The 101,411-nt window shown below is 40.0% G+C and overlaps 4 protein-coding genes and 1 long non-coding RNA gene across 13 annotated transcripts; 4 read left to right on the top strand and 1 right to left on the bottom strand.

Annotated features, from left to right (window-relative positions):
* Window positions 1-488: 488 nt before the first annotated feature.
* Window positions 489-29,128, top strand: prrt4b (proline rich transmembrane protein 4b). The gene is made up of 4 exons (XM_023284748.3): window positions 489-606; window positions 7,626-8,782; window positions 14,971-15,108; window positions 26,403-29,128. The coding sequence occupies exons 2-4, from the start codon at window positions 7,717-7,719 to the stop codon at window positions 28,454-28,456; spliced, it is 3,258 nt and encodes a 1,085-aa protein (XP_023140516.1). The 5' UTR covers window positions 489-606; window positions 7,626-7,716; the 3' UTR covers window positions 28,457-29,128.
* Window positions 29,129-29,192: 64 nt separating this feature from the next.
* Window positions 29,193-58,830, bottom strand: impdh1b (IMP (inosine 5'-monophosphate) dehydrogenase 1b). Of its 7 annotated transcripts, none has more exons than XM_023284756.3 (16): window positions 58,184-58,830; window positions 42,706-42,804; window positions 42,470-42,550; window positions 39,203-39,251; window positions 37,645-37,746; window positions 37,483-37,557; window positions 36,759-36,965; window positions 36,587-36,674; window positions 36,294-36,493; window positions 34,831-34,921; window positions 34,612-34,707; window positions 33,983-34,126; window positions 33,640-33,784; window positions 33,411-33,554; window positions 33,241-33,324; window positions 29,193-31,319 (listed from the first exon to the last, which is right to left on the bottom strand). In XM_023284756.3, the coding sequence occupies exons 1-16, from the start codon at window positions 58,399-58,401 to the stop codon at window positions 31,298-31,300; spliced, it is 1,845 nt and encodes a 614-aa protein (XP_023140524.2). In that variant the 5' UTR covers window positions 58,402-58,830; the 3' UTR covers window positions 29,193-31,297. The 7 variants fall into 7 exon arrangements, with proteins under 7 accessions (XP_023140524.2, XP_035810736.1, XP_023140522.1 ...); XM_035954843.2 differs by having other exon boundaries at window positions 42,470-42,547; window positions 58,184-58,828; XM_023284754.3 differs by lacking the exon at window positions 58,184-58,830 and adding an exon at window positions 44,988-45,148.
* Window positions 58,831-67,682: 8,852 nt separating this feature from the next.
* LOC129347843 (uncharacterized) lies at window positions 67,683-69,842 on the top strand. Its single transcript, XR_008600130.1, has 2 exons — window positions 67,683-68,303; window positions 69,345-69,842. It is a non-coding gene; the product is annotated as an uncharacterized LOC129347843 (long non-coding RNA).
* A 2,643-nt stretch (window positions 69,843-72,485) lies between these two features.
* si:dkey-159a18.1 (sortilin) lies at window positions 72,486-86,724 on the top strand. 2 transcript variants are annotated; one of them, XM_035954842.2, is made up of 21 exons: window positions 72,486-72,853; window positions 73,272-73,334; window positions 73,651-73,727; window positions 73,796-73,892; window positions 74,520-74,687; window positions 74,867-74,940; window positions 75,128-75,174; window positions 76,204-76,340; window positions 76,459-76,542; window positions 78,896-78,956; window positions 79,957-80,109; window positions 81,261-81,367; window positions 81,467-81,566; window positions 82,358-82,532; window positions 82,629-82,822; window positions 84,384-84,576; window positions 84,695-84,811; window positions 84,887-85,031; window positions 85,113-85,219; window positions 85,304-85,421; window positions 85,517-86,724. In XM_035954842.2, exons 1-21 carry the CDS (start codon window positions 72,599-72,601, stop codon window positions 85,529-85,531), a joined length of 2,487 nt encoding a protein of 828 aa, XP_035810735.2. In that variant the 5' UTR covers window positions 72,486-72,598; the 3' UTR covers window positions 85,532-86,724. The 2 variants fall into 2 exon arrangements, with proteins under 2 accessions (XP_035810735.2, XP_023140533.2); XM_023284765.3 differs by having other exon boundaries at window positions 72,487-72,853; window positions 81,261-81,358.
* An 83-nt stretch (window positions 86,725-86,807) lies between these two features.
* fam3c (FAM3 metabolism regulating signaling molecule C) lies at window positions 86,808-94,076 on the top strand. 2 transcript variants are annotated; one of them, XM_023284763.3, is made up of 10 exons: window positions 86,808-86,927; window positions 87,380-87,436; window positions 88,288-88,392; window positions 88,615-88,641; window positions 89,032-89,155; window positions 90,924-90,982; window positions 91,180-91,230; window positions 91,311-91,395; window positions 91,479-91,605; window positions 93,242-94,076. In XM_023284763.3, the coding sequence occupies exons 2-10, from the start codon at window positions 87,421-87,423 to the stop codon at window positions 93,329-93,331; spliced, it is 684 nt and encodes a 227-aa protein (XP_023140531.1). In that variant the 5' UTR covers window positions 86,808-86,927; window positions 87,380-87,420; the 3' UTR covers window positions 93,332-94,076. The 2 variants fall into 2 exon arrangements, with proteins under 2 accessions (XP_023140531.1, XP_023140532.1); XM_023284764.3 differs by lacking the exon at window positions 86,808-86,927 and adding an exon at window positions 86,975-87,086.
* The last annotated feature ends 7,335 nt before the right edge of the window (window positions 94,077-101,411 follow it).

The following is a 101,411-nucleotide window of genomic DNA, read 5'->3' as shown; positions in this document are numbered from 1 at the left end:
GATCAGAAAATAGTTTTGTTTGTGCACAGTTCTGAAGGAAATTGGCGTAATTTGAAAATGTACTTTGATTGTGGTCGTGGATTGTTTGCTTGCAGAGCCGTAAAGTCATCACCAGCATGTGAGTTATATTAGGTCTAAATTTAGTCCTGTGTGTGTCACCTGCTTTCAGTCTGTGTGTGTGCACATGTGTGTAAAAGCTGTGTATGTCACTTTCAGTGTATGTGTTTTCATAAGCCATTGTCATCTGCCCAACTCTGGTTCCCAATGTCCGCGACTGTGGGTGAGCTCCGCTAATGAACAATTTGTTCAGTGAGGTGTGACCACAGGCATTGTGATGGGAGCAGCGCAGTGGACTACTGATGCAGTGAGCGAGAGAGATAGAGACCAATAGAGAGAGAGAGCGAGAGAGAGAGAGAGAGGGAGGGAGGGAAAGAGAGAGAGAGAGAGAGAGAGGGAAAGTGAGCAAGTGGGAGGGAGGGAGACTGGAACTCTATTCCACACAGACGAACCTACAGAGGCTCAGAAAAACGCTCTCGCCTGCAGCACACACTCTCACACACACCGCTGGCTGTGGATTCTCCATCTTTTTTTCCCATACATCTGCAGGTAAGCAGCTGACATGTCTTCATCTATATGTACCTTTCTCTCTCTCTCTCTGTATTTTAATCTGCCGGTCTCTGGAAATAAGGGATGTGTGGGTCTGACTCCAATATGCATGCTGGTACAGGCTGAGACACACACTCTAGCTGCAGTGATAGGTAAACACACTGACACCCACAAACATACTGGATGTCATATAAGAGGGCATGTGGCTGATGTTGGTGTACTGATACTCATTAATATCAAGATTAAAGGGATCAGAGGGAACCATTTAAGGCTTAATCTATAGGCAAACAGTCAATGGGTATTTTGCACATATGAGAACGTGTGTGTGTCTGTCAGTGTGTCATCTGGATAAACCTGATATATGAAGATGTTGACATCTGTCTTTTTCATTAATACCCAGCTTCAAGTATGTAATTAGATCCATTTTCTGTTAAAATAAGGACGCAAAGAGCATATGCATTCACGTGTATCTGTTTTGGTGTTCTCCAAGCAGCAAGGATGGCTTGTTTGCTTGTATGTGTGCGTGCGTGCGTGCATGTGTGTGTGCGTGTGTGTGTGAATGCCCATTTGCATGTGATGTGAGTGTTGCACACTCCAACAAACGGAACAGCAGAATCCAAAAGGTGCTCAAATCCCTGGGATTAGCGAGACGTCTTTGGCTTCAGCTGTCACCATGGCAAAGGCAGCTGGTGGAACGCCTGTGTTTGAGAGCGTCCTTTATAATAAGCAGGTTCAGTGCATTCATCAGCTTTGGGGCTAACACAAGTATTAACCTGGCACAATTAATGTCATTCTCAAGAATGCAGAACATGTTCTGGGAGTGGTTAAACTGGGTAGTTTAAGCTGTACTGTAAGATAGCTGAACTAAACGAATGAGAGGGAAAAAAAGAAAAAGGCTAAATGACCACAAAAATGAAACTTAAGAAGATGTTAAAAACAGAACTGCTAGTGTTCTGAAACGCATTTGGCAGGTAGAAATATGACTTTCTAGATAATCACCTGAGAAAACCTCACAGATTAGAATAGTCAGGAATTAATCTTGCTTGTAAATAGAATGACTCAGGATGTCGTTTGGTTGTAAAGCCTACAGGACGTACGTAACCTGTGGAGTCCTACTTGTGCTGCTGCTCATTTGGTCCAACACGCATGGGTTTAGTTATTCTTAGACACGAGAACCACTCTCATTATGGTCAATAATGTCCAAGGACGATTGACTGCAGCTTGTTGCACAATTCTGTGAATCTGCCACAACTCACAAGTTATTTTTGGCATATGTGGAAGATTAACTTGCAAATGATGCCAAGTGAGGAATTACATGCTTAACTTAATCAGGTGGTGATTAAACACATACAATACTAACAGCACAGGTAAAAAAAAAAAAAAATCTGTAAAATTGTGTAACTGGCAATAGTGAAATCACATTCTTCTACTTTAATGCTTGGGAAGCCTGTAAAATTACAAAAATAAATAAAACTGCAGCAGTTAGCCTAGCTTAGCATGAAGACTGGAAACACTATACCTGTGTTTTCAAAGGTACCTAAATCAACATAGTAGGGCCTCTAAAGCTCACCAATTAACATGTTATATCTTCTGTATTTGATCCATAAAAAGATGGCAGTAAGAAGCGCCTTCCAGGAGTACTCTCTTCACCCTAAGATTGCTTATTATAGGCAAACACAGTTGGCAAATCAGGGCAAGGGTAATGTCACTGCACACAGTATGGTAATAGTTTTCTGCCCTACACAGATTGGACCTTCGGGTGCTTGCTATGCATAACATGAAGAATGATCAGATCACGTACAGTAAAGGCAATGAGACCATGTTAGCTTATCAGACAAAAAGCTATGATTTTCTAGCTAACCAAAAATGTCTCTTAGGCTTTAGTAAATTAAATCCCAGTACACAAAACAAAATTCTTGTCATTTTTGGTGCTGGCTAAAACCTCATTAAGGAGTATAAAAAAATTGCTATTCAGGCAAAACCCTAGTAAACATGCATACAACGAAAGCACAGTAATCTAGAAATGATTTCATTCACCAGTAAGCTCCTTGGTTCATTTTAATTTGCAGTATTGATATAGCATGTAAGGCATAATCAGTGTTCATGGTAATGCCTGTACAGGGATAAGATTATGGAGCTGTCCATAATAATGAAACCATGAAATGAACTGCGTGACTTGAAAGATGATAAATATGATCTCAAACAGCAATGCCTTTTTGTGAAATGCGAACATCTATTATTATCTAAAGCCCCATGAGGCAAATTTGTAAACTTGTGATATTGGGCTGGAAAAATAAAGTTAACTTGACATGAGAGAAGCACATTCATATTGTAATTTTCAGCTTGGTTTTTCTTTTCTATCCTTCTTTGACAATTTCAAGGACTCCCAAGATTAATATATGGACACCTGCTGGCTACATTAAGCTCTCTAACGCTTTCTAAAGCCCTTCAAATGTGTTAATTTATGTTGAATACATCCCTGCCGTCTTAAACAGCCAATCAGATTCAGTCTGTGCAGTGCTGATATCTGTGCGTAGTATCACAGTAAGAAGAGGACCACAGGAAAAAGTCAAAAGGTGACTCCTTAGATGGGAAATAGAGCCCACAATGTTAAAGAGCTGCAATCAAAAACACAAGACCCAATGGCACGTAGGAGGCTGCGAGTACACCTACATATAACATGGAAATAATACTAGAGTGAAAACTAGTGCTTGTAAATATGCACACCCACACAGCAGATTCAGAAAAAAACAACTATCACCCACAACAGTAGCCATTTGCAGGGAGGTAAATTACTCCATTATCCTGGACTGTATCATTGTGGCTGAGACCTTTACATGCTTATAGCAGGTTTGTTAAATAGTAATGACATTGGCCACAGTCAATTCGTCTCCATTTGTGCCTCCCCTCAGAGTACAGCCTCTCCATTTCAATCACTCAGCAGAGACACACACCTCTAATTTAGTCACTATGCTTCTATTTCACCTCTATTTTAATAGTTTTCCTTTCCCTCTCTTGATACTTTCATTCTTAGAGGTCATATTCCCTTTTTTCTTGCATTTTCCTGAGCTTTAGTTGCCTACTGTGATAGCAGAGATCAAAGAGGGGCTTGTAATGCCATAATTCTAGATCAGTTTCAGTTAGAAATGGGAAGGGTTAGGGCTAGGTTGGGGAATTTCCATAGAGGAATATGCTACAGCAAGTTGAAGTCTGATTAAGATTAAGATGGCTGATGGTCCTGAGAGAAAAGATCAAGTGGGTGCTTGTCGTGAACACAGACACACACTGACTAGACTGAAAGACAGCCGTCTGTTTACAGAGTTAATAAAAGAGGCTCTAGCAACAAACCAAAATGGGCATCAAGGACACTGCTGCAGAGTTTACGCTCCTGGACTAATAATGCCACAACTGAATGTCAATATGGTGGTTTTGTCTCTCTCTCTTTCTCCACTGCTGCCATTGTCTTTTTGCTCTCTGCCCTTCTTTACTGCGTCTCCTTCTTTCTCCATCTCTGCTCCATTGAGCACACTACAGTGCCAGGACCCCGTCTTTGTCAGGAGCATTGAGACAAAACGCCAGCAAAATAATAGAAGGGTCTTGTAAATTCCCCACAGACACTTTTTTTATAGTTCCTTTCCACTTGCTCTGCTGCCCGTCAAACCAGACAAAGCCTTCCGCAGGCTTGTGTTTGATGTGGTGATGAGTGGTGACAAGAAAGTTAAGGGTCCAATCTGCAGCGACAGTAAAAGATTAATTAGTGAGTAGTTGCAAATCAAGTTAGCTTGATGGGTAGTTTGTTTCATTTTGCTTATTAATTACACTGACTCATGTAATTGCTGACAGAGACGCTGGCAGTTTGTGACAGCTAAAGACTGGTCCTGCATTACTTAATTTGTGTAACTGCCAACCCTGTAAATTCCAGGCAGTTCAAGGATGTTTTTCCTCCTGTCAAATTTTTACCCCCTGCAGGCTCATTCTTTACAGTAATGTAAAGTATTGCACCACAACCATGTCTAGAAGTAGAGAGAGCTCAAAAATGTCCTTTGTGCAATATGGCAAAGTTATAATGCCATAAATCATTAAAAATGGGAAAAAGTAGAATTTCTTTGATGATTTCTTTCACAAATAAACAGATAAAAAAGATCGAGTCAGCATGTAGGTGATAAAAACATGATGAAAGTAGTGGCTCTACATACTATAGATATTTCACTAATTACTTTTTTACTTTTTCTTTGTAGTTTTATATATATATATATATATATATATATATATATATATATATAGGCTCTGTATAAATACATCCAGCAGTTCAGCCGAATTCAGCCAATATGTTCCCGGATTTTTGTCAAGTGACTGTTTGTCACAGCTGAGGCACTAATGGCTTCATGGTTGTGGTAAGAACAAATAATATATATATTTTTTTTTTTTTACAGCATCTCGTTATAGCAAAGTGTTTATTAATGAGAAATTTTAAAAGAAGACTACAAAAAAATAGCATTTTTATAAAGTATCACAATTTTAAGCTTAGATTTGGACAGTACAGAACAGATCAGCAGTTCAAGAACCAACCAGAAAGTTGAAAATCAAACAGTCCTTTCTGTTTTTGTGATAAATGGTGTTTTGTTTTGTTTTGTTTTTTTGTAAAGCAGCTATTATCAGTATTTTTAATCAGATTTTCTGTATCACAAGACACAAAGTATTAAGACCTGACTCTGCAGTTACCTTCAGCTTTTAACAGCTTTTAAGGAACAGTTATGCAGTTAGATGCAGTTGCAGCAGTTGGTTTTCCAGTGTGTAAATTTAATGTTTTGATTCAATGTTTGGCTGCAGCTCTGCTAAACACACTGTATTCTACCCACGACTAAACTGCAGACAGACAAAATTAGCAAGTGACAGATGAACATAGTTGAGCCTTTCGCAGTTGATTAGTTCCTTTAGGTGTTAATAGAAAAAGAAAGGAACAAAGATGGGGAATATTGAATACTCACACATCAAGTGACCAGAAACACAACTACAAATGTGTGCTCATGTTGCCCTGGATCTGCTGTAAACAAGAAATTGTTTGCTAACAGCTTCAATATATCAACTTGAGAGGTAAAAATATGGTCATGCTGTTCGACGCAGTAAAAAAATAAATAAATAAATTACAGTTTTGACAAAAGTGGAGCACCATTTCAGTGTTAGGAAACACAGAAGGATTTAGCATTATAGCCTGACATTGATGTATATTTCTACAAATAATTAGTCTAAAAATAATGTTTAAATAGAACAATGATGTGATCAAACATATACTCCCTGTAAAAACATGTAGGCACATAAAGGAAGATATATTTTGATGCAATTGCACTCTACATGAGCTCACTTTTACTACACTATATGACTCTAAATGAAAGTGATACTGAAGTGAAATGTGAGAGTGTTAGCCAAATAAATTATACATATCGCCTACTGTCTAAATATTTCATAATTTATGCATCAAATCAACAAAAGGGAAATAAGGGATGAAAGATAATTCCCTTAAGCGTCAACACGTTTCCATGTCACACTTACATTTATTAGTGTTCCTGTAAGTTTTTGGCTGGTTAAATGTCTTGAAGAATCCAAGAACAGCTGGATGTGTGGGTATGTGTACCTACTATAGAACAGTACATGTAGGCGAACAAGCATATAGTTGTGCTAACATGCATAGTCAGGACAAAATTCATCTACAATTATATCTTTGCATGCATGAAATGTGACTGTATGCAGGTTGGTTGGTGCAAGCTTGAACAAACAGGCATCTAAAAACAACCTCACCTCCTTGGAAACTGATTTTCATGCTCTTCAGTCAAAATGCTAAAACTGGGGAGTGTGTGGGAAGCTCTATGTTTGACCCCCTGGAAGTCAAGCTTCATATGTGAGCATCTGACTGTGTATCCAGGCCGGTTTCATCCCTGCAGGCGGGAACAGAGGGAGAGATGACTGGTCAAAGCCTCTGTCTTCCTGATCAGCGAGAACTAGCCCTAGATTTGTACGACAGTGGCTCAATGATCTAAAGTGATTGTGTGCAAAAGAAAACTACAAGAACTTGAAAGTAGAGAGAACTGGCATGGGTCAGGGGAATGAAGTGCTTTGCAAATAAATTTGTCTGAGAGAAGAACAGTAGTTGGCAATGAAGAAGTGTGAAGTAACATGTGTAAAGAGAATGAGAGCATGGTAGAGAAGCCGGAGAGAACTTCACGATGATAGCAGTTTTCTTTGAATGTTGACGTTTTTTTCACTCCCACACAAACAGATCTTTCTATGGCTGCTTTAAAGAACAAATAAATCTGAGATTGAAAAAGAGCAAGGCAAAAGCTGGGGGATATTGAGGGGAGAGTTAAGTACAGCTAGAGCATACAGGTTGTTGTTCTCACAGGGGAAATTCCTTTGGTGCTCTAGTCTTTTCACTGAGGCAACAGGCTAGTGACTTTGAACCATTCGGCGCTCCACAAAAGAATAAGAGGTCCCTCTATTCTTAGGCTGGCAAGCCAGACCCTAATTCTTCACTAACCTCCCCCAACCCAGCTCTCATCACATTATTTTCTTGACCACTCCTTGCTGAATAGGATGCATATGGAGGGAAGTTCTTTCTCTAACTGGTCAGCCCAACCACTGCAACACGGTATGCATGTGAGCATCAGCATGACATAAATACTGACCACCACCTCTAACAGAACACCACTAATTGCGGGGTGTCAGTAATACTTAAGTCCTTGTTGTGATTTGCGGTGGGTGACGTTTTTTTAGCCTGCTAACTTCAGCAGTCGCTTGTAATGGCTGGCATAGTTTCTATACTTGATTACTTTAGAGTCTGGAAAAAGCTAAAAAAAAAAACAGGTCATTCTCTGAGAAACTGAAGCTGGAGCTTCCAAAAATGTTTAATGAAAAGAAAAATGGACAGATGCAAAATCTATCAAGTTTTCGTCAACTCAAATTTAGCTGTTCAAGAGTGGTGGAAAAGTGTGTCACCCGCTGTCCTGTGTGCTCTTGTCTTCTAGGCCGTTTTGCAGGCGTGCCAGCCAAACCCGCCTCAGGGAGTTGGAGAATGGAGAACAACATGTGACCGGTCCGTGCACCACTGTCGACAGCATGCTTCGCCTCCACCGGACCTTGGCTCTCTTCTTCTGGTACTTTTTGCTACTTCACAGGCAGGCTCTGGCTGACGAAGAGGCCCTCTGGGGAACGACGCCATCACGTGAAAGCCCACCTGAAAATAAACCTAGCTCTTACTGGTGGAAACCGTCTCTGCCAAAGCTCCCTTCCCTTCCCTCACTGCCTTTCCGCATCCCTTTTTACGGAGGTTCGGAAGGTAAAGATGAGACAGCTACATTGACCACAGCTGCCAAAGGGCTGACAGAACCAATTGATCACTTGCAAGACCAGTCAGGCTCAGGAGAAGGGAGCATTTCTGAATCATCTCAGCCGCCCACCACTTTGACTCAGGGGCTCCTAACCAGCGTGACAAAGATAAGAACTGAATCACTTCCCACAGGGACATCAGATTCTCCACACAGCAGCTTAGCTCAGAGTGACAATGATACTCTTGTTTCAGACTCCTACTCTCCCACAAGCAGCTCTATCAGAAACACTCTGTTCACCAACAGTCCCACCAGCACTAACGTTCCTGAACAAAACGCAACACATACCCACCCACCATGGGGCACCGTGCGAGTAGCTGAACCCAGCATGGGTGCCACTGCACAACACCTCCCAGATGAACACAGTGTTTATCAGGAAGCTGAGGATTTTACAGAAAAGATCTCTTCAACGATAGCACCAGAAACTACAGTTCCCACTGCCTTGATCTGGGCAGCAGCCCAAACCACCACGACAAATCCAGGACTGGTGGAGACCACATTGACCGGCAGACACCCTCTGGGGCCTGCTGCTCACCCTACCTCCTCGGAAACCACATTTACTACAGGACCAAATGATTCAGCTGTGAGCATTACCCTCCAAGCTGAAGAGACCACAATGTCAGAAACTCATTCGACTCAAAGCGAGGCTGACCTGGGCTTCTCAGAAGCCAGGTCTGCAGCCGTGGAGGAAAATCCAGGGGTAAATTCCACTGCTCCGGGGATCGATCACAAACTAGTCTGGGAATCCATAACAAGCACAACTCAGAGTCAATGGGTTAACTTTCCAATAGCAGGAGGTAAGCAAAGTTAAACAAATCAATAATGGTTGGATTGACTCAAAAGACGTGATCAATCATGTGTAAGCAGGTCTTTAGTGTTCAATAGGAGGCTGTCAAAAGACTGCAGACAGTTCGGCTTGATCAATGACATTTCTGACATAGTAAGTAGGCAAAGGTCTGAGATTTGCATAAAATACGGATCCAGTTGAAAACCTGTCTACAATCAATAAGTAGATGACTAAAATTAGCATTAATGCAATGAGACTGATGAGTTCTGTGTTGAACTTTTTCTTAAATCTTAAAGATTTCTTGACATAACATCTAAACACTCATCAGTCTAAGTGGACAGACAACCGACTGCTGAACCTGAGGATATATAAATAGGAACAACATGGTAGCTTTCAGAAATGGGAGTTGCTTCACAAATACACCATCATAAATGCATTTGAACCATCTACCACAAACTGACACATCTTTATTGCATTTCCAAGTCTTTAAAACACTAGCTACTGTTTAGCTACTGTTGTTTACTGGTCTCATCCGTACCCTGAGTTAATTTTGCATTTCACAATCCCTACCAGCACAAAATTTTTACCACCCTATTTTAATAAATCAATTTATCCCTCTAACTATCCCTTTAACCATCTATGATGATTTTTCAAGCAGCGCATCCATTTCAACATTGCATGAGCCATTACCTCAGCGAATGGAAGGAAGGAGTATTTGATTGGAAACTCCTCGATGGGGGTTTTGTTCTCCACATGCATGAAAAGGGAAAGATGATGAGCTAAAACAGCTACTGGTTTCTGGAGACTCTGACACGACATTGAGGCAATACCTCCTTTCCCCTAACCATCCCCCAACACAGTCTGTACGTTTAATGTGTCTTCAGAGGGAGAGTCTCCTCAGTGTACAGACACATTCATCATTTAGGGTCGAAGGTTGGGCCAGACGATGATGAGTCGATTACTATCAACCAGTGATGTTCTGCTTCCATTTGATAAAACCATGACTGTTTGGTGGATGTATCCACACAGGAGTGTCCACGCATGTGTAGGACATAATCATGTTCTGCTTGTACATATACATGAACTTCCTATTCGAGTCTACAAATAATTACACAAACAAGCATACAAAGCATAACAAAGCAAATAATCTAAACATAATGGTGCTACCTTATATTCTTATTATATCTTTTTTCTATTGAAAATGTATCAGCATTTTTATAAAAACAGGTCACAGCATCTTCCCTGCACAAATGCCAAAATGTTACTTTTGGTCATACATTTTGATAATCAATGGAACAATTTTAAAACATTTACTGAGCATGTTTTCACCTCTTAGGGACGACCATTACATAAATTCCGTTTCAAAAATACTTTATTTTTCTTTATTTATCGCCCCATCTGGTTAGAAAAAAGAAAATTAACATTTCAATTTCTTTTCCATTTTGTCAAAACTTAATTTTTAGATATTGGGTACAAGCAACACAAAGACATCAAGGCTTTTTTATTTTCTGTTCTGGAGCTTTTAACAGTTTTGTGCTGCAGAAATCATTTTCCACGTTGCCACAGAACTGTATAAATTTGTTTTCCTGAGCACTCCGAGGACTCATCGTCCATGTTTAAAAGCTCAAGAGCAATTACTAAATGGACCTTGAGATGTAATCAGTTTTTAAATAGCATATTCCAAGTTTGAGAATGAATTCTCAGCTTCAGCATTTGTATACTTAGAAAAAGCAAAGTATTCTGTCAATATGTTAAAATTACAGTTTCTTTGAGACAGATTTTTTAATCTGCGTTGGAATAATTCCAGACCTCTTATGTCACACTCCACGCTGTCTGCAGTGAAACTGGTGGATACTGTTTAGTCTGCTGCGATCAGTGTTGTGTCTGCGCTTGTTTTCAGTTGTACACCATGTGGTGGCAATACAGAAAAGAAAGGGGGTTTTCGGCAGGGTGGGGAGGGCTGTTGTGTTCATGTATCAGTATTCTAAGCGCACACTCAGCGAAACCACCACCTCTCCTGTGGGACCATCCGCTCGCCAGTCGCTGTTCATGGATGCTGAACATGCTTCTTGCCATTTAGTCTCGTCCATCCCTCCCTCCCTCTTTGCCATCTTTTTGTGTCTGTACAAACACAAATCCCCTGTCAGTTTGTTCAATAGACAGACATGTCAGCTACGGCTGCTTTGAAGGTTGAAATGTCTTGACAGGGATGAGAGAAGCTCCTGGTCATTCAAGGAGAAATGGAAACCAATAGAAACAGCACATTTGAGCTTCCTTTTCTGTTTCTTGTAGCTTTGAACTGGAGTCTTGCAGTGTGTAGACATTCACACCTTGCCAAAGGACACAGGTGGAGACTAATATGAAAATGAAAACACAGTACCCCCGCATTATCATACATTATCCCCATGTGAGCACTCTATCAGGGTGCTATAATGTATTTTAAAGCTGCACAGGGTGAATCATTTCACAACAGGAGGTGCTGAACATCTTCACCACAAAAAGTGGGTGGGTTTTCATTGATCCAGAGAGCATTTGCTGTGTGGCATTGCCCTTGAGGAGGCTGTCAGGTGTGAAAAAAAACAGCAATGCTCTGCATCTGTGTCAAATTCTCTACTAAGGGACACCGACAGCAAGGGCAATTATGAGAGAGAGCGGAAAAAAGGAGGGGAAAAGAACTAGGGGGCTGAAAATTTAGGTTTTCTAAAGCCACTGCTGTAAATTCTCTTCCAAAAAGCTTTCCTTTAGCCTGCTCTTTCTCTCCCCTCCTCCCACCATTTCCATTACTGTAGGCTGCACTAATAGGCAGCAGTGAGACAAGACCTTTCCACGCTATTCTATTACCTGCAAGGATATACTGTCTCTGCGATCGCAGCAATGTACCACAAACAGCTAAAGCGAGGCCAATGACAGATGAATTGATTATGGAAATGGATTTACACACCAAGCATGTGACATGAAGATCTGATCTCCTTTGATAGATTTTACATGGAAAATGGGCTTTAAGGCAAACACAGAACACTGTGGCGTCTTCAGTATTATGTTAATCTTCTCATAATAACTAATTTTACTAAATGGGTTTGATTTTAGCATTTGACCGACAGTTCTGAGAATGAATGAACCTCAGGAAAAACACTAACGGATAGAAATGTTACAGTGCAATAAAGATTATGTCAGAATGATTTTAAGTAAGACAGCAGTTACAAAATACTCCTAAGTCCTTAGCAACTATCTTGAAAAAGAACCAAATTAGCAACAACATGATGCAATTTTGTGCAAGTACAGCGAGTCTGAAACAAATTTCAAGATAAGTAAGTGTATCCAAGTCATAATACTCTATTATAATGAATCTAATTAGGAGCATCTGACTCTCTTCTGCACTGCTCCACAACCCATCCCCTTTCTTTCTCAGTTTAGTGTATTTGTAATTAGCCCATGTATGTATTCTTGTCATTAACTCACTCAATGCTTACATGAATAAGCAGTGTAATGGAGTGCAACATCATCTTTCCCATCATTTCTGGAACCCGAAGATAATAGGGATTTTCTGAACCACTAAATACTGCATTATAACCGTCACACCAAAATGACCACTATTGCCTTAAAAGCTTTCTCCACTAAGGGTGCTGAAATTTGGGATATATCTCTGGATGAAACCTAAGTCTTTATAACATGAATTCACAGCTTACAGTGAAGAAGACGCACTGAAATATTCCGAGTACCAGACTTTAAAGTGACAAAGATCAAAGAAAATACGTATGTACTCATTAGTTAGGTGCTAAAAGGATAATTCAACTCTCATGTGGAAGGCTGAGCTGTTTAGAAAGTAAAATGGAGACAGTATATTTTGCTTACGCCTCCCTCTCTTTCATCTTCTTGTTTTTATTTTGCTCCTTCAGCAGTCTCTATAAATAGCTGGTCATCGGTAATTTTGCTTTTGATGCGCAGAAGAGATGAGTGCTACTGTACCATGAGTGAGTGAGTGAGTGAACATATCTACTCTTCTTATCTCATTGAAACTAGATCTTATTAGCTTAAATTAAATTACTGTAATTTCATCTAACACTACAGATACCTGTACTGCTGTCTGCACCACAGATCTAAACAGCTGCAGTTGAATATCCTATTTAAAGGTGCCATACTGTGACCCTTGTCAGCAATTAAATTAAAGACTCAATTGTCCCCAAAGTCTGCTGCTGTCCACGCCCCCTTCAGGAAGAAGACTCTCTCTGCACTCATAGCTGACAGCACAGAGCAAAACAGCTGACCGAACAGCAGCTGACAGAGACATGAATTAGTGAGTGAGATCAGAACTTCTGCTTCTAATACTTTCAAGTAGCAAAGTATTCCAAGAATATATCAAAATTACGGTTTCTTTGCAAAGATGAGATTTTTTTTCAGTGCTAGAACGCAACTTTTCTAGACCTCGTATCTACCACTCTGCTTTATGCTGCCTGTGTGCCGTGTTTGCTGTGATCAGTGTTGTGTCTGTGATTTAGGAATAGCAGCAGCAAACATTCTCATATTTTGACAGCTATCATTTTATACCTCAAAGGCTTTAAGACATGCAAACATGGACATGGGACCTTTAAGCCTCAAGTTTTCAGCTAAACTACAAAAAGTTTTACGATAATCAGAAAAACAAGCAAATAATGTGCATAAGCATAATTTACAGTTTACTAGAAATGGACTACCTAATGAAGTTTTGACATTGCATCATTAAAATGACCTGTATTTGATAGGGGATACTTACAATTCATTCATGTAAAAGATTTGACTGCAAAAAAAATGTCAGTGATGTAAACTTTTTGCACATATTTCCTAATATAAGTTTTTTTTTGTTTTTTTTTTTTAAATCTGACCAAAATATTTTTGCAACTAATAATCTTTTGTATAGATAAGTTACCCTTTCTTAAAAAGCTTTGAGATACAAAAACTAAGACAGTCAGCAATATGTCTGTGTTTTAAAATTAAATATGGTTTTTAAGCAAAATGGCATAATTGAGTCACTGAAACTGTTCATGTTCACACCAGTACAAAACAAAACACAATTAAAATTGGAACTTGTTCAGTTCAAATATTGCTCCGTATCATAAAGTGACTGATTTACCCTTGAGTGCTTAAAGGTCTGACTTTCAAGTCCCAGGTTTTAAAGACTTGGGATTTATACTTGGGATTGCCTCAGATTTACTCCAGATGACATTTGTGTGTGTGCAGGTGCATTCATGTGCAGTACTTAACTTTGTTCGTCATTACTCTCCATCTCATTTGGCTAAGACTTGCTGTGTAGGAGTCAACAGTGCAATAAAGTGAAGCGGATTTGTCTTCAGAGTCTTGTAAAACTTACGATTAACTTGGGAGCTATGAACATGACCTAGATTATATCCTAAGATAGTAGCTTGCATTGCTTTGTACTCGTTATGATGTTTTTTTTCCTCACTCATTATCCTCCTCACTATTCTGTCTTGGTACTTTTATTAATATAAATTCTGAAGCTATAATCTAAAACAGAACCTACTGTCCCTCGCTTCATCAACGAGTGAGCTCTTCATTTCCTCCCTGCAGATTAATTCACTGCATATTGCCCCATATCTCATCTGGTGTCATTAATGGCGACATTGTAAAACACACAATTCCTGAGTGGGGGGCTGAGTGTAAAAACATATTCTGAGACTGAACCAAACTGACCCGAAGGGAAAAAAGAATGATGTCCCTGTCATATAGTTTTAATTTGTCATTCTCTCTATCTCTTGCCATCTGTCTTGCATCTCTTTTTTTCTCTCTTTTTGTGCTCTCTATGAAATGTTCTTTCTTGAGCTTCACTGTAGCACTAAGAACGAGTCTAGCTTTGTGATGAACCAGGATGTACACACCCATGCACATACACATAAGGATGTCAATGTAATTAGACCACAGAGGCCCGGTCTACTGTGCTATGGATGACTGAGTACAACTAAGTGGATGATAGCCCGATCCCTGACAGAACTGGGTTAAGAAATATAGTCCTTTCATTTTCTACAGTGTTAAGTCTCAGATGTGCTGTGAGCAGAGAACGGGGAGGGTTAAACTCTCTTTTGGCAAGCTCCAGATTTACTAATCTGTTTTACTCAGACTACTTTGGAGCTACAATGCTGTGTGAAGTAAATTGTACTCCTGATCGCTTTGAGATCATTCAGGGTTAAACTCCATGTGTGTTCCCAGAGCTGCCTGGCAAAGAGGATAAGGAGGATGAGGAAGGTGTGGTTCCCTCGGCTGCAGATGGGGACGGTGGCACTAGTTTGGCAGACATTTCCACGCCATCCGCTAAGCTGCTGACAACATCCCAGCCACAGAGCACAGGTGAGCAAACACATCCCTTGAGATGTAAACAAACACTGCAACTAACTTCAAAATCCAATCCATTTTAAGCATGTGTTTACAAAGTCATGCTGTTAGGAGGACAGATAAAAACGCTGCATGCTGTTTGTTTCATAAGCCATCCTGTAGCTGTTTCAGTATCTGTAAATCTGTCAAAGGACTGGGAGGAACAATTACCCTGCATCCTTTCCCTGAAGCTACTAATTGCTTCCAATGGGAGGAGAAAACTGCCCATTCAATCTGTGACTTTAGAGAACAGAAAAGACAGGGAACAGTGCCCACCCACTGAACAAATATTTCTCTGTACTGTCTGTCAGATAAATAATTCTCTATCCAATAACAAGAGTTTCCATTAAACAATGAGAACACACTGAAGTTCCTTGCTGCAGTAGTAATTTTATTTTATTTTTTTTATTCTGCATTGGAATCCATTCATGGCAGGGTGTCAAGAGGCTCTTATAGCATGTCTGATTTACATCCTTGTTAAAGATGAAGCACAGAAACCTATTAGGTACAAATATTGCAGGTAACTGAAGGTCCATGACCACAAAGTCTAACATAGTTCAGTGGAAAAAAACTTTGCAAATAAACCAAATGTGTCGGGCTATAGTCGAGCAAACAGAATCTTGATCAACTAAAATTGTACCTACTTTTTAACCAATTGATTGTTCATGAGGGGAAAAAGAAAATCTGCACGTTATCTGTACATTAACTAAACCAGCCACAGCGTCTACCTACTAGCCTTATATCCTTAGACTAGATAAATTACAAATATGCATGACAAGCTAGTATTTGCAGCTTCTTAAATCATTTTATCCTAGTTATGATATATTCAAATTACAACAGTCTGGCAGCCAACCAGCGTGAACCTGCCCACATTTGTATGAAAAATTGTGCACTATTTTATTTGCTTGTTGAGCTGTGTAAAGTTTACACTAGACTTTTTGACCATTTGTCTTAGGAAAATGCAGCCACACCGACTACTTATGTTGCATGGTGTCAAACAGTTTGGAGCCAACTCTGAGTAAGCGTTGAGTAAATATTAAATAAGTTAGGAAAAGCAGTTTCTGTTAGGTAGGGCGAGTTCGTGTGTACTCTTTTCCTCCCACCACCAAAAATAGCAAAATCATCATGGGAGGTTACTGATGTAGCACTTTTCTCTTTATGGATCTAACACCATCGTTTGTCTGACTAATGAGAATTTGACTAGATGAGAGCATATCACCCAATCCAACCAGCCAGCCTTGAAACTACAGCCCGAAAAAAGCTTTGTGCTCCAATGAAGACAAGACACACATCAGATCTGTGTGGAGCAATAAGAAGATAGTAACATTACTCAAATTAAGACATACAACAATAATGAATTACACATCTCTGACAAATCTATTACATTGTTTTCCCCCGTGTTAAGTTTGGCTGGCTTTTAGTTTATATCCCTCGTCTTCTGCAATATTTAAATGGCACCAGAATGGAAAATTTACTCCACCAGCTGTTTATCTTAATGAGCCTGATGTTCGCATCATGGTAGTGCATAAAAACAGACGCTAATGCACTTTCTTTTGTAGATTTTCTGGGAATTCGGATATAATTCGAGCTACATTTGGATGGAAACCATCTGTCAACAAAACTAAAACTATCACCATCTCTCAATACTTCAAACTCATCCTGTCTGTGGCTGTTAGCCCCAAGCACAGCTTATTCACAGTTTGAGTTTTACAAACAGTTCATCATTTTTGAGGGACTATTTTCAGCAGCGGATTAGTGTCTAGTGAGTGTTCATGGCAGCAGGGAGGTAGATGTGGAGTTGACTCAAAATAGTTTTAAGTGCCAATCATCACTGCAAGGAAAGAACATGTCATTTAAAATGGCAGCGTGAAGTCTGATGGCATATAATAACAAGATAATAATAATAATAATAATAATAATAATAATAATAATAATAATAATAATAATAATAATAATAATAATAATAATAATAATAAGGCTTTGACGACACAGACAGTACATGTTAGTCTGAAAAATTTACTCCTCATCTTTTCAAGGCATGTATTCATACTAATTATGAATTACTACCACTATTCTAGACTAAGACTGTCATAATCCCTAAAAACTGGTACAATTTAAAGGTATAATTCTTATACATTAGTCCACCATCTTGAAGCCACTTTTGGCCCAGTTCACAGGAGCAGATGTAACCCACATTACCTCATCCCAGAATAGCAGATGCTGTCAAGTGATTTTCAAAAATAGACCTGTCAAATGTGCCACATGCTGATGATGAGATGCCACGGGGCTGTTTAGTTTGGTGTGTCACGAATAAGTGAGTCAAACAATCTCACTACTCTGTGCACATGATACTAGACTGTGTTCTCCCTAAAGCAAAAATCTGCTGCCGAACATACCGGCTGTGCATATTTACAGTTGTCGTACAAACTCTTCTGTTTGCTTTAACGGGCTCACAGCAATTGTTTTTGCATTGAATCAAACTGTTTCAGAAGCAGATAAAACCTCAGTTTCACATTTCCCAACACACACAACTGGCCCCTCGTCAGTATGCGGGATTTGACTTCTCCAACAGCTCCTGCTAAATTGCTTTTTCTGCAGTGAGCCAAATTGAAAATGAAGGCAATCAGATGAAAACTACATGGAGTCCTCAGTTTCATTAAGCGGAATCAACGCAAAGGTAGCCAATTAAGCAAGAGTGTGGGGTAGTTGTAGTCCATGTAACAGCAGACGAATCCTTCTGCTTTATTAGCTCAGCCGGTCTACAGGTTAGGTGCCTCATGTGAGACCTTTCAAGATTTATTAGCAGGACTGAAAGAAATGAAGACGTAAATACAGCCCTGTGCACTAATAGCTTTTCCACTGTGTGTTTGCTCATTGATTTATCGTGTGCTGTCGGCCTTTATTAACAATTGACAGAACTGACTTAAGACAACTTTTGATTTATACTAAGCTATCAATTTGAAAGTCATGTTAATATTCACACTTCAGCTGCCGTGAAAGAGGAATTAACCTGGAATTTTACCATGCTGATGTAAATTTTATGTCATGCTAGCATTGTGTAGCTACAGGAATGAAATCTTAAAAACAAATCCTTAGTCCACAAATGAGGAATCCTACAGACTTTGGTGATCATTTCACTTTTCCTCAAGTACCATCACAAAGTTCATATTTGTGGATCTGAGCAACTATTGGATGAATTGTCATTAAATTTGGTGGCTACAGATTTTATGGTTCCTCACAGAATGTTTTTCTTCAACCTTACCTTGGCAGCACAAATGTGGTCTATACTAATTTTCATTTTTTAAGCATTAACTGCTGACCCTTTTTAGTTTGATAACTCCTGCTTTAGTCTGGAGAAGTGGAAACTGAAACTTTGAGAAGCAACAAAGCGCATGTCAGTCTCCTGATTGGCTCGTATCAGTCAGTGTGTCCTTCCCTGAATTGTTACGCTTCTATCACACATTTTCAGAGCAAAACATAGATATCATTCTTGACTATTTATGGATAACTCAGCATGGACGATGAATTACAGGCATTGCTGATCTTGTTGTACAGTTAACTTCTGTGGTAATTACGTCTACATGTGTATGAGACGAGCTATTATTGGAGTGATTTGCAACAATTCCCATGTCTGGTGGCATTATCCATTTTAGGCGTATTAGGATGAACAGAGATTATTTCTGAAATTATGCTGAGCATTCAACTGGAAAGAGCTTTTTTGTTTGTTTGTTTTTTTAATGAAAAAGGAAGGATATAGCCTCAAACAAACACCTGATAGAGGGTGTGGCAACAGCCGGCCTCTCCCAGTACCTGCAAACATATGCAACCACATTCAGCTGGCATGGACAACAGCAGCAGCCTTGAACTTAAACACCAGTCCTGCATTCTAAACTGCATAGTTTTACTTTTATCTTTCAGGATGTACTGCAGATGTGCTTACAAAGTTGTACTACTGCATGCAATATGCATAAAATTGGGACATATGATTTCATCATAATATACCAAATAAGTGACTTTAAAGTGATGCCTCCTTCCACTGCTAAATATTTTTTGGTAAATTACTTTTTTGGTATATGACAGCTTTTTTTGGCATACTAAATATTGAGGTTGTATGGGTATTGAAACAGTGTACTGTAGATAAAAGTTGATTGAGTTTGGTATTTAGCCATCACCATGTGAGGCTTTTGATACAGAACATAACAAGCGAGCAGTGCAACAGACTGAGAACTCATGGACATCATACATGGTGGTACATTAACAGTCTGACAATCACAAGTGTGCCCCGCTCTAAAACATAACTTAATTTATCCTACATTCTACTCTAAATGGGATCATAATTTACAAAATTAACATCATGATGAGTTCAGAAAGTTTTGAAACTAGCGATTGATACCATAAACTCATGAGGAAATGCTTATAGAGGTAACAGATCAAAGGAATCATCTATAAAATCTGACTTCTTTTAGCAACCACAGGAATCACACACTGCTGGTGTTTTGAAAGAACTCAGGTGTATGTCAACCAAATTGGCTTCATTTTTCAGACCTGAAGGCTACATTTATCTTTGAAATACAGTCTATGTTTGGAACACACCAGGACCTTTTTCACAGCAGACATTTTGGCGGCATTCCAAACACTTTCTTGTAAGTACGTTCTGAGGCTGCCCTCACAAAGTATACGTACCATTTCATGCAGAATGCATACAACTGGCCCATACTACATTTGTCATAATATTGCACCTTAACCGTTGACCATTGCAGTCTGTAATGCAAAATGAGCTGTCAGAAAACAGGATTGTGGGTCAGCATGGCCAGAAAAACATGCTGGCTTGCATGCTTGGTATTTCAGGGCATATCTAATTTAACATACTATGAATTGGGACATCCAAAACCTTTGTCTAGCATACTATATGGTCTGTTTGTCTGTATATTGGAGCACAGCCTTTAGGTAAAGCACAAGTGGTGTTCAGTTCCATTAAGCCTCTCAGTAAGACATGATAGTGACCCAGCATGAACAAAAGATAGACTTCCTCCAAATGAATGCAGCCATCATTAATATGCATTTGTTTTTCTGACTGTCACAAGCCAAAATGTCAAAAAAAAAAAAAACTGATAAAAAATAAGTTTAACATATGCTCATGCAATACAACAGTGTGTCAGCCTGGCTCAGAGGCCAAATAAACACACACCTGAGGAAGATGCTTAGGCATTTGCTCCTATAAGCCAGCAAATAATGTAAATATTTTACCTGTGTGTTGTCTGCACCGTAGCCACTGATTTTATCTGACTGTAGTCCAGTTTGGTCTGCTGTTTTTCAGTGAAAACATAAGGAAAGTCGAGTCTGTGTCACCAGTGATGCTCTGAGGTTTGGGATATGTCACTGCGGTTTAGCAACCTGTCCTCTTAGCGCCTTCCGGTCCACCGCTGGGGAAAAGTAACTGCTGACAGGTTGATTTATGTATGAATTAGCATCGGTCCACTACACTCTGTGACGGCGGAAATAGCTCCCGTCACGGCCCCGGTTACCGAACAGGACCTCAGAAGGAACTTTTTCTCTTCCTCACGGTCCTATTACGTGTCAGCTTTTAATAATGTGCCATTTTTCTACGTTATATATGAACCGGAGGCTAACTACAGGCAGCTAGCATGTTTAGCTAACGTCACTCTGAGGTGCGCGTGAGTGACAGACAGGTGAGGATGATTGACAGGTGACGTCCCCACAGGTTTACAAAAAAACACACATACACATACACACACTCTCACACAAAATGCATCTACTGTTCAGAAAAAAATAGTACGAAATGGTAAACAAAAGCCAAACACATTAAATGTTTTGCTTTCAGCTGTAATGAATATATCATCTTTAAAAAATGCAAAAATATGTATTGATTGGTTTTGACTAATTCAGATTTGATGTTTTGTCATTGGGTGGGTCTGAGCTCTCAGTGGGTGACGCCTACACTCACCTATGACTAGAGCAGGTAATTCTTACAGGTGGTGAATATCCAGTTTTACTGTGTTTTGTAGTTGTTGTTGTTGTAAACCTGGAGAAATATGGTTAAAGGCCCACTACTGAAAAGAGCAGTTCATTTTTATAACTTTACCAATACTTTGGCTCAACAACATGTGACTGAATATCAATGTAATCTTTTAAAGAGTAAGTTTATGACATTTGCAAGACTAATAGCATTTCCACCATCCAGCAATAATTTGTATTTAGTATCAAAGGTTTCCATGTTAATGTGCTAAATTAATATGCTGATTATTGTAAATACTAGCAGTTTGCAGTTAGAGAAACTATGAATTCGCTGGCATGAAAGTTGGTAAATACAGAAATTAATCGAGCAGCGTCAGTGTAGCCAGATGGGTGGGCAAATGTCCACACTAATGCATTTTAATTTCTAAAACGCATCTCAGTTGAAATCTGCATTTGATGATGCTGTCACCTACATGCGCAGGAAGCAAACTGTTATTCAAGCAGTTTGTGATAATTTCCGTGTCTGGTGGCGTTATCCGCTTTCAGGCGTGTATGTATGGTGTTTAAACACTCATCAGACAGAGGTTCTTTTCAAATTTAAACATATTAGGGTGGATTTAGCCTCAACCTGCAAGTAAAGGCTTCCTGCATCCTGCTCTCAGCCCCACCAAAGATGACTGTGATTGGTTTAAAAAAATACAAACACTTCAGAGCTTGTTTGATAAAGAGGTGCTGCCAGACCATTCTGCTCAGTACTGCATCAGCACTAGAGAATGGTCCAGCAATGTGAGGCCGCAACCACCATTAAAAAGTACAGTTGCATGCAGATTGCATACAACTCGGACTGCTTCATCATAATATTATACCTTAAGTCTTGAACGTCTTGCTCATATACTCATCCCAGTCGAAGTTCGAAATGAGTTATTCTGGTGTCCTTGAGGGTTCAAATTTGTTTTAAAAATTTTTTTAAAACTTGTGCAATATGCTGTAACACATGTATGATGTATCTTCCAACAAGGATTGTGGGTCAGAATGGCCAGAACAGAAGCTTAGCTTACATCTAGCAAAATGTATATTGGTGGGAAATTCTGGTATTTGTTGCAAAGTGTACTGCATTTTTCATAATTTGTTAGCATTTAGCTTGATACACTACCACACTTACAGTTAGTACAGTTTCATTGAACTGCTAGCATTTTGTAAACCCTAACCTTCAACAAGCAGCAGAGCTTTCCTCGTCATTTTAAAATGTTGACTTCATGCCAAGTCTTTAAAAGATTAAACGTTGTAATTGTTTATTAGTTGTGGCCTCTCAGTTGGTGTCCACAGATTTTGCTTTCTGTGTGTGTCGGCCTCCAGCAGATGTGTCAGCTGTGCCTGGCATGGGAGACTTGTTCCCACAGGAATGTGTCAGATGACCGAGCGGCATGCAGTGGATCGTAACGCTCTGATCCATCCCTGTACTGCAGCCACCACCACATACCAAACCCCGTTCAGGCCGCTCGGTCGGCCCCGCAGCTCAGATGTGACATTTATTGACACGAGCGGGGCAGCAAAACATGGCGCTAATTCATTGCCCGTCACGTTTTCCACTCAGTCCGACTCAGTGGCATCTAAGCCATCGCCCTGGAAAGTAAACAAATGGGCAGACGAGTCATTGATGCTCAGTCCCACCTACTTTATCAGTGGCCCCCACATTGAAAACGCCTGCAGCTGTGTGTTTGTTTTACACTGCAGCCACATTTCCCACACAGCTCCTGTCTGTTATGATAAGATGGCATTGTCTTGGCAGGCATGTAGTGTAGGGTTATAAGAGAAATGGCATATGAGATGTTTTAAATTTAGACTGCTAGTGTTACAACTTTCAACAAAAATAAACATAGGTCAGCTGATTTTTGCTTTCTAATTTGAGGGTCAGGAAGACAAATGTCATGCATTTTCCATTGATTCACTGTGGAGATTGAACAAACAAGTAGTTCCATTACTGTTTCAGTGAACAGCTGGATGGAATGATTATTGTTGTCATTGATTTATTTGTCGATTTTTATTGGTTCATCAAAAGGGAATGCATTGCCTTTCCAGTCAGGATTTACCAGGTTTGTTACAGACAGTGAATCCACATAATTTCCTCTAATGCTACCATGAGGTTGACATTTGTGGTATTATATTGAATGCCTTCTCACCTATTGGTTGGATCACCTTGATTTCTGAGACAGAACGTTTCATTTTTCCAGTATTTTGGCTTAAGATCAAATATGCTAAAACACCATCAAACTCAGATATGTATTTATGTTGTGCTAATTGGCAAGCTAAGATGCTGAAGCTAAGTTAAAATAGTGATCATGCTAAATATTACTGCAGATGTAAATTAGCTATATTGCTAACTCTGGCTGCATAATTGTGTTGGGCATGGTCCCTGTGTTGTAAACTAGTGAACTAAACTAAACATTAGCATGTTAATGTCACTGTTGCCAATGTAAGTTAAATGGTGTTAGCATTCAGCTCAAACTGCTGCTGTGCCAAAGTACAACCTCACAGAGTTGCTAGTGTAGCTGTAGACTCTTATTTTTAGCGTAGTTAATCCCCAATCAATTTCTGGGCGTTTCTGCTCTTCACAGAAACGTCCAGAAATTGGAGTGAAAAGTCACATTTTCACTCACTATGGCCTAATTTTTCACTGAACTATAAAATCCTGCATCGCTATGGAAACAGCACAACCATGGCTAGAAGTAGAAAGAACTTAACAATACTGTGCATTACGACAAAGTTATCATAGAATAAATCGCTTTAAAAATAAATGACAGCAAATGTTGGATTTCTTAGATATTTTTATTTTAGTTTATTCTTAAATAAATATTTGCTTATTTTCCATCATTCATGACCTAAGTGTTTTCTCTCATTTGTCTCATTAGTCTAAAATGTCATGGGTGTTCCAGACACCTCAGGACAGTGTGTTCAAATCCAGTCTCTCCTGTCTGGCAAATTAAATTTCAGTGTGGAACAGGTTGTTTCGTCTGTTTGCTTAACTAATGGCCGTACAGCTTGTACTTTCCAGGCATGTGTGGCATCTCTAAATGCACTGACTGATGCTCACACATGTATCTAACTCTCTTCCCTGCCATATTGCTCTTAACAACATAGTACAATAAAAAGCTGATCATTAGGAGAAAGATGCATAAGGGAGCTATCTCCACAGCATTTTGCATTGGGCCTTAATTTAAAAAAAAACTGCATCAGCGCAAACACAAAAACCCCAGAAAAAAATCTATTCTTGTTTTTTTTTCCTCCTGTTGAGGAAATGATTAAGCTGAGGACAGCTCAGAATTCGGTGTGAAATAAAACTGCTGCATCACGCTGACAGATGCAAGGGCAGCTGGCTGAGAGGTCATATTTCCTCAAGCTTGACGTTTTCATCACAACCCGGGACTGTGATTCAGCTCTGAGGTCAGGAGGCAAATAAGGAATAATGATGAAGTCAAAGAACAGGCAGACAGTGGAGAGGTGCTGAAGCACTTGTGAAACCACTCAGGAGGATCTGAGGCCAAAGAGAGCACGGCTGTGTTCATAAGGGGTACTTGAACATCAACAGTACCGTACAAGCACATGCAAATGCACGAATACACGCCCAAAGAGCTGCACACAGAGAACCAGACTATGGGAAACACATTAAAATGAGTCAGAGTGAAATGGTTTTTGCATCTCAGCATCAAGTGGACATATTAAACAGAATAGAAATAGCAGCTGCTATACATTGGGTCTATACATGTGGAAAAAGAGGGAAACATAAGGCAAGGGAAGAGACTTATAAAATTCAGGGCAGTCAAAGAGAGTAGTGACGCTGTCCTAGTTTAAAAATAACAAACCCACCTATGGGAGTTTCCCCCTTTTGAAGGCGGGTGTTGAAGGGAAATAATAAACAAAAGAGCGAATTAGGGGAGCAGGACTGGGTGGGATGGGAAACACAGGAATACATCCTATAAAAGACATGTGAGACAGACTTAAAGCAAAAACGCTAAACCACATGAATTCCGCTTTTAGCTTTACTTCAGAAACAAGTGAGACATCTTCAAACCTACACGCAAAGATTTGTGGCTTTTGTGGTGCTGATGTGGGCACATCTATGTTCTTAAACTGGCACATAACATTACCACCATACATAATGTTTTTTCCGGGTTTCTCTAAATGCCTTTCGAGCACTGTTTTTCGCAGCTTTAGACAAAAGTTATGGCTGGGCTTTTTTTGACTGTACTTAACGAAATTTTTAATCGATAAAAATGCCATTGACTGACATCAAACTGATTGCAAACCATATGTATGAGTGTCCACTTCACTAAACCTGTCAGCCGTGTGATTCACTGTGCTGTCAGTTTATCCAGTCCGTTTGTCCCTGTCACTGTGGTCCATTATAGCACCTGGCTCTTTATGGAGGACTTATTGTCTCTGATAAGCCGGCCTGCAGCGAAATGACTGATGAGCCTGTGTGTGTGTAAATCACTTGGATGCAGCCTCTTTTCTGTCGTACTGGAATAGATTCTCTTTATGAGGGTGAGGTTTACTAGCTGCCACTATTGGTAAAGGTCTTTTCTCTCGGTTGCGTTTTATGAAAAAGAACAAGAAGGTGAAGCTTGGTGATGTGGACAAAGAAAAATCTTTTTGCTCATCTGTGAGACATTATGCTGTGTGGAGTGACTCGTGTACATCCCATTCAAGTCATCCTCCAGTAATTAAGCTGTATAAATGCGTGCGGCGTAGATGAGCTTTGCAGGCGTTCTTGAATATTTCACACAAACACATATATACGTGGTTACTCTTTCATTTCCAAAGCTGAACCACTTCCTTTGCAGCACTCAAACGCGTCTGACACAATCATAATTAACTACACTCGCATGGAAACTCCAGATGGGTTACGTAAAGCAAGAAAAACTAGCTCTGTGGTTCTGAGTGGGCTGATCTCACACACACACACACACACACACACACACACACACACACACACACACACACACACACACGCACACTGGTTCAGTTTGAAGTTGCCTTCTTACAAGCTTTTACTCAGGATTAGCACATTAGGAGAACAGCACTCTTTCACCATCCTGGATCAGAGCCAATTTGCTCTACAGCTCAGTTTCAACATTGATTAAATGCTTCCATGTATTCTCTTGAGCATACAATTAGCATGCCTTGATGTGATATAGGAGTAGACGTTTACAGTTATTGCTATCTCTAAGCTGATGCCATATCCTCGGAGTTATTCATAGTAAATTTGATTCAAATTATGTCTCTTTTCTTTTCAGGTTTTCTCCGAGAAACTCCACAAATTCCTCTGTACACCGAAGACTGGATGTCCAACCCCGCAGACACTGACGCCACCTTCCTTCCAGACTGCAATAAAGAGCACTCTGGGATCTGCAACTTCTCCTACACCTGGGACTCCATGACCACCTCCAACATCAAGCCCACACAAAACACCACCACCATGAACCAGTCTAACAACCCCTTCCTGATCCCAGCTCCACCCATGTTGGTGCCCCTGTACACGGACTGGAACAGCGCCATGGCAGCCTGGGGCCTGGCCTGGGAGGCACATGTTTACGGTGCAGGATGCGTCTTTGCCATGCTGACGCTAGCCTCAGCGCTCAATCTGCTCTGCCTGCCACTCCGATGCCCGTCTGGATGTGGCTACTTCGCCCTGGTCAGCCTGTTCCTTCTAGCTGCCGGTTGCACCAGATCGTTCTCTCTCCTCTATGATGCCTACGGCCACCAGGACCGCTTACCCTCCACGGAGGCCTCGCTGATGCTCTACGAAGCACCTTTCCCCTGCCTCACTGCAGCTTTCGGTCTGGTTTTCCTTCTCCTCTCCATGCGCTCAAGAATGCAGCTCTCCTACTCGGCCTTCCAGAGACCCTGTTTCCTGGCCTGCCTGGTCGTCCTGCACTTCGGTGCTGCATTCGGTCCGGTGACATTACTGAAATTCTACCAGCAAAAGCCTCCCCTGTGCCTCTTTCTTTCACTTATCTCCCGTGGAGCCTTTGTGGCTCTGGCAACATTTCTTTCTGCAGCTTATTTTGTGTTCTACATCTACGTGCGGGCAGATTCAAAGCACATCTACCACCTGAACAACACATCTCCGACTCCAGCTGAACGCTACAACCGCTGCCCCTTTGCTGAGAGCCGAGACTGGGACCGAGCTGCTGTAACAGTTTGTCTCTCAGCATTGTTTTCTCTAGCATGTGCAGGACTTCAGTTATACGCGATGCTCAATGCGATGGGTGTTGCAGGTGGAGAGGAGGTCTTCCATCCTTGGCCATGGTGGGCCTTCCAGTTCAGCTGCAGGCTGTGTGAGCTCGGGGTTTGTCTCACCTTAGCCTTGGTGGTTGCTCAGCCAGTCTATTGTTCAGATCACCTTCCAGCTGCTGGAAGCTGCTGGACTGAACTATTGGCGACCAAGTCACCCATCCTGCCTGGAAGCTACCAGTGGACACTGAGCCAGCAGGAAAAGCTCGCCATCGTTGACACTGTTGGTCTTGGAGAGACGGAGAGCCTTCCTCTTTACACTCTGGTGGATGAGAGGCTTGGAAGCAGTCTGAACGGCCTGGACCTCCTCTACCACAGCAACCGCGCCTTGGCATACCGAGACCTGGATCTGGATTTGGACTTCCAGGGTTCAGAGAAACCAGAGGATGCAGGAGGCAGAGAGCCATCAGGTGGATCTTCATTCACTAGCGACTCCACCACAGATCTACGGCCACCTTCGCCCATCAACTTGCGCCGCAGCATAGACGAGGCACTATTCAGCGAGGCCCTCTTTCCCATGAGCCTCTTCAGCCCTTCTCGGCCTGGTCGCTGCAGTGACCTGTCTATAAACAACCACTGGACACTTCCCAGCAACGGGCTCAGTGATCCTCTCTCAGCTGACCCTGGCCTGTATCGGACCTCCTCTTGTGTGGAAATGTCCTCCAAGCCTCCTTGCTCCCCGTCTAAAGATGACGGTGTTAAAGGTGATCCGCATTCTCCCTCCCTGTGCTCTTCCTCCAGCTGTTCCTCACCTGAGCGTTGGAGGGGCAGCTCTTCCTCCTGTTCCCTCTACCGAGCCTCCATGGAAAGCTCATCGCTGGTTCTCTGTCCGAGCCCAGAGAGACAAGCACGGCAGCTTCTCCAGCAAAGTAACTCAGGCCACGTGGTGTCCTCTGACCCACAGAGGCAGTATCAAACACTGGGTGCGGCCTCACAGGAGAGCCTGGACCTGGACATCTCCATTGAGGCAGACCGATCTGTGCAGGAGGAATTCATCAGCGTCTGCAGACAAATCGATGCCTTGAGCATCTGCAGTGAGACTATCGATTTATAAAGGAGTCTGGTCAAACAAGAGTGATACTGAGGACTTAAGAAGAGTGTCTGGTTTGTGCAGGAGGTTGACTGTCAAGGATTTTTTACACTATTTGATAGTGCATGGTAGCTTTGCAGATACCATAATAGCTGCCAAAGTAAAGTTTTCGGAAGTTTGATGAGCTAAATGTGTTACTATTGAATGTCAGTGAGGGTCTAAGTGCCAAGAATGTCAAAAGCCAAAAGGTAATTTGTAACTTTTACATGTTTGATAAAAGGCTGGTGAAGTTTGATACAGTCAAAATAATAGTAACATTTTACTGAGTGGTGATATAACAAGAACTGATTTGTACAAATGTTTTTATTGCATTCAAACATTCCAATATAGTACTGTGACTGAATTAAGCACTTATTTAATTACTACTGAGGTCATACCCTTTCAAATTCTGCTGAATATCTTAAAATCTCATGTTGAATGAATGAGATTCAAATTAAGTTGAAACTCCACATACCAATAAGCATCTTACTTGCAGTTATGGTGCACCAGCGCCCTCTACTGGTATAAAGCACACTACATTTATCTTGTGCGTCTATATAATGATCCAGACAGCATCTTGTATGACCAGCTTACTAATTTATTTATGTTTAAATATAACTTTGCTCAACACGTTGTTTAATAAAGTTTGTTTTGTAATGCTTGGCTTCTTCTCTTTGAGGTCTGGCTTTATGACTCCTGTTCAAAAAGACAGTAGGACATAAACGGTTTTATTTATTTATTCCTCTTTTCCATATTGAACAGCAAAAGCAACTATCATCTGTTGAGTGTTTTACTGCAAACATGTTCTGAAGTGATATTCCTCAAAATCTCCTAATGGATTTACAGAATACTGAGTCTTTACTGTCCATCTAAAAAGAGCTTTCTTGCCGTTTTGGTTGTAGGTTGCAAAAGCTTACAAGTGTTATGGCAACTGTTGTGAAGCTGAAATCATACAAAAAAGCAACACAAAAAATAAAATATCTCACATGTCACTATAGTTGTGCTTTTTAGATGGACTAACAGGACTCAGTACTTGACAAATAAGACATTTTAAAAACCTGAATTACCTCTTTAGGTGGGAAACTGAAAACAAGCAGCAGTCATTTCCATCTAATATAGGTATATATTTCTTCATATATTTCATGTACATTTCCTTGCAATTCAGTCCAGTTGCAAGATCTTTGTTAGTCAAGTGAACCCTGTGCAGGGTAAAGTACATTAGCAGGTTAGAGAAAGCAACTCATACAATCCAGGACATTTTATTTAAAAAAAACAAAACAAAAAAACAACATCTGGCAAAAAGAATGTCTAGTATGAAAATGTTAGAAAAGCCTATCCCTACATAAGCTCAATGGTAACAAACAGAGCGAAAGCGTTTTAAAGTAAGAAAAAGGAGGCGAGAAGGTGTGTAACATTATGCATTTGAATGCATTTTCACTGAGCTGTCATGTGCAGCCCTGTTTCTATCCCTGTTTCAAGGCATATCTCTGGTGAAAAGAAACAAATATATCAGAAATAAAATTACAGAGAGCCTATGCCACGTCATGAAAGCGCAGGAAGGAATGAGTGACAAAGTAATGAGCAACTTGTTGCACCAATTTTGGTTTGGGAGTTACAAAAGAAGCGTGTCAAAGGAAGTGTAAATACACTTGGCAGTATGTATGCAATTAAAGCAGAATATAAATACAGCCATGTTTGGCTTAGTGAAAAAACAAACATGCATATCAAAAACCCTTCATGCTCAATTCAAAGCCCCCAGAGACTATACAGGTTTGATATAAAGTCGTTTTTATCTAAAAGTATTCAAATTATGGGCAAAGAAGTTGTCATTCTCCTCTTTAGCAACTATTTTTGATTGATATATTTTAGTTTGATTTCATTTTAAACATACCTGATGTTCAGCTTTTTGGTCCCTTTCATGCTTAACTTATGAATTCTCTGCACTGAGACGGGACACTGGTTGTTTGGCTCAGCATGTCTTCGAGGGGTAAATGAATGTCCACAGGGGTAAAAACTGTGGGTCTGTACTGACTTCTGGTGACACCGAAGGATACAAAGTTGACAAGATAACAACCATGACCAATATCTCGTACCTCAGAAACCACAATACACCAAGTAAACAATATGCGCTTAAGTATAAGCAGTTACTCTCCAAGTAGCATATATCGGTGAAGACTTGAAATGGTGTGACGGACTGGCACACTGCACACAGAGAGACAAGTGTTTGTCTTGATTTCTGCACGTATGTACAAGTGTGTTTAAGAACTGGGATGCGTGAGGCTTCTACAGGGAGCTTGCTGGTAAGCGTGAATCCCAAAAATAGCCAAAAAAAGATGCTGATAGGATCTGCACCACGGCGGTTTTCACCTCACTAATAATAACAGGACGAATAAACGCAGTGCACCTTCACTTTGTCTGTCCCAACGCACATTTTAAACGATACCACACACTCAGACACACACTACTCTTACTTCACGCACTCACACTGCTATCAACACTCACAAAATTGGGTGGGGTTGGGCTGCATACTCAAGATACAGTTATGTATGTCATTCCAAAAACCCTGATGCGCCACTTTCTTGAGTGCAAGGTGTTCACAGAGTCGGGTGTCAGTTTGAAGGTTCTCACTTCGCTACGGTGCCCCCTTTGCTCCCCAGATCAGCTGGCTGGGATCGGAGAAAGAGAGCAGCAGTGGATACGACACGGGGGAGGGCAGAGGGGGGGTGTAGTGGGTGGTGCGTATTTTTGAAGTGGCAATTTAGCATTTGGTCACTGTTAGATTGGGTATGTAACGTGCACCGCTGATCTGTGCTCCAACTCTGGTGTTCAGTAAAGCCGCTTCTCATAACTGTGGAGAACAAGAAACACAAAGGCAAAATCAGCATTTGGCCTAAAACAAGTTTTCATTAACTGTTGTTAAATTTACTACGTCCATCTGTAATGTCATGGCAGCAACAAAGAGACCTGCAGGGACACAGTATGGAGACCAAATCAACTGTAATTACCGTCTTGCAGTAAAGTAGAAGTGACATATTAATGCGTTCGACCACCACAATAGCATCGGTGCTCTTTGGAAGTGATTCTCTAAGTCTCTGGAATACTAAAGGAGGGATGGGACACCGATATTCCAAAGATATTCCCACATTTAGAGTGGAAGAGTTGTCATGGCTATAAGTTTAAACCTTATCCTACAGTTTCCCATACCATGTTACCATCCAAATCTTACATTCTTTAGACAGAAGCTCTTCCTAAGGATGAGATTAGGACATCTCCTTAGAAGGATCTGTAGCTTATATCATATTCCGTAAGTTAATCAAAGAGCTTCTTCAGATTGAAACTCTACACCTGACAGGACCTGTGATCTCTGTATTTAACTCTTGCTGTACAACAGACACATCTCACATTACTGTAAGCAGCAGTCCAAAATCTCTCATAGGTGTTCAAATGGGTTGAGGTTATGGATGGGAGATCTGTCATCCTGGAAGAGATCACCTCCATCAAGATGGAAATGATTCACAGGATAAAGAGGAGAACACAGAACAACTCTGCTTTGATTTGCAGGGAGGTTTTACTCTTAAAGCATCTTTCAGACACGCACTCTGTTAATCTGATGCTAACTAAACGTGTCAGTTTCATGTGTGAATGAGCACCCTTGTTACTTTTTGGTAAAATTCACGACAGCAATCTCACAGGGTCGGACCTGTAACCTTTTTGTGTCGTTTTGAATATGGCACACATCTAAACTGTGTGCAGTCATATTGGATAGGATATACATGTGACATATGTTAAGATGTATAAAGTAATATGGGGAACATTTTCACATTTCAGCACCAATACTGGTCCCAAAACAAAGAACACCAGAGGCACAATTTGTTGTCAAAATCACAAAATGCCTCTCTAGTTCCTTTTTTCCCTATAACTGCACATCTGTTACAAGTAGAACTGTCCGTAACACACTGTCCTTGCCACCATCCTTGTAGCAATGAGCACTGATTTTAACAGATTACATTAATAAGACTCACTGATTAATGTAATCTAAGTTCTGACAAAACATTAACAGGAGCTGAAGTTTAGTTGGTTGATTCCAGCTGTTTGTAGCAGTAACTTCTTATAGAACATAATAGAAATTGTTCACAATACAGAGACAGAGGTAATAAGCTACAGTTAAATCAAGTGATACATGGCAAATTTAGATTTGTCTTGTGTTTATTAGTGCATTATAATCAATTATGTCACTTGATATTCTATCCAGTCTCAGGTGAATGACAAAAATGTCTGAAATGGCTTTATGTAGACAAGCCTAACCCAAATAATGCCAACAAAATGCCTGCTAACAGCGTAACAATCACCAGATCACTTCAAAAAACAATTCAGGGTTTTCTTTAAATCTATCACTTGTCTGTGTAGTGAAGACTTTGAAGGGAGTGAACTGGTGGGTACCAAAAATTAGTGGCACCTTCTCAGTGTTCAACCAGATGTGAAAAACCTAAGTCAGATATTCTAGCCTTGCCATTGGTTTAGGTAATAGAAACGGAATTTGAAAATATTGGTACTCATTGCTAAATTGTCCCTTTTCTTTGCCATTTTTATACAGACTGCTCATGTCAACAACTAACAGGGAGTACAGTAATATTGGGGTCAAGCCATTCTTCTGCAACATAATGAATAAAAACATACAAGCGAATCAACAAAGACAGCAAAAGTGTAACAGCAAGCATCTATATAATGTAATGCAGCAGAGGCATTTTGCTGTAAGTTTCTGGACTTACGAGTGGAGTCCATGAACGCCTCCCTCCACCTGTGCAGACATGGTCCGCTTCTCAAACTTCAGCTCTCCAGAGTACATCATAGAACTGAGAAAGACACAAACACTGTAAATATAAACGTACATGAAAGTTCAGTTTGTATTAGAAATCAGTCGTTCACACAGACTGCTCACCGGAGGACAGAGAGACTCTTTGCCCCAATGTCTTGGCAGCCATGTTGGATACCTGCTATCAGGTACGGTACAAACTTGTGGATGGAGCCTTTGTCCTGGACTGAGCCCGACACACCCTGGGCTACTTTGACCTTGTCGCCCTCACTGTGGATGAAACGTGGCCCAATTAATATTCATCCAACTGGATCACAATGCTGCAAAATTTGCACAAATTTGGCCTCCCACATACCTAAAATAGCGTTTCTGGCTGCTGGTGCTTTTCTCCATAGCGTCCAGGGAGCCCATACCACGATACTTTTTCAGCCGCACACCGTCTGAGAAGAAGTACTCTCCAGGAGCCTCAGTGGTTGCTGCTAGCAACGAGCCCATCATAACTGGAGTGGGAGATGGGAGAAATTTATCTGTTTTTGTATTACACAACCTACCCTCTTCCCTGCTGTGATAAACGGCTTTGTTGTTATAACGACTGGATATCTCTAAGGATAACAAGCTGTATGAAATACTAAGAATTAGATAAGGATTTTCCCCCTGCACTGTTACAACATTGTGTGTCACAATCTCTCAGATCTCACCAGTCGATGCTCCAAGAGACAGAGCTTTCACCACATGACCCACAGTCTGAATGCCACCGTCAGCAATGACTGGAACACCGAAACGCCTGGCGTACTCTGCTACCTTGTACACGGAGGTCCCCTGGGGCCGCCCACATGCCATCACTAGAAGGCAAAAAACATGTTTAACATGACAGCTAAGGGAAAAAGAATTGCAATCAGTATATTTCATAAGAAAAGCTGCTGTTTCACCAACAGAGACATTTTGATCCAAATACGTCTCTTCTGTTCTTTTTTGTAAACGTGACCCAGTCTGAACATGAGAGACCGGTCCCCATAGCAACACAGACCAGAGGCCTTGGCAAATCACCATGACAACTAGGAGTGGTCTCAGGGTATTTGTTACCGCTAGCAACTGATAGCCCTTTCTTCTCACTGTAGCTCATAGCCAGATACAGAACGGGTGCAGCAAGCAGCCAGATTTATGCCTTTTATCTCAATTCATTTTTTTCCCCTACATTTAAATTCTCAGTTTGCCATTATTAGGTTACAACTTAGTGCTACAGATTCACCACTTATCTAAAATTAAATTTCATTTTCCACTTTCAGTACTCTGTGTTGGGTGTGCATAAGAAGGATGAGTCCTGTACCTTCCTGTGTGATGCAGATGGAGCCGCAGCCCATGCCAACTCTCAGAGCATCCACACCAGCATCGATCAGATTCTTGGCCTGAGCTGCTGTGACCACTGTAGGAAGAATAGAAACAGTAAATGTTTGCACAGTTAGACAACATGTACAGCTTTATTTCCAGCCATACGTACATATTCAACATTTGTATACTGAAGTGTTTCCTATTTCAGTGAACTCACCATTTCCTCCCACCACTTGCAATTCTGGATACTTCTGTTTAATATAATTTATCATGTTGATTTGATACACTGAGTTGCCCTGCGAGGAGTCCTAGAAATACAAAAACATTAAAGGCTTTAATGTCACATAAATTGCATGGACCATGAAGTACAGTAGTCTTTAAAAAGTATTAAGGGCTACACAAAATGTGTGTGGGCCAGTCAGAGTGCTGCTGTATAACTATTCTTCCATTATAATGAATGCAACACCAAGCAGTGAGCATCAGTGGTAAAATAAAAAAAACAGACCAGTCTTCTATTTATACAGTTTATGCAAAGTGTGCTCAGCGCTTTTACACAGAAAATGTGAATAAAGTGTCTCTATTTTCCTAAGTGAAACTACTGTATACAGGAAATGTCAGCTTTGTATCACACAAATCTTCCATCTTGGAGTCTTTATCATCTGGTTGATATTTATTTTGCCAGTAGCAGCTGTCAGGTGCTTAGAAACTTTTAGACTTGCTTAATCTACTTTAGTCTGTAGATGTTAGTTTACCCTTAATAAACAAATTCCATGAAAAATCTGAAGTCGCATGGCACTGGACTGGATCCAAAAACTGAACAATAATTTCAAAATGAAAGCTTACCCTTTTCTTTTGTTTGGGACTCACATGACGCTACATTGTATTTAACTAGTAATAAATACATTCTGCACATCTGCAACAGTGGAATATCAATGAAATTCAACAGACAACGCTACTGAGATAACATCATCAATACCATTAATTGATGCCGTCACTGAGTTTTCCTGACAATTACCACAAGGAAACAACATAAATGCGTTGGTAACGTCCACATCATGTACATCAAAATGGAAAAGACGCTCATCGTTGTGGTTTCCAACAAATCAAAATTGCACAACGGCATTCACAACCCACTGGATAAAAATTTTAAAATATGGTGTATGGTATGCATTTTTAAAATCAATAGTAAATGCCACGTTTGTTGTGTGGGCAGATATCCATGTGCAAAGTAAAGAAATTAAACGTGGGTGCATTGTCACTGTTGAACAGAAGGCTAGCCAGTTTCAGTCTGAAATACTAGTGCTGGTTAATTATACAACAGTTACCTAGGCAACCAGAGCCTGAAATGTACACTCAATACCAACTGTCAGCCACAAAGTGATGGGCGACAAGAAAATGTTTATAGAAGTGGGAGCAGGTTAACATCATAACACCTTTTAGGCCAACGGGCTCATTATTTAGTGAAGACATCTGTTTGTCTTGGCATGCGACGTATGTGATATTAGTTTGTAGTGTTCAGGAGTTACAGCAATTTCTGAGAATGCAAAGTAAAAGTAAAATGCTAATTTATGCAACACTGTGCTCCAAAATTTAAACAGTTCCTCTCTTCTATGTGGGGCACCTGTGGTGACAGTATGAAGTTTCTACAGTATTTACAATCCAAGCTTTATAAACCCCCACCAGTACGACGACGTCCACTCCAGCTTGCACTAGCAAATCCAGTCTGTATTTGTCGTCCTCCCTGGTGCCGATGGCGGCGCCACACAGCAGCTGTTTGCGTGAGTCTTTGGAGGCCAGCGGGTAGTCTCTGTTCTTCTTCAAATCCGTCCTGGCAATAATGGCCACCAGCTCGTCGTTGTCGTTTACAATGGGAAGCTTGCCTAGACACAGAGAGAATAAAACAAGGTTATTAAATCACAGAAAAGAGACCAAACTCCAGCTTGAAAACTTTCAGATAAATCCCTTGAACTCACCTTTTTTGCTGCGCTGCAGAATATCATTTGCTTCTTTGAGTGTAACACCAGCTGGAGCCACTACCAACTCCTCTCTCTTAGTCATAGCCTGGAAGATCACAGTATGATAGTCAAATAAGTGACTTTTAAACAGATAGATGTATTTTTTCTTAAAAAACATAAATATACACACCTCCTCCAGAGGTTTGTCGTGGTCTTTCTCAGAAAGGAAGTCTATATCTCTGGAGGTGACAATGCCCACCAGTTTGCTGCCCATTTTGCCTGTCTCTGTGACAGGAATACCAGAGAAACCATGTCTTACTTTGGCCTCAAACACATCCCCAACTGTGTGGCGTGGACTCATAACAACTGGGTCTGTGATAAAACCCTGCTCAAACCTCTGGAAACCAAGAGAAAGCAAACATTATTATTATTATCCTGATTACAGCACATGTGCAAAGCAGCAAGAATAGCACAAAACCAAACTCCACACACAACAAACGAACAGCAATACACAACAAATCAACGATAAAAGTAACAAACATAAATTAAAACGACACACACAAAAACAAACAAAAAACACACAAGTCAGACAATTACCATATCCTAAATAGGGACAAGATGAGACAAAACAAGAGAAGTCAAGGGTATGACTCACTGGAGAATTAAATTAGGTTTGTTGACAGCAGAAATTTAGTCCTTTTGATTTGTATGTAATTTTGTACAGCTTTGTGAGAGTGGTGATGGCGACAACAGCAACAACACAGAAAAAACATCAGCCATAATCTTACTACCATCACCATCACTGCAGCTACTGCTAAACACGCTAACTGAGCATTTCACGTAGCTACAAAATGCCATTTAACATAAAAACAAAACATAGAATGTTTTGAAAACAGCACATAATCATAATTTACCTTAACCTTGCGGACTTCATTGGCTTGGAATTCTGGTGTGCAGTTGTGATGAATAATGCCAATTCCTCCCATTAGCTACCAAATGGGAAAAGAATGATACATGGACTTTACAATTCAGCAGGAAAATTCGCACATTATTTCAAAATTTCATCAGTTTCTTACCGCCATGGCAATTGCCATTGCTGATTCTGTAACAGTGTCCATCGGGGAGGAGATGAGGGGGGTTTTCAGTGTGATCTTCCTGGTGAGTGCTGATGTCAGATCCTATGAGACACGGGAGGATTTTTGATGTTTTGTTCATAATCCACCAGGGGGCACACTGAACCAAGGAGCATTATAATAAACTACTGAGGTGTCTTTATGTGGTTAATGCTTCTAAATCAGTTTCAGCAGATTTCTGTGAGGTTGGAATACATGACAACAGCTCCTTTAAAGTAAAAATGCACAGAATTTTAGTTTCAGGATCACTTAGTGCTCATCTGTTTCATTCAATAAAACACATGGTCCATCTAAAATACTATCATTCCTTTCAGGGGCAGAAATCTGACACTGTCTGGAAAAATGGAAATAAGCCATCCCACAGTATCTCCAACAGCCACATTCACTTTCGCTTATCACCGATTCCCACAACAGCCAGCATGTTGACATTCCTCAAACATGGGAAACCAGCAAATGAAATCTGTGTTATCCACGGTTTCGCCTTTATATCGAGAGACATAAACTATGGAGGCAGCTGGCTGTTTTTCTTAGGAGTTCATGGTAACGGCGAAAGAAATCACCAAACACTACCTCTCCATTTAAAAAGGACAACTACACCTACCTGCTAAATTCAACTGAGAGTTAGAAAAGCGTGTGAAGAACATCACGACCCCCTAGAATGTCCCACAAAAGCACCACATGCATGCGGCCCCTCTTCAAGTTTCTAACACCTTCACAGTGCATGCAAACCTGAAAGTGTTACAAATTTCCGAACTCTTTACAACTCGAAGTGGTGACTGAAGCCAAACGTGCAAGCGTGTTGTGTTGCTCAAGCTTGAATAGGTTCACTATCCAGTGAAAAAGTAGGGCAGAGCAAGACTCTGTGGAGACAACCAAACCATGACAACATGGCAGGAAAATATCTCACACAGTAAAACAAGCTCTCTGTGACTCTGGAGGAAACAGACGACAGATTGTAGACAAATCAAATTAAAACGATCAGAAATGGACAAAGCAGCGGAGAAGGATTTCATCTAAAGCCCTGAGATTAGCTCTCCCGTCATCTGCTGGGAGAGACGGATGAGCAACTGACCAGACACAAAGGTAAACACAAGGGTGAGGTAGCAGCCAGCGGGTGACCACATCAGGCAAAAATAGCAGTGGCAGCAAGAGAAGAAAATGCTGCTGACAGTTTCAAACGGGCAAAAACAACACTATTTTTTATAAAGGCTGCAATTATAAAATGGAGCTGAGGTCTGGAGTAGAGTGGTTTGTTTGGGAAAAAAAAAAAACTCCAGTGTAATAAGGTTGACTGTTTAAGAAAAGCCTCCACCAAAAACAGACTGTCTGCTGACAGAGCCACATTTGCCATCACGAGAGGAGTAGAAGAAACTGAAGAAATGATTGGCTTGCTGGTCTACTCAGATGTTACGCTTACTTGTGACAATATTATGAAAGGCGAACAGACCTCGCATGACCTTTTGGACTCACTAATATGCCCTCTACACATATGAGTACTCACCACTTCGTCTGAGGTAAAGTCGATGAAGCCAGGCAAGATCAGGAAATCACTGAAAGACATAAACAAAATGCAAAGTGAGGGGATGATTGTCATAAGTTAGAAACACTTTAAGGTCTAAAGCTTCATTTACACTTCTTTAAAAATTCCAGGAGGTAAAGATCACCTCATGTTCAAATCAACATGAATTATCAACACTTGTAACAGCATCTCAAAATAAATAAAGACTGAAACAAATCTGTACTTTGAGTGGCTCAAAGCAAACAGGGTGAACTGAACAGTGAACAAATAAAAGCACTAGTGAAAGGATGGGAAAACAACACAGACGTGAAGGTGATAGTAACAGAGCAACTTAGATTAGTTAGGAATTTGAATGAACTTCTGATTGCAATCACCAGCTTACTTAAATATTGGTTGTTTTTTTAAGGTGATGAACTCGGCAGTTGTTAATTTATTTTTCATGTAACATTTTAAACAAAGACAACGCCGTAGTTTACTATCAATTGTTGAATATTCTTTTGTGTCTCTCCGTGCTTCCCAGAAAATTACAAAGTGGCACGGGGGCTGAGTATAGATACAAAGTGCAGCTGGGTGCGTCCTGTTCTTGGTAAAAAAGCTACAGTTGACCTCTTTCAGCTCTTGTCAGCCTGTATAAACACAATGAGAGGTAGAAAAAGATGAGTGGAGAAGCCAGACCCAGACACAAGAATGATGTGTTCGTTTTCCAGCCAGAGTCTGTATGTATTTTGTGGTTTTGGCAGATGGGTGTAAAAATAGGCAGGGTACAGATGGAAACATGGAGGAATAAGTGAAGCTTTATATTGCTAGTGGATGCTGGAGGAAACTATGAGGCATAAATAAATGAAACAGATAAATAGTTTGCACTGCTGGTGGACAAAACCAGTCTAAGCGAAAAAGTGGAGGCCTGATCTGCTTGGAGATCACCCTCGTCTCTTCTGCTTCAGTGTGGGAGTGGAAAAAGAAAGTCTGAAATAGATGCACAAGATGGGACACTGCACATTTGTTTCCCCTCATTTTAGACAGAAAACGCCCACAACCACCAAGCTAGGGGCCAAGCGGGAAGCCCAACAAACATGTGCTAGCATTTAGCAGGAGCCACAAACCTCAGCTGCAGCACACAAGCTGTACCTACTGACTCGAGGTCAGCAGTAAACCAGAGCTCGCTGTGTTGGATTCAAACACTAAAGAAAACACTAGCTTGGTTGTACCTGATGATGATTTTCATTTGACTGTTAAATGTAGACAAATGCATGATGCTAAGAGGGAGTGTTTCAAAGTGAAATCAGCGGCCACAAATTGTCCTCACCTGCCGGTTTGTGTCCCCGGCATGAAAGAGAATCCAAATGCCCACGCAGAGAGAAAACATCAAAGAATCTACGAGCATCGCAATCAGGTGTTCTGTAAATGTAGCATCAAGGTGGATTTCTACAGGTAACACCTGCTCATCTGAGTTGCATCAGGTTGTCACTGCAGGCTTGTATGCCAAAGAAAAAACACCAGCAGACTTATTTCACTACAGTTAGCTGCAGGAATTTATTTGTAAACCTCAATATCAGATTTGGAACACCCCAATTTACTCAACTAAAACATTTTACAGCAAGTAGTTCACCACACAACTTGCCCTTAAGGCTATAAAAGCTTAGGCTGATCAGATTTTGTTGTAATTAATGTCAGAATGTGTGCTAGTTTTGGACAGTGTTTCCATTCCAACTGACAAGACTACACAAGTCCCACAGACTGTAGCAGCATGGCATGTAGCTTTAATTATGTGGTTGAGTTAAGATCGTCGGTCTTGTGTGAATAGCAGTAACCTCCTGTTTATGTACGGCCAGCAGCCCGAGGCTTGTATGAGAAAGTGTCATGAGATCACAGAGATGTTTTGATGAGATGAGACAGACTGTCTATATTCAGGCAGAAGTACTGGTGCACCTATACTTTCAAGTCCACTTCAGGAGCACAGACAGAAATATGGAGCATGAAAGCAGATCCGACAACATGTTCACAGTTATCTTCAGAACAGGATTTCTGCACCTGGCTGAAGGTCACAATAGTGCAGGAAGCCGTTTCTCTAACAAAGCTGTTTCTGCCTTCCTGTGTCTGTGTGACTTTCTTTTTCCTCTACTAAGAGCCAAATGAAAGATTTACACTTATAGAATTTACATTCATATCAAAAAAAACTTGAAGGGGAGAGGTGAGAAACTTCAATCTGCCTCAAAGACATCTACAACAAATGATGAAATTCTTGCACTGTTATTTGTATTGAAGTTGTCATAGGGTTCAAACAAATAGCTTTTAAACACCGATGCAGTCTTTCCATCCACTAGCCAGCCCCATCCTCCCAAATTCCTCCCGAAATTCACATGATGTCAGTTCAGGCAATCATGTGTACAACCTTTCCTTCAGACGTGAGGCACTTGATTACACTCAAACACCGTAATGTTTTCTACTCAATTAGCTTTTGCGAATGAGAAGCAGCATGTTAGGGCAAAGAATTCAAAGACTGTCAGCTGATTAAAACCACATAGTAACCCATTAACTAATGGGCCTTCAGGGCATGATGAGAGGGCATCTTAAGCATTGATTGTAATGGTTGTTAGGACCTATGGCAAAAGCATTGTGAAGGATTCAGGAGAATGTTCTCAGAGAGAATGCAAGGAAAAAAGAAAGGGCATGCTTCTCAGTGCCCAACAACCACTACACTTGAGTTGTACAAGTCTTTGTCTTTTGTTATTTGTGCTAATGAAAATAAATGGGTGATTGCACAGATGAAATGAAGAAAATTATTTCAGTCAGAATGCACAATGAGGTGATTTATAAAGCACGTGTTACCAAAATGCAAAGCAGAGGAGAGTAAGAAAAGTAAGAGGTGAGACATTAGTGTGTAATTAGTACCTTTATCAAAGGAAAGTGCTTGTGAGAAAAGGCATGAGCTGTTCTGTCATGCATTTCGCATTTACAGAACAGGTCATGCAAGTTGATGATTAGCTGAAGTTAATAATGCAGTTATGTCCACTGGAAGCAAATTTCATCCCTGTGACCAAGATCAAGTTAAGCATTCAAACAAGCCCTGCATTTACCTTCTGCGTTCATGCACTTGAGCTCATGACAGCAGATTGAGACTTTGGAATAGTTTGTTGCAGTCAAAGTAAAGTTGCTTTAGTAGGACAACCATTTGCTTCCCCCTCATGAATTTACTATTTCGAGAGACAGAGGATTTTTAACAGTTTGAAGATGACTGTTTTTACTCACTTGTAAGTCAACCCATCTCCTTTAGAGCATAGCTCTTCAGCCGTATGACCATCGGAGACAACACACTGTTGGTCAGATCTGCTGATTCAAAATGCGTTGGCCATTACAAAGCACTGGTGCGTACACTTCAGCCACCACTTCGCATTGGTGAGGTTTTAAAATCAGGAAACCTTACTTTGAAATAATTTAATTACTTTAAAGAGATGTTTTTGAGTGAGTGATGCAGGGAATCTTACTTGTATGTCAAGCCGTCTCCGATGGAGAAGAGCTGCTGAGCTGAGAGTCCATCTTCAGGGACGTAGCCTGTACCACCACTGATCAGGTAATCCGCCATGCTGCAAAATGACAAAGAGAATCAACTTTAATCAGCTGCGTAAGCCAATACTCAACATGCAGATGTTTATCTACGCTCTGCTGATGCTGTGCAAAAACACTACACATCCACTCTGCAGGCTGAGCTCTGGTGACCTTCTCACAGGAAGACATAACCATAGCAACATCAACATCCCCCGCCAGCCTCGGGTCAGTGCGCCTGCGTGTGAGGTACAAACGCACCCGCTTCCTCCACAAATAAACCTCTGAGGAAATTGAAGGCCAAATTAGCAAACTGGCCTTTTTTTCAATAACCACATTGTAGGTGATGAAAGACACAAATAGCGACCACATAAAATGCACGATCGAGCAGCACAAGCACGTCACACACAGGAGTCCTACCGCGTTATTTTTTCAAAGTGGGAGACAAATAGAGCGCTTTTTCAGTTTCGGCGTTAAAAAATATTAAGTCTGGGATCATTTCCAAGTGTCAATACAAGCCGATCCGAAAATAACTCGAAGCAAATGACAACAGCGCAGCAGTCCTCAAACGACCGCGTGTGAAGCAAAACATGGCCGAGTGACCCACTAACATCTAACTGAACCGCTACAGATAGTCGAACATGCTTCATAATTTTCAAATGATAGGTACTGGACAGTAATGCGGCATTAAGTCTGAAAATAAACGTTTTCCGAAGAACACACAATCCCGAAATTGTCGTGCCGTCTCCACTCCAGCGATTTCGTTCACTGGCCTGGTGACCTACATTACATTATCAGAAGCTAGCAAACATCAGCTACCTGCGCCACATGATCGTAGTTAACCAAACACGACGTTTCAAACCTGTCTTTGTTGTTCGTACAGAGATGCGGCACCGCAGCGTCCGTGCTGCTGGCCATCCGTGTTACATTATCCATGCTAGTGTTATCCGTATTAGCCCCCCGCCTCTCTCTGCTCCTCACAATGCAGAAGCACATGCCTGGTTATCGCTGCGTTTTTGGGAAACAGCACACGACCCACCACGCAGCACTTAACGTCAGTAATACATATTTAAGGATTGGCTCATTTTTTCCAACTGCCCTATTGGACTAACGGCTGAAAGAACAGTAAAAGCTGAAAATCTTAAAGCAATAAATAGTGTTTCCCGTGTTTAAACCATGCCGCATTAAAGATTCAGGGCTTGGGTATATTAAGTAATCCAACATATCTCTCTGTCCCATACACCGCCTCTCTGGGAATAAAGGAATGCTGTTTTGGCAGAGTTTTGGACTGACTTTGATGCTGCATTCAATTACTGGGGCTTTATGCCATATAACATGCGAGTGTATGCAAGGTGATAGGACTACGTGTACTAACATTTCCAGAGATACGAAAGAGGAGTGGTTTATTTCGAAATTCATGGATTTAAATTCAAATAATATCACTTAAGTTAGATTAAATGAACATGTTTGTTATTTAGTCACATTAAAAACGACATAAATGTCTCTTTACGACAACTAGGTTAGCTAGTTTGACCGTTAGAACTATTAGCCTGAAGTAGTGACGTCTCTCTTGTTATCAAAGGTTTAGAGGCAGTCTTATCAAAATGTTTCATAAACAACTGTTAATATGGTTGACACTTAACCTAATATACAAGCATACATGGGTGTAATTGATCTGGAAAGACTGCTTGACACAAATAACGGTTTTAACAAGCGCTTCACAGCTGTAGATTTCAGAAACTGCACGATTAAGCTAACGTTGCGATGCAATTTTGCTGTTAGTGCGATAAAATGGACATTAGCATAAACAAGTACGTAGTTTCTCTGGCATTGTGGAAACTGTAAAACTGTCACAACTGGTGCTAATGTTTTAAAAACGTAAATGAAGCCGAACTTTCAGCAGCCCAGACATGAGCACACCACTTAACGTTGCACTAGCAGACATGTGGGAGCAGCCGTTAGCATGTAGCATTAGCGGCTTGGGCTATTTTTGGCTTCACCTACGAGAAAGCCTCCTGAGACTTCAACGAAAGCTTCTGCATCCTCAAACGAGTAAGCAAGTGTATTTAAGTACATTTACAGCCGTGAACTCCCGACATATTTTCATGTCCAGCAACGTTAGCTAGCTATCTCAAGGGAGCTGGTGCCCACGTTGACCGAAAGGAAGCAACTTTCCAGATGTGAACAAATGAAAGCGATGTTAGCCGTACGAATTCCCCTTTACCTTAAAGGAAACACACGATGAAAACGCCGGTCTTTGTTGGCTCCAAGATGTAAAAGTACTGTTCGGCAGTGTAGTGGATCAGAAGTGATTGCCTGTCGCTGTGTGCAGACAGTGTGTGTCGGTGTTATGTACTAGCGGCAGCAGCGTCACATCCCCTCTCCTCTCCAGGCGGGGTTAACCCTCTGCCTCCTGCTGCTGTGAAGTCAGACCCAGCACTGAAACCAACAGGGTTAAATGTCCAACCACACATAACCCCTTTACTTTACTGAAATGCTGCCAAACCGGTTTGGAGTGTGTAGGACTCTGCTCCAGACATTTTATGACTCTGTGGTAGCGTCTGCTATTTTCTATGCAGTGGTCTGCTGGGGAGCAGGGAGCAGTGAAAGGGACAGAAAGAGACTAAACAGACTGGTCAGGAGGGCTGGTTCTCTCCTGGACTGTTCCCTGGACTCCATAGAGGAAGTGGGTGAGAGGAGGATGTTGTCAAAGCTCACATCCATCATGGACAATCCCTCTCACCCACTGCATGTGACACTGTGGGGTCTTTAAGCAGCTCCTTCAGCAGCAGACTGAGACACCCACCCTGCAAGAAAGAGCGCTATCGCAGGTCATTCATCCCATCTGCTGTAAGACTGTACAACATCAGCATCACTGGATGATGTTAACATAAACTGGACTTTATCATATCATCTTAAACCATGGTAAAATCTACACAATTCCTTGCACTGCTGGCATTTTCTGCACTTTTACATTTATTTCACAAGTCACTTTTTGCTGATGTCATTTATTTATAGTGTAGCAATACTCTATTCATTTTTCATCCTTATTGTACATATTGTATATATTACTGTTATTAGAATTATTATCCTTACTGTATATTGCTGCTGTAACGGGAAGTTTCCCCTGACATGGGGAGTAATAAAGGTTTATCTTATCTTATCTTATCATCAGTTTGTTTGTTGTTCCGCTTCATTAAACCCAGTGACCCATAAGCAAGTGCCATTGATGATGAATGATTATTATTATAATCACTCACAATTTCTGCTCTAGTTTCATTTGGTCAATACTTCTAGTTTGTTTGTTTGTAGTAAAAAATGTCTTTTTGTTTGTTTGCTTGTTTGTTTCAACGCGTGTTTGCTGGATACAGTGCCTGAACAGGCTTGAATGGTGATCCTTGTGTGCGTGACTTTTAACACAATGAAAGAGGCTAAGTGTGACTCAGCAATTCTCTCATTGCCAAATACCCAGGAGTGTACAGTTCCTTGGTGTAGATACTCGGTCATCTAGTTCATGTTAACCCAAAATGCTTCACTCGAAGGCAAATGGACTCTTTTTTTGGTTCCTTAAACTGTATAAAAAAATGTTGGACAACTTGACCAGAAATGGTGCAGGAGTGCCTTAAAAGTTCCATATTGTTCTCCTTTTCAGCAAAAATAATAAAAATCTCACACTCATCAAAATGTGTCTTTTAATTTTCTAACTCAAAATACTGCAGTTATGGTTCATTTCATCATGACTGTCTAACTCCTGGGCTGCACAGTGGTGTAGTGGTTAGCACTTTCGCCTTGCAGCGAGAAGATCCCTGGTTCGCGTCCCGGCTTTCCCGGGATCTTTCTGCATGGAGTTTGCATGTTCTCCCTGTGCATGTGTGGGTTTTCTCCGGGTACTCTGGCTTCCTCCTGCAGTCCAAAAATATGCTGAGGTTAATTGATTATTCTAAATTGCCCGTAGGTGTGAATGTGTGAGTGCTTGTTTGTCTTTGTATGTAGCCCTGCGACAGACTGGCGACCTGTCTAGGGTGTCCCCTGCCTTCGCCCGAGTCAGCTGGGATAGGCTCCAGCACCCCCCGCGACCCTAGTGAGGATTAAGCGGTGTATAGATAATGGATGGATGGATGGATGGATGTCTAACTCCTCGTTTCAAGGCTGTTCTAAATGGGCTGTTTCATTCCAATGAGCTCCTGCTGGTCCCGCCCACTTCAGGAAGAAGATGCTGTCTGTGTCTGTCAGTCACATGTTGAGCTGGACTGCTATTGGCTAGTTCGGTGTGAGGTAGCACCTGGGTTGAACTGTTACCGGACTGCAAAGCTGGGAGGCTGTCTAGTTGTGAAGGGGCTTAAGGAACAGCAGACGTATACAGCCTTAACATCATAGCGTTTATTACTGTTATTAACCTCAAAGTTATAACAACCATAAAACAATAAACATTGATTTTTATCAAATGGAACCTTTAATTTAAAGTGCAATACAACTAAGGACTGCTAGGCACTTGTTCCATACAGCTTTGGCTCCCATAGATTCCCATTCAAAAATCATAATGAAAAGCAAAATGAATACAGTTTTTTATACAAGTCAATATTTTTTTTGTCAAATTCCCACCTACTGACCAGTGTTCTGGCACTCCATCTGAAAATCATTCCATATTAAACAGAAATAAGGCTTCAAAATGGATGATGTTTGGGAACTTGCTGGCTTGATTGGCATGTCTGGTAAGGAGTGATCCTATGCTTTATACAATGAAGGAACGGAGTCAAACAGGATTCAGACTGGTATAGGTAAGCAGGCATAGTGTCTTTAGGCTTTTTTACCCTGTCAGGCTCCTCTCTTCTTGTCCAAATTTCATCACTTATGGCCCAAAAAACCCAAGATGGCCACCAGGAAATAGTGCAATTGAAGCTTCAAAATAGCAGTCCACAAACCCGTGGGTTAGTCGCTACATTCATCTTTTATGTAAAATCAGTGTTTGGTTCTTGAGGACAGTTCACCTCTTATTGCCATCCACTAAGTTGATATTTTGTGTGAAGGCTCATACTTGATTAAATCAGCAAAAAGTTCCAGGAAAAACAGTACAACTTCAAACAAGAAAGAGAAGGACAGAATTTATGTTGGTAATGTGTCTGAGAAACACAACATCCATGTGCAATTCAGACCCAGCAATACTTGGGGACAAAAACTGGTTCACATGATGGATAAAACACCCAAACACAAGTTGAAAAATGTTGTATATGCAGTCCAATGCAGCAAGGAGTGCTCAGCCTATATACAGGAGAGACTAAATATCTGGTCCACAGATGCATTTCTCAACACGAGCCAGCTCCTCAAGACACGACTCAGCACTAAATCGACATCTGAAGCATAAAGGACACTCCTCTGGGGACAACGATGTCCATAATCTAGACAGAGAAGACAAATGGTTTGTAGGAGGAGTTAAAAAATCCATTTATGATAAACTGGAACAGCCATCTTTAAACAGAGGGGTCTAGAACACCACTTATCCAGTACTTTTCATGCAGTATTGAGATCCCTGCCCAGAAAGTTTCACCACAGTTATCATCTTGAGTCATCAATCTTGGGTCATTAATAGGTCATTCAGCATGTGATTTGGGAGTAGGAACAAATAGCTGGGACTCCCCATCAGTCTGTTTCTTGATCTGTGAGGGAGCTGGGAAGCATTACAAAAGTGAAAAAGGTTCAGAAATGAGAGAGCGGAGGGGCTATAGGGGATTTTTGCTGAGTTTGATCTCTGCTTAGTGTTTCTTTAGTTTACTGTGTGTTTTATTTCATTTGTATCAGACTGTAGTCATTTGCAGTGTATTTTAAGTGTAAATGCTGTTAAATTATTACTCCCCCACGGAACACGGCAGAGTTGTGACAATTGGTGTACGTTTGTCTGTTTGTCTTGCTGTGCGCAACATTACTCAAAAACGGACTAACGGATTTGGATGGAATTTTCAGGGAAGCTCAGAAATGACACAAGGACCACCTGAATAGATTTTGGCAGTGATGCAGCTTATGGTCTGGATACATGGATTTGTTAAGGATTTCTGTATCATTGTGAGATAGCGGCACAGCGTCACTGTAACTATGACGACAAGGGAACGCTACGTCAGCTGCCTGCTGATGATCACATGACTGCGATCCTTCTACAAATCCACCGCTGCGGACTTAATGGGACTTATCCATCAGAAATCATACGACTGAGCCGCCTCGGCGAAGTACTGTGCTCTCTGAGTGATTTTCTTCTATGTATGTGTGTTTTAAATGTAAGTGTGGGCAGGTCACAGTAGTGTCACTGGGGTGGGAGGAGACTGTATAAAGGCCAGGTGAGCGATCAGTGCAGTGTGTGAGAAGGAGGGGGTCAGGTTGAAGCTCTCGCTCTGCTGCCGTAATCGGCCACAATCCACTGCACCTTGGTGACTCCTTTGTCCTGCTGGTTTTGGTGAGCTGTGCATTTTTTTTTTGTATGTGGAAACAAGTAAAATCTGGAGCTCTGGAATAAAACTCATTGCTGGTCGGCTGCTCTTTATTGCTTTCTTGTTCTTTCCGTTTGTAGGGGCTTGTCACCATCAAAACCCTACACAATCCCAGAATGAAATCTTTCATGCTATAATTTGTCTTAATTTAGGGAAAAGTCACATTTAATCTGAGCAGCAGTCTCTGAATTTTGGTCACATGTCAGTGGTCTTAAGTGGATTAAATTTAATGAATACCCAGGACTAACCACATTTTATTCACATGATTACAGTTAAAGCATGCACAGAAACTGCATGTACTATAACAGATCGTACCTCAGGCTGGCTATGATGACTTGTGGAAAAAGCTTCTGTCGCGGCTACTCCCTTGTGATCCAAAATTTCCTTGTTATACAAAAGAATGTGAAACCTTACTGTGTATCAGATTCATTGTCTTTTGTTTGTTTTAATACTGTAAGTATGCAATATACAGTTTAAAAAGTTGGATACCTGTATCCAGCTGCTAATATGGGAATTTACACGTTGAGGGATCAATCTTATCTTATCTGATCTTGTCTTTTTATAGCAGCAAAGTTCCATTTTCGGTAACAAAAATACAAAACTCATTTGATTAAATTGAATGAGAAAGTCTTGTAAGAACAAATTGAAAGTCAGTGTCAGAAGCTGCTCAGTGGAAACCTTGTTGTGCTGTCACAAGATAGTATAAGTGTTACACAGAAACATGATAGGATTAAATTGTACATACAGACTGTGCCTTTCCAGCATGCAGTACACACACGTGCACTTGACATTCAGTCAGCAGGCCACATAAACAGGTGGCATGAGCTGCTGACCAGAAATGTGTGTTGACATACACTACCATTTAAAAGTTTGGGGTCATCCAGACAATTTTTTTCATGTGGTAACATCATTGCACAAGGGTTTTCTAATCATCAGTTAGCCTTTTAGCACGATTAGCTAACACAATGTAGCATTAGAACACAGGAGTGATGGTTGCTGGAAATGTTCCTCTGTACCCCTATGGAGATATTCTATTAAAAATCAGCTGTTTCCAGCTAGAATGGTCATTTACCACAATAACAATGTCTAGATTGTATGTCTGATTAACTTAATGCTATTTTCATTGAAAAAACTGCTTTTCTTTAAAAAAATAAGGACATTTCTAAGTGACCCCAAACGTTTGAATGGCAGTGTATATCTGACAGTATCTATTGTCATCTCTTGTATGGTTTCATAGCTCATAAGGGGCAGGACGACATGTTTTCTTTGTGAGGTGTGTTGACTTCTTCGCAATGTCTGTTGTGAGCAACTAGACGCCATAGTGATATGAACAATCTAGAGCAGGGGTGTCAAACCTGCGGCCCGTGGGCCAAAACTGGCCCTCCAGAGGGTCCAATCCGGCCTGTGGGACGACTTTGTAAAGTGTAAAAATTACAGAGAAGACATGAACTGCAAGTTGTAAATTTGTAAAACTCTAAATTTAAAATAAATTCTCGACTTTGACAAGTTGTTTTGATCATAAAGTAAAACACAAGATTTGTGTCTCAGTTGTGTAACATTTTGTCTTGTTTTTGTTGTTGTCTGACTTTTGTTGTTTGTCTCATGTTTTTGTTGTTTTGTGTTTCCTTTTGGTCTCGCTTCTGTTTTTCTCTTATTTTTTTGCCATTTTGTGTTTTACTTTATTCATTGTTTTGTGTATTGTTTTTGTTTTGTGTTTTTTTTTGTCTCGCTTGTGTTGTCTACTTTTGTCATTTTGTTTCTTGCTTATGTCATTTTTGATGTGTCATTTGTGTAATTTTTTCTTTCATTTTTGTCATTTGTCCATTTCTTTGTCGCTTTGTAAGTTTTTTGTCTAATTTTTTGTCTCTTTTTTTGGTTTGTTTCATGTAGTTTATCTAATTTTTTGTCATTTTTGTCATTTAGTGTCTCATTTTTGTAATGTTTTGTCTTGTTTTTGTTGTTTTTTTTGTCTTGTTTTGCCAGACTTTTGTAACTTTGGTCATAAGGTAAAATACTATATCCTTCCAGATACCTGTGACTAAATGTTTTGTTCCTTTGAAGACACTCTGTGATCTGTACGTTGTAATATGTAAATGATAAACTGAGGCATAATGTTGTTGAAATTGAATTTATCTTTCTTAAGAAATTTCAGGTTGTTTGTAATGTTTTGTAAAAAGATAATTCCTTAAATGTGAACATTTTCAGAATGTACTTTTTTGCACTAAAACAAAGGACAAATTTGGAGTTGTGGTTATTTATAGGTTATCATGCTTTGACTTTACTGGTCTGGCCCACTTGAGATCAAACTGGGCTGAATGTGTCCCCTGAACTAACTCAAGTTTCGTTGCATCAGCTGACGAAAAAGCAGGGACAGAACTGGTTACACTTAAAATATAATTAAATGTTTACAACCACAAGTCTAGAAGGCTGAGCTGCAAACATGTAAAGCTCAGGGGTATTATTTACAGAATTCAGTTGTTGTGTAAACATTCTTGCAAAGATGCATTTCCTATACTGAACAGAACCACATGGTGTTTCCTGTAACCCAATATGAATCACAGTCCTCCCTTGTTCTATATTAATCTTAGGTGAGGGTTATGTCTGCCAAGGTGACATAGGGGATCTGATTCTCACTCTGTATTTGTGTCCAGTTAAATGTAGGTCAATGCAGAGTTGGGTCAGTGGTTCCTTTATGCACTGAAGCTATTCTGAGCACTAGATTCAGTCTTGTTTATCCTCCTTGGAGCATCAGAGAAGTGTCAGACTGTACAAGGGGCAGAAGGGCCAGGTTAAAAATAGCACTGGCCAATTTAAGATAAGCCAATTTTCGTTGTGATCGCACCTGTCCATAAACCACAACTGACCTTCAAAGCACCAAAAAATTCAGTACGTCATTCAAGCAAAGAATTCACCCTCAAGCACATTTGCAAACTGATCAGATGCAAGTGTGTGTCCATGTGTAATCTTAGCCAGCAGCATCAAATGAAGTAAACTGGCACGTGTACCCTCTTAAACGCACAGTGAAAGCATGAAAGAACTAAGCCCCCAACTTTATTTTATTTTACTGTGACTCTGAGGATAATTATTGGCGAAAAGTCATTTTTATGTTTTTAGAACCAAAACCGAACCTTTTTTAAAGGTTCTTTGTGCATTCTGTCAGAACCACTGGATGTCACTCGTGCATCAACATCTTAGACCACAACAAACACACACCTCCCTCTCCCTTGAGTTTCAGTTACAACCAGAAAGGTTGTGCACACAAGAGCAAGCAAAAATAATTCAGCCACAACCATTAGCCCAGGCTAGCATTACCAAACACACTCCATTTGTGTGTGTTTCACTCTTTATGTGTCTGTTTTCTCAATCCATCGGACCGGAGAGGAGCTGTGTATGGAAACAGACACACAATGACCGGAGTGGAACAAACACAAGTGGAGAAAGGGACCTTAAGACAGCAACAGGGACTCTCACACTAAGCTGAAGTGAATCAAATGCACATAAATGATGTAATAATGTAAATGAAATGCTTCTTCAATGCATTATGGTTGCAGGCTCCAGACTAAATTTGTCACTGGTAGCACCAGTGCGATCAACCTTCTCATTTGGTCGCATCTCCCACCTGGTCACAGGCAAAACTCATCACTTACTGAACATTTTTTTAATCGAAAGACATGACAATTCACCAATGTTCCCCAAATGCCCTGCATTTCAGGTTGCAGTAGCTGCTGCTGGGTGGCTGTGGTGCTCAGACAGGTGTGTGACCAAAAGTGATTTTGAAAAGAGTTAAACTATGGCAGTGTAATGCAGATTTGTTCCAGATGAAATCAAGTGATATTTTTCTCCATGCAGTCTTTTCTATGAGCAGCACATGTAGATGCTCTCTGCATTTCACAAGAAGACCGCATTTTTAAATACCACAGTACACCGCAGTTATAAAAGTACTACTTTCCACCACTGTGGTTAATGCAGTAGCTGTCTGTGCTGAGTAGAGTGACACCAATACAGCTTAATGATCATCATGCCCCTGCACAGTGCGACCACTTGAAATTTTAACTTGCACACTCTAAAAAAAAAAGGTCACAAATGCAAGACTAGAACATTAAACTTCACATATAGGCTTGCATTATTTGACAGAGTGACAGTATTCTCAGCTACATCAACTGGCACTGAAAGAAGTGCAGAGAATATTAAATGTTCCTGACACGCTGAAAGGGATGTAAAAACTTTGCAGTTAGAGTGAGGTCATTAGAAGCAATGCTAGTCTTGCAGACCAAGAGACGCTGCTGCAGAGCTAGCCTATGCTTCACATGTTGATGTAGTTAAACCCCAAGTTAGTTTCTGACTTCGCCATGCATGTCTGCTCAGATTCTCCAGTTGCCATCATAATTTACTGCTTAGCTTGAAGCACAAATTTGCAATCTGCATATTGGTGCTCCTCAAGTACAAAAAAATGACCACTCAGAAAGATTCAAGTTGCAATCTGCCACCATTCTCCATAGGGCTAATAGAAAGACTCCACGTTGGACACACTCCACCACGAAAGGAGCCACAGCTTCATATAGGGTATCGATGTGCATAATGCCAGTTAGACAGAAACAGGAGACCATTAAAGTGCACATACAGACACGTACCACACAGTCAGCACATACACGTGCACATTCACATGACCTGCCACTCTGTCACTATGCTGCCCTTGTCATCAAGCTGCTGGTGGCATAAATGCATGCAGACTAAAAATCCCTGTTGCTTTCTCACAACTAAATATAGAACTGTCAGTGTCTATTATCACCTTGTCTACAGCTTCATGGCTCAGAAAGGGAAGTGTTAAATCACAAATTTAAACACCATGCCTGAAATCACCACACCTAACTCTGCACTGTATAGCCTGTCATCCTGCTAGACACACACCAGAAAGGATATAACCTCACTTTTAGGCCCGCAAAGCATCACTGTAGTGGACTTTCTAACCTTATCTGATTTTCAACTTGTTAAGATTTCATGTAAGAATTTTGGTTGTTGTTTTCAGTTTCCTTTATTTGCATTACATTTACATGTCTACAGGGTCAGACAAACATTTTTAAAAGTAGGAGATTTGTGAGAGGGAGTTGAGTAATTTCCCTTGGAAGCAAATATAAAATCAAAATTGATTCATCAGGTCCTATATGTTGGTAGTGTTCAGAGCAGTGGAAAGGTATCTTAAGTGCAAACCAAATTGGTACAAATCATCACCATTGTGGAACAGCAGTAATTTTCTCTCAGGGGGAAAACCATTCATAAACAGAGTGGAATAACAAAGGCATTAAGGTATTACAGGACCTTAACGGGATCTGTTATTAAAATATAACATTGACAAGCACTCTTTATTTTTCTACCTCAGAATAAGATCTGCATGTAAAGCCTATGGAGTTTCCTGGGGATCGGAGCTGAAGGATCACCCCATTTCTAAGTTGTTACTAGATGCCCCCAAAAGGATAGTGTCTTTTTTTTATGATCAACTACTGAAACAAAGTGCGGTGCCCTCTGTGGGGATGAAAACATGGGAACAAGACATTTCAACAGACACATTTAAACCAGACTGGCAAATAATTTGGCGCAATATTGAAAGAGTTTCCAAAAATTCTAATCACCGCTATATACATATGAAGTATTGCCATAGAGCATATCTACCTCCACTGGTGAGGCACAGAATGGGGGCGGCACCTGATCCTTAATGCCCTTACTGTCTCCCGGGAACCATAGGCTCCTTTATTCATGTTGTATGGGAATGCCCAGCAGTTCAGGAGTTCTAGCTGAAAGTGGTGAACTAGTGCATTAACAGGAGTCCCTCTACCAATGGATCCCGCTGTACACGTTTTGGATGATGACTGTCAAATATTGCTTCACAGGAAGATGCATAAAATCTGGCTGGCAGGTCACACTGGGGTCAAACTGATTATTGCTCAAAGATGGAAAACTAATGATGTATCATTCACTCACTGGCGTCACTGTTTTCTGGACATTGCTTATATGGAATTATCTGCTGCAAGGATTAACAATGCAGCATCTAATACAACTGAACTGTGGTCACAAGTGATAGAAGATCTTGGAAAAATACTCTCAGAATGAAGTGTTATGTAACTGTCATTTATATGTTTTGTGGTAATGTAGTTGCATGACATGCATATGCACTGTAGCTGGTTGATGGGCGGGTAAAGGGAGGGAGGATGGGGAGGTGGGTCAGAATGTGCGATGTTAAGAAATTTACAGAAAATCACCACTTATGGTTATATTGTACTGTTCAATATACATGCTTTAGGTATACTGTGATTTTCTCAATAAAAAATTGATGATAAAAAAATTTGATTCATCAGCATGTCTAACTAGTAGGAATTGACTTCAGATGTTTTCTGTTTGTAAAGAAAAGTTTTCATATCATTTAACAAAACCTAACTCTCGTTAGTCCTGCATCTCAGTGAAAACAACACAAGTAGAGAAAACTTTTTGTGCAGTTTAAATGCAGCAAATTATTTTACAAGAATTAAAAAAAAACTGGAATCAGCATGTACGACATTATTTAGAAGTGCCCACAGTTGTTACGAGTACTGGACAAATACTTTGCATACTATAGATATTTTATTTCAGATATTGTTGTGTTGTTTCCATACTTGCTTCTTATCTGCTCTGTGTAAACACAACCTGCAGTTCAGCCAAGTCAAGCTGAACAGCACTTGAATTTTTGTCACATAACCTTTGATTACAGATGAGTTACTTATAGCTTTATGCTTGAATTAGGGAACACAGAATTTTTGTTTTTAACAGAATCTGGTTAGAGCAAACAATGCCATTTTGGCGGATTTTAAAATGAGAACAAATGAATGTAAAATACAATGATTTTGGATGACATATCAATGTTTCAGGCTTGGAATATGGTTATTTTTTTACCTGCAAGTCACCGATTATTAGTTCAAGGACCATTTACTAAGTGAAAATCCAATAATTCTTCCTATTTACACAGCTTTACAATTATTATATTTAATATGATTATTTGAATTTAAGTCATGGTTTAGAAAACACTGACGTTGATTCCATCCATCAAAACAGACATATCTTTGCACCAATCCAACCAAAGTATCGACAGACCTTATAGGCTCAGTATAATAAACTGTGTTTTTCAATATCAGGCTGACTATCTGTTGCCTTATTTTTTATATAAGTGATCAGTTCCGATTCATATTAGCAGTTATGTCACTGATACAAATATTATTGCAGTTAAGCAACAAAACTGAACTTCCTTTAAAACTCCCAGTAGTAGCCCACTTAATATCATATGCCAAAAAATTATTGTCATTCTCTTGAGGAAACCATATTTGGACTTTTATTAATAAAATGGATTCATCATGCATGACTACTGTGTTCCCCGTTACAAACTGTGAATCTGTGAACAACAGCTCAGCTGTTTGCTGCGTAGATGAGCATTTAGGTTGGCTGTGATCACAATGACACATCAGAAGATGTATTTGAATTCATTTGAATTCATTTGTTGTCCCTTTCAACTGTGGCAGGCAGTATGGCAGCCACAAAAATTACATAAGAGCATGTTTGTTTATTTTCCAACCAGCAGAGTGTTGTTTACAGATCTGTCTGATATTTGAGTCATTTTTTTATGTATCATCAGCATTCTTGTAGATACGTCTTTCAGAAATTAAAGACAATAGAGTAACACCTGGTGTTCCCTGCAACCTGATAGGAATCACAGTCCTCCCTTGTTCTATATTAATCTTAAGTAAGGGTTGCTAGATATGTCTGCCAAGGTGACTCAGGGGATCTGATTCCCTCTCTGTGGTTGTGTCCAATTAAATGTGGGTCACTGTAGATATGGGTCAGTGATTCTTTTATGCACTGTAGCTATTCCGAGCACTTAATTCAGTCTTGTTTATCTTCCTTTCAGCGTACGTCTCACTGCTGCCTTGATGGTGCATCACAGAATTGTCAGGTGGGACAATGGGGAGAAGGGCCAGGTTAAAAATAGCACCTGTCAGCTTAAGATGAGACAACTTTAGTTGTGTTAGCACCTGCTCATAAGTCAAACGTATTATCAATATGGCCTTCAAACTACCCAAAAATTTGATTTAACCTCAGGAGCACTAGCACATAGATTTAATGCAAGTGACTGTAAACTGACCCAGCATGAAGTTAATTTACGTATGTAACCTTATAAAGCCACAGCCAGTGAAAACATGACAGGTGGAGAGCTGAGCCCACATCTTTTATGCTGACAATAAAGGTAATTATTAATAACAAGTAGAATACACAATCTTGTATTTTTCTGGATATACCGATAACACATTTTGACTGATTGCTGATACCAATATATATTCCTACTTTTCCATCTAATTGCAAATAGCATTAAGTCTCTCCTTTCATGGAATTAACATGTTCTTATGTCTACTCTTATCATGATGGACACCGGCAGGTCCAGACATAAAATACTGAGTGTTTCAAATGTATATATTCAGTGAGCAAAAGAGAAATTTTTTCAGCTTTTCTTTTTTTCAGCGTGTAAAGCACATTTTTTATGTAACATTTTGAAACAAAACTATCATTTTGTAGCCTGAAAGGTGTTATTTACTTGAGAATTTGATATTGATGTTGTAGCCTTCACCGGTTGAAATAATGATTCTGATATCATCATGCATCCCGAGTGAAAAATCATTTAAATTTTGCTTTTGGACTTATTTTTTCTTTAGAACCAAGGCTGATAATTTATTTTAAATTCTAAAAAAAAAAAAAGGCTCATAGAAGGCTCTAGCTGCTGCTGTTAAACAATTCATTCTGACAGATTTGCAGTAAAACCCACAGAAACGCTTTTATGATGGATCTTGTGACATCATTTTAAATTAAAATTATAATTATTTTTACCATGGTAATGTTTAATTTACAGGTACAGGCATTTCATTTACCTCACCTCTCTCGGCCTAGACCGGCCTGGATGAGTGTGGCGCTGTACCGCTGAGCTGCAGTTTCATGTCCGTGGCCGTGTGAGGTTTGCCGGACATAATGCTCTACTTCCCGGGATGAAACACTGCTGCGTGGGGGCTGAGCGTCCCCCACAAGTTTTCGATAGTCCCCCTGCTGGCTCTGCCTCGCTCCTTCTCCAAAGTGCTCGTATCCAAATCCCTCCATTATCTGTCCAAGGTCAGACTCTGAATCCTCCTTAGTTTGGTTGTGTAGCCAGTAACAGCAACAGTTTCACAAAACCAGACAAGATATCCAGCAGCTGCAGGTTACATTTGGGCCAAAACAGGGTTAGCTGAATTCTTGAAACCCTGTATTAAGATGAATGTCATAACCCAAGTTGAGTGAAAGCTATGGAGTTACAATTTGCAAAACAAATTCTTCATTTCTCGAGCTATGAAGCTGCATAGGTGGAGGAAAAACCGAAAAACCGGCGTCTGGCTGCTCCGTCTGCCGGTGCACAGGATGCACCTGCCTACAAAAAGGCACCAGCCACCTCTGGGCGTGTCAACAGAGGGCGTCACCTAGGAGATTCTCCCACTGAGAGGGTGTCACCGTGGAAATGATGCCAGCAGCAGAGCGTTGTTGTGGAGAGGGAGGCTGGTGTCTCTTTGAAATCTCGCAGGTTTTCTGTCAGGGCCATGGAGAGGGTGGAAGAGCACAGCGCAGCCCTGTACTTTACTTACATGTGGGATAAAGTGGTCATTGCCCCGAGCGTTGAATACAAGTTGAATGGAGTGAGTGGTACTGTCCTGCTGAGTGCTCCATGAAGCTCTCTTTATGCCCTGCTCACTCTCTGTGTTTGGTTAATCCTGCTTTCTATCAGTGGCACCACGTCATTTTCACAAAGAGGATTTCAGAATTAGAATGAGCAGCACTAGAGAGATCTGCGAAGAGAGCAAGATCATCGCTGCGGTGTGTTATTTGTCTCAGTGGACTCGACTGAAACCAAACACATGCAGAAAACATAATATTTATGCAAGCATGAGACACAGAGGAGTGTTTTTTTTAGGCTTAAATTTAGCTCCTCACTTCAGGGTTTCTGGCTGTGCTTTTTACTGCAGACCTCACACAAGATGCTGGTTTTCATTCCAGAGTATAAAAACAACTCTGGTGTAAGAGGGAGAGACCCGAGGTCAGACCTACAATCTAACACAACATGTATTTGTACCCAGACGCTGCTGAGTAAAGATTGCACCAAAGTGTGAGTGTTACATAATCGCTCTGAAAAGCATTTTGTTTTCAGCTGAATGTCCCACATGGCCACAAGTATGTCAGTCAAGTCAACCTGGATCCTTCTGACATGCTGAAACTCATACTTGCGATGGGATGTGCATATAAAAATGGAAATGTCGACTTGTTAGCATTTTATGTGTGTGTGTGTGTGTGTGTGTGTGTGTGTGTGTGCAGATGAATTCCCCTCCACAGACACACACTCAGGCAGTGTCTAGTCTCTAAGGGATCACCTCCAGGTGACTGACTGTTAGTGACAGTTGCTGAGACCTTAAGATGGAAAATCTTCTTAGCCTTTGAAGCTCCAGTAAGATCTCCACTTACAACTCGCATCCTTCTTTAACACATGGTAACAGCAGCCACAAAAACCCACCTGAACACAAAAGTAGTGATGATGCTATCTTCTTTGCTCTAGCGCTTTAAAATCCTGTAATCGGTGGAATTAAAGGTTTGGTGTCACCTCCAGGAGAACCTCACTCTTAAGTTCACATGTCCTCAGGTTGTCCCTCCTCATTCAATTACATTTATCATAATGAACATCATGTGCACAGCGTGGACAGTCATTGATTGGCTGAGACAAATCAGAGTCATAAGATTTAACGCATGAGTAACTATTCTCAACAAAAGAGTGCTCCTTGTGTGGGTAAGAATGTGTGAGTAAGAGAGAGACTGGCTATTGACGACATCTTCTCTCAGATGATCAGAATTAATTTCACATTATGCAGCTGTGATAGAGCACAGGCCTACAGCCTTTTTGTCATTATTTTCCACCTTAAAAAACAGATATGTCCTCCAAATGTTATATTCTATAAGTTATGTAGTTAATTATTTGTTTTTTATTATTATTATTGCTTGAAATAAACATAATGTTGCATCACTTTGGATTGCTGACTTCATTTGAATGAACAGATTTATTATTTTTTTAGCCTAAAATTCTATTTTTGCCTCAGAGGAAAACATACAATATAAAAAGTGCATTTGCACTGTGGTTTAAATTAAGTTTAAAAAAAAAATTAAAAATTCTCATTTAGCTTTCAGGTTTGGTGATTTTCCTGAATTCTGTCAACTTAAAATTTCATTTTGGCCCTTCTTCTTTAGCATTATGTGTCTGACGTCCATGTTTTTTTCTTTTTTTTCTACTGCAACTCAACTGTTGTGATCTTTTACTAAGATTACAGAGTAAAGAACAGGAAACAATGGCAGGTCTAATGAAAAAGAACGCTTCACATGAAAATGCTTAAGCTGGACAAATTGGAATTACAGAAATGCAAACTGTTCATATGAGCGTTGACCATTTATGGCGACATCCTCGATGCACAAATAATTCTACAATAAATCTTTTAATGAGAAGAAAGAAACCACACAAAGAAGTCAGCTAAGGAACACATGATGGGTGCTGGAGTGAAGACAAAGGTAGCAGATGTAGATTTGTGGAGAAACTAAATGATGATATTAAGGTTAAAAAGATTTTAAGCATCATTATCAGCTCAAAAATCATGTGGAGACCAACACTGCCTGTGGGAACAGTTGCATAATGTATTCTGTGACTGTGGTGAGAGTTTTCTAAAGTAGATGATTGTTACAAACTAGAGGTGTGGCATTGGATGTGGTTTGTTTAATCGGAGAGGAGGTTCTAATGCAGGAATAAAAAATAAAAAAAAAACGCAGTTTTTGAAGTTTGATTCACACCTGAAGCTAAAAGCCAGTACAATACAACTTCTACCACGTAAATTTCAACCACCTTGTCAAAGTCCCACTAAGGTGTGGGCCTGCAATACAAAATTACTGAAGTGCCATAAAAGTAGATACTGTTAAAAAACATTCAAGCTTTACATCTTCGTTTCAACAGTCTATATGAGTAGTGTCAGTGCAGGGATCTGAATCACAGGCTTCAGATGTCAAAGAAGGTTGAAAATTATTCACACTGTTAAGAGAAATCGCAATGCAAATAGGAATACTGACTAAAATGTGGACTAGAAGAAGCCAAGAAAACAGATCTAAAGTCAAAATACAGAAAACTGAACTGCAATAGAAGTGACTTGACAGACTTCAACAAAGATAAAACTGGCCTACCTGGATTATAAATTAAATTCTAAACCTGGCAACTACACTCAGTCTGTTTGCCTGTTCATTTTACAGGTATGCTACATTAAGGAACAATTCCAAACCAAAGGGCAACACCTGGGTTGTGTTGGAGTAGTTAAAAAAAAACCACCTTTTTATTGACCTCAATGGAAAACATCATGAGGCCAAGAAAAGATGTAAAAAGGAGATAATAAGAGCTAAGACAAACTGTGGTGCTGGGAGAGTCTGACTGTACTTACACTTGGCCACGTAATCATAAAACGATGGATGCTTCTGATGTGGATCTGCTGAGAATGGTGTCACTTTGATTGTTGCTGCAGCAGGGAATTCTGGGAAGTCATCATCTCCTTCCTTTCATAAAGAATGGACCAGAGCATCCGATGCTAAAGAAGAGAAAAAGCAAGCATTGCGTTACTTTATCTTAGCACTTAGAGAATTCAAGCAGCTCTTATCACAGCTGCCACTTAGATACTCCTCAGTTATTAATCTTCTGAAGCAAAAATCTATTCAACCGCAACCCAGTTCTGCATCGATGCTCCCTGATCACACTCCTCACATGTGCAGCCCCAGTTCTGTATCTGTAATGGAGGAAACGCCACACAACCACAACTCTAATTTCCATGTGGTTGTTTCAGAAAGTCAGCCTCACTAATAAATACAATGAAACTGCTTCAGTGAAAATGAAAAAATTAAAAGGAAAAAAAGATATTTAAAGTGGTACATATTTAAAGACAAAATCTACAGAGTAACGTCTTGTTGCAATTAGTGCAAATAACCATAAATACATATGTTTTGCTGCAACAACATCTACAGAATATAGAGCCTGCAAGTCTTTTTATGTTTAGCACAGCAAACCTGACAGAAAAACACATTTTATCAAATATGTTTCTCAAAAAAAGAAAATGAATGTAAACCCAAGTTACTTGGCAGCTTATAATAAAACAATTTAGTTTAGTGACCTGATTTAAATTTTATTGCACTGCATTGTGTTTAAATTTTCCCATAAAGCAATTTGTACCTCTGTTTTTAACAAAGCACGCCCCAGGGCAAAGCAAATTCAGTATCCCTGACAAAGATCCAAGTGACCACAGGATGACAAACAAACACTGCTATTAACACCAGAAACTATGCCAAAATAGACTAAATGAACTTCAAACTACATATACAAAACAAACAAAGCTGCTAATTTCCATAACCCTATGTTAAACAACTACAAATGTCTTAAAGTGAATGTAAACCTGAATGACTGTTAATGGTAAAATTAAAATGAAAGGATGCATGAAGAAGATGCCAGCAAATAATTTAGTGCTGATGTTGCTGTGGGTGCGGTGCAGCATTTCCCACTGAGAAATAAACCTTCTTCTGATAGTGCATGAGCATGCTCACAACTTGGACCCTCAAACTGACATGACTAAATGGAATGCAGCCATACCTGCCATGAAGTGCATACTTTTGCTTTTTGTGCTGTGACATATTGTAATCCCTATTATAATGCAGCATAACAGACAGAAACTAAAACATGATGATGGCGGAATTACATTTAGCTGCTTCAGTTTCAGTTTTATGTCTTATGTTACTCTGTTACTGAGGCTTACTGGGACACTTGATAAATGGAAATATCATTAATGTTATTTATGAAACTGCTGCTTTTCTGTCTCTGACAAGTCTGCTGTGAAAAGCTATATTGTGTTACAGTATAATACTATCAGACTAAATATGATACAATATAAACACTCTTCTGTGGCCTCATTGTTTAAAAGCAACGTGTTGAATTTCACCTCTTACCAGAATGCTGTAATACAAGAATCCTCAAGCTGAAGAGTTTGCTTTTATTTTCTAACTGTCAAGCACTGCCATCTAGTGAGCACAATGTCTTATTGCGTCATTAGAACCTTTTGAGTGAGGGATTTCCCAGTGTGCTCAGTAGCGTCGATTCTTTTCTGGCAGAAATTAAATCTGAATCTGTTCCCAGTCTATGGCTGCCATCTGAAAAAAATGACTTTTTACATAGCGCTGTTTCTATAATCTGAGTTAGTTTAAGTAACCATAACGTACCTATGTTTCTGTTTTAATCATGACCTGACAACAGCTGCATGGATTCTGTGTCAAATAACTAATGAGTTTCCACTGGTTCCCAGTCTGTTGCTCTCTCTTTGCCCATTTTACTACCACTGCCAACCTTTCAGCCTATGTACAGTGGCTAAAGTAGTTAAACCGATAGTTTCTTAAGAGTCATCTGTTTCAAATCTGCACACTGACATGAAAAGAAAAAGGATTTATTATGATTATATAGATGAGTCATGTGAAATATTGGTAGCCTTCCAGTTACTGCTGAGTGAGAAGAAGATTATGGCATCAACTTCTAGTCACACACATTGTGGTTAACCAGGTTGAATGTGACCCAGATTTGGCCCATTATATTTGCTTGGTTTGGTCTTTTTTCCACATCACCATGTTGTTCTCTATCCCAAACTAAAAGCTCACAGCTATCTGTGAGCTCATATTATCAACTATGGCTGACATATCACAGCTTTCATGTAAATCCAACACAGAAGTCACATAATTTTGTGCATTTAAGGTCAAATTTGAACTTACTGTGTGTTAAACCCTGTCATAATAAGCATATTTAATTAGTCAGCAAATAATAATATAGAGAGTAAGGCAAACAGTGGGTCAGAACAACCATGGGGTAAAAAACTGACTCGGTGCTAATTTGTCCCAGATGGGTCTTACTTTTATGCAGTGAATTTCAGAGTGCAGACTCTCCAAGCTGATTGTGCAACTCCAGGCTTTTTTTAACCACAGGATATCATACGACTTGATTCTGTGCTCAGGCACCATCAGAAACGATCGACTCGCAGAGAGAATGACTTGCAGTGTCTTTTGTAACAGTGCAGGCTTATCTAAATTAACATGTTGCAGTGTGTTTGCTTGACTGAGGAATAGCAAACTTGACTGGCTTTTCTGCTAAACACATAATGGACTTTAAGGTTCTTTCATGTCTTTATTCATCAGCCTGGTACATTTTACCTCCGGGCCTCTTAAAATGTAACTGTTCCTCAATAATGGTCAGTGGGTAAGTGAGATTGTATCTTCACAGAACCAACTCCAAAACTTTGGAACAGCCTTCCTCTTTCAATCAAACGTCCCTGTTTCATAAACATTTTTAAGAAAAATCTAAACACATACATGCTTTCAACGGGTTTTGGTTGCTCCTAGTGGTCTTCATAATTTAGTATTTTATAGTCACTTTATTTTAGTATTTGATCTTACAAGTTGTTATCCTGTTTTGCCTTGTTTTTCTTATTTTACTAATTGATTTTACAAGTCTTTGTCTTGTTTTTTTGTCCTAATTTTTTGCATATAAATTGTTCTGCTTTATAAATAAACTTGATCTGATTTCACAATTTATGGACCTTGGTTTGAAAGTTCAGACCATGCCAAATTTTGAGCAAAGAAACTGTTATCAAAGCAGTGTGGACGGTTCACAGCCCTTATTTAGTTGATTAAATTGTGCCTCAGGAGACTTGAAATCATAACTGTTAGATGAAAATAAAAGAATACTACTGATATAATGCTCTGCTTATTCTTCTGAATGGGGAATTTTCAAGTGAAAAGTCTGGAATCTCCACTCTGGCATGTGAATAAACTGGAAACCCCTGGATCTTTAATAGGTCTGAGCAAGCCCACAAACCTAAGCGGTGAATAGGCGCTAACAAATAACATGAATACAATGTCACTGACACTTACTCACTCCTTTGTGTGTCAGTGAGAACATACAGCAAACATGTTGCCTAATTGATTCCTTTAAGTCTCTTAGTGTTGATCTAACAGTTAAAACCTCCCCATTTAATGACCGGCTTAAACAAACAGCGAAGCGAAACCCTGTATTTCCTGGCATATCATCTTACTCTATATCGTCCTTGTTCTCTGCAGGACATACCCTTGCTCAGAGACTGCTTGAGACAGATACCAAATGGGTGTAACTGCAACTGATTGGTGAGTTGGCTACCTAGCCTGTAGGGTAATGACAAGTACATCCTTTCAGCAGGAAGACGAGCAAACCACCAAACACGATCAGACACGACTTTCTGAGCTGGAAGATACAAATAACACATTGATCATTTGACTCTTCTTCAATGCAAATCCAAGGAGAGATTGTCAGATGGGATTAAAGGCACTTTTAATGCAATTTTAGGATCTCTCCCCAGAAAGTTTCACCACCACTGACATATTAAGTCATTTGTGACTTGGCAGTTTCACAACCACTTACACCATGAGGAATGCGAGTTCTGGTAGAAGATGTATATCTGGGGATTCCAAAGAAGCCTTTTGGGTGAGAGGTGAACCAAAAAAGAGAAGTCCAGTCTCGTTCCACTGAAGCTTCTAGTTGTCACCATGACCTGGATAACTGAGAATCTATATGGATATGTCACTGAGTTAAAGTTTGAGAACGCTAAAAATTGTTGGTTACCCTGTAAAAATTAAATCAGTTACTCAAATTTCAAGCATGTCATAAAAAATGCAGGAGGTCTGGATGACTTGTAATTTTCTTATTCTAAATTCAGACAGAACTCAAATTATGGTATTTGGCCCTGAACACCTTCAAAACACACTAACCACATAATTACTGTGGATGGCACAGCTTTTGCCTCCAGCATTACTGAGAGAAATCATAGAGGGATTTTTAGTGTAACATTGTCAAAATGAGACACATCCCATCTCAGAGTGATACCAAATTACTAGTACATGTATTTATAACCTCTAGACTAGACTATTGTAACTTCTGATTTCCAGAACATCCCAAAAAAAAAAAAATCTATGAAAAACCTCCAGCTGATCTAAAATTCTGCAGCCAGAGTTCTGTCAGGAACCAACAAAAGAGATCATGTTAGCTTCTCTTCATTTGCTCTGTGTAAAATCCAGAATTGTGTTTAAAATCCTTCTTCTAACATACAAAGCCCTTAATGGCCAAGCTCCATCTTATCTTGAAGACCTTATTGTACCATATTATCCCAACAAAGTTCTTCCTTTTTCTTGTGGTTCCTGAAGTTTCCAAAAGCAGATTGGGAGGCAGAGCACTCAGCTATCACACTGCTCTGCTGTGGAATCAGCTCCCAGTTTGGGTTCGGGTGGAACTTTTAAACTATTTTTAAAGGTTGGACTTTAAATTTTCCTTTTTGATAAAGTTTATAATTAGCGCTAGCACAGGCGATCCTGAATCATCCCTTAGTTGCTGCTTTAAACTAGATGGCTGGACAAATTCCTGCGATGATGGGCACCTTTCTTTTACTACTCAACATTACAGTGACTAAGGATTTTCCTCTGTGATCAATTAACATGGTAAACATTCTTTAATAAGCATTAGAATTTTAGAAAGGGCTGTCAGTGAGACTAAACTACAGTTTAGCCATCTTATTAATGAGCTTGGAAAACATTCCTTGCTAACCCCAAGTTGTTTGTAAAAACTGTCAATGAGAGTCTTTTAACATACTAAACTACAATTTAGCCACTTCATTAGATCTTAAACATAGTAAACATTCCTTGCTAAGCATAGGAATGTTAGAAATGGCTGTCATTGAGAACATGTTAGCATGTTAACATGCTACACTACAGCCGAGCCAATGTATCAGATAGTTAGACATGGTAAACATTACTTAAGTCCCAGAATATTAGCTACCGTTGCTACCTAGCTGCTGGCTACCATTTAGAACATGTTAGCATACTAACATGTTAAACTACAATTTAGCCACTTTATTAGATATTAAACATGATAAACAATCCTTGCCAAGCATTAGAATGTCAGAAAAAGCTGTCATTGCGAACATGTTAGCATGTTAACATACTACACTACACCTAGCCAAACTATCAGACGTTAGACATGGTGAACATTAGAATGTTAGCTACCGTTGCTAATTAGCTGTTGGCTACTGTTTAGAACATGTTAGCATGTCAACATACTACACTACACCTAGCCAAACTATCAGACGTTAGACATGGTGAACATTAGAATGTTAGCTACCGTTGCTAATTAGCTGTTGGCTACTGTTTAGAACATGTTCGCATACTAACATGTCAACATCTTAGAGTAAAAACATGTTAGCATACCGGCATCAGCATTAGTCCAAAACACTGCTGTGTTTCTCCTCAGAGCTGCTGTGTGTTCTTTAGCATATTCCACTATCTTATGATAAATTGGGATGGTTTCAGTGTAGTTCTTCACTTACAACTAAGAGTATTTTACTGCTAGCCTGATCATACCGAACATTAACTTCTGCCCTTTTTATTGTGAGTTAATGATTGGAAACAGGCTGTGGGAAGTAGTCATTAGCATTTTGTATGTTGGAATAGTGAATTCATGAATTAAATGTGCAGAAATAAAGCAGTCAAACCGAATTCAACGCGGTTTGAATATAAATTAGCCCGTGCCCCCAAAAAACCCCGTGGAAAACCCAGAAGCTCCCTCAGGCGATCTGTTTGGAGAGACAGGAAAGTGCTGCTGCTACTTGAGTGATGTCAGTGTTTCACATCAGTCTGTTGTCGCACAGCAGCTCAGAGCGGCGGACGGCAGCTGTGCGGTTTGGATGAACACTTTCTCAGCGGTAAAGGAAGACAAAACCGACGACACTCACCGACACAGAGGAGCATAAACACTTTCTCTTTGAAGCTGTCGTGTCTGTCGTGGGAAAGCACTCCAGCCTCCACAGCTACGAAACGAGAAACAACTCACAGCTACAGCAGCCGAGCCTCCGGTACGTTTTTCTACCAACAAAACTCCTATTGTAATTTTTTTTCACCAGTCTGCTGATCAAACACGGAAAACCAACAAGTTAAGACTTCTTCTTTCTGTGTGGTCTCGTGTTTTATCGTTTCTAAAGCCATGTGCTCGGTTACAGTGTCCTGCCGTCAGCGGCGTCTGTTAGCATTTTATTCTCGGTGGGCTTTAGCTCATTACAAAGAGGAACAAAATCAGCTCATGTCACACGTGTTGATAGTATTTGTGAGGAAAAGCTACAGGGCTCAATATTTCTAGTCACGTTTGGTGTGTTTCCGATGAGTTCTTCGTCGTAAACTGCGCATTTCAATGCACCTCAAACCTGCTATTTTTTCCTGTTACTGTAGACTCCAGCTTCAGGTGGGGTCATTTAATCCTCTGCTACAAATCGTGTACAGAAATGTATTGTGCATTGCGATAATTCATTCAGCAGGTCTGATGAGCTATAGATTTTAAAGCTTGACCAAAATACTGGCCTTTATCTGATGACTAAGGCTGGGAAAAAACATACATTGCGAATATTTTGTCAGATAATTGCAATATGAGTCACGATTTTACTGCAAATTACAGCTTTTCCTCTGAAAAACGTACAGTAATAATGATGTGATTTTTGCTTAAATCTGTGCGGAACAAGCAGGGTCCTTTATGTTTGGAGAACAGGATTTTTAGCACCAAAATCCCTCATTTTTATACTGACATCTTGAAGTTTATGTAACAATTAATTGTATTAGGCTATTATTTTAAATATGAATCATCCATCTCTCTGTCTAAGTTTGACAAAAATATATTTTTTTTGTGATTATTTTTGATAAATTGAGTGCAACTGTTCATTTATTGAATTTGTTTTTCACTGAAAAAAGAAAAATTAAATAATGATGTGATTTTTGCCACTGTGCAAAACAAGCATGTTTTCTTATGTATGGAAGATTAATTTGTGCTTCATTTCTTATCTATTTAAACAGCTCCGAGCTATTATAACTAATTACCTGAATTGTTTTGTTGATTCTTTTTTCTGCAGGACGCTGTACTTTTCCACTGGAACCATGGTGTCAGCAGTCATTAAGATGTATCTATTTGGATCGATGATTTCTGTCCTGGCGGTGTTTTACGCAATAGTGGACTCCTTCGGCGGCCTCATGTACGTCCAGGATCATCACTACAGCCGACCCGTGGATGTGAACCTTCAAGCTGAAAGGCAGCTCTCCTCAACCAGACACCGGAGAGGAGCGTCCGTGACCAAAAACATTGGCTCATGAGGAAGTTGCACTGCTCAACGTGTAAGACATGCTCTGCACTTTGAAAAGGCACAGACTGTTTGTTGATACGGACGCGTTGTCCCACAGGAAGTCTCTGTTTGTTCTATCTTATGCCATCAGCTGTCCAGAACTGTAGCAGATAATCTGTGTCCAATCATCTACAGATCTGTTGACATTGTAACAGCACTACTGAACAATGATTTGCACTAAAACTTGAATGTTTTGACTTTTTCTTTTTTCAATAAAATGAGTTAAACCATTTTTTTTCATTGATGTAATGATTACAAGTTTATTGCTACAGTCATAAGTTGACTGTTTGCTGGAAATGTTACATGTCTGTCTGTCTCAGTAAAGGCAATTAAAAACACTGAAGACATTTTAGCAGTGATTCAGGCACTGAACATTGGTTGCGCAGAGAGGGATTTACAAGCAGACAAAACCGACAGGTTCTGACAAAGTCTGATTGCTGTGGAAGAAAAGAAAAGGCAACGCACAACACGACACGTGGGGAAAAGAAATGTAAAAAGCCTTTGGCAACTCAAAGAGATCCTTCCTTTGTTGGATGTGTTGTTTCGCAATAGCAGCCCCCAAAGTACAGACAGAGCCTCATTTGCCAGTGTTCTGTGTGAAAGCATTCGCTCATAAGATAAGCCCTCAGGGAAGATTGGCTGTGTGCAGCATTTAAACTTTTTTTTTAATCTAATAGTTTTGTTTTTAATGGTTCAGTGTTCTTGCTCTTATCAGGCACATGGTTTTCTCATGAGCTTGAGGATATAAACAGAGAAAATTAGAAAGGGAAATTAAGAGAACTTGTTACCATGTACAGTACATGTATAAACAAATTTTTTACACCCGAGTCATCAATGTCACTGAAACCCGTCAAAGGACTCGCTGACCTACTGAAGCAGCCGTGATGTTGCAACTAACTGGAAGCTGTTTTATTACTCATACAGACAGTGTTTCTAGGGGCACAAGGGGAAATTTACACCCTTTAAAGTGCATTAAGTCAACGTTTGTCTCTTTAGGTAGTGTATCATTCTATGTTAAAAGTGTTTTCACTATCAGAGGGGATGGTAGTACGATTCCCACACATCCACACAGCAGAAAAGACTGTGACCCAGTATTAGGGAATTCTGCAATCTTGAGAGACGATGAGGAGGCAGACACAGAGACACTCTGCAGAGTCATATGGCTTATGATGAGAATAAGGTTTACTGATGTCAGGAGAAGTGAGATGAACAACACAGTGATGTGAGCGCCGACAGCATCACTTCTGAGGATTCTCTTCAACCTTGGGTATATATTGAGTTGGGAGGAAAGCCATATTTAGATTACAGCCCAATATGGAGACAACTTGTCTTCTCCGTAATGTCAGATTAAACAATATCTAACCTTAACCAAGATCTCATGTATCTTCTTTTGCAGCATCTGCCTTTCTCAGGGTCATATTAGGGACAGAGAGGGCCTGAATGAGCTCCTATCCTCAGTTTGGGAGAAGCAAATAGGAACAGGGATCAAAGGTAAACCTGTAGGATGATTTGAGGTGATCTAGAGGTTCTACAACTTGATTTAAGGTGAATGTAGTTGACAGATGCAACCTGCATGATATTCTGGGATGTTTTCAGCTAACAGCTGCAAGGAACTACCTCAATAAGCGGAAAGAGAGTCATTTTTCCTTCGCACTCAGTGTTTTTGATATATCAGGTGCTCACAAATGATCACTGTTCCGCTTGATTTGACCACTTCTTGTTTAATGTTTGGTTTCTCTTCTCTTAAATGGTAACACAGACACGTCTTTATCTCTAATTGGAACCCATTATTCCAGCTTTACACATCTTTGAGTCACAAATAAATCTGAGGTGAGCCTTTCCGGGGCTGTGGTGTCACCTTCATCCACTTCCTGATCACTACTGTCTAAACATCGCTGACTGGGCTCATATCTGTTGCCCAACATATATGGCTCAGGTAGCAGAACAGAACAGTAAAAGTGAGTCATAAAACCAACCTCACATGAAGTTTATCTATTCTTCGTGGTAGGATAAACAAAGTTCGTCACAGGTGGGTTATCATGTCAAAACAACTTCGACTGCAGCGCCACTGTTTCAATAACAACCGTCATCTCTTGTGCGTAAAAGCGCAGAACCTCCTGAGGCACTTTGGCACCCGAGTTCGATGCTCATGTATCTGCATGCGTGAATACACGTCGACCTCTCGCGTTGACTTGTCCCCACTGCTACTAGAAATCCTCTGTGTTGCTGCTTTCACGCCTCCTCCTACTTTGAAAACTCTCCAGATCTTCTCCATTTCAGCCATTACGCATTTTTCCTAAATCATTTTGGCACAATCTCTTACAATTAGTCACTGAGTCCTACATTTTCCTTTGTGTATTTGTTGAAAGTGGCCATGAGATGCGTCTCCATCACCTTTAATTCTTCATTGTAATAGGATAAAAAAAAAAAAAGTTTGTCACAGGTAGATTCCAATGCCAAAACAACTGCGATTGCAGCTCCACTGTGTGAATAATAACCGTCATTTCTTGTGCGTAAAAGCGCAAAACCTTCTGAGGCACTTTGGCACCTGAGTGAAATGCTCATCCATCTGAACGCGTGAATACACGTCGATCTCTGCTGCTTTCACGTCTCCTCCTACTTTCAAAACTCTCAGAAATTTCTCCATTTTCAGCCATTGCGCTTTTTTTGCCGAAATGATTTTGCCATAATTTCTCACAATTAGTCACCCTTATTTTCCTTTGTGTATTTGTTGCAATATGCGTTTCCATCACCTTTACTCTGGAAATGTTAATCCTCCCTGCAGCTAGGTCACCTGGATGCGGGCAGAAGCACCTGCTGACGGCGGCTGCACCACTTCACACAGCACTTTTTATGTTAATGACCCGTCCAGGCACTTCCCACCCTCACTTGGCTTCAGAGCGCAACACTATTAACTCGGGTAGTATCAGCAGGCATCTGGGTCACTCTTACCGGTTTTATTTTTTCACTGGGGTCTAACTGGTGTGATGTGGAGACTCGTGGTCCTCGGTGGGCTGTGCGTCCTTCTTCTGGGTACTGAGAGCAGAAGCCCCGGAGGGAGGTCGGTGACTTTCCGCCGGACTCAGCAGGACGAGACCCGGAGCCAAGTGCGCGCAAGACACAGGAGGGACACCAGCGGCTCCTCGGGCATCTCCCACCCTTCTCACGGTCCTCCCTTCACCTCCTGCCGGCTCCCCCTCACCCCAGCCGAACACAAGGTTCTGGATGACAACACACATGAGGTGAGGTGTGTTTGAGTTGTGTGACATTGCTCTGAAGCTGAACAAAGGTTGGGGCAAAGTCCATCCAAAAAGGCATTCAGTCAGAGTCTTGCATGAATTTCACTGAACATGCAAAAATAATCATCATTATCTGTGTTTTTGTATTGTTTTAGGCTAATCAAGGTTTTTTAAATGAGTGAAATTGTTCAAAAATGAAGTTTAATTAATGACAAAAGTGCAAAGTGATGATTTATTTACAGTTGAACCACTTTTTTAGCCTTTTCCTGTTAAACTGTTGCATTCATTTTGCAAGCAATGTGATATTTGACCATCACATCAAGTGGAAACTGCACCAATAACTAGTTTGTGTGTTTGGTTTTTTAACTTCAGATATAACATAATCACACGTGTGAGCATTTCTCCTCCCTCTTTCTCCTAGACAGGGTTTAATGGTGATGATGGCTCCTATGTAATTCTCACATGGGTGGGCGATGGCACAGGAGTGAGTATCTGCATAAAGTGTGACAGATCATCCTCATGAACACCACATGTTGCCTGTTTTTCACTTTAGGAATACAGTTTAACTCTGAAACATGCATAATCTGATTCTGTACTATAGTAATGTGTAGATACGCCACTTCACATTTGCATTTTTAGGCAAAATATTGCTAAAATTTTTTAGTTTTTTTTTTTTTTTTTAGCAGTTTTTAATTAGAAAAAAATGTCCCTGAAGCTTAAATACATAAACTGAAATGTTAACTCAAATTAAATGAGAATGGATCTTCATAAAGTTTTAACAACATTGCCACATTTCCTAGGTGATCCTCGTGTTGTCAACAATCAGTGCTCCACTTGATTCCTTTCTAGAAGGCGGCTCCTCTCGACTTTACAGAAGGTGAGCCATCATCACATCCATCCTACTCTGTGTAAACTCAGTCAAAACTGTCTTTCCTCTCTCATCAGCACGGATTATGGCAAGTCCTTCCATGACATCTCCCACCGCATCAACCACACCTTCATAAGGGAGGAATTTGGCGTCAGTGTTGGACCAGGAAGCTCTGTAAGCTTTCATTTTAGCATTCCTTAATAAAATGTGGCAGCAAGCTCTGTCTTATGACTTTGCAGTGCAAGAGAATGTCAGTTATTGTGTTGTATGCTTGGAGAGTCAGATGTTGCATCACAATAGTGTCAAGACATCGTGCACGCTGATCTGATATTAGATCAAGTCAAGCCCGATTTTCACCGTCAAAGCACTTTTACTCCTGACCTCACAATGTTGTGGCTTTGGCTGACATGTTCAAGGAGACAACCACAGAAAAGCATCGGCATATCGAGCCAAGCAGTATTTGAATTTCAATATCTCACTGTTGTACATTTTCTGACAATATTTTTGACTTTTAAAACTTAATTTATTCCAGATTATGAAATCAAGTGCGCTATATTTGGGAGCTAGGGAGATTTGAATTTGGAAAAAAAACATTTTATCAGTTAAACATGTAGTCAATTTAAAGCTAGGGATTCTGCACACATCTTCATAAACTTAAAAAGTGGAAAAAATGGCCTTAAATGTGAATTTAATTTAGACATTTGTGTGCTGTTTACTTCCTTTACTTTAGACTTCAATGTCCTGCCATAAAACTGGCCAACTTTTCATCTTGATGTGTTTTCGACTGATTTTGCCTGACAGGTGATACTGACCGCAGACACACCGGTGGTAGACAATCCAGGTGGGATCATCTTCACCTCCATGGATGCTGGTGCCACTTTTAAGTTCATCCAGTTGCCCTTTCACCTGGCTCAGCCGGTCACGTATCACTTCTTCAACCCTGACTACCTCGTAGCCCTCAGCATTGATGTGAGTCATTCAAATATCATCTCCATGACCACTGATCTTGAAGGTGTCACAGTGGTTTTCTGTGCTTTATTTAGTAATCTTGACTAACACAAACACATAGCACGTTCTTCATACACGCTCAGTCATCAAGAACACACCTTAAAGTAAAGGTAAACATTCCTCTGGTTCCTGACTTGCAGGGCAGTCTTTGGCTCTCGCTGGACTTTGGCGCCAAGTGGACAAAAGTTCATGATGGAGTGCATTCTTTCTCATGGTGAGAATAAACAGGAAACACAATCAGTCCCCATATCCAACTGTAGATCACTATATAGCAGAAACTCACAGTATTCAGCACTTGGCTTCAAATAAATTGCTGAGAGAGAAGTGATCTGTTAAAGCAGTTGGTTTCAAAATTGTTGCGACATTTCTGGTGTTTGTGTAATGTTTCCTCTTTACTTCAGGGGGGCTGGCATCAATTTGTTCTTCAGCTGCACTCGAGTAGACACAGGTGAGGAAACAGGTGGAAGAAAAACACTTGAAAATGTCACTCAAACACCATTCAAAACATAAAACCTGCCTTAACATGATATTTATCAGCAGTCAGGATATTGATGTGATTCATAAAGTTAATTTATGACTTTTCTAGTATGCTAAGGCTTTTTAAACAACATAGTAAAGCTTCTGAAAAAAAATCTGTTTTGCGTTCTCCTCATGATGCAACGCAACTTTCAAAGAATTTTCCCAGTAGACTTTAATCTAATATGGATCTCTGTGATTGTTTCTGCTTGAGTTTAGATCTTTATTATCCCATATGAGGACATCCGTTTTATTACGAGGCAATAAAAAATCGTGCCCCTGTAGCTCATCTGATAGAGCACACACACAACACTCGCCAAGTCCGAGTCTCCCCCGCAGCCCCTTCAGCTAACTCTGGATGCCATCGCCTGCCTCCCCTCTCACCCCCACACCTCCCCCAAGCTGTCGTCATACAAGAACAGCAAAGAAGCCACAATAAAACCACAGACGAAACTGAAAACCGAGAAACCGTTCACATGACGTAAAAGAAGTAATAAAAATGCTACGTTGTGAAAGGAACTAAGAGGCACTTTTTGCACCTGGAATTAAAAACAAAACTTATGTTACAGTGAGCATCATATATTCTTTAAAGTAAGTTTATTCCAGAGTTGCTGTGAAGGATTTGGCTAATGCCTTTAATGCTCATGTGCACAAACTTTTCCAGCTGATTTCTTTTTTTAGTCATTTATTTTTTAGACAGCAAATCAATGAGAGAGTCAGGAGCCATTCTAAGACGCCATTTACTTCCTAGTTTGCATGTCAAAGCTCATCTTCTTAAAAACAAGCTCAAAATAGGTGCTGCTATTTGAAAAGGTGGCACTTTGTCAGACAAAACATTTCAGAAGTCCTTGCATGTAAAAGAGTGTGCTGTATACGAATAGTTGAGTTTATTGTTCTGCAATGAGATGACGGAAAGTTCACGTTACTTATTGTCACCAAGTCTTTTAACTTGTCTCCATAGTTGACACAGATGAACGAGGAGATTTAGTGCTGAAGAGGACAAAGGATCTGGGAGAAACCTTCACCACAATCCACGAGGACATCTACAGTTTTGGCTACATAGGAGCTTTTCTCTTCTTCTCTGTGATGGAAGAACCGGTGAGATACGTGGACACAAAGCCTCCGCTTATACCACACACATTAAATATCTCAGTATCTACCTCTATAGATTATATTTTCTGTTATATTTCTATTGTGATGCTGTTTTTGCTCCCAGAGGTCCCCTCGTGTCATGTACTTCTCATCAGACCAAGGAGATACCTTCAGTCGAGCTCTACTTCCCTCTGCATCCACTGAGCAGGTGAGAAAGAAGAAATGATCTCTGCCATATTTTTTAAAAACATTGTTATAGCAACAACAATATTTTAAGTTGCAATAAATAAAAAATAGAAATCCTTAATATCTGCCACATCTATTAAACCGCGCTGAGTGCATGACAGTGACATTTATAACCTTGTTTACTTATAATTCAGACACAAATGCAGACAACTAAAATTCCTGCTTAGCAGTTCAATTCCTGAGGTTTTGTCATCTTTAGAGCCAAATTTCAGTGATGCTCTTCGAACATCTGCCAAAAACAAGAGCCTGTCTGTTTGTGCACTTTTAGATTAGTTTAACATGTTCTGAGATTGCAGGCAGATCCAAGTATTTGTGGATCAAAGATTTTTTTATGAACGCACATCAGACGGGCAAGGCAGATGATTTTACCTCAGCCAGTCTTATTATTTCCTGTTCTACATGGCTGCACTTTATCGCCACCTTTTATTCTCAGTGGACACAAATGAAATTAACTCCCAACTTTATGCCGTAAGGATGAGGGCAGTGCCATACTGAAAGAAACCGTTTTTTGTTTTTTTTGTCAGAACAGTCTAGTTTCATCATAAGACAAAGGTGATCACTCAGAACAACCTTGTATTGATTTGCAGTGACTCAGCAGGAAAACATTTAAATGCCACATAACAAATTCACTGTGTTCTCTCGCTGTAGGGGTCAGGGGTGTGTGCGGTGACTATGATGCCATAAATTACAAAACAAGAATAAACCAAAGTAAAATTTCTTGAGCACTCCTACAAGACAATACTGGAAGAAAGGTGGCTTTCATGCTGTCGATACTTTATTAACCTCAGTTTTAATTTGTTCCCATATTTGTCCTCTATGTGCCCAGTGGAAACACAGCCTGCAGTACAGCCCAGTTTAGCCAAAAAGTTCCTGAATTTTTGTCAAGATATATATTTTTTTGCAGTTAAGTAAGTTATGACTTTTCAGTTGTGTCGAGGAGCGTAGAATTTTTAGTTTTTTACCGAATCTTGTTAGAGCCAATGATGTGGTTTTGCGGAAATACCACGATTTCAAGCTGAGATTTGATTAGTTTTCCTGACTGATTAATTCAAGGAGCATTAGAAAGTTGAAAAACTGCCAATTCTTTCTGTTTTCAGGTTTTGGTTTTTGGGTTTAGATGGTTAAATTGTCTCCTGTGCGTATGTTACGAAACTTCCAAAGTGGTTTAGTGACAGCCTTCTTATGTTAAATGCAGCCAACTAAAACAGTGATCGAACCCCCTTGTAAAGTGAGTCACAGGTAATAACCAGGAAGTAGAGCAGGTTAGCGCGTCCAAGAACCCAGATCGAGTCACCTGCATTTGCAAAAAAAACACAACAAAGAATTTTCCCAGGTAGAAAGTTGAGGGATTTTAATGTCAGAAAAAGCACTTTGAGGAGCGTAAAGTGAAAATATTCAAACATTAAACATTGAGCCTTGATTTGGGTACCTCGCTGTCACAATTCAAGAGAGGTCAGACTTTGCGGTTTGCAGTAAGGCCGTAAACTAAATCGACAACTTTGTCTCCAGGTGTGGGCATCAACATTCAACGTGACTCCACACATACCCTGAACTGAGCTTTTGCCCTCAGGATGTAGGTTCAGAGTCTGGCTTGTGAAGAAAAACAGTTTTAAAAAATCTTTCATCCTGCTTGCCTTAAAGTATTCAAACACAAAGAAGAGACACAAGAGCATTCCAGTCTGCTACCTCACACGCAGCTCTACATTTCATGTATTCATTTGTCGGTTACTGGTGTGTATTTATGCTCCTTAGAAGGATGCATTTCTCTATTTATTTCTGTTGCATTTTAATGTTTTAGGGTGTTGTGTTCCTGATGTTCTTGGTGAATGTTTCCAGCACAAACAAAGCCAAAAAAGGACAAATTCTGCTTTTTGTCAGCAGACAACCATAAAGTTGAATACATTTGGTACTTGTAATAAAGCATTTGAAATGATATTCCACATCTGATGCACAGATGTGATTCGAATTACTTCCTTTGTGGCAAGTTTCTCTCACACTTTGCGAGAGTTTCTTGGGAAACTCGTAAATTCCTCATGCTTCTATTACAACTCTTGTGCTTTTATTTTTAGTAAAAAAAAAAAAACATCAGTGGCAACAATTCCTGTTTCAACACCAACTGAACACACACACCTGTTGTGATGAAACATCCACACATCTTGTTGACAGCACAAACACACACTCTCTCTCACGAGGATTAGACAAGGAGTGTGATGAGGATTAAATTAGTCCTCAAAAATTGATTTTTTTTTTAAACCGCAAAGCCTGATCTTCTCACCCACATGTGCCCACTCCCTTTAATATGTGTGTGTTTGCAGTTTTACTCCATCCTGGACGGCGACGAGGATATGCTCTTCATGCATGTGGACAACCCAGGAGGTACAAACACACACAGGCACAGTTAATCTCTTTGTCCATATTTTCCATTCAGCAGAGCACACACACCCACAACAACATGCCTGACACATATTTGCAAATATGCCCACACAACGTGACAGAATTTATAGCTCTCTCAGCCTCTTTTTCTTGTAATGGAAAAGCTCAAAAAGGCCAAACTGGTTTCACAAGTTCTTGGTGTTGCTGACAAATCATCCAAACGTAATGAGTGTGTATTTGTGCAAGCAATTCTAGCTGCTCGGCCTTTTGTTCCTTTCTTTACTTCTCTTTCTCTCCCACGTCCTTATTCTCTGATTATTTTTTGATTTTATTCCTGTTTCCTCTTGCATTATTATTCAAGTTAAATACAGGTTTTCTCTGGAGACCACTCCAATTAGTGCCGTACAGGTAGGGTGATGGGACTTTTCGATAAAGCAGAGATAAACAGGGGAGATATGGGGGTAAACTGGTTTTATCTTTTGTTGGCTCAAGGGATGGAAATTTAGGTTACGCTGCAAAAGCTGACAAACGTATCCTGGGATCAGGGTGTAACATAAGCGCACACACACACACACACACACACACACACACACACACACACACACACACACACACACACACACACACACACACACACACACACACACACACACACACACACACACACACACACACACACACACACACACCTGACCGGGTTTGTCCTTCACGCCTTTAGCTGACGCGTGTGTGAGCTTCACACAGATAAAATGTGATTGATGGTGACTCGATGCTGATGTTGAAAGCTTTGTTCCCAGGTGCGGATTCTCTTTGAAGATGATGCTTTTGTCATTAAATTCTCCCTTTCTGGTCTTTCAAACTGCACATCTTTAGTTTTAAAGCAGATTTCTAGTCCTATGTAGCCTCCAGGCTCAGATCCTCCTGATTATTACAAATATGGCTCCTGATATGATATTGAGAGGCTAACACGAATTCTCCCTTATTTCTTCCTGTTTCATCCCAGACACCTTCTTTGGGACCATGTACACCTCAGATGACCGAGGGATCTTGTTCTCCAAATCACTGGAGCGCCACCTGTTTGATGGGCAGAGGAAGAGTGATTTCACCAACATCACCTCACTAAGAGGAGTTTACCTCACCAATAAACTAGACCTTGGTAAGGTTCTGCATGTGGGTGTTCCACCATCCACTTTTCAATTCATCTGTCTGCATTCTACAGCTACATTAAAGGATCTGGACCCATTTTTGGTTAAAACTGAAGGACCCTGTCTTGTGAGAATCAAGTTTTTACCTTGGTAACATGCCCATGTGATGTTTTTAATATGCGGGAAGACACATCATAAGCGAAAAAAATCAGTCAACACCATGTCTGAGCATTTTCACCTTAAAACTGCTGTGTACTGACAGTCTCAAAAGCACAGATTCAGCCTTTTGGGGTTTCTTACATAACAAACATAAGGAAATGATCATGTCAGCTTAGATGGCAGAGCTGTCTGTATCATTTTCCTTCTCCAGAATTGGTTTTGGCCTTGAGCACTTATAGCTCAATTACTACATTATTTCAGTTTGCCTTTGTGTAGCATGCAGTAGTTTTACAGCTTTTAACAGAGTTTTAGGTGAGCTGGTGTGCATCTATGGCATTTAAAGACATGAAGGGATTGTTTTCATTTAAAAAAGTACAAATATGTAGCTTTGATACACAGAAATCACTTTGAGGCATTAAATCAACAACCAGAGAGAGGTTTTAAAGGATATTTTTGCTGAATTGCACTGTTTGGTCTTGTTTTTGTAGGTTGACCATCATTTATATCGATGAAAAAAGGAAATCCTTTAAGCCACAAAACTCGCCAAAAATAAATTGGAAGATGCGTCGTTTTCAAGTGCCTCCCTGTCCCCCAAAAATGATGCTTCTAAATTGCACAAACATATTTCAAATAAACATATATTAGAAATGTCTTTCTGTCTAAATGTCCCTCCTTTTCCGCCAACCAATTATATATTATATTGAGCAGTATTCATCACCCTGGTAACCAAATTAACTGAGAAGAATCTTCATAAATATTGCGACAGGGTCATATTTTAACCCAACACCTAAATATGTGGTGTCCAAACCTAAACAAAGAGGTTGAAAACTTTGAAAGTGGAAACGTTTCCTACTACATCCTACTGTTACCAGAGCAAGATAAACCACGTCTTTCAAAGTGCAATTAAAAATACAGTTCAGTCGTATGGGAGTTTTCCCCTTGTACTGCATTTTGATCTTGACATAATACTGAATTCTAACCTGAGCACTGTGTTTTGTTGCAGATGGTCGTATCAGATCTGTCATTTCCTTCAACAGAGGAGGGACGTGGAAACAACTCAACAAACCTGACAATGTGGATTGTGGAGAGCAAGTCAAGAGTGTACGTTGGGTACAGAGAAATCTAATCCCAGTCTGCATGCACATAAAATAACTTTACTTTTTAGTTCACTAAGTTAATTTTTAATATGTGTGTGTCTTCTTTTACCAGTGCAACCTTCATATTCATGGAGAACACAGTCGCAATAACCGAATAGTCCCTATGTTAGCTCTGTCTGAGCCGACTGCCATTGGTCTGGTCATCGCCCATGGTAATTAAAGAGCAGTTTGCCTACATTCACGTTCAATATTATTATTTTTTTGTGAATTAATTCCATGGCTTGGTGGTTAGCACTTTCGTCTTGCAGCTAGAAGATCCCTGGTTCGCATTTTGGCCTTTCTGGGATCTTTCTGCATGGAGTTTGCATGTTCTCCCTGTGCATGCGTGGGCACTCTGGCTTCCTCCCACAGTCCAAAAATTGGCAACTCTAAATTGTTCATGGGTGGGAATGCAGTTTCTCCTCGAGGACTGCGAAAGTTGTCTTGAAGTCGGCTGAGATGCTAGCTCAGTGCTCCTCCAGCAGGCTAGCTATGTTAGCGAAGCATGAGCTGCCACAGGTGTTCGGGGGCTCACCGTCGGCTTTCTTAACTTTTGCCGTTTTCGGCATTTTGCTTGTCAAAAACTTTGTATAACGAACTATAATGAGATGTGTTCCAAAGGTTGGAAGGGGGTCTGGAAAAGTACTTTTAAATGTAAAACCATGGGAGAGAGAGACTAACGCGTCCTCTACATCGACTATCTGGAAGTCGACCCCCATAGGTGTGAATGTGATTGTTTGTCTCTATATGTAGCCCTGTGATAGACTGGCGACTTGTCCAGGGTGTCCCCTGCCTTGACCCTAAGTCAGCTGGGATAGACTCCAGCCCCCCGAGGCCCTCATGAGGATTGGGGTGTATGGGGGATGAAGGGGTGTATAGATAATAGATGGATGGATGCATGGATGATTAAATCTTGATCTTAAATCCAGTGTAATAATCAAAAGATGTATTTTCTCCTCCCCAGGCACTGTGGGTGATTCTCTGTCATCGTCACAGCACCCAGATGTGTTTGTGTCCTCTGATGGGGGCTATAACTGGAGGGGGACACTCAGGGGTCCTCACCACTACAGCATACTGGACTCTGGGGGTCTCATTGTGGCTGTGGAGGCTCAGCGCGAAGGACAAGTCAAGACTATCAAGTACTAACAATATACATTCTTCATGCCCAATTAAACAAGCTAATAGCACATTTCCTGACATGATTTTGCACTTTTGCTTTTATGTCTCCTCCCCAGATTCTCCACAGATGAAGGTCAGTGCTGGAAGTCGTACAACTTCACTGAGCAGCCCTTCTTCTTCGCAGGCCTGGCATGTGAACCAGGAACCAAGGCCATGAACGTCAGCGTTTGGGGCTTCCGGCCTGAGGAAGACGGACAGCCCATGTGGGTGGCGGTCACCATAGACTTCCAGAGCCTCATCACCAGAGAGTGTAAGTACATCTACTCTACAGTCTCCTCACCGCCCCTCCATAGTGCATGATGCCACCTGCTGGAAGGTGCAGCGAGGCTTGCCTTACAAGGTGGAGCCTCATAGTGATTTCTAGTAACTTTACAACACATGATCCTGCAAGTTCCCATAAACTGTGAGATCCTGTGATGCTGTGTTAATCCTTTTTTTCAATCCAGCATGTTCTGAACAATGGATGCCTTTTTAGTCAGCTGTCAACAAGACATCCATTGTTTATTCTTCTGTTTGTGTTGTGGGTTTTGATCCCTCTGTAATCTTCTGTACTTTATTTAGAGGTCCTGAAATGTATTTGGACAATCAGTGTTTTACATGAACACACATACTTTGTGGCGAGCAGTTTTTTCTCCTTCTCTGGGCTCTTTTTGCTGCTTTCTTGAAGCCAAGTTTTCCAGATGTCTGCACTGTGAAACAGAATTTGGGGTTACTGAGGTAACTTCAGGTTTAATTTCCAGCTATTTTAGGACAACGACAGTGGTACATTGCTGTGGTAGCTTATGCTGCACACCTCACCTGCTCTCACAAACCATGAGATAATGGATAAATGCGTATAAAAACAACACCTACTGACAAAATCTATTTTCTTGGGAAACCATTCCTAGAAGATTTCATGGAGTTTGATGCACAGATAGTGAGAGAGTCTCTGAGGAGGGCAACCGTTTTTAGAGGTGTTTTCAGCATTTATATGTGGACATAATCCTAAAACAGAGACTGATAAAGCACTAAAGCCTTGCACTTAAGATGTCAGATTAGCAGTAAGCCTCGGTTTGAATAGTGTTTTTATCTTTGGTCCTTACTTGCCCCCAAAAGCCTTTACCACCACCCAGGTTGCAGCTGAAACAATAAGATGTCAACTTATCTTACACATTATAAGAATGAAACTGAATGTGAGCTTACTGAACTCAACCTCCACATGACTGCAAACATAGTTTTATCTTTATTACTTGATTCTTTAATCTGTAAATAATAGCATAAAGGGACTACATCTGTAACTTGTTGCACAATCTTGTGTTCATCAGGATAATTAACCAAATCTTGAATAGGAAACTTACATCTAAGTAATTTTTACATAATTGGAATATTGTGCCTTATATATCAAAGGTTATTAACTCGTGTTGTGTTCAGTGAGTCAGTGACTTTTATGCCAGTTTTCTGCTATTGTTTTATCTGCAGCAGCTGTGTTGCTTCTCATACTGGTTTAGAGTTACATTCTGGGGTTCTTGTGAGAAATATGCAGCTCCAGACCTGTCCATGTTTGCTATTTATTTCTTGATGCCAAGAGCGGCAATTTTATGTGAACGCTCTTATAGCTAGAGTCAGAAACCCCGGGTCGACTTTACGAGCCGATAACCAGCTACATATGACCACTTAGCCTCATTGCAGCTGTTGATTTACAATTTGGTGTGTTGAAGTTGCTTTGTAGCACTGGCCCCAGGATTTTTACATTTGCTGTGGTGCTGTGACACACAATTGGATGCTGTTTTCTGGTGAAATAAAACTTTATTTTCCCATATTTCATCCACCAGGTAATGACCAGGACTATGAACAGTGGTTGGCTCATTCTGCAGAAGGAGGGACCTCGGAGAGAAAAGGCTGCGTTCTGGGTGTTAAAGAGACTTACAGGAGGCTAAAGAGGCAGTCTGTGTGCAGAAATGGGCGAAATTTTGTGGTGAGCAAGAAACAAAGCTCCTGCTTGTGCACCAGAGAAGATTACTTATGGTATGTGTTGTTGGACCTGCAGACATATTTCACCATATCCATTAAGCTGTTAAGCACAGTGATTGAAAGAAGACATTTGCAGAAACTTGTATTAACTGCTCTCTGTCCTTGACAACAGTGACTACGGCTACTATCGTCACGTGAACACCTCAGACTGCGTGAGGCAACCGAGTGCTGCAAACAAATCTTTGGAGATGTGTCTGAATGGAGAGGAGGACGAGCTTCTGACAGCAGGGTAATTTCCCTTCCAAATGAAGAGACACGCCTCGTTGACATGCTCACACACACTATTTTCTTTACGCGGTTGTAGGTACCGCAAAGTCCCCAGTGATCGCTGTGAGGGGGGATACAATCCTCAGCTCGCAGTGCAGACGGTCATCAGACCCTGTGGCGTTAAACCGAGCCCTGGTCCACCTGACAAGTCAACATCTTCAGTCACACACTTTGACACACTGGTCAGTAGGTTCCCCACTTTGCGTTCATCCTTCATGATCAGCTGTTTCTTAAATAAATAAACTTTTGCACGTATTTTCCAGCGAGAAAGGCTGGTGCTGATCTTGGTGTGTGCAGGAGCAGGAGTCATCGTCCTGGTCGCTGTCGTTTCTGCAGTCATATCTGTCAGGAGAGTGGTTTATAGTAACAGGTGAGTTAGACACACCGCTGCTGCACGTGGACACCTTTGTGCAGCCATTAGTTGACAATCTTGGTTTCTTGTCGCCCTCTGCAGGGCACCTGTGTATCGTTTCTCCAACCTTCGGGTCCAGGATGACGAAAACGTCGTTACAGTCGATCGTGAAAGTGGCACCAGCAGCAACGGCACCGCCTGCCAACAGGACTCAGATGATGTAAGAGTCATTTTAGTTATTTATGACTTCATAAAGCCTCCACTGGTGTGCATTTTTTCACATGTACTAAAACTTTTGTGTTCTTATTTTGCCAGGATCTTATCGAATGACATTTGAGACATTTAAATGGATTGAAGAAATACTCATGATTGTCACCAGCTGTGCTAAAATGACTTCCAGCTGCGTTTTGTTGGACTTTTACTCGACATTTTTGATGGGATCACGCCTCGTGCCAAGTTCTGCAGTTTTGAATGGCAAATACGAAAGATGTTAAATTTGTTAATTTATTACATTACTTTGCTTTCTTTTTGATTTGTACAGTATTTTCTATTTTATTTTATTGATTTACCTTATTTTGCACCAACTTTTTACTTCTGTTTAATGTGAAACTAAGCCTGAAACAATCCTGAAAATGTGCATTTATAGCAAAACCAAATTCTACACGTTATCGTGTTCATTCTGCTGAGTGTCTTACAGTTTTAAATATACTAAAATTTGTTTAAATGCACAATAAATGTCTGCTTTAAACCTGTCCATCATATGACGCTACTGGGGCTGCATAGTCTCTGATCTGCTTCCAAAAGTAGCAGAGAAGAAGAAAGAACAGGAAGTTGATGTAAACAAAGATTTTATCGACAGATGTGTCACTCATACGAAAAACTCACAACTATTAGAAGTGTCGTGTGCTATAGGTGACGCTGCAAAAGATGACTGCTGTTTATTGGAATGTACACATTAGAAATAACTATTTATCATATTTCATAATACTTAGCTTTCAAGAAGTGCATGAAATACACCAATCACCAATGCAATACTTTCTACTCAGATTTATTTTGGACACAGGAAACTGACTTCTGTTAATGCAGTATGTAGTAGAAATGTCGTATATTTATTAAAAAATGTTGTCCTGGCATCATTTTAATAACATTACTGTGGGACATAAGTGAGGATGTAATTTGTGCACAGAGGGATATTTAAAATGTGTAAATATTTGTAATGTATTACTTTCATAAGGTTTGAAAAGGATTAACAGAGCCTGTTCTTGGGAAGTTGCTGCTTTACTAAATAATGGCAATGTAAACACATTTGTATTTTTAATTTTTAAATAACTTATAAATGTGATATGTTGCGTTGAGAATGGAATATTTGCTTGTTGGGTTTTGGTCAATGTTTTGTAAGCTTTCAAAAAAAAGACAGTGAGAAAGAAGCGTTATTTTATCATTTTTTTTGGTGACTTTGCTCATGTTAAGTTTGGCTTACACTGAAAAACAATCTACAAAACAATAAAAACATACTTTTCTGAGATGGTAAGTTCCTTTCTTGTGCGCATGCTCGTCTTTGTTTTTTTTTTTTTTTGTTTTTTTTTTTTTTTTGAACAGAGTGGAACCTCTTACTCTTCGCTCCTTCTCCACATCTCAGCTGTCATGACACGAATCAGCGCTATCGGTTTACCGAGCAGGTCATAAAACACACCGGAGAGCCGCTGGCACCGAGCTAACCGAACAGGTAAGACGGGAGTGAACTATTACCCAAATGTTACCTCCCCATGCTACTATTACCCAGCCTCCGGTGTTGTTATTTTGGCTTCGGTTGGCAAAACTGTCGGTTGAGACGAGGAAGTAGCGGCAGCGGACTAAGCAACGTCAGTTAGCGTCACTTTTAATGGTAACACTTGACGCTAGTTAGCTTTACGAAACTTAGCTTACGATATTAAACAGTCTGCTAATATGTGAGCTATGTGAGTGTATTCCCATGTACTAACTAGTTATTTTTGTTGAAAAAAAATAAAAGCTATTGTGGCGTTACCTTTTAACAACCAACTTTCTACATATTGCTTCATATCAGGCTGTATTACATGAAATATTAGCAACCAGCTACAGTTAATGCCTCCATATTGGCTCCCTTCCCTACATAGATAAATAATTGAGTGTCACTGACTGTGTGTTTTCTTTCTACAGGTTGTTAGCTGTCAGGAAGGAGAGGCTGGAGACTCGCTAAGATGTTGAGGGCTGGCGGTGAGTCAAGTGTATCTCCTCAAAGCTGCACAGGAAAACATCTCAAGTGTGGATTCTCAGTTACTGTAACTCGACTGAACTTTTGACCTGAAGAAGTCTCTTGATGAGAGATGAAACCTGTGCAAGAACCAAAAAGAGAAGTCCAGCTGCCTTCCACTGAAGCAGCAAAATATACTGAACATAACTGTAAATGCAGCATGTCATTTTTAACATAGTTGCTCCAACACACAGCATCTCTACAACCAAAATAGACACACAAGTCAGTAAGAGGTCACACGTCTGCAACACAGAGTTATTGGGCTTGTGGATGCCTGACGGCCTCAGTGAAGTTGAAGGACATTTTAGTGGACAGAATCACATTGTCAGACACATTGATCCACAGAGCATCACGCGGCTAGTTGTCTGTACTACCATGCTGTCTGAAACTATTTATTGGACAGCGAATGGTGGATTTATGAACATTCAGCCTACAGTCTTAACTGACACACCAGCATCCATTTGCCAACAACTGGTTTTCATCTCTCTCTTGTCATCTGGAGCATTGTGTCATTTGAATAAAGCTGCATTTTTGTGTCTTATAGTTACTGGTCAAAGTAGCGTCCTTGTTCTTTAAAGCCACACCTTACCAGGGTGTGGAATAACTTCAGATTTGCCACAAGGTGGACAGTTTAAAAATGTTTCATACACATCTGGACCCTTTTCTAACTATAAGAATAGAAGAGAGTCAAAACAGAAGACCATTTACATGATACATTTATGTTTTTGTTCAGTGTAGATAATATCATGTAGTCAGCTAAGACCATGTAAAATCTGGTAACTGGTGCTTTCGGTTCTCTCTCTTTCTTTTCCAGGTATTTTGAAGTTAGCGGCGCTCGTCTTTGCATTCCTCCTAGCTGTCTTTCTGGCTTTTCAACTGCTGGAAATTAGCTTGGATTTTAAACTTAGCAGCCTGGTTTGTGAGTAGAAGGAAACCTGACAGTTTATTTGTTCAGCAATTATGAAGAAGTGTCTTTAAATATAGAAACCAAAGTCGGCACTGTGTTAATTGACCTGCACTGGCTATAGTTTGCTTTAATAGAATTTCAACGCTTTGTTTAAGAGTTTCCCCAGATGTGCCGTTTAGATGATACTGAAGTGATCACTGACAATCTCTTTAAACATATGTTTTTGCTTTTCAGCAAAATCTCTGCCAGCGAATGAAGGCCGTAAGTTTCCCTAAATTCTCAATATTTTTAATTTGTTTATTTTATTTTGAGATACATCTTCCCTCTTTTTTGGGGGGGTTAAATCTCTCTATACCTGTCAGCACAAAAATAGTAATGCTGAGCTTGTCTCAGATTGTGCAGTGGAAAAAAAGCTCTTATGCTGTATGCATCTAGATGACAGTAAGGCATTACAAAGTATCACTGCATGTCAAGCTTGACAGTTCACATTGAATATCAAGTATTAGGCGTAAATAGATACCTATATGTAGAGGTCAGGTTTAACCACTGCTGTTTGTTCTGTATGTGAATAGGCTCACATGATCAGACAGCCTGTAACCTGATGTTGTTCTACCTGTTACTCGACATATAAATGGAGTTTTGTATTTACAGCAACAAAGCCAGTCAGGTACAAGTGTGGGTTGTCCAAGGCATGTCCAGTTGGACACTTTGCCTTCAAGATTGCGAGCGGTGCAGCTAGTGTGGTGGGGCCCCGAGTCTGCCTGGAGGACAAACTGTAAGTAAAAGGATATCTTGACACTTTCAGAAAAACAGGAGAAAGTTATTTTATGTAATTTAGTATCTGTGTTTTAGCTACTCAGTCAGGAGGAACAATGACTTATTTCAAAGTTTAGTTTAAATTCAAATTCTATTTAAATACAAGTAGAATAAGATGTCACTAGAGATCCCAGAACATTCATTTTTATAGCTCACAAGTGTATGATTACCATAGTAACTAATCAATTTCTCTTAAAGCCTCACAGTGTAAATATGTGGATGGCTATTTTGTTTGAGCTGTAACTCATCGCAGCAGCAGCCACCTTTAGTTTTGAATGCATCGTTACTGCAGCTGCCTTCTGTGGTTCAAAGTGCTGACTGTAGTGCTGAAATCCATGAAACGGTCATTGGACATAAAAGTTAATCATCTGTTTTAATAACTGATCCGTAATTCAGTTCAGCATTGCAAAAAAAGTCCTGGCTGTCAGAATGTTTGATAAAGTGGCAAAACACACAATTTACTTTTATGGCCTGCTGTTAAACATTTATGAGCAGTAGAAATGTCATGACACTGACGATTTAATATTTAATCTACTCTGTTCTCAGCACCAAAAATGTATCAGGACGATGTATTTTTTAGACAAATACTTATTTTAAAAGCCGCTGGTCACACAGTGTACTTAAACACAAACCCATCTTTATATTTTGACATCCTGAGCAGTACTGATATTAGCTGACTAATGCCTTGAGCCTTGCATAAGCCCATGTATGACCCTGCATAACTTATCAGTTTATCAGCTACTGCTACACCGGCCTCATCTGTGGCATCGTGTCATTTGAACACAGCTGCATTTCAGAGGCCTTTTATAGTCACTGGTCAAAGTAGTGGGAATTTTGGATACTAACATTTTGACAACTGCTCACTTTGAAGTCTGTGTACTGATCTGAATGTCTGTTTTTGAGCTGCGTAAATAAGTTTGAGGCATTTCCTCCCTATGTTCCAAATTCTCTTTGATCGTTCTGGCGCATCTTCAGGATTTTTGCATCAACTTGGCACGAAAATATTGTTTCTCATGATATGCCCTAACCAGTGAGTTTAATGACGTTGTTTAAACACACTATTCATTTCTTGTGCACAGATTTAAGTGTTTACTTTGTAGCATTTCTATTCATTTTTGTTTATATCTCGTCATATCATGATATAAGTCATCTCAAGGAACTTTACATAGTAAGGTGAAGGCCTTACAGTGTTCTGTTATAGGAAGGCTGGGGTGAGTGTAATAAGGAGAGAGAAAAGGATGGCTTGAGAATGTATATTTTACATTATTATAAAAATGTTTTACAATATCCTCATTTGTTATAATAATAAAAATAATATATTTATATAGTGCTTTTCAAAGTACTCAAAGATACTTTACATAGTTACATTATAAAATCAGCAAACATTAAAATAGAGGAACATCATAAAATAAGTCATAAAATATCATAAAAATAACAAAAAATTTGAAAATGCGTTTATCTGTTTAAACACCAGCTGCACTCATGGCTACCCACGGGAGGAATTAAATTTGATGACAAATACAGTAAACACAAATGCGTGTACTCTATAGTGTGTTGTAAATCACATTGTATTTATGAAAGGTAAATGGAGCGACTCGGAATAAAGAGTTTATTGTGGTGTCAATACAACTTCATTAGGGAGTGTCATGTCCTGAATTCTGTGTGCTGTATGTTTGAAAGTATCTTTATGGGGTCTACGTTTATTGTCTTTCTATTGTTGTTTGTAGACTCATGAGCGGTGTGAAGAACAACGTGGGGCGAGGAATCAACATCGCCCTGGTTAATGGTAATGTTATCAGCAGTTCCACACCTCCAAGTCAAATAACTACAAATAAGCTACTGATATATACATTTCCTTTTGGTAATCATGGTGTACGTAGCATGACCCATATTTTGTACTTGATGCAGGAAAAAATGTGTATGCTGTCGCTAATTACCTTTTGGATTTATGTGGAATAAAGTGGAATTTTTTCCCCTGTATAGGGAGAACAGGTGAACTGGCCAAGACAGGTTTTTTTGATATGTGGGCAGGAGGTGAGTGTACTTAAAAACCGTTCTGGTTTCTATACTAAAAACACTTCTACAGTGTTTTAACCTAATGTAACCCTGCACAGATGTGGCTCCCCTAATTAAATTTCTGAAGGAAATTGAAGATGGAACAGTCGTAATGATGGCTTCTTTTGATGATCCTTCAACAAAGTAAATGTTTGCACAATTACAGCTACAGTTTCGTTATCTGTAATATTGGCTGTGGAGTAATAAATGGCTTTTTTGTTCCGTAGACTGAATGATGAAGCCAGAAAACTAATTGCAGATCTGGGCAGCTCTGCTGTCAGTAATTTGGGCTTCCGGGATAACTGGGTCTTTGTAGGAGGGAAAGGCATCAAGACCAAGAGTCCATTTGAGCAGGTAACATGACGCCTGATATCCTGTTTACATCTGCTCACTTTTACTCACTTTCTACTGAGGAGTAGTAAACAACAGCAGCAATTTCTTTGTTATGCAGCTCTAGATTTTGAAATTTTAGCAAACAAAATCAGTTGAAGTTAAGTGTGTACTACCAGCACATGTAAAGCACATTAGACGTAGAATAATATCTTGGTGATATACCCACCAATATATATAAAGTGTTTCCATTAGATGTGCCTCAAGAGTTCTGACATTTTCATCTACTGTTCTTTATAAAGCTGAATTTACATTTCAACAGTTTTATGAAGAAGTTGCATGGGTGTAGCAGGGATATAATGGTGAGAACCTTGCCAACTGAACTCAGTGCACGATGATTTATGAATTTATATAGACATAGCAAATTTACAGTTGTAATCTGTAGAGTCTTTCATTCAACCTCAGTTTATATTTGGAATGCACTGAGCTAGGGAGGCTTTATTTACAATGTAGTTGAGTAAGAAAATAAGAAACTTGAATGTAATTAATACAACTAGTAATATAAAACCAAGCAAGAATAATCAGAGCATTTAAGCTCTGGAAACAAATAAATGAACTCAAACAAGAAAATCTGGAAGCAAAATAAGTCAAAATGAAAAATCTGAATTGCCTCAAGAATAAAGGCATCACAGGATGACGTGTTAAGGAAGAGAATCATCTGAGCACCAAGCATTTTCTGGGTTTTTTTTGCTCGTGTCACATTTTTACTCACTTTGGACAAATTTATTACTGATATACAGTATGAAGCCCACACTTCCACTGAAACAGGACAATCAGGAAAAGAAAGAATGAAAGCTAAATTTCTTTAATTTTACAAAAAGTGATTGGAATCAACAAGTGCAACTTTTTTCCAAGTGCCAACAGGGGTTGACAACACTGGTAAAAATGGTGGCTTAACATCCTATAGATACTACTTACATTTTAATTTGTTTCCATACTTGTCTTTTATCTATCGTGTGTAAACACAGCCTGCAGTTCAGCCAAAAAAATCCCCAAATTTTTATCAGCCATTAGCACTCATGGCTTATTGGTTGCATAGAATTTTAGTTTTTTTATTTTAAATTTTTTTTGCAGGATAAAAGGATTTTGATGACTATGATTTTGTGCTTAGATTTGATTTTAATATACTGAGATTGGATGTATAAAAGGCTCCTGTTTCTGGCTCTGATAAATGGTGTCATTTTAGCTTCTTTTTTTAAGGCAGCATTCCTTCCAAGTGCAGATAGTACAGAATCACTGTGTGACCTCCACTTTTCTTTTTTAAGTTCTTAAGTGTAAACACATACATTGTCCGTGCAACAAGAAACTGACTGTGTAGGAGGCTGGGATGGACACACAGGCCTTGCACAACGTTAATGAAGCCTTTCTGCTCAGACCGCTTCTGATTCACAGGCTTTTGTTGACTTTTAGTTCTATGAGAGAACTGAACACTCCAGTGCTGTTCATGTCGCCAGTTGCTGGGCAGTATAACGTGTTCTTTCTGTCACAACCTTTTCACACACATCCTTTTGAGCTTGTGTAACCACTGGATTATAATGACAATACAGGCTGGTCTCTGGTTTCTTGTTAAGGACACTGTGTGTTGTGTTTACCTCCGCAGCATATAAAAAACAGTGCAGAGACCAACAAGTTCGAGGGCTGGCCCGAGGTGTTGGAGATGGAGGGCTGCATACCACAGAGGCAGGACTGATCTGAGGTGTCTTTGTAACCGTTCTCTTCTCGCCCAGTCTGCCATTTCTGTTCTCTAGAGACTTTTTTAAAGGTTACACTTATTTGGGCAGTGGAACGTCATTTTACACCTCTCATTCCAAAGCCTTATATTTAAATCTATCTACCACAGCAACAGTTCACCAGAAGATATTAACAGGAAAGAGGAGCACTTCAAACAGAACTGGAATGTAAAGCTTGGACCTTCTTGCACTTCTCCTCATATCTGGATTACAGCTCATACAGTACATGCTTATCGGGGTCTTTTAATTGGAGCTAGTTAGTAGAGTTCACTGCTTAGAAGGGATTCATTTTTTAAATTATGGGCTTTCTATCACACTCCTTACCTTTAAGGCCCCACGGCTTAGCGAGACAGCATTGCATTATTGCACTGTTGTTGATGGAAATAGATGTCGCAGCCCAGATTTTTTGTGGGGGAGGGCAAAAAAATTTCCATTACCTGTTTCCTGCCTTAATTATCCTATTCATATATGTTTTTTAAAGTCTTTGTGATTCCTTTTGTTTCTTTCAGAGTTGTTTATTTTGGGGAAAGTTAATATTAACAGGATTTAAAGATACTTCTTGCCATGTTATTATAACCAAATGCACCAAATTCACTGTGAAATTTGTATATATTTGTTAGAGGAGGGTCCAAAATTGAAAGATCCTAAGTTAATGAACACTGTAATATTAATATAATTTGTTATAATAAATGATATTGTTAGCAATGTGCGTGTGTGGGTGGATTTAAAGTGTCTTGTTACAGGAGGAGGGGTTCACAGTTATTTTATTGTGCTTACAAGCTACTGCACTGATCTCATTCTGTATTTGTTTAGTCAGAACTCATCATCTGTGTCAACCTGAGTGTTAATCATTAATATGTTGATCTTGTCATTTGACCACCACTTTCAAATAATTTCTCACCTGTTAACTTCTTCACTTTAACCAGGTGTAGTTCGTCTGGTTGACTAAAGGACTAATATACACATACACTGTGTTGTCACCTTGTCAGTTTTTGTTACTTAATGTTAACCACCTGGCATCATGTGTTAGTATTTTATTGTACAGTCTCTATTGAAGCCTTTTATAAACTTTAACTACTGTACATTGCATTAAAGAAGAAATTATTAGGATTTTTAAAAAACCCTGAAACTTAAACGTGATCCACCAATGTTGACTGTAGTTTGTTTCAAAGCAATGTGTGAATAAAGGTTTTATTAATAGCATAACAAAAGTGTGAAAATAGTGCAGATGCATGATTATAGAAAAGATGCAATCACTTCTTTTTGCTTAAAAAGCTGAACTTGAAGATTTGTGTAAAAAGTAGAAACTGTAGCGCTCCTCGTAACCTCTTCGATGTGACACGGTGGTAATTGGAGGCCGGTGTGAAATGAGAAACTTGTTCTTGTTGGTGTGACTTTGTTGATGCAAACAGTTCAACTCTGTTCCCACATCAGTTTCTATTTCTGTTTATCTGCTCATCCTCAGTGAATTTTACCTTTCTCAACACGTACAAAACACTGAGCTGCAGATGCTCTTTGGATCTTAACACTGTCGTAGGATTGTATTTTGTAAAGGCAAATTTGTTTAAGATGATTTGTTGGTTTCTACATGAGCAGTGAATCGGAGAACTCATTCCTGTTAATATCTATAAATTGTAGCTTACAAGTATTTTTTAGATGTTCCTTGTGAGTATTTTATGTTATACTGGCTGACATTCTTGAATGAATTGCATTTGCTAGATCATACACATTTAAAGGAGTGTTTTTAAAAAATGCGTATCATAGTACCACCCCTTGTGTGCTTCACAGTGCTTCTAAATTCTACAGTAACTTCAACCCTAATTTAGTGTGCAGATCTGCTGCTCAAGAACTGCCTTTAGAGTGACCTGCAGGGGGCACTATGGCCTCATTTACTCAGCCTGCCTGTCCTGTGATTTGTAGCATCCTCACTGTATGTTGTGTTTGTTATTGTCCTGTAGTTGAGCAGTAGAGTAGAAATGTCTCTCAGTGGCTGTAGTCCTTCTAATGCAGGACTGAGGCCTTTGTTTCACACTGTTTCCACACGTGTCTGTATAAGATTTCATCAGTATTGCTGTAATTACCATCTCATTAATGTAAAATCAATGTAAGATTGGCCTACTTTGAGGAAAAGGAACATCTGATTTCTTGCCATTGCATAATTAACACATCCACACATGTGAAAAGTGATCAGAAATTCTTTTCTTTACTTATTAGGTTTATCATGAGAGAGAATTTGTGAGATTTCTAGCTTCTGCTGAGGCCTCTGTTGGTGATTTTCATCCCACGAGTCCTTATGATGTGTTGGTCAGGAGCAGGATGCTGAGTGTAATATCGCTCTCTATCTGCCAGCAGTTGTGGCAGGTACATTCACTTTTATTTCCTCAGTTGGTGGCCTGTAAACTTGTGTTTCACATTTTCACCCTCTGAGTTCCCCCTCGGCACTCAGCTCATCCTGATCCCCAGAGATTGAAAAAAAAAAAAACTCACTGTGGAGCTTTTTTTCCTCTGATCTCATCTGAGCTCCACACAGGACATCCCTCTGACGTTTTATATCCCCAAGTGGGTTTTATGGGGGATATAAGGGACAGCATTTGTCTGGCAGCTGTTCCACTGCCTATAGCGTAGTGTTTGTGCTACACATCGCGGCCCTGTTATGTGGGCACATCAATAAGTTATCGTTTGTCTCCGTGCAGTTGGAAATGTATGGTGCGTGATGCCTTCTAAAGTGTTCTCTAGTCGGTGTTCGTGTGGGCTGAACATCCTCTGAGCTCCACATTTCTTCTCTGAGAGATGAGGTGTAGGAGTGAATCCTCTTCAACCCATCTTATATAAAACACGCTATATGATGCATTATGTATGAACACAGAATATCTGCCATCGCATAAATGTCTAATGATGAGACATCTTATGGCAGCCTGAGGGCAAAGCTGTATGAACGCATGAGGACACAAAAGATTTATTTTCTCATATAGAACAACAGCCATAGTCTCTATTTTCATTGGAGTTCCTTTCATTCGTCTCCTCTGCATACTCCCAGAATAAATCTGTCCACTAAACAAAAGGTGCTTGCATCTCAAAGAACGTCTGAGGAGCTCAACTTTCTCACTCTGACCTCTGACCTTTGACTTCTGACCCTTCTGACCAAGACACTCAGGCCTCTGTTTTCTTCAAAACAAGCTTTAAAATGGCCTCTCGCCTCTGTTTACAACCCTTGTGACAAAAATGCATTTCTCTAGATCTGTGACTTAAACACACTCGTGGCCTTAATTACACACCACAGCTAACTGCTTTTCTAACTGTAGAGCACTGTTGCGCAGCCACAATGCTCATGCAGCCATTTATACCCAACACCTGCCTCAATCTGCTGGACTGTACCAAGTCTGCTGACCAAAAATCCCTCTTTGACCTCAATACCTGAGCCCTGGCATTTTAGAAATACACCTTTATTTCTACAGGACAAAATGCACATGATTCAGACATCTAGGAGCATAAAAAATTAGACATATTTGGTGTTCGGTTGACTTTTTCTAAAGCGACTAATTATTTTTCCCCTATACATATCACAAGCAGTATTTTGGGGTTTACAGCGCCTTGCTCAAGGTCACTTTGGATTGGAGGAGCTGAGGATCAAACCATCAACTGCTGTGATTAATGGACAACCACTTAAGCTATGGTCAGCCTTTAAATAACCATAGTGACGACATCTGGGTTGAACCTGCTGCTCACTGATGATGTGTAGCTAGAAATAATGTATACTGGTGTTTACATAGGTACATCCCAACAAAAAACCCCAGCAAGTTGCATTATAAGAATCCTAGGAATTGTGTTTTTCTTGACTACTGAACAGATTCACTAGTGTCTGTCTGTCTTTATTGCAATTTTAAATATCTGTAATTTTTATTTATATGTACTTCTCTTTGTTTTCTGTCTGCTGGTGTTGTTTTCCTTCATGCGTTGGTGTGCCCAGCTTCACACTGTCTTTTTAATCTATCTATTGAGACATCATCCGCTGTTATGAATGTGCAACCTGTGATAAGAAGTTTTTACCTGTGTGTGAAATGACTATTTGTATACACAGCAGTTATATCTACTAACTCCGACAGCTTCTACTAAAAACTAATACAGAAGTAAAATGTGCTGCCCTCTGGTGGTCAGAAAGACAAACACCTTGAACTTTAAGGTCCTGCGATGTGGCCCTTATCAGCAAATTCATGAAGTCTCACATGTCTGTTTTTTGGCTCAAATTACAGCAAAGATGGTCTCTTTCACCATGACTGTATAACTCCTGGTTTTAGCCCTGAACTGCTTCCCTTCAGGAAGAAGACTCTCTCTGCTTCTGTGATTGACAGAGCAACAGTTTGAAAATGTTAACCAATGCAGGTTAACATGTAGTCTTAATGGGCTGCGTTTCAGTGACCCTCTAAAGTCAGTCTCTTGTTTGTCAACACAAATTATATGGGAACAGCTTTATTTTGAATTTTAGTTGTACTAAAATGAAGTATATGTGAGAACGGAGAGTAGTGGGCAGATGTAAACAATAGCAGAGTTTATTTTGCACTGAAGCACAACAGGCAGCGTGAAAGCACAATAAGCCACTAAGTCCTCGTTTACTGGTTTCACAAAGTTTCCACGGGGCTCTGACCTGTAGCCATACCATCAAAGCAAATGATGTTAGCAACATTAACCACAAAATATGCTGTAACTAAGGATTTTCCTACTGTTGTGGTGACATTGCCATAAAAATATAATAATCCATTGGATCTTCAGTTCTGCAGACGGTAGGAGTGCATGAAGACTCTTGTGTTCACTCTTGCAGCCCACAGCAGAACATTTGGTGTGCTTTGCTCAAGACATTTTAGAGTTAGCAGAAACAACTCTAGAAAGTAAATAAACTTGGTGGACTGTGAGGCAGCTGCTCTTTCTGAATGGTTCACCTGGAGGCAACAGACAGTGAGGGGGCAGAATTCTAGAAATTTTGAGGGAAATATCCACTGGCTCGTCTATTCAGTAAAATTCTTACTGGGTTGTTAAGCTGGGAGGCTGTCTAGTTGTGGGTGTGCCTGAAGAATTGCAGAAATGAATGTCTTCATATCTTAACAACTTTTACTTTACAATTTCAAGTTATAACGGCCACAAAACACAGTCAAAATTACTTTTCACCACATGGGACCTTTAAAAGTTTGATATACACCACTGACAAGTAAAGACCCAAGAAAACTAAAGTCCATTGTGCTGCACTGATTTCGACATGTTTGCTTTTAATCTATTCCTTGTCCTTCAATATAACTGAGGTGAAATACTAAATCACTTCATAAAAATCACTCCCATTCCATCAAAGTAAGTCAGATGTTTTTCTTACTCTACTCCCACCTGACACTGACTTTCATTCCTCCAATAAGTCCCTCAGAAGATGTTTTCTTTCTCATGAGTTTTATCAGACTGTTCAAGTTGTCTTTCATAGTTTCCCAGACCATAATATGCAGTCCGAAGGTCCTGGATAAGGGCTGCTGCTATCCTAATATAAACACAGCTATTTGTGTGTTCCTACATTGTCTGTAGGCTCTACTCACGTCTTATCTGATACCGAGCCCCAAACAGAGCCAAGCCCTCTTGTTTACCTCCAGCTCTGCATATCAACCCTTGAACACCCTCAAGCTTTTTTTTTTTCCACAACTGGTTCATTCAGGATCTTTAAGCCCCCTCACTCATCCCCTCTCCCCCTCCTCAATCTCTGCAGTGACCTCGTTGCCCTTGCTTGTGACCCAACCTCCAATCCTGTGATTGCCTTCCCAACACACACATATGCACACTGATCCAGACAGCTGTTTACACTCTGTGTTTCTGTGGGAACTTCCTGCTGACCTCAGCACAGACAGGCAAACACCACGCCGGCCTGCAGACGCCCAACCGGATCGATAACTGATCATATAGATCTTTTCACACAATCTGTACATTCATATATCGACCCGGGTCAAATGCAAACAGACGATCAGTTATATGAATGATCTGCACACAGAAGCAGACTGGAAACTGTTTTGCATGGCAGGACACATCTGAAGAGTGCACACTTCTTATTGTTGTTCAAGTGGAAGTGCCTTTTTCTTTTCATGGACATAAAGAATCCCACTACAACGATTTCAGGGCAACCTGGGAACTTAACCAAGTTTTTATGCTAATTACATGCTAAGAACTGAAATAGCGCCAACCTTTTCACTGTCACTAATGGCTAACATGGCTCATACTCAACCACACACATGCTCTCTTTGGTTTCATCTATCAAACAAAGGTCTCATTCATGGCTGTCATTTGGACTTTCTGCGACTTCTAACTCGGGGTCAAGAAGTCGAGGTGGATCAGATCACAGGAGAAAAGCAGAACCATCCAGATTTTGACAAACCGTAGGTGGAAACCACAAACCAGCATGAACAGACTTCTTCTTTTAAATGCAATGATGCCCAACTACCTTAAACTAGTGTTTCGTAAAGATCCACACTGTGCTAAACAAGTTTTGTTTTTAGAGTATTGTTTGAGCTTTAACAGCAGCAGCTTTGCCAGAGGCCAGTGTCAAATATGTGAATAGTATCTTTTAAAGCAGCTGTATAAGGTGTACGACTCCATACACTTTTAGGCTGCACAACACTGACACTATGCATAGTTTTTTTAGCAGTGCCTAAGAGATTCTGTGGGTGTTTCAGCAGAGGATCTGCATTTACCTTTTTCAATTCTAGTCCTTTAAGGTATAAACAAACAAACACAAAAATTCCAAATTACAGCATCAAAAACACTGATTTGTCAGACTTTATTGAATTCATATAGAGTTTGACTTCAGGTTCATTGAAGAGACACTTGTTTTTTTTGACCAATAATAATCACAAGTTGTCAGGCAGTATTCACTGCCCAAGTGGAATGTTTTTCTTTTAATGCTGCATCTGTTTATGACTATATTAAAGACATACAGTTCCACAAAATGCATACAGTAAACACATAATCAAATGTGCATACGTACCATGCATTAACCCTCTGAACCCTAAAACCTGTTTGTGGGTTTCAGAGGCATATTATTTTTTGAAGAAATAAAAAAAAGCATTTATCCTGACAAGAAACTAGAAACAGACAATAATTTTAGATTTTTACCTCTCTGACAGTCCACAAGTGCATCAAAATCACTTATTCAAAAGTTCGCCCAAAAATTCTGTGTTTACATTAACAAGATTCTGTACAAAACAAACAAAAACAATAAAAGCATCCCAGTTGCTCCTTGGTGCAGCTGAGACGCTGTAACTGAATCATCTGTGACCAACAGTCTCTTGTAGCAACAATTCAGAGACTAATCGGGCAGACTGCAGGTTGTGTTTACCCATGACATGATAGATTGAGAGGAAAATAAAACATATTTGATCAATCAGATAAATGCAGCATGACTCCAAAACAGTTTACAGAAGATGTATTGAGCATGGTGAAATATATTTTAAGTGTTAATGTGCACAGTTGCTTAAATATTCAGTTTGTAAACTTGTAGATATTAAAATATCTTAAACACATTGAGCCATCATGTTTTCCTCACAATATCGGTAAAACATGGGGGCATTTACCTTTATTTTTCAATTTTTGTGAAAGAAATAATCAAAGAATTTATATTTCCGTTTTTTCTTTTTGATTTGTCTTTATAATTCAAAGCATGTCATATATACTGGTGTGTCAAAGTGCACAAAAAACATTTCTGAGTACTCAGAAATGTTTTTTGTGCACTTTGACAGTTGAGCAGACGACGGTATGGAGTAAAGTTGTGCCCTTACGGTTAACTTGCTAAATTTTGCAAAATACATTGGCCAACGTTTCCCTTTTCAATATAACAGCAACAAAGCATATCAAGAATATTAGCCAATATATTGATATCAGCATTTTTTACTCTCGAAATTTTGCCACTGGCCCCAAAATCCAGTCAGGTCGTAGTTAACGTAGCTGTCATGCTAATGCTAGTTCATGAAAAAAAGTCTACAGCCAAGCTAATAACGCTGCAAAATTACACTGCTGCAAAAT

Source organism: Amphiprion ocellaris, chromosome 21 (genome assembly GCF_022539595.1).
Source record: "Amphiprion ocellaris isolate individual 3 ecotype Okinawa chromosome 21, ASM2253959v1, whole genome shotgun sequence".
Classification (NCBI taxonomy): Eukaryota; Metazoa; Chordata; class Actinopteri; family Pomacentridae; genus Amphiprion; species Amphiprion ocellaris.
The sequence above is the reverse complement of the archived record's forward strand: the minus strand, read 5'-3'. Positions and strand labels throughout refer to the sequence as shown.

Excerpts from the sequence above, each read along its gene's own strand:
- prrt4b (XM_023284748.3), top strand. The coding sequence starts at position 7,717 with ATGCTTCGCCTCCACCGGACCTTGGCTCTCTTCTTCTGGTACTTTTTG. Across the intron at positions 8,783-14,970 it reads TAACTTTCCAATAGCAGGAG|AGCTGCCTGGCAAAGAGGAT; the intron begins GTAAGCAAAGTT and ends GTGTGTTCCCAG. Across the intron at positions 15,109-26,402 it reads ATCCCAGCCACAGAGCACAG|GTTTTCTCCGAGAAACTCCA; the intron begins GTGAGCAAACAC and ends TTTTCTTTTCAG.
- impdh1b (XM_023284756.3), bottom strand. The coding sequence starts at position 58,401 with ATGGAGGGATTTGGATACGAGCACTTTGGAGAAGGAGCGAGGCAGAGC. Across the intron at positions 42,805-58,183 it reads GCCGGTCTAGGCCGAGAGAG|CATGGCGGATTACCTGATCA; the intron begins GTGAGGTAAATG and ends GTCATTTTGCAG. Across the intron at positions 39,252-42,469 it reads GGAGATGGGTTGACTTACAA|TGATTTCCTGATCTTGCCTG; the intron begins GTGAGTAAAAAC and ends TATGTCTTTCAG.
- si:dkey-159a18.1 (XM_035954842.2), top strand. The coding sequence starts at position 72,599 with ATGTGGAGACTCGTGGTCCTCGGTGGGCTGTGCGTCCTTCTTCTGGGT. Across the intron at positions 74,688-74,866 it reads TCGTAGCCCTCAGCATTGAT|GGCAGTCTTTGGCTCTCGCT; the intron begins GTGAGTCATTCA and ends CCTGACTTGCAG. Across the intron at positions 76,543-78,895 it reads CCTCTGCATCCACTGAGCAG|TTTTACTCCATCCTGGACGG; the intron begins GTGAGAAAGAAG and ends GTGTGTTTGCAG.
- fam3c (XM_023284763.3), top strand. Across the intron at positions 91,231-91,310 it reads TTTTGATATGTGGGCAGGAG|ATGTGGCTCCCCTAATTAAA; the intron begins GTGAGTGTACTT and ends AACCCTGCACAG. Across the intron at positions 91,396-91,478 it reads TTTGATGATCCTTCAACAAA|ACTGAATGATGAAGCCAGAA; the intron begins GTAAATGTTTGC and ends TTTGTTCCGTAG.